The sequence below is a fragment of the Lutjanus erythropterus genome, chromosome 2 (genome assembly GCF_056507025.1).
Source record: "Lutjanus erythropterus isolate fLutEry1 chromosome 2, fLutEry1.hap2, whole genome shotgun sequence".
Taxonomy (NCBI): domain Eukaryota; kingdom Metazoa; phylum Chordata; class Actinopteri; order Lutjaniformes; family Lutjanidae; genus Lutjanus; species Lutjanus erythropterus.
The window spans coordinates 35,805,260-35,949,438 of NC_139318.1; the positions used below are offsets into that span (position 1 = coordinate 35,805,260).

Genomic DNA, 144,179 nt, shown 5'->3' on the forward strand with positions numbered 1-144,179 from the left:
ACTGCTGTCTTGAATGACTGTTGGTGAATTGAAGTCGAGGCCTACATGCGGTAAAGAATATTAGAAATTTTACCTTCCTGTTAACATTTGGGAATGATTTGTTTTACCACTCTACATGCCTGGAAACTTCTGTTCGTTTTAAAGTCGATTTTTTTCACTTCCGCACGAGCTGCGTATCATTTAAAAACTGAAAAAAACATATAAATATTTTTTTTTTTTCTAGATCTGGGTACCAGAAGGATTAAATGCAGGTATAGTTTGACTGGAGAAGTGTTGATGCTACTTGGTACTGGGTTATTTCAACTGATACTTTAAAGGTATTGAGTACTATTACGCACCAGTCAGTAAAAGAGCTTGTTTCTTGTTTTTCCCCTCCTGTCTGCCCTTCCTCCCCCCTCTTGTCTCCAGGTGATAATGGACAGGCTCCTCATTGGTCCCCTAAGCTCGGAGCTGTCCACTGGCTGACATGGGAGGGTCATCAGCTGATTGAGCTCACCTGGGCCTCTGGGCTTAAAAAGCTGGGCCCTTTGCTCACTCTGTTTCTCCCTTCCTCCAGCTGGCATCCACCTTGTGGTCTTTCTTGGTTTGTGTTATGATCTGTGTTAGCTTTAGGTTAATAAATTATTCTTCTTTTTACATTATCCCCTTGTGCGGACGCCCCTCCTCCTTGTTGCATTCCTTGAGCCGGTTTGTAACAAGTACCAATATTCCACCCTGCCTTCCACTAAGTTCAATGAAATCAGGGCAATAGTTTCAATTTTATGCAACAGAACACAGAGCCTCAACATGAAAGGAAAGAAAAGAATCCCGGGTGCTTTTTGTCGCTGTGATCTATATTTATAACTGCATTACTTCTCTCTGGTTCAGCAGTGTGCCGCAGTTCTGGATGGCTGCCATTTTTTGTCAGTGAATCTACACGGAGCTCTGACATGTTCAGGAAGCTCAGCTACCACGAAATTTACATAAACGACACCGCTGCTCTGCGTCTAACCTCGGACTTACAGGAAGCAGTTTGTGATTCACACACTTCAAAGGTGAGAAACAGAAAACAGCCAAACATATCAATAAAAGCACCCAGTGGTTTTTTTTTATTATTATTATGGTTAAACAACAGTATGACATAAACTATATTATTCTATAATTCACATCTTATTGGCACACCAACAAAATTTACATCCAAAATAATTCACACACAAAATGCAAAAAACTAGCTCACTGTTACAGTTCACACACGCTCCAGAGGAGCTCGAGACGTACAGTCGTGTTATCGTGACCTTTAAGATGAAGAGTGGCAGTTTATCATCAGACCGTTTGGTTCCTGAACCCTTTGGGTTGATATCACGTCTACACTTCCTCTATTGTGCTTTAAAGTAGAAATACTTCAGAGAGTGGTGGCTGGGAGCAAAAGCACACTCATTATGTACATATTCAAATCACAACGAGTACACGCTCAGAAATAAAGGCGCTAACTAGAACCATAAAGGGTTCTTTGGCTTGTTACCACAGGAGAACCTTTTTGGTTCAAGGTAGAACCTTTCACAAAGGTTCCTCTTGGAACCTGTTCAGAGAGTTCTACCTGGAAGCCGACAGACAGGGTTATACCCAGAACCATCTGTGAAAGGTTCCGCCCAGAACCCCCTATGATAGGTTCTACAGAGAACCCCTATATGGTGCGATGGTTCTACCCAGGAGTGTCTCCGGTGGTTCTATCCAGAACCCTTCCACCTTCTAAGAGTGCAAACAAGAATGTACCAGCTACCAAGAATCTTTTTTATATTCCAAGGGTTTATCTAGAACAGTCGGGGGGTTCTACTAAGAACCTTTCTATATTCCAAGGGTTTTTATCTAGAATACAGTCATGAGGTTCTCCTGAGAACATTTTTATATTCAATGGGTTTTATCTAGAACAGAATCTGGGGGTTCTACTAAGAACTTTTCTATATTTCAAGGGTTTTCTCTAAAACACAGTCATGAGGTTCTCCTGAGAACATTTTTATATTTTATGAATTTATCAAGGACATACCCTGGGGGTTCTACTCAGAACCTTTTTTCATTTCAAGGGGTTTATATAGAACCCATTCAAGGAGTTCGATTAAGAACCTTTTTATATTTAATAGGTTTTATTCAAACCACATCTTGTTGGTTCGACTTTGAACGTTTTTGTGTTCCAACAGTTTTATCTAGAACTCACCCGGGGGGTTCAACTGAGAACCTTTTCATGTTCGGTGGGCTTTATCTGAAAACACACCCAGGAGGTTCTATCAAGACGTAAGATTTCTTCAAGGATTTCAACCACCCTTGAAAAGCTCTTCAGAAACGAATGGTTCTGGGTAGAATCTCCAGAGGCCTTCAGAAAGAACCCTTTTGGAACCTTTGTTTCTAGGAGTGTAGATAAGTATCACAGCGGCTGGAGGCCGTCTGTGGGAGTAAATGTAGGCACATAATGGAACGTCACTTTGCAAAGGTAGACCTCAAAGTCCTCAAAACATTTAAGCACACAAAGTCTGACTGGCGTAAGGCCTATGAATGACATAAAAAGAGCTAGAAAGGGCACGATAACTAATGTTAACAGCAAGTGCATAAAACAGGAGTCCATATTTACAGCAATACTCCTCAGTCACAACATTCCTGTGTCTGTGAAGGCTTCGTGTGCCGTGTCGGAGCTACAGTGCAGCACTGTCGCCTCTGTGGAGCGCCAGCAGTGAAACAAAACGGTGTTAAAGCCGAGGAATGTCACAGAGTCGTGCCGAAAGCAGAGCATGAGTTACAGAGAGGAGCGGGGGGGGAAATGAATTTTCAGTGCTGGTGGAGTCGAGGAGAAGGTGTGAAGATAACGATCCAGCGTATCGTGTTGAATTTGGCCCGTGGACGACTGGGACGTATTGTACTCTCTCTTTGTGCTATTCAGTGAACCTCCCCACCAGATCACCACTCCGGACTATGAGAAATGACAGTGAAATGTAACTTTGGTGTTTCCTTTCTTATGTAAATGATGATGAAGGCAGAGGTGGGACCAGGTCAGCGTTTTTGCAAGTCGCAAGTAAGTCTCAGGTCTTTGCACTAAAGTCCAAAAATCAGGACTGTCGCACCCTGAATCAAGGCCCTAGTTGTAAACCGGGACAGCAACTAACAATCAGCTTCATGGTCAATTAATTGGTTGATTATTTTCTCGATTAATCGATTCGTAGTTTGTTTTAAAGTCTCAGAAAATTGTTCTCAAAACCTAGGATGACGTCCTAAAATGTCTTCTTTTACTCACAACACTAAAATATTCAGTTTACTGTCAGAGAGGAGTAAAGAAACCAAAAAATATTCACATTTACGAAGCTGAACTCAGAAAACGTTGACTTTTCTTTGAAAGATTACTCAAACTGATTCTAATCGATTATGAAAATAGTTTTGTATCCGAAAACAAGTCATAATGAGGTCTTTACCAAATGTAATCCCATTTCAAACACATAGTAGGGCTGTCAATATAAGCTTTTCACTTCAGGATTATCGTTGCCATGTTGTGGGTTTCACAATGTTTAAACACCACAGTTCTCATCAATACCAGTTTATCATGTCGCCACTACTACAGAGCCTTAATTTAATGTTCTCTGTGCAACTTCAGCCCTAATGATGATAATTTTCAACCTGCATGTTTTGCAAACTGCGATTAGTTTTTTTGTTGACCACCAAATACTTTTTGTGTTCAAGCTAAATTATCTTTGGTATGATTTTTTTCCTACCGGTGCTCAGTAACATAACATTAGGTCCTCATGGTTCTCTCCTGCATCTTGATTGGATGCTGTCAGAGGGTTCAAAAATCAAGTGTCGACATTCGGGTTAGGGAGTCGAGAAGCAATTCCAAATAAGAATCGATTCCAAAGTCACAACTGTATAAAGGAATCATTAGGAAATTTTAATTTCGATACTGCTTATCGATAGCATTAATATCAGACGATTCAGGAAATGAAGATAAAGAACTTTTGGACTTAGGAGAAGGTATCAAGTCTTATGTCAAAAGGCTCAAGTCCAAGTTAAGTCATGAGTCATTAGTGTTATTACATGGCTTTGTTAAATATGCAATTCTAACTGGTCAATTACAAGGTCTGAGGTCTGTTATTTCTGTATAACAGACCGTTGTTATGAAGAACAGACCGTTGCTATGGACACAGTTCTGATCATAGACTCTGGAGGAGCAATAAAATTATTTTTAAATCAATAAAATCATTTTAAAATTAATATTTTGTGTCAAATTATTGATTTTTTTTGGCACATAACCATGTAATAAGCAGGATAATGTACAGTGAGCAGGTCATTATTCTGAAATAACCTTCACAACCCCTCCGGTCCTCTGGTTCACATCAGGATCCTGCATCATCCTGTCAGGATTTATTTCACAATAACAACCTGCTCGCTGTACACCATCTCTTACTGAAAGTCCAAGTCGAGTTCCAAGTGTTTCTAGTTTTTGTCAAGTCTATAGTCATCAAATTTGTGACTCAAGTTCAAGCCATATGACTCCAGTCCACACCTCTGGTGACCTGGATATATTATACATAGACGCAGCATTGATCACTTCAGCTTAAAAAAGTTTTTAAAGTTATTTGTCTTAACTCCACATAGATCACAAACCCTTAAATATAACATGACTTATTGAAATCTGTTAAGAAATGTTTTATCCATAAGACTGAAGCTCCCCTGTTTACATAATAATGATAATAATAACTTTACTTTTTAGCACAATTCATAAAAACAGAAAAAATAAAAAATATTTAAAACAATAAAGACAAGGATAAAATAAATTAAATAAAATAAACACTTCAGGAGAAAGCAACGGTAAAAAGCCGCATCTTAAGATTTAGTTTGAAAGGTTCAACAGATTTAAAGCCCCTCTGGCAGGCTGGTCCAGAGTTCTGGGACATAATTATCAAACAGCCTTTTTGTTCAAACTTCTGGAACAATCAGGAGGTTTGAGTCAGAGGATCTTGGCAGGCACATACTGTATTATCTTGACCATGTTAGACAGATAAGACGGGGCAAGGCCGTTTATTGATTTAAAAAAACGATAAAAGAATTTAAAATGAATTCTGTGGAAGACAGGAAACTAATGTAAAGATTTTAAGAGTGGAGTGGATTTGTTCACAGGTCAGTCTCACCTGGACCAATGTGGCGTCTACATATATATATGTCTGTGATAAACTGATGAGTGAACATGATGGACTGGTTGGCTGGTGGGGTGGAGGGTGGAGGGCAGTGGGGGGTGGTGGGTGTCAACTCACCAGCTATATAACCTCCCTGTTGTTCCTGATGGCGCAACACAGAACCATACTGAAGATCATTCCTATGATCTGAAATCACAAACATGTCGGGACGCGTTAAAACATTTACGCAGCTTCATGTTAAGTAGAGTAATGAGATATAATCACTGTTTTGGTTCTATGAAGGTTAAATTCTCACCATTACTCCTGCGACACCGATCCCAACGTATCCAATAATATGAAGCTTTTCATTGAAGAAGTCTGTTATTGCAGTGAGACAGTCCTAAAAACAACAATAAAGCATTCATACTGTTAATTACAGATACCGCACACCAGAGTTGTTTTTTTAAAATGACAAAGGTTGAGAAAACTCAAAATTCCAAGGCAGCTTACTGGAATAGATTTTAGAGCTTTGAGCCCAACTCAAACTCTTAACTTTTGAAATAAACAAAAAAAAAGTTTTGCCAACCTAAAATCTTGAGTTAAATTTGCTTTATTTCTTTAGAAAAACTGCCTGATTTTATTTTTATTTTAATATGTCCACCTATTTTACTTTACTATTATTACATTTGTCATCGTTTACATTTTGTTTTATTAAGAGGTTGTTCTGTATATTCCACAAAAGCAAATAAAAATATGTTTTAAAAAGAAAAACTTGAATATTTGAGGTTTAGAAACAAAAAAAAGTATTTAATTTTTTTCACAGTTAGCTGTGAACCTGATTTGTAATTATTTGTGTGCTTGAAATGAAATGGTTTAAACTGAATACTAAATTACTGAACATTATTCACTTAACTTCAAATTTTTTGGAGGTTTTCTAAAACTACAAGATTCAGTTTTATCTAAAGAAGAAAAATAAATTATCTCAACATAAAAGACATTATTAGTCAATAAAACTTTTTCAAAATTGAAGAGTTTGAGTGAAGCTCAAAACTCTAGTTTTTTTTGTTTTTACAGTGTAGGACATTTTAGCCGCCTTAATAAATAAGACAAAATAAGTGAATTTAGGAAGAATTAACTTGTGTTTGTTTGTTAAAAATAAAATAAATACACAAATACAGACAGAATTGTATGAAAAGTTCCTAAAATATCGGGAAAACTCATCTTTGATGCAATATTCACAGTTTACACAGGTCACTTGTAATTTTGGTTGTTGTGCTGTTATACATTGAATATAATATGAAAATATCCATAAATAATATGCCAGGGGTCGACTGTTTATACAACGATAGAAAAAGGGTCCCATAAGGAAAAAGACAGACTGATCCAACACTAAACTGCAGCAGCTGTTGTGATCTTAAAACAGCTGTATACTGCCACCATGTGGGTATAACGTGTTATAGCAGGTGTGAGGCTTCACCTGGGTGTCCTCTGCAGCCTCTGCACAAAGCGCAACGGTCGTCTCCGATGTGGAGCCTCCGCAACAGTTTAGCTGTAAAAGCAAAAAGCAAAAAGAATAAAATTGTGAGGTTAATTGCGTCAAAGCAGGTGGAGGAGCTGCCTGAACACAAAACTGACGAGCTCTACTCACAGACTGGTGGTAAATGAAAGCTATCGCAGTGCCGTTTGCATTGGAGACGTCAGCGATGGAGCTGCTGTAAAACTTCTGGACTTCCTCAACAATCTGTTATTGAGAAAAGATTTTTAACAGTCAGTGTAAATTTAGACGATATTACAATCTGATTAAATCACTTCAGTAATCGCTTAAATGTTGTACCTGCTCCTTGTTTAGGAATCCAAACACACCGGCAGCGATCTCTGCTCCAAAGATTATCAGAAGACAAGCAAAGAACTGCAGAACAGAGAAGAACCTTATTACTATTAACTGCCTTCTAGTCAGTGATTGATCAAGAAGGTAACACTTCATTTCACAGGTCATTTATTTCCCAGCAATTTCCTGAACAGAGTTCATTCTTGTTTGTGGAAAAAAGCAGGTGATATTTATTTATTTAATCAATTTACTAATAATTTCCTCATTAGTTTCCTGGAAAGAAGTATCTAATTTGGTACTGCTTAACTTATGCATTAGAGAAAATCTGAATTTTCTTGATAGAAAAACACACCACTTAAGATTAGGTAGCAGTCCTGTGTCAGAGATTGCTCTAAAGAGTGATATAAGAATAAAACATAATTATAGTGTAGAAGGAATAAGTGCAACAGTGCCTAACAGAATAATAATAAAAGTAAGAAATTCAGTAAAAAAAAAAAAAAGTTGATTAAAATCAACTAAAATAGAAAAGTAGTACCAGCAATGATATCAAAATTAATTCATTTATTATTGGAAACTTTATTTTCCATATTTGTTGAATTATATGCTTTCTGCAGACGCATTGCTTTCACCTGCTATGCACTGACTAAAGGACCCTTTGTTACCCTAGTAATTAATTGGAAATAATTCATTGGATTTATGCTAATCAAATTCAATTTACCCTATAATTAGTACCAAACTGCACATGGATCTTTCCAGGAAAATAAAATATCTTAAAAAAAATAGCGTTGTCATCAGAAATATATATATACATGTGTGTGTTTAAAAATACCAGTAAATAAATATTAAAACACAACACTGTGACAGGCAGAACATTTGAGCACTTCAACCCACCGATGCCAGAAGACACTGAGACTCACGAACGGCCCCGAAACAACCAAAGAACCCAACGATCATCATCAGCCCTCCTGCACCGAGCAGGATGTACACAGCTGAGGAGAGAAAAGACGGATCACATTAGTATTTTAAACCAGGAAATGAACAATCTTCCAATCGTGAAATGTTCATGAATATGATTCCTACAAATTTACTTTTTAAAGAGTAAAATTCAAGTATCAAGTATCCTAAATCAAACATTTCCAGACTCTCAAACCCTTAATCATCACATCTTAAACTGATGTATTGTTTGATCAGCACTGCGTATTATTTTACCAGCCCCTCATATTAACTTTGATCTTATATTTTGATCATGGTTATGTAAGGCTTACTAATTTCTCCAGGAAGAGATCAACAGAAGACTAGATATTAAGTATAAATATGATGATCGTTTTACTTCAGATATTAACAGATTTTTGGATTACAGGACTGACTTTGTAGATGAAACAGATTATGTAGAAAATCAAGAATTTTCCAAGGAATATATTCAAATTAAAGCATATTCCTAACATTTAGAAGCATAATCATTAAAATACTTTGTGCAAATCCTGTAGGAATTTGCAGCTTGAATAGACAAACAGGACTAGAATCAAAATCAGAATAGTTCTTGCAGTGTCACATGACTGCAGTTCACAGCTTCAGCAGAAGATGGCAGCATCGTCCAGCTGCTTTCATGTCTTTGTTGAAGCAGAATCTATGAGAAGGAGCGTTTTTGTGTTTGACTACCAGCAGAAAAGTGTAGGAGGAAACTCTTTGAGTGGCCTAAAACCTCTGAATCGCCTCCCACAGTTCACTCTGATTATCAGCCTACTCCTTCAGTCCAGCCGCTTGTGAATTTTAAAGCTTTGAGTCGAGATGAAAGAAATCTGAAACACAAAGAGAATCTCTGACACAAACTACTGGCGCCTTTTCTGGTTTGGCTCGCTGCTTAAAATAGTACTTCTTTGTCTCTTTGCCTCCACTTGGTGTATCATGAACGATACAAGAGTACATCTACTTTGTATGATTAGAATTGGTGTATAAATGTTGTCTATGGGCCATATCACAGAACATTTCTGACCTACAGATCCTGTCTTAACTGTGCAGTAACCATGGTAATTAGGGTTATGGCCTGATTTAGGATAAAATCCATTACAGATGAACAGCTCCTAAGTTAATGTTCCTGTCCCAACTTAAGATGGGAAAAGTGCATAAGTGACACAAGTTGTCTAACTTTCAAAAACCTTAAATAAACTCTCCTAACTTTAGGATAACTGTTGCTGTCCTAATTTTCATTTTTCCACCTGTCAGGGAAATATGAATGTAATACTGTGCAATACTTACACTCAGATTCAATGTTATTTTCATACCAAACTGTGCAATATTTATGCTTCATAACTATGTGCAATTGTGTTCAGTCCACTACTGAGTTTGTTTCTTGCTCTTATTATGTATATATCTTTCTGTTTACAGTTACTTAATCTCTTGCTTTTTTATTGTTGCATCTGTTTTTTATGCCATCCTCTTTAGCTGCTGTAATGTTATAAATTTCCTTTTTGTCCGATTAATAAATGATTATTTTATTTTAATAACTTCCAACGAGCTAATGGTAGCGTTTGCAATAGTAACTAACTTGTTTGCTACTTGTTTGCTAACAGTGGCTAGCATTAGTGTCAGCTAGCAGTAGCTAATGGTACTGTTAGCTAACTTATTTGATCTGTATGGCTGCTCCTTTATTGCTTTTAAATAATGGATATCAGATATGGCGGAGACCACTATTTTAGCCCCGTCTCTTTCATCTCCTGAGTTAGCATAACACACATCTAGCTGATTGTCACTGTTAACAGAAACTCCAGTCTGCAGTGTAAACCACAGAATCACAGGGTAACATCACTCTTCATGATCAAAGTTTTAATCCTCTTGACACCTCTGTCCATTATTTGCACGCTCCCTTTCTTGTACTCCTGCACACGACCATTATTTTTCTCTCTCAAAATCTCAAAATCTATCCCACCACTGGTTATGTGCACTGTGTTTCATTTGATGTTGCCCAAGCAGAAACTCAACAAAAGACGCAGGTTTCTAAAAACTGTAGTGACAGGACAGACAAAGAGGAGAAAACAGGTAAGTCAGCTGGGACAGTGTGGGTGAGGCATCAAGGCCACTGCTGGGCGTGTCATTTTTTGAGAAGCATATGGCCAAACTGAGGGGGCTTGATGGTCATGAAAGTTAAAAAAAAAAGCAATGTTGGATTGAGCATTTCGGATTTCCTGAGATAAATTAGGATTAAGTAAGATAAGATAAGACAAGATTCCTACATTTAGTTAGGATTTGCTTCTGTAATACCATATCAAGAAAAATCCTATCATAGACTCTTCCTGTCTTAATTTAAGAGGGGAAGATTCTGTAGGATGGACCCAGGTGTAGTTTTCATGGAGTCCGTATCAGATACGTGAAATTATGAACCTGCAGGAAAAATATTGGAGATGGATCAGTGCTTGCTGAGACAGTCCAGAAACTGCTGAAAATAAATATCTTCAGAGACCATCTGTCCATCCCTGTCAGTGCGCTGAATAAAACAAGATGTCCTGCTGCAGGCAAGCTGCAAATAACTGGAAATCCTACCCATCCATACATGTCTGAGCTCTGAATTAAAGCTAGTCTGCGAGAGTCTATTGAGAAACAAGGCCTCCGGGTTACTCTTTTGATAAATTAGAGTTATTTCAAATTACTCTGACTTTGTGCAGTCATTGCCCTGCAGGGTGAAGCAGTAAAACGGACGCCATCTGTCTGGTAAAAAGGCAAATCAAATTTTCGAAGGTTTGATTGCTGCAGAATTAGACTACATCCCCCACCATCCCAGCTCCCTACAGTATGAGTTTAGATGTCGTCACCTCCTCGGTCTACTCCCTTGCTCCCAGCCCTCACTACTGAGCCCTTTACACTGTAACCATACACCGGGCCGCTCCCCAAGGTCCACGCTAAGGGTCTAATCAGTGACATAGACAGCAACCACTGCAGCAATTTAATTAATCCACATGGGGGGACAGCAAGCTGTTGTTTTGCTGCTGTTGAACAAAAGGGGAGGTGAAGACGACTGCTGGAAGACTGCTGGGATCCACGACTTCAAAGCAAAGAGCGAGTTAGCAATGGAAAGTATAATGGGCCAAGACAGCTTCGACTGTATATACAAAGTGTCGACACAGAACTGATCCTGGCTGCTGTTTTCCATCACTTAATCACAGACTTTAATATGTGCTGTGTTACCGTAGCACTTCCTCTCTGGGAAACTGGTCATATCCAGCAGCCAACTGCCAACTACACTTCCTCCAATCACATAGCTTGTAGCAACACACATTAGTGGGTGTAAACATCTCTCTGTCTCTTAAAGGGTAACTTTAGAATAGAAACTATTGTAAGTTAATATAGGAAAAAATCTTAGATATGTTTCCCCCCCCCCCCCAATTTGGTATTCAGCAAATTCTAACTTATTGTAGGTTAGGAAATCCTAAATACACAATCCTGCATCACTTATCAGCTTATCAGTCTGTTACCTAGCAACTGACACTGCTTTTCTCATCTCGCCAGGGTAAACAATTAGGTAACATTATGTTGTTTGTATTCATTGAAACATACAGTACATCGAAACATACAAAAACAATGAGGGACATTTAACTTCAGGACAGATGAGTTAGAGGTGTTGGTAACATCTGCGGAGGAATCCAAAGATTTTTGTTTTGAGAAATTTAATGATGCTAATTTGGGAGATAAAAGAAAGAGAGTGAGCTAAGATAGCAGGCACATTCTCTGCTGTTAGCTACTGTTAGCAAACACTACAATTAGCTACTGCTAACAAACAATACTGTTAGCAAACGCCACTATTAGTTACTGTTAGTGAACACTGTTAGCAAACATTAGTGTTAACTACTGTTAGTGAACAATACTGTTAGCTACTTTTAGCAAACATTACTGGTAGCTAGTGACTGTTAGAATACACTAAGGTTAGCTCCTTTTAATGCATACTATTGCTAGCTCCTGTTTTCTGAGTTTTTTTTTTTTTCTATTTGCTACTGTTAGCAAACACTACCATTAGCCACTGCTAGTCAGTAAGTTAGCAATTATGACTGGTGGAAAGTACAAATTAAGACAACTTAACAGTTATTCTAATGTTAGGATAATTTAGGTAAGAGTTTGGAAAGTTAGGACAGGAAAATTGAGTAGCTGTTCATTTGTAATATTTTTTTTCTCTCTAAATCAGGTTAGAATTCCAATTACCATGTTTCCCCAAACAGCTAAGTTGGATCTGCAAGTTTATGTAATACAGCCCCTAGACTTCATTTCCCCATGTTTTTGTGACTCATGGGAACAACAATTTTTGAAACTGGCCCAGTATTGAGTGAGACCTGCGCCAGTCAGCCTTAAAACAGGCTGCAGTGTTATTCTTTAGGGCAACTTTAACGTGTTTAAGTACGACCACTAAAGGTGCTTGATTTTTGCCACTGACAAGTAAAAATGTTTTGGCTTAACCTTTCCACTTTTCTAACAATTACCACTTCCTGTTTGGTCTAAAATACCCTTAATTCAGACAGAAAAAGAGCAAGGAAGGAGTCAGACGTGAGAGAAACAGTGGGGAGAAATGGTGTGTACGAGGGTTTATTTTGACCAAACAACCAGAGTTGATAAAGTTAGGATAATAAAATGATTGTTTCTGTAAACAGATTTTGGTGACTTTGGCGAGAACAAAAGCCAGATGTTGATGGTTAAACTTAACAGATCTAACTCTTTAAAAAAAAAAAAAACAACAAAAAAAACATCTCTCCATTTCCAAACTTTGGCAGACATTTCTAATAACAATGTGAGTCTATTGGTGGGAAAACAAACACTTTCAGTGGACTCTGACTTACATTTCCGTCTCCCTCAACAGTGGACCAATTTTCCCATTAGTCGCTTGCATAACAAAATCTGGGAAAATAGGGTCAAGATAAAAAAGATGGAGAAGTTACCCTTTCCGTTTCTCTCTGCCTGTATATTGTATATGCACATAATGGCTGTTTACGTGCTGTAGGTCACACAGAGCAACAAAGGTGACAGAGTGGAAAGTGATTCACCCAGAGGGAATGCTGCCACTTTGCCTTGTTATGGTATCATACACTCTGTTTAGTCCCTTTGCTTAGAGGTGAGTGTAGGAAGCAGCGCTGCACCAGTCCGCTCGGGAAGCTCGGCTCAAAATAATATTTATTTTGTTGCTAAGGCTCCTCTGCAAGACGGTCGATCATGTGGAGGGTCTTTCAGGTATTTAGATAAATTGACAACTTTGTACGCTGCTGAAGGCCGTCCGTTGCCTGACAACAAGGCCTCAACACTTGTGCAGGAAGTGTGCAGACCATTTCAGACCAAGTGAAAGTAGCAGCACAACAAAGCAAAAGCTGACATTACCAGTATGTTTTGAATTCAAAATGTACAGAAATATTTTTTTAAAAAGTGCCTTTTGCAGATTGACCTCTTTCCGTGTTTTTATCATACATTATTGGATTATTATTATGCATTTTAATGTCACAGGTGGTCAAGATCGACATTTATTCAGACAGTTTTCTGTATTCTCAGGCAGTTTAAAGGGATAATTCTGATTTTTTGAAGTGGGGTTGGTATGGTATGTATCCATAGTCGGTGTATTACCTACAGTAGATGGCGGTCAGCATGCCGGAGTTTGAAGAAGCAGCAGGAATACTGGTGCAGAAAACTATGCAATGTACTGCTGTGGACAGGTTTAGGCTTATTATATCGGCTAAATATCACTCTTTCCAAACAAACCAAACCCCACTGGCAAAATCCAAAATCAGTCATTTTACTTCACAGAACATAGGAGTTGCTGACGTGCCACAGCCTTGATTGGTTAGGTTGTTTGTGTTATTGTGTGAGTTCAGTGAGTTTGAACTAAAACTTTTACAATACCAAAGTCACACAATTATATTAACTAACTAACTGATTCAAGCAGCAGGAGAAGAGCAACTCTGCTGTTCTATGAGGTAAAATTACTGATTTTTGCCAATGGAGTTTGGTGGGTTTGGAGAAAGTGATATTTGGCTCGTATGACAGCTGTTTCCCATCAGAACAGGCCGTCTGACAGCAAAATAAAGCCGTGACAATATTCTACATATAGTGTACACCTAAGGTGATATTTATTTCTTTAGCTGGGTCTTTTTTTTTTAGGTATGTTAAATATGTTTTGCTGCTGAGAGAAGCGTGCCTACAACTATCTTCTGTTGGTATACATGGACTATGGATATGTGTCTCATACAACCAAACTATCCTTTTAATCTATGAAAAAGATCTCTTGTATGATTCTTGTATGTAAAATCTTAATATGTAATTGAACAGTAAATATAAATATAGTGGAGTGAAAAGTACAGTTGCAACTGAAACGTGTAGTGAAGTACAAAGTACCTGTGCAAATTTCCACATTAAAATTGTGTATGATAAGTTGGATGAATTCCCTCATATTTGAATGTCAAATTAAACTCAACTCAAGAAAAATTATCTCAAGCACATTCGTTTGCATAAACAGATAACTGAAAACATACTTACATTTTAGCTCAATAATATCTTGAATGTTCTTGCATGCTGTGCATGACAGCATTAATTCATGTCCAGTTTACACTGTGTGTTTCTGTAGTCACACTAATGTTTTTAGGTTGTATTCTTGACTGAGTGTTATTCTTATAGTTGCACAAGCTAATGTATGATTCAGATTTATTGCCAAGTTGGCTGTTTGGTGTAATAATATGATAAACATATTAAGTAGAAAAATATAAAGAAAGATGAAAAGCAAGTACTGCAAGAAACAAAGAGAAAATATAAAATTGCCAATAAAATATGGAAGAATATTATAAAAAAAAATATAAAGATGTTATTTAAATTAAAGTGGTTATGCAGTACAAGAGTATTTGAAATGATTTGCTTTTTCTTTTCACATGTATCCCCTGCACAGTACAGTATTATGACTGTTACTGTGTGAGTGTCCAGGATGGACTCCTGTCACCTGCCCCACCCAACCTGCTGCTGGTGTCCTGAGGGAAGCAGCAGCCAGTTCCATGAAAGCACAGCAGAGAGCTGATGAAGTGAAGTCACCATTTTAGGTCATGGTCGAAACGGGAGTAACAAGAATAGGCTTCATTCTGATCATCTGCTCCTACGCACAGCGACAGAGAGAGAGAGGGCCTATTGTATGAGAACTGCAACACTACTACACACTGAAGGATGTTTGTGTACTCTTACTGTATGTTTTAATCACACACTGTGTGTTTTATTCAGGGCTCTGCAAAGGAACTCTTCATTCAACATCGATCAAAGTCCACCTGAGAGCAAAGTGCTACGTACTTATAAGATATTTTAATGATGAGGCAGAGATGTTCATTAATCGGTTAGAGGCTCTGGTCCATTTGTCACTGTTTGAGCATCTCTGATTGATCAATTTTTATTGCTCCAGTGAAAGGAAAATCAGATCAATAGCTGTAAAACATGAGCAATTCTCTCCATAACCCATAAACCAGAGTGCTACCACTAATGGTCCTCTCTCACTTCCTGTCAGCACGTAGCACCATATGTCACATGACGGCCTCGCAAGTAAGGATATAAATGGTGATTAAACCCACTCAGAAAAGGGAGTTTTCGGCTTATGTGTTGTGCAGAGGAAGTGATGAAACATCACAAATGTGCCGGTTAAGTGTTCATTACTGCTCAGGAACACCTGCGGCCCCTGAAAGTTAAAACCGGCGGTGGGGAATCCCCCAGGAAGTTAACAAGGGTTTGTTAAATGATTATTACACTGCACCGAAAAACCTGCTGTCATCAGGCGTGAAGTCTGTTTCTGCACCGTGTACTCTGAAAAAGATTGTGTTTTTTTCACCTAAATTAGATCCATTTTATTCCCAGAAATGTGTCTTAATCCACAGGGAAATGATGTCTTTGAGCATCTTGCAGTCTCGTATTTGATACTTGTTTTGTTCTCTACTTCCTGACTTTAAGGCTAAATTAATCAGCAAAATACCATTTAAATTCTTACATAGAAATCAAATTTGAGCTGTTTTGTGGCTGATAAAATCTAAAGAGTGACTTATTTCTCATATCCTATAAAAAAAAATAGATGCAGCCGTACCTGCTTTGCTGCATTGTTGAATGATGGATACCAGCAGTGGGATCAAGTCATTGTTTTGCAAGTCACAAGTAAGTCTCAAGTCTTTGTACTCAAGTCCCATGTCAAGACCCCAGTCCTGAAGTTTGAATTTCAAGTCTTAAACTAGCACCAATGTAACAATAAATTTCCAGCCTCATAGATTTCAGAGTCAGAGTCGATTTATTTGCCATTTGCAGCAGGTACTGCATTGGAAATGGGAGGCAAGAGCCCATAAAACACACACAGACAGCGTATAAGACAAAAAAAGACAGATAAAACACAGGATAAAAGGAAAAGGAGAAACAAATGCAAATGTCACAAATGGTCCAACAAACAACCCAGCTCAAAAGTAAATTGCACATATAATAGCGCACAAATCAAAGTGCCTGTGCATAAATTACCTTAAGGTGTTCAATTATAACGTGCATGTGCATAGAAGTTTTAAAGTGTCCAGTTATAAAGTTCATATGTGACACACAGAGAACAGTTTATGTGAGTAAAAGCAGGAAGAACCAGAACTTAAAAGTTGAACTGCATGATATTTAAATAAACAAAGTTACTTTCGTAAGTTTGTAAGTTAGTTTACAAAGTTACTTAGCTGTTAAACTAATGTCAGCTTAGCGTTATGTTGTTAAATATGCTAAAGCTATAATATGTGACATTTCCACAATAAAATGTCTAAAAATGCTTGACATGTGTTATATATTCTGCTAAATTGTGAACTTAAATTAGCCAAATGTTCAAACACAGAAATACAGAATTTATTCAAGGTAACGATGCGTTTTCTGCCAGCCACTGCTAGCTAGTTATTATACCTTCCAGGAAAACACGGGATACATCAGATATGTGATATTGATGAGAGACTGACTGAGGACGAGACGTTTACTTTACTAAACGTATCGTGAATAATGAATTACATCATTTGTGAATAAGATTTCTGCACCAGTCATGTCAGATAGATTTTCATCTGCTGTGGTGGTTGTTTAAAAGTTGACCACACAGTTTTTGTACAAAATTATCATTAGTTCATCATGGTTCTCTCCTGCAAGTTGATTGGATGCTGTCAGATTGGTTCAAAGAAAGTCGACTTGCTGAGAATGAACAGCGGTAACATGAAGGAAAAAGAAAGGGAGTCACACTTTAAATAACTTCTTCAATCTTCGGGCTTCAGGGAAGATAAAGTATTTTCAAGTTAAAAGGCTCAAGCCCAAGTGAAGTCGAGTTCAAGTCGAGCTGCAAGTCTTTTTTGATTTTGTCAAGATGAGTCTGAAGTCAAATTTGAATGACACAAATGACACAAGAAAATCCAACAGTTCATCACAATAAAAATCAGGTATCTTGCACCTTATTTTTACAGTGAGGTGTTATTGGAGGCTGCACGTACCTATGAAGAAGGTGTCAGGGGCTCCATCACCTGTCAGTAGCTCCACTGTTTTTGGGTCAAACCTGAGCCAAAGTCCCACAGCCAGCACCAGCAGGCCCGACAGCTGAGGGGTGATAAATCATTCAATTAATATTCATGTCATAATCACACATTTTTGCATAAATACAAAGCACAATTTTTGAACATCCTTGAAACGTGGCTCCTGTTTTTAGGATTTAAGTGACGTCTTGTGAGTTTGTTCAGAAATCACTTCACAGTTAAACACTGAGGACCATCATGTTTTGTTTGTTTTTTTTCTTTGGCTCTTCTGGTAATTGAGATTCTGCAGAGCGCTCGTCTTTGTCACGTCAGTAAAGTGGCTCTTGATGCTTTTCTTCTGTCTATTCTAAACAAACCTCTGCCAGAAATGCTAATGCGTCGCCTCTTAATTCAAAAATTCCAACAGTTTTGGACTTGTTAAGACTCTCAAACAGATCGCAGGCTGCACATGTAGTCAAATGAACATTTAGTTCTCTGATTCTTAAAAAAAACAAACTTTCTTCTGAAATTATTATTCTAATAACAACGATAATGATGATGTAGTTTTTGGGGGGATCACTGACAAACAGGATATCAGCTGTGATGTGCCTGATGGGTTTGTCACAAGATTTAGAGGACATCATTGCTCTCTGGGCAAGCATGACCAGAAATAAACCGATCGATTGAAACAGGTGTCACCCTGAGAAAGTTAATCCCTCTGACCTTCTAAGAGGCATTATTTGGTTTAAAGGGATAGTTTGGATTTTCTGAAGTGGGCTTTCATGAGGTATTTATCCATAGTCAGTGTATTAACTGCAGTAGATTTGCAGTTTCCATAAGCAGCAGGAGGAATGGTGTAGGAAGCGAAGCAATGAACTTCTGTGGACAGGGTCAAAAACAAAAGGTCTTTTAGCCACTTAAAAATATCAATACTAGTTTAAGTGTACACTATATTTAGAATATTTTCATCATTTTATGTTGCTGTCAAACAGTCTTTTCTGATGGAAAATACTGCTGGTCTATTAGCCTCAGTCTGTTGGTTTGTGGTATTGTGCGACTTTGGTGAATCCAAACTAACCCTTTAAAACACTGAAGTCACACAATTATGCAAACTAATTAACTGATTAAAGCAGTGATAGAACAGCAACTCCTCTGATCTGTGAGGTAAAATTAGTTTGGAGAAAAGGCTGATGGCAAAATAAAGCCGTGAAAATATTCTATATACAGCATACACTTAAAGTTATATTTATTTCTTAAGCTGGGTCACATAATAATACAAACAAACTAATAGATAGAAGCAGCGGTAGATTGGCAATTCTAACGTTTTGCAAGGTAAAATTGCTGATTTTGCAAATGGAGTTTGGTTGCTTTGGAGAGAGCAATATTTGTCTTATATAACAGCATCAGAAAAGTCTGTCTGGCAGCAAGGTCAAGTTGTTAAAATATTTTAAATATAGTGTATAGATAAATTGATATAGAATTTTTTGGCAGCTAAAATGTGTTTTTCTGTACTCCTGCTGTTACTTCAAACTGAGGATGTGCTGACAGATAAGTGCCTCATAAAAGCCCACTTCAAAAAACCTGAACTATCCCTTTAAACTGCTATTGTTATATATATTGTGTGTATATTGCTAAAGGATAATTTGTCTTGACACAAGTTTTATACAGCTTAAACCACAATAAATCCAAATGTGAACAGATAACAGGTAGAAAGTTAAATCACAACCCATATTTCTGTTTTTATCTTGTCTGATATAATATCTGAAAATCAATGAAGCTGATCAATCTTGTTTAGTGTTTGTTTTGTAAAGAAAGACTCAAACACTTTGTAACAGCAGCTCATGTTTCCATATGGACCGTCAGACTCTCATATCTAAGCTGCAGCATCGCAGCATCGGTGGTCCCTCTCCCATGGTGCATTTCAGCCACAGGCTGTGCCAGCCTCACAGTGCCTTGGTGATGTAACTCACACTGGCATTGGCTGCTCGCTTGGCTCTGCACCCCAAAATGACAGCGTACTGTACGCCCCTTTTGGCTCCGACCACAACAGCTCTGCTTTTAGTCCTGAAACTGCTAAACAAAGAGGCCGCTGTCTGATCGGGTGACACAAGCGATCGTCTTACAGAACACAGACGAGTCAATTCAGCTGCGTAAATCCATATATACTGTATCAATTAGCAGTAAGACATGAGCACCCAGTGATGACAACGGCAAGAGTCCGTAAGAGCATCGAGAGCTGAAACACTCAGTCGATTACTTAATAAAATGAATCTCAAACTATTGTGGTAAGCCATTCATTGTTTGAGTCATTCAGAGATGCAACAATTAAATCAACCACCAGCAAGTTTCTGGACTGAAAATCTCTGGTTTGTGCACAGCAATACATTTGAGGATGTTATCTTGGACTTTTGGAAACAACTACACAAACTTTTCTTTCTTTCTTTCTTTTTTTTTTAAACTATTTTCTGACATTTCATAGACAAAACAAAACAACCACACGTGACCAGCTTGTCAGTTATGAGGATGTGCTGCTTTTTTTCTTGTGTTATGTGACACTTCATTTAATCTCTTTGGGTTTTTGACTCTTTTTCAGACAATTTGAAGAAATCACCTTCGCAGCTTCGGGAAACTGTGATGTCCGCTATTTTATTAACAAAAAAAATCCTCCAGTCTGAAGTTGGAGGGCACAAAACCTAACATTAACATTTTTTAATTGTGACAATCTTACTATCATTTTAGTGTTTTTAGATGCATTTACATACATTTGCCATTTTATGAGATATTCACATTTTTCTCATGTATGAACTTATTTCTTTTATTCTGCATTTGCACATCCATCATTTTACGCATTGGGTTTGGCATCACTTGATTCTGTATGCTGGTGGGTGGGGGGGTTGGAGGGGGCTTATATGGGTCTTTGATTTTAATTTTGTCCTGTAATGTGGAAAGCACTTGTGCTTGTGCTTGAAAATTGCTATACAAATGAAATTATTATTCTTCTGTGGTGGTTCGCAGGCTGGCAGCGAGGACCCCCTGTGGTCTTTGGAGTCATTAGATGATTAACTCAACAGGAAAGCAGAAAAAAATATATTACAAGCCTTTCTACTTTTTCAGACTTTTTTTTTCTTGGCTGATCTCATTTTTGTCTTTATTTATATTAGATTTAGGTCATGAGCCAAAGAACAGCTGTTAATGCCCACAGGCAAAGAGCTGCTGTGGTAGTGGGAGGGGCTAATAACTGCTCAACAGATTCACGCACCATTGGCAAACTCATGAACACTTAATCGTAGACTCTTGTTCCTTTATCATTAGTGGCGTATGCTACACCGGTTTAGTCACACCCCTTCATAACACATGAACAGCTTCTCATACACTCTTGTAGGAGGCGTCACTGGTCTCAGCAGAGTTCCTATTTAAATGATGTGAGCAAACCACACCCATTTACACGAGCCTTGCCCCCTTTACAACCCCAGAACTGTTCGTCAGACATTTACAAGAGGCCTCGCTGGACTCTGCAGGGTTCCTTCTTATCCTGTACTTTAGCTGAGCCCCTTTCATTAATCATAGTTCATTTTTCGTTGGTGACAATTCCTACTATAGACCATGTTTTGGGTGCTGGTCATCAGTACTCAACATCTTTAACGTATCAATACCAAGCAGTATTGAAACTCCTCCATTTAAATGACACCTGCATTCGATCATTTTTGTACCAGATCTCAAAGAAAATGACTATCTGTGTGGTTTTGTCACCAAAATGTTATGACTATCAACCATGTAATGTCACAGAATTGAGACTTTCTTTATTGCAGTGTTGGAATATTCAATATTGTTACATCCCTAGAAGGGCTGATCAATTATTCACAATATTATTGAAATCGCAAGGCCAAGTGAAATATCGGGATCGCAGAAACCAGAATCAAACTGCAATTTGTTTTTATGAATGAAACTGTAATGCAAAATGATCCCACTTATCATATCACATTTTGCAATTAGGTTTGGTCAGTATTAAGGTATTACAGTATACCAGGATATCTAAAAATCCCAAAGGTATGACTTCCAGTACTAACATTGTGAATAAAGTCATCTGAAACACAGCAGTTGCTGATTTTTTGGAAAGTAAAAATATAAAATGGAACTGATTTATTATAACAGGGAACTTAACCAACAGAGGAATTACTTGGAGGTAGAAAAGAAATAATTGGCTAGTCCTTTCTTGATAAATTAAATATAACTAGACATGGAGTCAAGAAAATATTGCCACATATAACTTTATTGTGACGTGATTTCTTCCAACTATAAAAGCAGTCTATCTCCAATCAGCCAAATGATGTGATGGTATCTGCGGCAGCAAGTGTCATCACATCCTTTAACATTAATCTATGGAAAAATATTTCCTATGTATTCATTAATCTGTGGGCTATAAGTATTTAAACCCAGCAAGACTTATTAGAATTAAAAATTAGACACAAAGGATTGTAAACTACACAATGTTATACATGCAACAATGACTTCTATCACCTGTTTCTTAATAATTAGTTTTTTTTCACACAAATACCGTCATATACTGTATATCACTGTGAAATGTCAGGAAGGTATGAAAAAATAGAAACCACCCAAGCCTGACTGCAGCCGCAATTTTAGTCAAATTAATTGCAGTATGTATTTTTTTTTTTTACCATGTAGTGCAGCCCTAAGCCCCAGAGAAAAATCACAAGCAGACAGAACAGTAGCTGGTTTAAAGGCTCTAAACCATGTTTACCTGATGGGTATTCTCATCATCTGCACACATCATAATAAGTCCTGACATAAGTGACTGCACAGAAAATCGAAAGTGAATCCCAGGTAACCTTATCCGATGCTGATCTAATGTAGCATAGCAGACCAAAACACACTGATGTGGCCAAAACAAATAAATCCTGTCTGTAAAACGCAGACACTCTGAGACCTGCAGCAGGAAAAGTCACAGCAGATCATGATAAAGGATCTGAACAGTGAACAGTGGGTGTGTTGGAAAAGTAGCAACACTCTGCAGCTCTGATGCAGAATAACCACAGTACATTACATTAATTACTACATAAATCACATGAGTAGCGGCTTGCAATTGATTTACTCATTAATTATTAACAACACTTCATAGATAGGAGACTTTCATGAGCTGTTAGCGCTGTATAATGGGTTTAAATGAAAAGAGGATGACTGGTAACACGATGCAGGACTGGTGTGAGAATTTATGGGGACACAGTAGAGAGTTTGCAGAGAGCAGGTGGGTGAGAGATGCAGGATTAACTCCGCAGAGTGTAACGACCCGGGTTAATTAAAAATCATATCTGACATTATCAGCAGACACACTGTCAGCCTGCAGTGTGTTAAACATGTAAACACACCAGCACGGCGGAGCACTAAAAGGTTTAACACATGCAAACACAACCTGGTGAGATTTTAAAATGCATAAATCAAACACACATCTGTTCCTCTGACAAAGAAATTAGAGTAAAGGTGGTAATTTAATATAGAAATAGCCGACTTACCCAGAAGATGAAGTTGAAGATGAACAGCAGATATTTCACGCATTTCATCCCACCCTGCACTTTGCTCATGATGCCTCCTGATTTGTCGATATCTCCGATCTAAATTATCAATCTATTATTTTGCAGGAATCCTCGCTTCTTCTTCCAGTTCAACCATGTAACGTACTGATGATGATGATGACCTGCTCCGCTACATCCAAACATGCGCACAAGAAGCTGCACGCACAGACGGGCTGCAGGCTGCTGCGGCTGCACGATGCTTTGCACCGCCCATCAGAGTGTGTGTGTGTGTGTGTGTGTGTGTGTGTGTGTGTGTGTGTGTGTGTGTGTGCTGAGGTACCCCAGGAGCTTCAGGGACAGTCTGGGACTCCTGAGGGAGACTCCAGGGTGTCACCCAACAACATAAAGCACAGTATGATTTTTGTGCGTAATATCGCCGCTCAGGTGATAATGAGGGCTTCATTCGTTAAACGTTAAATCAAAAACAAAATTCCCAGAGCGAGAGTTCGTTGTATCCAACATTTCGTCCAACAAACCTCATTTGTAAAGGAAATTTCTCGGTAGATACGAATAAACACAACATTATATAACAATCACTGTGGGTGGGAGATAAGAAACTGGTGTAGAAAACTGCCATCTGTTCGCAAAACCTATTTTTGTGCAACCTTTGAGTAAATATTAGCCATGTAAAGCCTGACACAATAAATAATTGCCAGAAAATTCTATTTTTTTTTTTTACCAAATAGTTTATTAGATCTTTTGACAAAATACAAAAGAAATCCATCCTTTAATTTACGTATATGATATTTTGTTTGTGTCATATATGATATGTCAGGCATTTATGAAAAGTCATTGATGATAATTTTATTTTAGAAAATAAAAAACAACAAGTGGGCCTATAAATAACAGCTTTTGGAAAATCTAGCACATTGGTCAATATAACATATAGATTATGATTGCCAAGGAGTAGTTTTACTCAAAATCAGTTAAAAATAATTGATTGAATATTGGCGAGTAATAATTATTTGCAACATCTAAATGATTATAATGAGAACAGGTTGCATATAAATATCTCAGTTTATCTCAAGATGACATTTCAATCTTTCATTAGTTTATTTAACAGTGTATTTGTGATATGGTGTTTGTCGTTTTAAAAGTTAATTTTACAAGAACGTTTCAGTTTGTTGTAGGTTTATAGTTTAATTTATCTGAAACCCGTCAGTGAACTGGTCATATATATATATATTATGGTGAACTACATAGATAGCGAATGCAAAGATGGCGCCCGCTCAGTCCAATGAGAGAAGTTTTCTAGCTTACGTGTTTACTTCCTGGTTATGCGGCCCACTGAATATGTGCAGCAGTGTTTCCTCCCTTCCCTCCGTCCACAAGTCCCAGCTCAGCCCACAGACTTTACATTGTAGAGATGTCACAGATTTTCAAAATTGCTTTTTTCTGCTCAAGGAAAATGGGGAAAATGTTTTTTTTGGGCCACAAGTTTCACTGCAATACCACGAGTGACCACTGGAAGGTCCTGTCTTACTGCAGTGTTTTATGTGGCCTTTTCCTTTTATTAGCAGTGAAGTGAAAGAACGAGTATGACCCGTTGTTGTGAGACTACATTCGGGTATGAAAAAACACACAGGCATCGTACCTTCAGTGTCTTTTGTGTACAACGTTGTGTACACAAAACATAGCACCATTTCTGTTTAAATGTTTTTTTCAGGGCACACGCATCTTTCTCATTGTTTACAAAGTGTAAAGGTGTCTACTGTTGTGATAAAGGTGTATCAGGTATGACACAAATGGTGCAACGATGCCAAACACTCAACACAATAACACCACAATGAAAGGTCCACAATATTTATTGCAATGTTAAAAACAAAGATTACAACTTATTAAATAATAAATCTGATGTGTACAGCTTTTTTCTGAATAAAATGTGTTTTTTGCCTGATATACTTTAAGATGCTGCAAAGAAAATACTATTCATAACCTAAACTCACTAAAAATAATCCCTAACATCTCCTCTCTGTCTGATAAATGTCGGTTTCAAGAAGCCAATTTAACTCACAGTTTGGTAATTTGCCGCAAGTTAGAAAGTTTATTCAGCATCTTTACCTCTATACTGAAAATCCCTCTGAAACCAGATCCGGAAATGATGATACTGGGAATATGTGAAGCTTTTAGAAAACCAATGACCTCTCAGCAACACTATCTCCCATGTTCTAATAACGGCTAAAAAATATACTTAATTTTTGGAAGAAAACCGAAGCCCCCCAAGTGAAGTTGTGGATCACAGAGCTAACCGATGCACCCCAGCTGGAGTCAGTTAGATTTGTCGTAAATTATAAACCAAAGCATTTTTTACAGGTTTGATCACCATTTATCTCCTCTCTTGAACAACACAAAATGAATACTAACTCAATAACTACAAGCAGTACTGGGCAGGTGGACGAGCGGGTGGGTTAGGTAGGTTTCCCCTTTCTTTTTCTTTCTGTGAATTACTGTAAAACCTAAAGCAGTTTCCTGTGAATGTCAACCTTTTCGCACGAATGCTTCCAATACAAACATTTGAAACAAAATTAAAATGCATCTTTCCTTTTGATTTAAAGTGCATCTACTTTCCTCCTTTCATAAAGTAAAATAAAAGTAGCCAGGCATCACCTCAGCATATGAAAAACTGGTATTTTTGTACAGTTGAACAAAACAGCAACAACTCATTTACATTACAACAATCTACGTGGGTGAGAGATGGAAACTGGTGTAGAAACCTGACATCTGTTGGCAGTTCCTATTTTTTGTTCTTTTTTTGAGCCCACACTAGACCCCCGAGGGTCTTTGTAAACCACTGTACCGACCAATGAACCATGATCTACGTGAAAATCTTCACAGCACCTTCACTTTTACTTCCTTGACTATAATATCTGTGGTTTATCAACTCAGTGATCATTTCTCACAGACACTTTAAGCCTGCACATCATCCTACACCACATAGATATCCGTGTTATGTAAATATAGGAACTTGTGTACAGTAAGCACATATATAACACAGTGACCTGAGATAAGTGAGATTACTGCCACAGTTAAAATAAGTTATGACCTGGATTTTATAAATACTGACGTCATGACTGCTGAGTCTCTCTCAGCTCCAGGAGATTTTGATGATTTTTTTTTATACTTATAATTATTTGATCTATTTTATGGCTCAAACAAAAAATTGATTAATGGAGAAAATTAGAGACAGATTAACTGGTGAGGAAAATAATAGTTACATGAAAGACTTGAGACCAAACTTAAGACAAAACAACTTGAGACCAAACAACTGATCAATTAATTGAGATAATAATCAATCACTTAATCGAGGATGAAGATAATCACTAGTTGCAGCCCTAAAAACACTAGGCTAAAAAATTGTGACACTTGTGATACATTATCGACTACATTTTTTAACATGTAATTAATAACTGTATTGGAATACAATTTTTAAAGTAACCCTCCCAACCCTATAGATACTACTGGTGTAAGAAAATAGTTTCTACATGAAACAGGAGAAAGAAAACTTTATTTAGAAAGAAAAACTTATTTTTTGGCTCAAGGTCCTTTTAGTTTCATTATATTCGAGAGAAGACAGATATTTTAAAAACTCTGCAACACACACCAAAGCTATCTAAATGGATAAATAGTACCAGAGATGAGAGGAAACAAACTGGATTTTGGGGGTGAATATCCCTTTAAATATTTTAGCAGCAGTGGTTTTACCTTACCTGGTGCACATTTCTGTACGTGGATGGAGATGCAGAAAATATTTTGCTGCTCCGTATGAGTGATGTCTTTAAAAAGAACAGTGCTAAATGTCTGATGAGCACAGATACATATGCTAACAGCAACACATGCTAACAGCGACACATGCTAACAGCTACACAGGCTAACAGCGACACATGCTAACAGCTACACAGGCTAACAGCTACACATGCTAACAGTGACATATGCTAACAGCCATACATGCTAACAGCGACACATGCTAACAGCTACACAGGCTAACAGCGACACATGCTAACAGCTACACAGGCTAACAGCTACACATGCTGATAGCAACTCATGGTAACAGTGACATATGCTAACAGCCACACATGCTAACAGCGACACATGCTAACAGCTACACAGGCTAACAGCGACACATGCTAACAGCTACACAGGCTAACAGCTACACATGCTAACAGTGACATATGCTACCAGCTACACATGCTAACAGACATTCACACACCTGCACAGGTTCATTTCATCTGCAGTCAACCACACATTTCACAGTTTGATTGATATGAATGTTATTGATTTGCTTTTATCCTCACACTGTTTAAATGAAGTGCACACATTCTCACACTTTCCCGTCATAATAACCAGGTGTGTCTTTGTGTTTAACTCGCTGTGGTCGTTGGGGGCGGTTCTCCTTCTTGGTTGAGCAAAAGTTGTGTCTGAGGGCGGAGGACTCTTAAATCCTAAAGTCAGCTCGTCAGACCAAACCATGTGCTGCCAAATCAGAGGGGGGTATCCAGGTTTTAGTTGGTTTTTGCCTTGTATTAGTTTCAGTTGGCATTCATCTTGTTTTTCCCCTTGTGTGTTACTTGGTTTGACCTGGTCACTATATATGATCACCGCGGCTCCATCATGGTGTGTGAAGGTTGGAGGAATCCAACCATTGCACAAACACTTAGGTCACTGTATGACAATGATTCTCAAACTTTTTCCTGACCTGACCACCTTTCAGAAGCTTTGCTGTGTGAGGTGACAAATGGAGGCTCATCCTTTTTACTTTTGCAGCTTTCCCAAATGTAAGTGGGGCTCTGGTCTGCAGCCACATGTGTGTTTAATATTTTTGTCCACTCCACACAAGACAGACTGCTTCATAATCTAATGTCTAGTGTCATTTGGTTTATTTGAAGTGTAGTTTTACGTGTCTCTCTTGCTTATCACAGACAATATAAAAATACAAACTCCACCATTTTCTATAGTCCACAATGTTCATATTTACCTGTGGCATGTTTATATGTGTTTAAACAGGTGCTAACAAAGTCATCCTTGATCAAATGGCCTCATTTCTACTTTTACTGATTTTTCTTGTTTCTCCTACTTTCCTTTGAATGGTGTGGTAGTATCAGCCCTCATTTCCTCTATCCTATTCTCCTGTGAGATAAATTTCATGTCATTGAAATTCAGTGTTAGAAAGCTTAAAATCTAATTTAAAATATTTTTTAAAAAATACAAGACCGATGCCAAGTTTTGAATGCTCTTATAATGATTTGTTAGGCTGAAAACTGTGTTTGAGTTTTCCTTCACAACTGCAGCACTCTTTTTGCAATGTTAAATGATGATCCGAAAACTGGTGCACATATATTGGGTTTTTTTTTCTGTCAGTTCCAACACCCGCTTTTCAGAGATCTGCACACAATTTCAAGTTGTGAGTCACATGATTTCTGACAGCATCTGCTCACATTTTTTCAGATCACCATTTACAAGGTTTCAAACGTCCACAACAATTTACACTCGGAAAACAACGATGGATTTGAAACCAAGTGTGTTGGAGAAACACTGAGCTGCAGCTGTGAAGAGGAGAAAATCAAATATTAAATGTCCGCAGAGATTTGATGTGTATTTTCAGCCTAAAATGGCTCCACAGCGCTCCTAACAATATTTCAATGGAGCAGCCCCCATGGTACATTTCATCTTCATGTGCAAAAATTGGTAGGCATATGTATTGTGTCCAGGCAGACAAAAAAGCCTCTGGGAGCCGTAGCCTAAAGGAAGTCAGCCATTTTGAATTAAGTGGTGAATTTTCACAGTTTCCACGTGTTGCATTTTAACAAATCAGACTGACTTCAAAACTGGGGTGTCCCAACCAGACTAATTTGTGAGCACAAGTAAGTAAAAGATTTAGCTATCGTTGAAGAGCATGGCTTTAGTGTGGCGACAAGTTTTGATGTCTCTCCATGAAGCAGGAAGTTGCTGTAATTTGAGTAGAAATGATCCAGTCGACTCCAAACTTCCTGATCATATCTACATGCCGATCATGAGTTACACTGACTGTGCCACCTACTGGCAACAGGAAGTAAGTAAAGTTCTTGTGACAATCATTATCTGATTTACATCAAATTTTCACGGTGTGGTCTACACTTAATATACTGGATCGTAACATATAACTAGTGGCTGTTCTGTAGCGCCACCTAGTGGAGACAGGAAGTGACATTGAACTCCTTCCTGCAGTGTCCAAAACACATGACAACTCAGAGCCTTGTTGATTGATCAGCATCCAGTGATTCCCCTGCCTAACAATGATGGCAGGGTTTTTCTTTTTTTTTTTTGTTTGTTTGTTTAATTTTATTATTAGTACCATGTGTGGCATTTAGCACTCTTTTTAAAGACACCACTCGTACAGAATGGCAAATTGATGCATTACCAAAATATTTTCTGCATCACATCTGGATCAACTGTGTACAGAAATGTGCACCAAAAAATGGTAAAAGTACTGGTTTTAAAATGTTTAAAGGGACATCATCACCAAATCTGTTGGGGTTTATTTCCCAATAATGACCTGCTCGCTGTATTATCCCTCACTCAGTAGCCTATAGGTATTAGCTTTTAATTGTAGAATGAAAAAGGCTGCAAAAAAAAAAATAAAAACAAGGACATGACTTCAGTGTGCTTCATGGTACAGACCTGAGTTACAGACTTGTAGTAACGTAACTTATTGACATAGAATAGGAGAGTAAACACAGTTATTAACAATGATGCTAATTTAGGTTCAGTTCCATTTAGGTCAAACAGAGTTGAGGTGCTGCTGTTGTGCATGTTGGCTCATTGGAAAGGCTCTGTGACACTAAATAGATTGGGATCTTAATATCATTTGCGACACCTGTGTTTATTCTACTAATTAACATCAATATGACTGCTGTGACAAAGGTCTCTTCTGTAGTGTTACATGTCACGTTTGCTTCTGTATGTGTTTATACAAATTGTACTTGGTATCCTTCATGAAGACATCCTTATTTATCAGTTTTGGTTGATAATTATTTGTATATTTTGAACGTGTTTGCATGCACAGTATTTGTAGTGTTGCATTGCCAGTTCCCATGAATGATGGCTGCATGTGGAGCGTCACCAAAGCTGCTCTGTGTGTTCTCTGCGGGCCGGAGGGGGGTCAGCTCGGGTTCAAACCGCTCCGACAGTCGAGCTTCTCATGTTCGTGCCGCTGCCGCCTTTGTTTGCTGCACTGATGTGGGAGGGAAACAGCGACCCCCCTGTTCGGATCAGTCGGGTGGATCATGAGACACATCACATCACTGCCACCCACCCCCTCGATTTATCAGATGACAAGTATAGAGTCAGCAAAAAGAATCCACAGATAGATAGATAGATAGATAGATAGATAGATAGATAGATAGATAGATAGATAGATAGATAGATAGATAGATAGATTATAAATGATTAATAGTTTCCATGTAACTCTGAATAAGATCACTGAACTGCATCAATGTTAACCTAATATAACTCTGGTCATCCAATCCTGTCATGAATTCAGAGCTGTAATTATCACAGTGGAAGTACAACCCAAACTGAAACCATATCCTCGGGGTATAATGGAGTCAAAATCCCATTATCCCTCCACAGCCGCCCTCTCCTCAACCCCCCTCCTTACCCCCGTCTATTGTGCTTGATATTTAAATCTGGTGCAATAACGTAACCTGATCTCCATATGGTGCAACTGTGAGTCATCCTCATGATCCACCAGAGGTGAAGAGACGGGTCAAAATAATATTTGAATTGAATACATTCAAGGAGACAGGCCATGCAGGTCAGTTAATTATAAATAACTGGCCTTTCAAATATGACAGAAATGGCAATTTTAAAATCATTGTGGCAATTTATCAGGAAATAAAGAGAATTAATGAATTTACATTTCTCATCAATGGTGTTGGAAGTGTGTGTCAACATCTAAAAACAAGAAACACTTTCATCTGTGTAACCAAGAGAGCACCACAGGGTGGAAGCCTTAAATTACAATAACTTAACAGATAAACTTCAGTATTATGGGACTAAAGATTTGGTCACACCATTGTCTCCATCTAATGGACACACTGAAAAGAACAAATACAGTCTGTTTACTGTTTACTGTTTGGATACACTGGTTTACCTGAAGGAAATTACTTTGTTGATTTATGGGTAATATTGTCACTTTTACTAAATGTGACCAATTACAATTGTTTACTGTTTTTGTTACTTTTATTTTAAAAAATATATACATTTATGTTATCATGATATATGCAGTATTATTGATTTTCTGTCTTAGACTGTTAAGCCGAATAAGTTAGTAGTACTCAAAAAAGTTGTTGCACACTTTCTGTATTTATTTTAGTATTATTGTAAATAAAAACAGTGCAAAACAGTTAAAACAGATAAAATCAGGAAAGGCTCTCTATGTTTTCAGAAGATACTTAAAGGAGATCACTGACTCAGCTGACCTAATTTCCTTGGGCAGGTTGTTCCAGAGCCTTGGGGACCCTGACTGAAAAGGCCCTGTCCCCTTTAGTTTTCAGCCGGGCCTGTGGAACAGACAGAAGACCTCCGCCCGAGGATCTCAAGGTACGTCCTGGAGTTTAAGGTACTAACAGGTCGGTGATATATGAGGGAGCGAGGCCATTAAGAGCTTTAAAAGTCATCAGTAAAATTGTAAAATCTATTCTAAAACATACTTGGAGCCAATGTAAAGACACTAAAACAGGAGTGATATGATTGTGTTTCCTAGTTCTGGTTAGAGGCCTGGCAGCTGAGTTCTGTACAATCTGAAGTCTCTTAATAGATTTTTGATTCAGGCAGGTAAAACGGCTGTTGCAGAAATCCAGGCCAGTATAGAACATATTTCTGAAATATTTCTCAGATGATAAAAACATGATTGCACAAGATTTGTTGCGTGATATTCAAAACATAGGGTTGCATCAAACCACACTCCCAGATTCCTCGCAACAGGCTTGATATGATGTGTTAGGGACCCAGCAGATGGTGGGATCTGTTTAGTCATTTGCTGGGATCCAATATTGGAGTCAAAGTGCAGGTCTGGCTTTTTCTGGAGACTTATGACAGGTGAGAGCGGGGGTGGTGATGGTTGTCTGCTCACTTGTTGATGAGTGGTAGCAGGCAGTGCCTGTAGACGGCTTTTTCCTTGGCATTGACTTCGCACACCTTTGTGAAGTCCGGCCATTTTGGAGACAGGACTTTGTTGAGGGTGGGCACTGTCGTTTCAGTCTGTCGGCCCAATATCGGCTGTGCAGGACTAGCATGTGTGGCTCTGAGGCTCATAAGAGCCGGGAAAGGGTCACCCTGCTGGAAAATCCTTTTGACTGAGGGTAGTGGGATCTGAAAATTGTATGTTTGAAGTCATACATCACAGAAAAGCTTTCAAAATCCTGACTTCAAAACTATCTTTCATTGTCTGTGTATAGCTCATCTGACATCCTCACCTGACAAATATGTTCTTAAGCCGTACACAGGTGGCCTCACTCCTCATATTATGTAGGTGGGCTGTTTGCAGGTGGGGAGAGAAATAGTTTGTTACAATCAGATAGTTCTGCTTTGCAAACTCACAGATGTCTGCTCTAATCTTTAACCAGGACCTTTGCGGTGGCGGTGCTGTCATCAGAGGCTCCTTCATCTGCATGAACTCAGGGCACTTTGTCACCAGCTCCTCAAAATCACTCTGTCTCAGCCCAGGACATCACACACTCATGTGTGCCCTTTTATGACACTTGGTGATGCCCTGATGTCCCTCAGGCAAACGGTATGTCAATATGTCAGCTTTCATACTGTGTGGGATGACAATGTGATCCCCATACAGCAGAAGTCCTTTTGAAGTTGACTGGCTTATTTCCCTATTGGTGATATGTTTTGGCCTGGACTTGAATGCTACTCACATGTTTTGGCCAACCCTGGGTCACCAGTCCGCTCACCACCTGCACATCAGGGTCTTTGCTCATCTCCTGCTCGATCCATTCGAGTGTGGAGGGTGACAGGCCGTGCACAGTGTTTTGCAGGTAAAAGCTTTTGTGTGTCAGCTACTGTCGGTGTTTTCCCTGGCACGTACTCCGCAGAGGGGTTGAATCTCATCAGACACTTGAGCAGGTGTTGGCACCTCATGGGAACTGCGTCAAGGTCTTTGTTGTTAATTAGAGGGTCCAGTGGTTTGTGGTCAGTGTGGACGGTGAAGTTGTCTAGACCATTCAGATAGGTGGAGAATCTTTAACCGGCCCAAATGCACGTAGTTCTTTTCACAATCAGTCAGTGCTCTAGAGCAGAATGTCACAGGTTTCAGTCCCTCTGCGTGTCGCTGTAGCAGCACAGCCCCCAGCCCGAAGCTGCTTGCGTCTGTGCTCACCATCATGGGTTTGTCAACATCATAGAATGTGAGGATGGGTGCAGTGGAGACAAGTTGCTTTACCTTTTTGAAAGCATCTGCTTGTGCGGCATCCCAAGTCCATGCCATTTAATCTTTTAGCAGGTTGTTGAGGTTTTTTACCACTTCTCACAGGATGGGTAGGTATCTTCCCAAGTAATTGACCATGTCCAAGGAGCCTCTGCAGAGCTGGCATGTCACCTGGTGGTCGCGATTCAGATCGTAGTAATTATGATATGTTATGATAAAATTATATTAGACTGTTTAAAGATGTTGTTTATTGACAAGGTCATCATATCTGTGTCACCAAGAGAACATAGCAGAGTTGAAACCTTAGAAATGATGAGGGCCAGACAAATACACTCAAGTATTACAGGACTAAAATATTCTGTCATAACAAATGTCTCCATCTAGTGGACAGATGGAGAAGTAGAAATATAGTCTGACCGCTGTGTGTGTGTGTTTTTTTAATACTATGAAGTTTTTGTAGACTTTTACAATTGTCACTTGTCTCAAATGTGACAGATTACATTTATGTAATTTTACATTTATAAAGTATAATTATAAAATAATGTAATGCATAATTATTATAATTTTCATTATTTTTGAAGAAGCAGCCTCAACTCAATGTAAAATTCACTTGGATAAAATTGACTCAGTGGGATTAATATAATACTGATGCAACACTTAATTTCACCCAGTACCAATGGGTAGAAAACCAACCAACACCAGGGTTGTTTTGATCCAGTGAGTAAGCAGTTATATAAAATTTACACCAACACTGGGACAAAACATCCCTTATCTTATCTGTAAATACACCAATTATATTTAAAAAAGTTTGCAGTCTTTATATAGTCATATATTAGTTCTCGGCTGTTATTAGCTGCGATGTAAAAACATGTTTTCCTTGCCAATAAAGCTCCTTTAATTGCATTTTGAAAAACGGTTTAAGAACAAAAAATCAAGTTTTGTCCGAGTAGACAATCTGAACATGAACTCAGCACAACGCATGCGCAGTCCACTAACTAGCTTTTAGCTTTTTGCTAAGCTAGCACCCTTCATTACGTTTTTGTCGTAACATAAGTTATGGTTCTCAGTGTTGCTTTTGGTTTAAGAATCCATATCGGAGAAGTAAATTATTCATTTTAACTTACTAAATGCCTGACCGAATGTATTAATTATAATATAGTGAGCTATCGTCTGATTCAGTGTTAATCAGGATCGGTTCTAGAAGGGAACCCTTGACATGCGAAACTCTCGCGAGATTTGTGCACATTGTATTTCGGTGTACATGTTGGACAAATTAATTGTGTTTTATAACGCAACAGCGCTGTGCTTAAGATCTAGGTAGGTTAAGGAACCAAAACACTTTGTTACTGTTGGAGAAACGTCATTGTTTAGGTGTAAATGATCAATCTCGCGAGATATTTCGCGGGACTGGAGTTCCCTTCAAGTCACAACCGTTATTCAGCCGTTAATGTTAAGTTTAATTTGAAGACGTGCGCCAACCTGTGACCACTAGAGGGCATTGTTGTATTTTATTTTGAGGCACTGCTTTAGAGTTGTCTGTCTCCTGAGTTTGAGGTAAACAAGCAGCAGCAGTAAACTAAACAAGGTGGTTCTGACAAATCTTATTTACAGTTGACAGGTAGACAGCTAAAAATGGAAACACTTATCTTCAAAGTGTAGTTTTCCAGAAACATAATCTCACGCAGCCTCTTTGTTTCTGTTTCCACTTTACCTCCAAGCTCTCTGAACTCACGTTAGACATCTTAAATGTCAGCTGGGAGACAAAATTGGGCTGTGAGCCAAAAACCAAAAAAAAAAAATCACTACTGATTTTGACTTCATGCCTCAAGTACAATTTGTTGTGTGCTGACAACACTGAAATGTCACTGCCAAAACAAAGAAAATGGCAAGACATGATATTATCAAGCAAACTGATGAATCACAGGCAGTCTTATTTATGTTAATGCCTTTTTCCCCCCTTTGTGTCATATCTGTAGAATGGAGAGCTGGAGAAAAACACAAAGCAAAGCCAAAACACCAAATTACTGGCAGTAAAATGAAGCCATATGGGTTTTCTCTTCATTTTTCCATCTAAACGAAACGTCTTTTCGTGTCAAACGGTTACTCAGTCTGTGCTAGTGGAACAACAGGCTCACCAGCCTTACAATAAACCTCATAAAACACACACAGTGCATGTATGGAAGTGTTTAATAAATAACAATATCAACAACGACATTTTAACAAAAGTTTTGCTTATGTCAGACCTGGGTCAAAGTGTATGTCCAAAATTTGTGAGTTGCATCAGTCCGCTTAGAGTGAGCGATAATATAATGAGCAACAGAAAAAACACTATAATTAGCATGATTGTGTTGCACTGCCAAAAGTCTTACGGGCCTGTTGCTCTGCCACCAGCTTCACAGCGGTTTTAGGATTTATGACAGGTTTATGACAGGTTTAAACCTGGGCTGTCTTGAACAAAATCACATATAAACACCTTTAAGCAATATTGCTGTGTCTTTAGAAGCTGCAGTTTAAAATTCTGAGGAAGTCACCTGAATGTCGTGAGAGGTCATCAGATCTGAGGTTGAAATCGAACCCGCTGCTGCAGAGGCTGAGTAACTAGATTTTAAATTATAATAAACACCGTATGTGACTCTAGTGCTAATTTTTAATTTCCTTCCATAGTAGTTAATTATAATGGAAAGTCAGACAGCTGAAACTAATTTCCTCTCAATAACAGTTTTCAGAGTCTGACACACCTGTGGCTGCGTGGAGAGGATCTTATGAGGTAACTTCATCATACTTTTGGGTAAGATACAGTTTAGTTGTGGTTCAGCTGAACCCAGGCCCGTATTTATCAAACTGTCACAAAAGCAAAAATCTACAGAGCCCCTGAAGATCATGATGGGATTTTATTCTAAAATAATTTCTTAGTCTTCAGGGCACCATGAAAACCCTTCACTTTTATTCCTACTTTCTAACTTAAGAGAAAAATGTCTGTCTACTTAAAATATGCTTAGATTTGAGTGTTTTGGAGGTCTTTTAAATTAGTAAAGAGTTACAGCATGACTGCGGCACAGAAATGTTTCATGGCGATACTTAATGTGATTGTCATGATGAATAATTTATTAGCTCATATAATTCAGATTAGTGTCGTCTTAGCCGATTATTTGTACTTGATTTGAACCTTTGATGGGATGTAACACCACTATTTTTATTTCCTTTTTTGCATTCTTCAGGGGTGCAAACAAGAAGTATAAAGCTGACTTTGGTTTTGTTGTAATCACTTTTCATGCATCTTTGATATCTACACTTGTCAGTGTGGTCCTGTTCTTATGATATGATTTACTCTGTAAACTAGCAGCAGCTTTTCTTTTCTGCTCCAGTTTGATTTTCTTTTTGTTCACATTTACAGTTACAGATTGTTGTGATTTTGCACTGAGATTAAAGCTGCCACAATTAATCAATTATTAATTAATTATTAAATTAATTGGCACCTGTTTTGATAATCAATTTAGGTAATTTTTGAAGAAAAAAGTAAATATTATCTGATTCCAGCTTCTTAAATATGAGTATTTTCTGGTTTCTTTATTCCTGTGTGACAGCAAACTGAAAGTCTTTTGGTTGTTGTGGTCAAAACAAGACATGTGACGATGTTGTCTTGACCTTTGAGAAACACTGATTGACATTTTTCATCATTTCTGACATTTTATAGACCAAACAACGTACCGATTAACTGAGAAAAAAAATCAACAGTTTAATCAATGATGAAAATAATCGTTAGTTGCAGCCCTCCTGGAGATATCAATTAATATTTCACATGAATGAAAAAACACGAAAGTATATATATTTTTTGCAGAATAACATAATTGACATGATCAAATTGCTGATGCTTTGGGTTGGTGGCTTGGACCGACCATCTTTTTCCAGAATCACCTACTGAACCTTTAAGGCTTTCTAAAAAGTTTTTTCACATATGTAGCAGTAGGCCTAACCTCCTCCACAAGACCTGTAAACAGACTATGATTTCTTCTTTAAGTGTTATTATCAGAAGTTTGATAAATATTGGCCTTTTGACTCAGCAAGTAGGTTGGACTTTCTCCTAAACTGAAGCTGTTATAATCTGCAGCTGAGACAGCCGGTTGTTCGGTTCCCAAAAAAAGGCAAAAACAACAGCGACAAACTTGAGATGCAGTTTGACCCAGGCCTGCTGTTTATACATGCGGTCCTGATACTTATCGTATCGTATATTGTCGTATACCAATAATTTACTTTGTGCAGAAGGTGAGAAGTCTTTGGTGATGAGTGTGTCTGTGTTTGTACTGTGTTTTCACTGAGTGTGCGATCCCGGGTGTGTGTGATGCGCAGGCAGAGTCTTCACTGCCGCCATGACTTGCGGCTCAGCACACACACGCAGGCCACGTTGATGCGGATGAGCCTCCACGCCACAAGGTTCTTAAAGGAAGTCAGAGCTCGTACAAAAGTGTGTGAGTTGGTGCAGTAGGAGTTCCAGTGTCTCGCATCGATGCCCAGACAGCCAGAGCTGCCTGAGCGGGCGCTGTGACACGTCGTCTCGAAGAAGTACTGCTTCTTGTTGACATTGTTGATGTTCACGTCTGGCAGAACCGTCACCTCGTTGCCTGAGATGTCCGTGGCTTTGGTCTTGTTGCCCACCCAGACGCTGATGCTCTCGCACACCGAGTAAACTCCACGGTGCTGTGGCTCCGTCGCTCGCCTGCGGGTCCTTCTGCCGGCGCCCTGTGACCCCGCCGGCTCTGCATCAGGAGGCTGAGCGCTGAAGAGCACCCTGGGTGAGAGGTAGCGGCGTTTGGTGAAGAGTTTGGGGTCCACCGTGGGGATGGAGCCGGGGTTGTTGCTGCCTGGACACTGCTGCTGCGCTGCTCCTCCGATGGCGGCCACAGCCTGGGCACTGAAGAGGAGGAACAGGACCAGCACGGACGACCTCATGGGCTCACAACCTGAGGGTGTCGACCAGCACAGAAAACACTCTGTTACTGCAGAGATACAACACGCTTCGGTATTCATGGTGACAAGACCTTTTAATGGTACGTTGACCATTTTATTTCTTACAAAGTGCTCTAACCTGTTCCACTACCCAACACTTATTTCTGTCATAATCCAATCATGGTAACTACTACATCTGTATTTTCCCGTGGGCGGGGCATGGCTACTAATGACATGTAATCATATGTATAGCACCGCCCCCTTTACGTGATTGGTTCCTTAGGTTTGTGACAGCATATACTCAGCCTGACTGAATCCATTTTTCTAAGATTGCCCTCGCTCAATGCAATTTCAATGCAAAAAATGCTCAGACATGGCGTTTACTGCTTGTTTTGCTCCTGACATGTTTGAAAAATGCCACATGTGACCAAGGTTAAAAACGTGATCTTCACTGGATCGAGTCTTTCAGATGCATCACTGTGTGTCAGGTTGTTCTAGTCATAAATCTATTAAATCCTATTCACATTTTGAATGTTCTGAGTGTATAAGACCATAAAACATTATGGCTGAAGTATGTGATTGTTGTTGTCCAGGCTCAATTATGTCTCTTAAGTTGTTACAGCAGTTTTGGGTTTGATAACATTAATTTCACAGATTTAATGCAGAATTGAACAATTTTTGATCATATAAGAGTCGATAAAAATGGTCAAACATCCCTTCAAAATAGCATATTGAAACAGCAAGACCTTGAGGGAATTAACTCTATGAATTGCTATCAAAAACTTTGGAGGTTTCTGTAAGACTTGCATTTTTCTGTGATTGGATGGTTGCCCCAAACTGCATGGGATTATCACAAAGTGGGCAGAACTGTAAAGGGAAGAGGCTCACAGAACCAGTTTTCATTCAAGTATCCTGCGGTGAGATCTCAAGGGACTCCTTTGAAAATTGCAATGCCAGTTTTGCACCTGCCAAAATTTAGTCTAACTTGTTAGTCTAGAGTTAAGCTATTTTGCCAACTTAAATTTATAAGAAACTGATCCCAGATAGATTCCTTATGTCTTCCAGTTTCATATGATATGAGTATCTTCACTCTACTGAGCCCTCTACAGCCTCTGAATGAGAGTAATGTCAGCCGGGGTCGTGAATTCTACCGCTTTTCCTACTCACCAAGACTCAGACAAAATCCTGGATACTTTTTCATGTTTCTGATGTAGTCTCAAGGTACGGACAGGTAGATGTATAAACATCTGGTCTGGTGTTTCAGCCAGGTGCAGGGCAACAGATTCACTGAAGTTAAAATAGAGAGTATCTGAACACTGGATTTAAGCTTCAAATCCTTTTGAGGCAGAAGTTCCCTTTCATTCCGGTGAACCCTCAGAGGCTTTAATCCGGTGTGTGGATACTCCCCATTTTTCCTTCCCAGTTTCAAGGTACAACATGTTGAACAGTGAAATTAAGCAGCAGATCCTCTTTAAAGTGGAAAACACACCTTGTCTAACACTAAGGACTTGAAACCTAATGCTCATTGGCTTTGCAGTAAATGCTTTTCAAGTACTGTTCATCCAAAATTCTGTGCCTGACGTGTTTGTAGTTTTACAGGAGATTTACAGGAATTTCTTGGTCAGCTTGCACTTCCTACAAAGCTGTGTCCTCCCGACCAAGTAAGATCCACAGATCAAATGATTAATGCTCAGGCTAGAGAAGGTGCAATCACCTGGATCACAAATTCTGCCTTTAAGGTTAAGGCGTTATAAAGAGCGACAGTCTAATATTCATAAACAAAGAGGCAGAGTCATGAGATGAAGCACTGCCTGAGAGGCTCAACAGAGGGCAACAAAATCCCTGATTTAATTTTTAACAATGTAAACAGGAAGTGGTTGAATGTTTCATTGATAGTTTAATGGTTATTTTTGCGAAAGTATTAACTTAATAACATCCACAGAGAGAACAATGAACTCCACTGCATTTGGGCAGCAGACTGAGACCATGTGTGTGTGTGTCTCTCTCTCTCTCTCTCTCTCTCTCTCTCTCTCTCTCTCTCTCTCTCTCTCTCTCTCACACACTCACACACACACACACACACACACAATGGTTTTCTCTCTCTTTTATTTCACGGGAGATGTGTGACGGTACAACCGCAAAATTGTAAGCAGCTCTAATTGCAATTTAATTTTAGATTTTATGGTTTTTGTTTTAATCTGTGGTTTAATTTTATGGATATTTGGACGGCTTCATGGAAGGAAATTTAAGCTTAACCTTGATTATCCATCACTGTTTTGAATAAGTTTGTTTTTTGATTCTAAAGATATCCACTGGGCTGAGACTGACAGATTATAATTATAGCTGTAAAGTTTCTAATCTTCAAACTCTACTAGGGATCGACCAATGTGTTTTTTCAGGGTTGATACTGATGCAGGTTATTAACAATGAAGGAGACCAGTAATGAATATTTGGAACAGATATACATTTGCAGTATAAACTAAAATCTTTATGTTAAAGTTTAGGATACCCCTTTCCTGCTGCATTATTATACTTCCACTCCACTACATTTTGGAGATAATATTGTACTCTTTACTCAACAAGGCTACATTTATATAATAATTTTAAGTAGTTACAGGCAGGTAGATTCAGATTATTTATCCAAAATATAAGAATGAATCCAACCATGTTAGTTGATTAGCTGTTCATAATTGTCATTTGTCTGTTGAGTTAAGTTGTGAAGTTAAGCCACAGTCCTGACAACAAATTCCACTGCTCTGAAATTATAAACATCTACGGCTTCTATTAATGATTTTGTGTGACTCATAAACAGACGCTTACAGATTCAGCAAACATTCGGCATTAATTTGAACTCTAACTTGAAACGGGCAAACCAAAACAGTGATTCAAGCCCACAGTAGAAATTTCAAAGTATGACACAGCAGGTGAAGTATTTCAACTTCGCGTGTTTCCTTGAACTCTCATGACATATTGTGATCAGTTTATGATTTATTACAGATTTATGGTCAGATAGTGGGCGGGACATTGACTGAGACTTTCGTGCAATTCTGACTTAATATTACAATAATTTGTGCAATAATTCAACTGTGCAATACTGTGGTATGATCCGGTATACTTCACTTGCATCAACTCTGTATTTATACTGTGCATTTCAACTTACACTCTTATGTATAATGATCTTACTTTCAACAGACTTATTTATGGAGCCTATTTTATTTTCTATTTGTCTTATAATTCTCTATGCTTATATATATCTCTATTCTTAAATGGGAGCAACTGTTACGAGAGAGACAGAGAGAGGGACAGACAGAGAGAAAGCACATTTTTCAATTTATTTTATTGGCAACACAGAGCTGACAATCGGCCAGGGTGATAATTGGTCGATCCCTTAACTGTACTCACAGACATGGAAAAAATGAATCTATGATTTGTCTGTGGGTGAGCTGGAAAAAAAAAACTGTACAATATTCTATAAATAGAGCCAAATTCCCTTTGTGGAACAGTAAAGAACGTCATATACATGAACAGATCTCGTACGTGTGGAGCGAGGAGTCACATTTCCCACAGGAGTCTAATGAGACACTGTTGTGACATCTCATCAGTTTGATCCCTTTCTTTTCTCATCACGCCGCGACTCTGCACACCACAACACAACATCTGTCTTGACTGGCTGCATAAATTGACAGGCTGTTGTGTACAACAGAAGTCAGAGGCGTGTTAACACCTGCAGTGGTTCTGCTGGCAGGCTCTGTCAGGTCGGCTTTTATTATACGCTTCGTTTGCCTCAGGTGTCAGGGTGAATACCCCTGGATTAAAACTGTTGGCACAACAAATCAGAAGAAAAATCATAGCCTGCACAAAAGAACCAAATGTGAGCTATGATTACACCAGTAAGTGATTGTGAAGTCTTTCCAATTCAGGATAAGATTGCTCCTGTGTGTGGTGCAACATTTAATTGTGAAAAAAAAACATTACATTATGTGCCAGTTTTGATTGCTTTAGGACAAACAGGAAGGCTGATTTACAACAGGAAGCAGCTAAGAAACAGCTAAAATATTTGGTTGTTGAGCACAAAGCTGATGAAAAGAAAAAAGACTTTAAATGAGCACAGAACATCCCCAGTGGCAGTATCTGTTTTGCAAAAGGAAGTAAGCGGCTTTTAATTTTAAGAACAAAACCAAGGCAACATGACTGATGAGGAAAAAAAGATAAAAATTATCTTCTCCCCTGCCTATTTTAAATTATACCAAGTTATTTGACAATTAAAATTACCTGAAGCATTTCCCAGAGTCTTTAAGACATGCATCATATATGAAAAGCAAACATGTCTGCTATTATTACACTATCCCTTTAAGTAGAAGATAAGAGTAAAGAGCCTTCTCTTTTACTCCGACTCATGCCTAAGAATGAAAGCTATCAAATTTCTTACAACTTAAAAATGCTGTTAAAGTGCTCTGGAGGTTTCTGGAGTTGATTAAGAAAAGCACAAAAACAGATGAACACCTAAAGTAAAAAAAAAAAACACTTTAGCTTAACCAATAAGTATGATACAGAGTAGGGCTTTAGCAAATTATTTGCATTCGATTTGAACATTTAATTGAATTTTAGATCGCTTCTCCTTTGTTTTTGTGTTTTTATTGTTGCATATCGGGGAGCAAACAATAAGAATAAAGCACTTTATTCTCTGTCAGAACAATAATAGTACTTCATCATTTACTTTGTGTGTTTCACACGTCAGTTGGCACCCAGGAGACACTGAGAGAGGATAGTTGTTTATAATATGGCATTTCAACCAAAGTCTAAACTAAAACTAGGCTCATTTTAACAATGCCATCAGTTAATGAGCAAGCACAGTCTTTTGTGCTCCCTGGCCGATCCCATTTCCTAAGAAGGGAAGTTGTTCTACCAGTGCGTTAATTAGCTTTTATGTTGTAATGTGGAAACAAGATGCTACAAAGCATCCTACTGAAGATTCATGTTGCCATTCAAGTATTTTAAAACAGCTTGAAGCTTTATATTACAAACTGATTTTGTTCCAGACTTGCTTTACCTATATATTCATTAACCACGAAAATATTGCTTTACCTGACTTGTTATCAGGGTTAACACTGTTAAATAAGTTTTGTAACTAGTCCGGGTCAGCAGCTTACAGTTACAACCAAATAAGGTATTAGCAATTGCATGTGAGCAAAAAAGTTGACATGCAGTATGGGTAGCTATAAAAAATAAGTTTCTTATAATCAACCAAACATTGACTTTCATTCACCACTACATACACGGGCTCAAAAACTTTTTGCAGATTTTCTGAGTTGTTGACTTGAATTTTTCCACTCAGGAACCAATTTTTCCAATTATGCGGACATGAATGCACAATAATTATGTCTTTAATGGTGGTAAAATGAGGAGTATTTACAACTTGTTTCACTGATTGGTCTATTTGCTGCTGCACTGATTGACAGGACACTTTTGTGCACTTCATTCTTTCGCAGGCCGCCATCTATCCATCCATCTTCATACCTTTTCAGTGTCTCCACGTGAACTGTAGCACCTCCGTGGCTTCTAGAGGTCGTGATCAGAGCTCGATGTGCTCTGGGCTCCTGCCATCAGGCCCGGCTGTGGCACCCATCCAGCGCACCTCCTCTGCCCTCCTCCTCTGTCTCCTTTTCTGTCTCCCTGTTGAGAGACACGCAGAGAAAGTGTCTCACCCGGCTCATAAACCCACTATAAACACATTCTCTGTGATACAGGAAGAGAAAGTTCATGTTATTCCCACTCACCACCAGATCCTCACATACTGAACATACCGAAATAAAGAAGCAGACCTGCATAATGTAGAAAATGTGGAGTGGAAACAGTTTTTATATTAATGTCATAAACTCTGTCAGCATTCCTTAATGTTTGAGTTTTGACAGGTTATTTGAGACTTAAACACTCCTGTATCTTAACAGACAGATATATAGAAACACATTTAAAGATTATTTAGGAACCAGATCATTTAGGAATTTGGTGTTTTGTGCATGAGGCCACATTCCATCAGGGTGTCACTGTTCCTTGTGTTTTATGTCTCCTTCTTTGTTTTAAATGACTCCATCAGGCTTGATTTCCCACATTCGGAGCGCCATGATTCATTTTTTGTGCCGTGACGAAACACAGACACCATTCAAGCTCGATAATTGATCACAGCAAACCAGGAGCTTTAATTTTGTTTTGTCATTTTGTTTTATCGCTCTGTCGCCGCGCTCAAGTGTGCTTAAGTGTCAGCAGACTGCGTGTTCTGTTACACCTCACTTAGCGTCATTCACCTGACGCCCACAGACAAAGTCTTCAAAAGCTTAAGTATAAACACTGCCTTACAAAACTCTATATTCTCTTCTATTCAAATTTATTTTAAAATTCAGGGTATCTTTGTGAGTACTTTCAAGCATGGCTCAGGAGGTTAGAAACAGTGAGTAGGTCATGGCACGCTTGCAAAATGAAAGGAATGTCAGATATATATAAACAGAAGCAAATGGGCTGTAAATCTATGTGACACCAGTGTATTCCAGTAAAGATTCTACACTGGCACAGGAAGTCTTCCTGCTTTACAGCAGCTCAACCTCAGCGGTGGTCTCTGGCTGTCACGGGATTTAAACCTGTGACCTTTCAACCACAAGATGGGCTGTTCAACAAACGAACCACCCTGAAACTGAGCTCAGCGTTCTCTCATCCTTCTCAGTCATATTGAACAATTTTCCGCTATTATTCCAAAAATGACAATATTCCAAACTTGATAAAGGTCATTATAGCATATTACAGCATTTGGATATTATTCTAATTATATAATTTCCTGATTAATGTTGGATATGCCGATATTGGAGCATTCAGAATATGTGTCTCCATTGGGGTTTTCACCACAGTTCACATCACATGTCCTCTTGCCTGTTTATGGTAATCTCTGCATTGTAAACAAACCGAATAAACAATGGTTTGCAGGCTGGGGTAGAGATGCATGCAGAAAAGAAAAGCCCACATTAATGGCCGGACAGAGAAAAACACCTAATTTTAAAAATGATAAAAGACCTGGATATCAACAGATTTTGGATATATAATGTAAGCTATAGGATGTACGCCATGAAGTTATGACTGCGTGTTAACTAAGTCTGCAACTAATGATTATTTATATATTTATATTAAAAATGATTAGTGTATCCCGAAGCTCAAGATGACTTCCTCAGATGCTTTGCTTTGTCCACAACCAAAAGATATTCAGTTTACTGTCATAGAGGAGTGAAGAACCCAGAAAATATTCTTCACACTTTATCTTTGAGAAGATTAAATATTTTTTCTTAAAAAAAAGATGATTAATCTACTATTAACAGTTGACAACTAATCGATTATTCTACTAATCATAGAAGCTGTAATATAAATAGGAATATTAGTGGAATATTGATTTTCATTAGCCATATAAACAGCTCCGTATAAATATTATCTTTTACAGAATAAAGGCAAAAAGCTGAATTTTTTGTGCATGTAAACAGTCAGTGTGTCTCTGTCATGAAATCTAACTATCATTTTCATCTTTTCTGCAGGATGCAAAGCAAAGACCTACTGGATTAACACAGAGGTTGAAGAATTATCAAACTGCTGCTGTTGGTGTAAAACCTGATCTTATTGCAGCTGTGTGTTTCGACACTAAAGTGTATTCAGTATATACTGACATACTTAAAGGAAAAGAACTGCAGAACTGTCTCTAAAAAAGCCTCCAGGCATACAGTACATGTATGCGTAGGAAGCAATACATACAATCTACAGTATATTATTTATTTTAAGCATTAAAGTTCAGTCTTGACCTTGAAAACAACACGATATTGACTCAAGATTGACTTACTGGCTATTTCTGGAGTTTTCCCGCTACATGTAATTATCATATCTCTCAGTAGTTATTGCTGACATGTGAAATCAAGGGCACTTTCAAGAGATAAAGTCATAAAAGTAGTAAAAAGTGATAAGATAATAAGATGAGATAAGATAAGATGAGATGAGATAAGATGGACTTTACTGATCCCACACTGGGGAAATAATTTGTCACAGCAGCTCAATAGTCAAAAATAGAGGTAGAAAAGAGTGAATGAGAAATAAAAATACACTAAAAGTGTAAAAAAAAATGCTATATACAATATATACAGCTTTCACTCTGGATAATTACACACATCGTTAAACACATGGTGTGTAACATTATGCTACAGAAAAAAATATTGCCCTGTAAAACTGATAATTACACAGAGACCGAGTTACACAGGATACAAACAGGACATTCACAAGATAGTTGCACAATAGATAAATATAGTTGCAGGGGATAATTGCACAGTGTAAATGTACAGGTCATACTGTGTGTGAGGATAAAGATATTCAGTATATCCAGACTGATATGCTATGATATAGATATGATGATACTCAGTTCCTGGGATCATAAAGTACTTTTGATTGTGATGACAGACATATATAAAGGATAAAAGTGAGACAGATTAGATCATAACTGAGCTTACATGTCAACAGATCCATCTACATGACAACTAAACTAAATGTATGAGCCCTGTGGTGTGTTTAAAAGCTGGATAAAGCCGAGTACGTGGACCTTGAACAGAATAAAGGAGAAACAGGCTCTACTCTTATTGCCTTTATATTAAACATCACGAGCCAGGAGCAAAAAATCCACTGAGTTCACGTAAAGGCATTGTGTATATTTTTGATTTGCACTTTATTGATATTTTAGGTCTCATGTTTGGACTCTCTCCGACTTTGTGCTGCAACGGCTGCGCAACAATTTCCCTCGAGATAAATAAAGTTCTGTTTTATCTTTGATATTCATGTGGGTGTTTGTGTAAATCACAACCAACAGTTATGCACTGCATGTAGGCAATATCATACGGAGACTTAAACAACATCAGTTTAAAACTTGATTTAATCTTAACTTTGAGTCTGTAGTTGATGAGATGCATTAATGTCTCACGCTGATAATTCAACTTTACTTGACCTACTATTTAATACCAGCACCTGAGCCACTGAACACTGAGATATATTATGTAATACCAGAGAATGAGCCATTGATCTGCTTTACAGCAGGAGGGAAATACAAATTAATACTATGTGTCATTAAAGAAGAAGATCTGTGTGAAGGGCGCTATGAGAGTTTTGTGAAAATGACAAGATGTGACTATTTGCCCATTTTTATTTCGAAGCTTATATATCATGAAAAATGCTAACAGAAAACAAATGTCTGAGTTATTGTGAGGATCAGATTTTGGCCCCTGACTCACAGCTGTAACAGCCACTCAGTGGTTAAGAAACATGCAGTCAGCAGTCTGTGGTGAGAGGAGAATGGCAACATTCATTCATGCTACTAGGTGGGCTGCAAATATGCACATAGCAGTGCTGCATAACATTAGTGTGCACTGGGGCATCTCAGATTGCAGCACTACTCATTGAGCCTTGAAGCAGATGGGCTGCAGCAGCACACGGCCACCTGATGACTGCACAGTGGAAAAATGTTTGCCGGTCAGATAATGGCGATGAACAGCGAAGGAAGCGCTGTCTGTTGGCGCAGCCCCCAGTGCCGTTCAGCAGGATCATGTGTGGTGTCATGGAGACACAGTGTGACACCGTGTATGTTAGTTTTGGTTTGATTTTAGCTTCCTGATGCTGCCTGTCACTTCCCAGACTGAATCCAATAAAACACAACTGGGACTATGTTGAACAGGATGTTTGCAGCACAATGAGCCAATGACAACAATGCAGGACATGTTGATGCAATTATACATATTACTGGATAATTAGACCCTAAAACCCTGCTTGGGACAGTTCAGACCGCTCCATGGTTGTGGTCTCCCCTTTTATCTGGGACAAAAGGTGAGAAGACGGGAAAAAAAGTGTAGTTTTGCATTTATTGTCTGCAGTGCAACAATTCTCACGCTGTTAACACTACTATTTGTTGACATGAGACACTTTCTCAACACCTAATTCCATTATGTCAAGTGCAGCTTTATTATTTATGGCAACAGTCTACAGAATATCCCCGCTTCATTTGTGTCTGTGTCTCAATACGCTTCATAGTTAATATTTGAAGGGTTTATTTGCAGAATCAGATATCTCAGTTTTTTATTTATTTTCCTAAATCATATTTTTTGTTTGTTGGTTTGTTTTGCTTTGTTTTTAAACACTCAAAGGAATAACAGTCAAACAGACGCTGGGTTGTTTTGATAAGTTGTAATTTTTTAAATAAATCATAAATCATGTTTTTCGTTTTGCACTCAAGGGAATGTGAAAACAAACAAAGTATTTCAGAAACTGTTTTTGTAAATGAACTCTTACTTTACGCATGGTGTAAGCTATATTTTAATATTGTAGGGTTACTTATTTATACTGAGCATCATACTTTCTTATACTTCCTTTTACTGCTGTGTAATGGAATCAATAAAATGTTACTGATTTTACTATACTTTTTTACTTTTTTTAAAACAATATAATATATTTTATATTATATATATACTTTAATATATTAACTTAACTGTTTGTCTAAAATGGATGAGAAGTACTAAGTAAAATGGAAATTTGAATGTGTCCTATGCCTTGACAAATGAGCAAACTACATCTGCTGATGAAGATCATGTGTGTAGTCAAACAGCTACTAAATAGATCTTGAACTGAGCTGTTTCCAAGGCTTTGTACAGTGGAATAATACGGCCACATTTATATGCAAAAAAGAGAAGAGGGAGAGGAAGTTTTTTTTTTTAAATTATGCATTTCAAGAACAAAGTTGATATCGAGAATAATGTTGTGTTCAGCATCAATGCCAGGTATAAGAAAAAAACAAATCAGAGGAGGAAGCTTTTGTTTTAAATTGCATTATAAAAAATAAAAAAACATTGAGAAAGAAGTAGAAATTAGAAGAATAAAGTTGAAATAGTATTTCTACTTTATTCTGAACATTTTGACTTCTTCCCATAATGCAAAATTTAAAGAAAACTTCCACCTCTCATTTTTCCCGTTATGTCTGGCACTACTTTTTCCCAAGCTTTCAGGATTTGGACGCTGGCCTCATCTCCATAGCAACCGCAGCTGAGGCTCATGAGTATGGTAGTTTTAGGGCCATTTGCCATAAACTGTATGCGCCAGAAGGAAATCTGGATTTCTTAGAGATGAATTTGTCATAAGCCAAACTGACGGCCCTATAAACCTACAGTATTATTAAAGTATCCAAGTTTTTATGTTGAGGAGGATATAAAACAAATGATGAAAATTACAGTGCTAAAGCTGCTCCACACACTTTAAATCAAAAGCACACTTTTCCAGTTAAGCCAGGTTATTTAAACTGTCAGTGCCCTGCTCACTGTTTTACTCATTTAAACTATTTTACAAACGGTTCATAAGCGAACGTTAGCTCACCTTAGAACGGCCGTCATGTCGCCTAATGACGTTGTAACTGTGTTCGAACTGGATTCCATTTTCAGCCGTTGGTCCTCAAACGTCTCCTCAGACTGGAGAAGCACAGTTTAGGGACCTAACTTTAGCTTGCTAACTTTGCAAATTCCCAAGAGGATATTCAGCGCTGAGATACCGAGGACACCTGCCACGCTGCGTAAAGCTAAGTAACCTACTGCTGCTAATGCTAACACGCTTGTGTTGTTTGGCGTTGTGTGCGTGGAAAGCAAGCTGCTAACTTCTGGCTGTTTGTGGTTGGTTAGCTAGCTGGCTGTTCTGGATTTTGCTGGCTGAATTTCTGCTCTGCTGTGTGCTTAAATACACCTTTTGCTTCGATTTTAATTGTGAATTAATTGCAAATTAATTCCTTGTTGTTTCTCGGTTGAGTTTTCATTGGCTCATGAGTATTTTCATATTGCATGTTGTTTATTTATCTCTCAATAGTTAAGTAGAAATTTGCTTCTCAGATCATCTGGGAAGAGGTGACAGGTTAGACTAGCTGTAGCCAATACGGTGATCAAAAGTTAATGTTGAGAAAAATTAATATTAATGTTTGATAGTTGTGATTGTAGTAGTACTAGTAGCGTACTTGACTGGTGCTTAACTATGGGATGAATTGGCCGAGTAGCATAGTTTCTCTTTGGCTGTTCCTCGTCTTTGTCTCAACACAGTGGACCTGTTAAAGGGATAGTTAACCCAAAAATAAAACTTCATTATCTACTCACCCTCATGCAGATTATTTAGCAGGTATAGCTTTTTAGTCTACAAAACATTGCTGGGCTTTCACAGGAAAATAGCATTGCTGAATCTCCCAGACAGTGTAAATGGTGACCAGTTTCCAAATGTTTTCAAACGTTAAAAGCCTCCATACTATATATTATATTATATTATATTATATTATATTATATAATATATTATACTATAGGAGACTTGGATTACACCAGATGAGCAGTATGATATTTTTTTTTTTTTTTTTTTTTTCGGTTGGTTTTTCCATTTCAAAAGTGGTCACCATTCACTTAAAATGTGTGGGGGATTTTGCAATGCTGTTTCTCTGTGAAACTCTACCAGTGTTTTGAGGACTAAAAAACTAAACCCAACCTTTAATCAGCATGAGGGTGAGTAGATGATGACTGAATTTTCATTTTTAGGTGAACTACCCCTTTAGCTGATGTTTTAGAAAAGTCTTTCAAACTCAAACTAATGGGTATGTGACAACTTACTTAACAACTTGATATTCTTTATATCATTTTTGTGTGCTGCATAGCTTATGCGTCTTATGGGTTGTCCACACTATAACTATACTACAACTATAGTTGTAAGAAATATAGTTCTAAAATTGTTTCTAACTCAAGTGGATGGAGGAGTCCGCCACACCTATAAAGCTGTGGTCCAGACTCCACCATCCACTTGAGTTAGAATGATTTTCGAACTATATTTTTCATATTTATAATTATAGTTCAGCTTGTTGTGGACGACCCTTCAGCCTCCAGATATGTATCATGTAGACCTTTTTCACAGCAGACATTTCAACCATAGCCTTAATTAGTATCATTAGTAACAGCCATGTTTACCCTGTTATTTCATGTCAAAATGGTTACTGTGAAAAAGGTGCAAATAACACTAATGATGCTCTGTCCATTTGAGTGCCCAAATCATACCACTCAGCAAGCATACACAATAATAGAGTCCTGGAGCAGGGAAACCTCAATGGAATGCAGCCATGATTGTTGCACCTATCTTGTCTGCCTTGAAAATGGTCCACTGCTGGGTTTATATTTATCCATCTCAGTGAAGTAGATAATATAGCTTATTTCTGGAATAGTTTGAGGGGTTTTGATGGGGACTATCAACATAATGGCTGGTCCCTGGGCCACATGTTGAAGGTGTTTAAAAGGTTTAATCCCCTCATAGTCTGAGTTCCCCGAGTTCTCCTACTGAGTCCACTTTCTAGCTTCCACATAATAGCATCTGTCTGCTCCCTTGTCTGAGGTTTTGGCCATGAAGTTTATCTCACCAAATATCTACTCTTTACTCTGTCTACACAGAAAAAAAACAGTTTATGTGAAGCAGCTGACTGAATGGGAAAAACCTGTGTGCTAGCTCAGGGAGACAATTTGATTTGCACTGCTACACTCATGATAACTGTACTCACTTCAGTAGACTGTACCAGCATTGTATATGCACATTGCAATAGAGTGGGAATGTTTCAAATAGTCAACCCAGTGGTTCCCAACCATCTTCCTGAAGGAACTTCTTTTTTTTATCATTGAGTAAACTGATGACCCTTGACTAACATATTTTATGGATATTTCATATTATCTTGAATGTATAACGGTATAACAATTAATAAACTGTACAATCAACCCAAACAGTGAATGCAAGAAAGGAGATTTGTTTAAAACAAACCATTTGAATGAATTTTGAGCAGATTATTTCTTGAGTATTTCGTCACAGATGAGTTTTTATTAATTTCTTTATCTGTACTGCGTTTTAAAAATATTTTTTAAGCAATCATACACACTTAATAGGCTTCTTTTTGGAGAAATTCTGTTTTCTTCTTCCTGATGCTTGGCTACTGTTCAGGCTATTTTTCTATCAGCTCTTCTGTTGTTTTAACTGCAAGCTTTTCTAACCAAGATGAAGCTGTTTTGCAGAGAGTGAAGGCTCTGTGAATATACCTTGTGTTCAGGTTTACACCATTCTGCGGTTGCAGTGTTGATTTCAGATAAGCGAGAATTTAAACTTAAGATGTTTTCTTAATCCCTGATGACACATCATGGCCATTTTTGATGTATCACAGTAAATACATTACAGAGTTCTCCCTTATATAATAATCTAAACTTAAAAAAAATTAACTGGTTAGTTGTCTCTACAAAAATGTGATGATCTAGGCCTACTGTTCACATTTTAAAAAAATCTTACACCCCTTAAACAGGTTGGAAACTACTGAACTAGTTTATTTATAGAAAATTAATCTAATCAACAATTTTGATATTCAGTCATAAAGCTAAAAAGCTACATATTTTATTACACTTTGGGAAGTGTGTGTGTGTGTGTGTGTGTGTGTGTGTATTGTGGTCACTCCACAAACTGCAAAGTCAGAACCTAGACACCAAGTATCAGCTTTATATCCACTGTTTTTTTTGGTTTTTTTTGTTATTCTAAGTTATCTGACTGACTGAATCATGTTAAAATGTCTTGTTTGAGGCTCATGTAGATACAGGTATGTACTGAAGCAAGACAAAGCAGTTATTCCCATGTCGGTGTGAATTAACTGAATCAGCAAGCCAGTCGGTTATTTGGTCTGTTAGCCCTGAATGGAGAGGCCACCCACAACCACTGACCTACAGCTCATTAGCTCTAATGGAGTCAGTTTAATGAGCCCCGTCTGGGATGACTGACGGCAGGCTGGGGTGGCACACAATCCAGTCTGCAGACCACGAACAATCCAGCTCACTCTGAAAAAAATGGCAGTGGCTTCATTCATATGGTAAAAGTCACATAGACCTTCAGGTAACCTGATCCATTGAGGCTGGCTCTCATTCAGAGGAAGGGAGGTGCAGGTGACTTTATCTGAAAGCCACCAAGAGGCTTTGAATGACATGCTGCTCATTACGCTGCTGTGGTCATTCGTGCAAAACTGCTCACCAGTTTGAAGCATTGCTGAGTGCTGAATTTAGGCCTCAAACTCAGAAGTTACAGAGCAGTGTTTCCCCTATCCTGGTCCTCAGAGCTCACTGCCCTGCATGTTTTAGATGTTTCAATGCTCAAACTCACCTGATTCACATGATCAGCTTGTTGGCATCAGGCTATCAGGCAGAGGCTTCACAACAAACTGATCATGTTAATCAGGTGTGTTGGAGCAGGGAAACATCTAAAACATGCAGGGCAGTGGGCCCTGAGGACCAGGACAGGGGAAACACTACAGGATAAAGGAAATCTGTGAATATTTTTACAGAAATTATGATATAAACAAATATACTTTTTAAGGGTTCTTTACTTTCTTCCCTTCTGTCCCTCTAATCTGTGAGCTTTGATGTTTGGAGAAGAATATTTTATAAACTGCAATCTAGTGGACATGATTAAGCCCATGACTTAAGTTCTATAAAGGATAATACTATCAACTTTAGTGACAGACCAACTAATCAGTCTGCTGATTATCTGGCACTTTGAGATAATCGGCATTTGCCGATGCTTGTGGTCAGGAGGTGGATAAAGAAAAATGTCTGCAGACACATCTGCAGGAAGCTTTGGTGCTCTGGCTGCTGTAGAACGATGTTACTGCTCTACATTGTGAGTATTGAGATGGTGATAGAAAAGTTAGTTATGAGCCCTGTAGCAAATCTCCCACATATCCTGTAAACATTTGACTATGTTCTCATTGTCTTTTCTAAATGTTAATGCATTTCTCCCATCTTAAACAACAGTAAATATAATCTAAAACTGTTACTGGCTAGTGTTAAATTTACTGTATATCACATTACAGACTTGCACAGTAGACCGATACTAGAAAGATATTGTGGTACTCAGCTGTTAAAAATGATACCACACTTTAAAAACTGCAAAAAACTCTTAGGACAAAGGGTGTCATACACTGTTTAGGGCTTTTCTTAATTGATCATTGGTAACATTGCTCATACCAAACAAAAAAATGCATTTTTTTTCCCTCCTCAAAAGCTTAATTTCCACAGCAAAATACTTGATATTCTTTGACAGCATTACATAACCTATGAAACATATATAAAAACATAAAGTTCTACATAGTAAACACATACTTGAATATCAGATAACTATAAGGAGTGACCTCAGAAAAATTATCTAATATAATATATAATAATGATAGTAGATCAATAAAATTTTACTTGATTGACCAAATTCTTACTGACCAATTGATTGATCATTCATTTATCATCCCTTCTAGGCTTGGGCACTACACGGGTATTGTGGTAACACTGCAGACTACTGCCTGGTCAGAGTATTGTTTCGTTGTGAGTGTGTAACTTTTCCGAGCATTACAGAGGTTGAGGATGAGACAAATTAGTGTTTATGGTGACAGAGTTATGGTGAATGTGTACTCAGTGGAAGGAAAAGTGAACAGTGAAGCTATCATCCTGGCAGAATATGTACGGAGACCGTGTCATAAATTTCTAGTTTAGTTTTGAGTTTTTTTAGTGAATAATGGCTGCATCCTCTCGAGACTGAGGTGGAGCTTCTGCATTGTGTGTGCATTGTTTCCCAGCTGTGGCAATAGTGCCGCTATGATAATCAGCTCTGCTTACACTGTGGGAGTATTAAGTACAGTGGAGTACAGTGTAGTTGAGCCGTTTTACACAAATACTGTTATAATACCATATACTCCAGTAAAATGTCAGGAGCGTATGAAAGTATGGAAAAATAGATACTCCCCAAGCCTAATCCCAAAACTATATAGGTTGTAATGCCCCCTGAGATAAATTGTGATTTGTGATGCAAATAAAGGTTTACTTGACTTTAAAATTATTTTTTTTTCTCTTTTGTGACTAAATTGCTACTGTCACCATATTGCTGCTTGCCACTATAATTAGATTTCATTTACTGGCAAAGCACTTGAGCCTGTGCAGTTGTTACTGTATGTTCTGTTTCTTGAGCAACTCACATCTTAATTGATGGATGGGAATCCATCAATTAACCACGCACGCAGCTGTGCTGCGGTGATTTCATAGAAACACAAGGACAGACAGGAAGATGCAGGAATGATAGTGTATAAACATCTGCCTTGAAAAGTGTTTTCAGTCAAATGTAAATAGGGCATAATTTTGTTGCTATGGTAACTGTACAGTAGGCCGTATTCTTTCCTAAGCTTGTTTTTCAGAGAGAGAGTAGGTACACAGGAAAAAGTATGGTTAAAACAAAAAATTGAGAGGCATGAAAGAGAGATTGGCAGTGGCAATAATAAAGTTGCATGTTCAGCTTTGCTTTACTACTAAACAGAGGAAGGATTTAATCCAGTACAGAACTGTTCCTGATTACTGAAATGTGTCTTGACTGAGGTCCAACACAAAAGGTGAATGATAGTTCAGCTCTTGTTCACTCATTGATACTCCCCTTGGCCCACTAAAGAAATGGTGTTCTCTCTGAATACAGATCTTGCATCAGGCAGCCATCAGTGTATTAAAATTGAAATCTGTTTGACAAAGACTGGAGCTCACCCACACCCCAACACACAACAGAGCAGCAACAGCAGCAGGTGATAGCCAGCAATGGGCAACAGTAAAGACAGTAAAACACTACAATGAAATTTGTGTGGAAGATAGACTGCAGGGAGGTCTGTCTGTCACTGAAGCATGGTTGTTTGTGTTAAACTGAATCTGTAAAAGTGCTATTTTATCAAAATACTGGGAAATATGAATGAAAGAAGAGAGACCTGTACCACTGAGAGAAATGATAACATCAGGATGAGGTCAATAAATGTCAGTTAAGATAAGGGATGCACAATAAATATCTTGGCTGATAATATATCCGCTGATAATAGGAAATGTATATTATTTATTATTCTGATAGTGCTCACTTGATAGATTATGTCAAAGCATTTAATTTGAATTCAACAGCAAAATGTTCTATAAAAGCCAAAGACACTGTAAAACTCATACAGGAATTTGGTTGAATCAACTAATCTTTTCTCATTAAGTTAAATTTTATTTATTTAAGTTAACTTGAAATTTCTAGTATACATTTTTGGAACACTTTAGAACTTATGATGAGTTATTCCAACTTGAAGTCTTTTAACTTGAAATAAGTTGAATGAATAACTAAGGTTGTTAAGCATGTATTCTCAACTACTGAATACATTTTCTTTTAACTCTTTTTTTTATGTTATTCAGTCAACTTAAAATTTTCAGACAGCTCAGACACTAACTATTTAAACTTAAAACAAATACTTTGTTTTTACAGTGTATGTTTTTGAAGTTTTTTAAAGATACTTTATTGGAAAAACTAAGTGAACCTTTGAGGAGTTAGAACTGTTTTTTGTTCTTAGCCTTTCTCCTCAGGTGTGCGTGAACTAAGTTATAAATGGTTATATGAAAATCCTTTTACAATACAAAAATTTGAAACTATCTATTATTTTATCCTGTCGGCCATGAGAAGGCGAATACCTGAAAAAAAAAAAAAATCAGTATTGTGCTTCGCTAGTTAAGATCCATTTTGGAAATATCCAGTGAACATAATCTTCTCCTTAACATTAAGATGAATGACTGAATTTGCAGTTTTAAAAAAAAGTAGAAATATCATGGTCACACCAGAGCTTCAGACTAACTTCAGTAATGTGAGTTTGGATTTTGCCCAGTGTTTATTTTCTTGGGTCAAAACGAATAAGAGCTCAACCACTGGCAGAAAACAGTTACATTTTCAAAGGCTATTCTGGATATGATCAAGAACCACCAGAACAGGATGTAACACAATGCATGTGTGGGAATATAACATTTTTTTTATTGCAGTTGCATCACACTTGCTAAAAGACATGCTTTCACATGCTATTGGTTGGTTTGCTTCAACACAAATGTGAACATTGATCACTGCAACCTTCAAGGACCCACATGCAACACATTTAAGACACATTTAAGGTTTTGAGCCTTTGCATAAACCTGCCTCAGCTTGTTCAGGAGTTGTTGGGAAGTGAAATGTCTTATTTTGTCTTTTGGCAACCAGTCAAAGGAAACATGTTAAGAAGGATAATAGCATGCAATTGACGCACATAATTTCCCATTTTTCTTGTCTGCTGTCCTGTTGCATCTAGTTGAGGTAATCTTCTGTTTTACCGTTATCAGACAACTATGTGGGAAACAGTTTCCAGCAAAATATGACCTTTGCTTGAGAAATGGGGCCTCTGCTGGCAGTCGGTTGTGATTTAAGGCAGATGTGTGAAAGTCTGCCTGGTGGTGAGACCTGAAGACCACATCAGGTCCAAATTGGGACCGAACGGAGCAAATCAGGGAGGGCCAGTCAGGCAGTGAATGACTTCCAAAGCTTTTAGTGATGCAACGGATAGAAACATCAGATACTTTGATTGCAACATCTGCACAATAGCAGCATATTGTTTATGTTTTCACAATCTGCAAAAATTATAATATAGATTTGTGGTTTAGTATTTACAACTTAAGGAGTTCCCACAAGAGGCCTTAAAACATCCACTTGATCTCTCAGATTATACACCAGATCACGCATCTGCACACAAAATCTATTGAACTCTGTGATGTCAAAGATAAGTAAAAACAGCTAGAGAAAGAATGTGTCATAAAGTTTTCAACATCTTTCTTTATATTGCTCAAACCCAACAAGACGAAACACAAACCCTAACTTCAACAGAGACAACTGCATGAGAATGGTAAATGGCAGATTTTAACGAGGACAGTTTCATTACTCACTGATGGCTGTGTTTGGTCTCACTATGCTGAGGAAACGCAGCTGACCCCAGTCTCTATACACAATGTAACTAAACACAACAGCCACAGTGGAGACACAGGCTCCACTAGAGTACTCCAAATTAGTTAAATAAACCCTTACAATAATGACTCAAGGGGGTCAGCATATGTGCGGCGGAAGTTTAGTTTGTACAAGTTGTGATGAAACCTTGGCAAGACCTGTCTCCTGAGATGAACCATTTATTATCATTCAAGTCTACTTGTGAATTAACTTTGGCACAGTTAAAAGCTGAACTTGAAAACAGCCTCTGTGACCTGGAGCTGTCTCAAATTCTCCTGCTGATAGTAAGAGTGTAACCCCACTGATTTTTGTTCTCAGGATTATGGCCAATTCAATTATTGGAGGACATTACAGCTGCACATGCCAGATCAGATAAGGCTTGGAAAGAATAGCTGCTTTGATTTCTCCTCTCAGTTAAGGACATTATTTGGCCAGACCTGAACATCCTCCTGTGTTCACATTTGACTGATGTTGAGTCTGTTGCTATCATGTTAAAAAAAAATCATGCAGATAGAGTGCCACGCACATCTTTTAGGCTACATTTCAGTTCTGCTGAAGACCTTCAACTCATTTGACTCACAGTCCAACTATTTTTCTGTAGCAATAAGAGGAACCCGTTGTTTACACTTCTGTTCATTGCTGTTTGTGTCTGTCAGCAGTATTGCTGAGTGCCAGTGCAAACAGTTTCAAAAATCATTTTGTTTTTTAGCAGCTATGTTAGTCTGAATACATTATTCACAGCATTTACTTGGTATTGGAACAACCAGTCGGTTCATGACTTGTTTTGAAAGATACTGAGTTGTGCTCTGTTGTCGTCATTTTTAACAAATGAAAAACAGGATGCAAAGGGGCCAAAGGGGCTTATAGTGATAGAGAAGGACAACAACCCCAATTCCAAAAAGGTTGGCACGCTGTATGAAATGTAAGTAAAACTGAATGCAATGATTTGTAGATCCTTTTCAACTTCAATTCAATTGAACACATTACATAGAATTAATGTTAAAAATGAAAAACTTCATTGTTTTCTGTAAATATACAGTCATTTTGAATTTGATGCCTGCAAGATATTTCAAAATAGTTGGGACAGGGGCATGTTTACCACTGTGATATATATTGCTTTGGCTTTTAACAGCACTCTGCAAGTGTTTGCAAACTGAGGACACAAACTGTTGAAGTATTGAAATTGAAATACTTTCTCATTCTTGCTTAATATACGACCACAGGTGCTCAACAGTCCGGAGTCTCTGTTGTGTTACAGTGCTCCAAAGTCATTATTGTCACTCTGGCTTTTGATTTTAAAGTCATGATTTGATTTGATTTTAAATTTAAACATTTGTTTTAGTACTGACTACTATGCCATTGTCAGAATCTTGATTTGGTTAGATCAGCACATCATTGGTTTTATGTCATGTTGTCATTTACATTTTCAAACTCTTCTTTTCAAAGATCAGATACACTGTGCTATGCTTGAAGTGTCTTTTCTTTGGACGTGCCAGACCCTGCAAATAGGCAGAGAGGGAGAGAAAAAAAATTGATTTGGTGAAATCAAAAGCACATTTTGATTGATTTTGTGAAATTGTGATACCCTTATTCATAATTCACCACATGTTTTCAAGGGGAGACAGGTCTGGGCTGCAGGCAGGTCAGTCTAATACCCAGACTCTTTAATTAAAAGTCACACTGTTGTAACACATGCAGAATGTGTCTTGGCATTGTCCTGCTGAAATAAGCAAAGATGTTATCTGGATGGCAGAATTTGTTGCTCCAACAAAAGACTGTATGAGGCTTTCAGCTTCAATGTGACTTTCACAGACTTGACCCTCATTCCATCACAGATGCTGGCTATTGAAATCGCAGAGATTTCTTCAGATTTTCTGAATCTTTTTACTGATAGTATACAAGATTTCAAGGATAATTTATTAGCATTGTACAATGAAATTACAGTTGTAATTCTGCCACAATACACACAAAATTATCCACTCTACTCCTCCTAAGGTGGTCACATGCGGAGGGGCATCCAGCTGATCTGACTGTTTGTTCAAAAGACTCCATTTGTTGATTGTCTCAGGGTGCACTGCTCTTTAATCCAAAACCCACATTTAATTTCCCAATCCCTACCAGTGTGTTCCCGTCATAAGCGATGTGTGTTTTGGCAATAAAACTGAAAAAATAATAAATTAAAGCAGAAAAGTAGTGAAGCTCAAAGGATTTGCAAATCATTGCATTTTGTTTCTTTGGGTTGTACAAATTTACAGTAAAAGTACCACATATTGGCTTCAGTTTGTCAATTGCTGACCCCTCTTCCTCGGCCAAAATATTTAAATTTTCCAAGTACGAGACAGTCTGAAGTTGGTCTAAATGATCAGTATTGTTTTGGACTCCTTTTTCTTTTCTGGCTTTTGTTTCAATCTTTGCTTTGACATTTTGTGGCAAACACTTTCCAAATTGACTGTTTAAAGTCTTGGTTCACCTAGCACGTAATATATCCGCTCCTTTATGACCAATCAAACAGCTTCTCACATCCTTTCCAACACCTTTGTGACTCTTTTCCTGCAGCCATTGTTTTCTTGACTGCAATTTTTCGTATCCCTATATTATGGTTCCACATTCTCCAAATAAAATCACCCCTGCTGTTATGAAGGGTAAATAAAGTGATGCCACAGAAGCGGAGGTGTGTATGTAAAAATGCATACGTGGTGCTGTGTTCGACGTCTTCTGTTTCAAGTAATTTTGACTGTTTGTATTGTGTCACGTTGTCTGGGCGTTTCTAGTGGTTCAAATCTCAAAGATTCCTTTACACAATTAGTCTGTAATTGTGATGACTCAGGCAAATTACAAGCTTGAAAAAGTGGAGTGAGAATACAAATTTGTAAATTGGAGAAACTCATTGATCTGTGTGAGCAGTTTTTCTGCAACAGCAGCTGCGGATAATGGAAAGCAATTATCACACGTATGAGTTTTGGGTTGAAATGAATGAAAAATAAATCATATTTTGAAAAATACACGTCACTAATTTACATTCTAAAAAACAGTTTTCCCTTCTCAGAATGGTGTTGAGATGACTGTGTTGGGAAGAGCAGAAGTTACAGACAAGGTTGAGTTGAAGTTGGCATGGTGGATGAGTGTGAGTCACAGTTCACACTGTGTGTGTGGCCTTACTGTAACTTGCACTCTGAGATGATGATGTACTCTTGCTTGCAAGGACACTTCAGTTGAGAGAGGCAATACAGCTCAATCACAGGCACAGGCTTGTTGTATCTCTGCTGCTGGCTCACTTCTACAGTGTTTATGTTTACATTTTTAATCAGCTGTCGTCAATTATGAATTTTGAACTTGGACTGATGGCCTAAATGAATTTCCACTTTGAGGCCCCCTGTTTTAGGGGGGAGCTCATAAGGGAGATATCACTGTCTGCCGATGCACAGTGGTAGGTTTTAACAGTAGCTGTGTTTTTCTTTCCATGTTTCGTAAGTGGGTACCAGTGTTCCTTGAATTCTGCCTGAGGCTGCAAGAGATGATCGGACATGTCTGCATGGGAGGATAGATGCTGATGCAATTATATATGAAGGGTGGCTAATCGGGTTTGATGCCAGTGAGGGGAGGGATAACAGAAGCTTCTGTAATTGTAGGCAATTACAGTCCTACTTTTTGGGGGACAAAAGAAGAACAAAATTATCCAAATATTTATCTTGTGTATTATGACACCAAGAAATAGTCATCTTTAAAGAGATTTATTCAAATAGATTTAAGATGTAAGATTTGCAAGATTTAAGACTTTTCCACTTCCTGCAGTGATTGGCCAGGTGACTGTTCTGTGTGAAAGTATGTCAGTTCTTTCACTCATGTTTCACATAACTTCATATGCCAGGAAAAGGAGTGTTTGCTTTTATTGGAATTTTATTAGCTCCTGTGTAAACCCTGGAATTGCTGTCATTTAGAATTGTTATATAACAAAACTAACCCCAGGATCCAGGAAAATGTTTTTTCATAGAGGAATGATTACAGGACTTCAACACCAAAAGCTGAAGTTTGACATTGCGCAGAGCAAAGATGTTCTGTCCAATGGAGAGAGCCATAGTGGCCGCCGCTGACCTGAATTTGTGCCAGGTTTTGCTGCCAAAGTTCAAATAAATTTAAATTTGAACTTTCAAGTCAATTGAACTTTGACCCGAATTGTGCGGTCCTGCACAATGTGTGTCTACTGGGATTCTGGCATAGACAAGAGGAGGAAAAGAAATTTGTCTGAATTCCTGGAGCTGTGTAACTATACTCAACATGACAGGCAATATTGGAGGAAAATTAAGATTGTGATTGTTTACATTCCGATGTGGTCTGTAACCGCTGCTTTGCATGACTATGTGGTGATTTTCATTTCACACGCAACCTAGTCACTCTTGAAGTAGTGGAATGCAAGTACATTTATTCAAGTACTGTACTTAAGTACACATTTGAGGTACTTGTACTGATTATGTCCATTTTATGCTACTTTTTTATAGCAGTTTTTACTACATTACATCTGTATGACAGTTTTAGTTATAAGTTACTTTTCAGATTACTATTTTTCATGCTTTTTCTTTTATTGTGCAACTCCTGAGTAATGTCTGAGCATGGCCACCAGGTTAGGTTTGTGACAAAGAATAAAAACTGGATGTATAAGGGGCCATACAGATATTGCATCTAAAAATACGTTGAAAACGCCAGGCATGCTGCTTTCATCTTTTTATCCAAGGTGCTTGGGAGGTATCTCTTTGTATGAACAGGTTTGCGTTTATTCATACAGAAGCCTTTACACCCTATTTCTACCCAGATGGGGCGTAGAGCATCTATAACCTGTCTCAGAGTCTGAGTCTGCTCAGCCAGACCCTGTTCATCCACCTGTGGAACAGATTGTTCAGCAGCGAGGAATGCTGCTGTGTAGGAAAGCTCCACTGATGTCTACAATTCTGTCTTTTTCCATCTCTCCTGGTATGCAGAGCAACAATTTACAAGAAAAAACTGAACTCCGCATTTTTTGCCATCTTCCACCTCAACATCATTAGATCAAGTCTAACATTGAATACATGAAATGTGACAAATGTGAACAGCTCGGAAAATGTGGAATTGTCACAACGTGTGGTCTTAGATTCAATTAGATTGCAGCCAAATAGAAAATCAGTTTTGAGTTGGACGAGAACTGGCACTTATACACTATTTCCACTGGACACTCTCCTGTCTTGCTATTTAAAAATTTCTCTTGGATCCAAAAATGAAGAATCTTGGCAACATGGAGCTATACTAAGAAGTCCAAAAATATGTCAAAAAAATACTGCAGATAATGAACATTTTCACAGTGATAAGTCTGCAGTATTTGGGCAAGCTGTTAATGATTTAGTCACATAGTTCAGTGCAGATATTACTTTATTATTTTTGGTGGGCACTTGCAGCACTGTTTTTATTTAATTAAGGACTTGTAGCTCTCAGAATTTCTTTTCATTTTACCTCAAACATTGTCTAGTTTCAGCTTGTTAAATGTGATGTGTTATTATTCTGTTTTATATAATTGTAAATTGAATATATTTGCCTATTGGTTGGACAAACATACAATTTGAGTGGTTCATAGCGTGTTTTTTGAACTCTGGGAACTTCTGACGGACCTTATTCCCATTTTATACACTAAACAGCTGCCCATTTACTTTAAAGATAATCAAGAGATTTACTGATACTGAAGGTGTAGGCCTCATTTGAGACCCCATAGAGTTTAAGCCTCACGGTTGAAAATTCAGACAGACATGTCAGCTGAGGACAAGTCAGTGGAAAACACCTTCCAACATCCCCACCACCTTAATTAGCACCTTACTTTTGGAGGTTCAGATATACAGTTCTTCATTACTCTGTGTGCAAGCAATCCGCAACACGTATCATTGTCAAGACACACAGAAGCATGTGTGTGAGCACGTGGGTTTGGCAGGGAGCCACGGTACATAAATCAGACGTGCAGTGAAGTTCATAGCATGTTTTTAATAATAAATCAAAAATCACATACTTGGCATAGTGTTGTGGATATGTTCCTCATGTGGCCTCTCACAAAATTTGGCATTTTAAATATTTGCTTTTATTTAATCAAATGTGTTTATATTTACTGTCAAAAGTAGAGTCCATTTGAATGATCTGCTATTGTGCATTTCACAAGTTTTGAAGCAGAAGAAGCAGCTTGTGGAGAGTAATAAGCTTTTTGTGTAGACCTGCAGTTTTGTTTTCCTTAGTTTAAATGCAGAAAACAATCATTTACCATTTAAAAAGGAAGACAAAAATGAATTGTTTTAGCATCCACTTTTTTTCAGTTGCTATTAGAGATGCGCAAATTCCAATTTTCTTGGTTGAATCAGGTTTTTTTAAGGGTCTGACCTGGTGATTCTCATTTTGGCTGACTGCATTTTAGAACTATAATTGACAGCATTAACAAACATTTTTGCAACTTTTCTTGTAAAATTAAATTGTATGTTCATAATAAAACACTGTTAAATAACTTACACGTTTTCTACAAAAGTGCTCCAGATTACAGGTAGGCATTATTATATTATTATGTTGTTATATTATGTTATATTATGTACTAGAAGGAACATGATCTCGCGAGAATTTCACATGATCTTGTATGGAAGCAGATGTAAATAAACCAGAGACTGACATGGTGCATCAGTTTGCTGTAGTAAAACTAGAGAAAAACAGAAGCAGAGGTTAAACAAGTCTGAATGAGAAAATGTTTGAGGAGACGCGTCAACACATGTTGTTTATTCTTCAGCCAGAACAGGAGGTGAGATTTTAACTGTCAGTATGTGAACAGTCGTCTGCTGCTGGCTAACATTAGCCTGAAGAGCTACAAAGTTTACCACTGAATTGCAACACCTCAGCTGTTCTGCTCTGTAGACTTCTCTTTTTCCTATCTATCTATCTGTCTATCTGTCTGTCTGTCTATTTATCAGTGTCTGCTGCTCATTACACGACCATCATGCAGAGCATGTGTGTGAATATGACTGGCACAGAATCAGATAAGTGACGCTGACCAGCCAGTCAATCAGAAAACTGGCTGGTTCCGGTCTCTGGCCAGTCGACCGGTTCAGCCCCATAGTACAGTACTGCAGTTCATCTGTTATTCTTTTCTTCCCTGGCTGCTAGAGGGCTTTGGTCTTTTTGACATGAGATTACTGATGTGTCACTTTTTACTGTCAGTGTCAGTCACTAGTTCAGATAACCCTTTATCAAGTAACTCAAGCATGCTGATGATGTTTGGTTAATGAGACAGAGAGAGAGAGTGCAGTGGTGGGTGATCCAGTTGAGGGAGTGCTGGTGAAGAGAGAGCCAGTGAATTAGAGAAATAAAACATTATCAACTCTAGCATTTGCCTATATTGCCTCGGCCAGGGGGGCGGCTCTTAATGCCTCAGAGGACTAGATGACAAACTCAACCCCTCATGGCAGAGAGTAGAATTGCCCTTTAAATGAAGCAGCCATTGATGAAGATGAACATTTGAAAGATGTAAAGACCAGCCACAGATACCATCAGAGCTGCATTTAGGGGAAAAAAGAAATCTGCTTTTGTTATTTCCTTTCCTTTACATAAGTACCGTAATTAAGCATTGAGACTAACATCGTACCTTCAGCCTACCCCCCTCTGATTTCATCACTCTGTCTTCATCACTCTCTTTGTCACTGTAAACTGACTACTGCCTCTTTTGTGTGAGTGCAGAGAAGCCTCCCTATTGATACTTTATTTTTCATGCCAGTTGATAACAGCCATATGGTTTAGTTTATAAATGAGTTGCTCTGTTCCCATATTTACTGTGTAAGTCAAAGGCAGACCCACCCCCTGTCTGTAAACTCACTTTATAGTTGGAAATTGTTAACATTCCACCTCAGCAAACATCTACAAGAAGTGTCAGTGATTTTTCTCAAAAAGGGGAAAGTGCAAATGAGTTCATGAAAACATAATCAAATGTCTCTAAAATAAATCATATGTATTTAAAGGTCTGTTTGCATTGCTGTTTGAAAATTACAAATATACGGTATGTTTTTATCATAATAACATAGCAAGTCTTCTCCAGTATAATCACCTGCTATTATGTCAAGAATGCAATAATTTGTTTTAACTCTGTGGCACACGTAATTTGAGGAAACTACCCTGAAGCTAGCTCCTTGTTTCCAACTCAGCATAGCATACAAATACAAGAACTCTGCTGCAGGAATGCTTTGACAATATTACCTAGCCCAAGGAGACGGGTGCAGGTCTGATCAGTGCTATTGTAACCTGATGAGCCCAAGGCTAAGCTTCAGCAGTTTCTGAGGGGATGGAGGGAGATGATCAGTTCCCAGTTGGGTCTGATCTTCAACCCTAAACCCACATTAGATGTCTAAAACATGATAATTTTAATAAAAGTCTCAGCAAGTAACTATTGGAAGAATATAGAGACACAAAGTATGAAAATGTCTGAGTGCTGCATGTGAAAGCTGACCTGTCACCTAGTTAACTCTAACTTGAAAGCTGCACACAAAACTACTCGATATTCTTTATTGCTTCATCTGTAAACTGATTCAATGTTAAGCAAACCATGTACTACAACTAATTTGTTCCTTTGCATTTTGCACAATAGTAATATATATATATACATAGAGTAGGAAGTTTCATGCAGAGTAGATGAAGGTGAAATAGTCCTCTACCTCTGCAAAAGCTCTCTCTTCTCTCCTTTGACGTAAGACTCTCAAGGATCACTGAAATATATTCCAGTTTTTGTCCAATTCCACAAGATGCCAGAGAGGGGAAATTCTTTGTCAATTATCCCAAACAGTCCTTTCTGAGTCTTGCACTTGTTTGAAAACTGTTCTGAAAGTAAGTGAGAAGCGTCCCAGAGGCTACAGGCTCTGTCTGACTGCACAGGGCTGCAGGTCCTAGTGCCTGCCTCTCTGGAACCAGCAAGAGTTAATTATTCACATGATTATATGGTTAAGTGCGGTGGGTTAAGTTCTGAGGATCTTTCAGGACACAGATCAGTACTACTGCTACTACTGTCATTAGAGACACTACTGTGGATCTTCTGGAGTTCACTTACATGAATGCTATTTAAAAAAAAATAGCATTCTATTGTATTGATAATTAGTAGTTTTATTTCTTAATTTCTTTCTTAAACTTGAACTCAGTCCTCTGCTTTTAAATCCTGTTTGTTTTATTTGAAGTCATGCCAGCAGTGTGATACTGGCAAATTCAGGATCACGCTGTGGTCTAGACTGAAATATGTGAAAACGGTTGAATGAATTTATAATATCTGGATATCAGAGGCGCCCAGAAAACAAATCCCAATGACTGATGATCCCCTGACTTTTAATCTAGCCCTGCCAAAGTTGTCACTCAACCAGTGAAATATCTCTTTTGATCAGTTCTAAATTTTATACACAGCAACATGAGGTTCACATTTATTATTTTAAATGAAAAGTCTCAACAAACATTGCATTAATTGCCATGATATTTAGTGCATTCCACGTGAATTGCAAACAATTTGGTGCTTTTTAACTTCACCTGCAGCACTTTGAGTGTAGTGCTAATTAGAAAAAGTAAGCATGCTAACATCCTAAACATCAGTATCAGCATGTTAGCATTGTCATTGTGAGCTTGTTAACATGGAGACATTAGCATTTAGTTCAAAGTACCGCTGTGCCTAAGTGGGACTCCCTAAAAACTTCTTTTTAGTATAAACGTATTTCCCCTGGATGGGCGTGGTTTTACAGGACATAGCAGTGGACGCTATAATCAGTTTATTCAATGCATATCAAGTATGGAGGCATACTGATTATACTATTCATGTTTTCCTATAATTTGTATGTTGGTCTCACACCTATATACATGGAAGTCGATAGTCTGCTTTGTAAGCTTGTTTGGGCATCTATTAATTCAAGATACTATCTTTCATTTACATCAGAATACAGACCTCCATCTGAGTAGACTTTTGTTTTTGGACATAATTTAGTCCATCTAAAAGTCAGTATATTTTAGCACAGTTTAATTGTGTATTTCCAGTATGATGGAAAATCATACTGGAAATACACAACATACACATCATAAATGGAAAAAATAATGGTCAATTTTGAGAATAATAATAATAACAATAACAAGGCGTGAGGTCTCATATATTTAGCTTTGTGTGAAGGCAAAGATTAGGTTAATACATTTAGGTTACAATTTTGCAGAAAGTACATTGAGTTAAGTCCTATTTAATATTTGTGAAATTATTGCACAGCATCAATCCTGTTTTTCAGATTTGATGCAGTCCATGCTGTCTTCAAACACATTTGGAACTGAACTGTTATTATCCAGATCTGGAAGCTCTGCAGGTGGCCTTTATCGGGTTATTTACTTGCAGAAAAGGCATATGCTGATTATGATGTAACACATTAAAAAATGGCCAAAGGCAGAATGTTTTCAGTCTCTTTACCATTTCCCAGAAGTATTGTTGTCTCAAATGTTTCAGTTTCTTCTTGTCAAAAGCAGCTGCAGATGTTTCACAGAGACAGATGTTTATGAGATCACGTTCTCTAAGCAATTAATTTCCAAGAGTTTTCATTACAAATGTCCTCATTTAAGAGATATTATTGTCAAACTTTTGAACTCTAATGCTGGAAGAGACATTTTTTTTCTGTCATCCTAAAAAAAGAGATGTAGAACATCTCCCCAAACAGGAATTTGAGAATTCATTCATTGACAATTCTCCTCAGAGTTATTCCATGTGTTTGCATTCTGCCCAGATGTTAAATTGGAGAAATTGTTCAACTTTTTTTTAAACTGACATAATTGTCGACACCAGCTCTTACACAGGATAGAGTTACAGAGTATGTTGGTGTTTGAAGCACTGGGAGTGTGTGTGAGTGAATAGTGCTAATGTTTCAATAAGAGGCTTGAGCTTCGAGGTGAGACAGCATAAACTAATCCAGGTGTGGAAAAAGTACATATGTGGGTCTCTGTGTCCTTTCTCTTTAATCTCACCCCCACTAGTAGTTTTAACACAAGGTCACTGGACAGTCTGTCTTTTAAGTTTTTTCACCCTCTCATCCTCATGAATTAGATAATAGCTGAGTTTTTTTTTTAAATAAGGGCTTCAATCTGTTCCTATATGTCACTACCAGCCTCACACATCTGGATCCTCATAAGAACATGTGGAAGCAAAATCTGCTTACCATATTACTCGAGGATTACACTCTGGCTTTGATTATTTCTCTGAACTCCTCATGGCATGGCTGGTATTTTTAAGAGTGGTCATGGTCATGTTTTTAGAGGCTGCCCTCTGGTTTTCTGATCATCTTTCAGCCAGTAGGAGCAGTTCTCCTCTCTAACGGATTAGACTTAATTTGTCATTACAGTTAGACTCGTCTTCCTGAATCTGATTGACCAGACACCCATGTGAGACAAGCTACATCAGTGGCTTCCTCCTGCTTTGGCAGTACACGGCTTTGGGGATTTGAAACCTGGCCTCCAACTGATCTCCTGTTAAACTCATTTGTAGGAGCCCATTTAGTCACTCAGGCCAGACCAGACTCCTCTGCTGTTTATCACAGATTTTGGACATCTTTACACATGGCCAGGAATAAACGTAACAGAGGAGGAAACATGCCCTGTAATAAAAGAAACAGAGGAGGAAGCATAAGTCACACACGGACAGACAGAATTTGATCAAGGTTTCCAGGGTTCAGATGTGAGCTTGTAGCTCACAGATACATTTATATGCTGTACTTAAAGGTAGAATAAAGGTAGAAGCAGTTTGACAGAATGTTGAAAATAAGGTTGTATGTTTAAGCCGACATATAACCACTTGACTTGAGCGATGCATAGCCACATTTAGCACAGGCAAGTGGGCATTAACCTGCAAGGAGAGCAGGCTGCTGCTGCTAGCACTGCAAACCTTAGCCACTCAGTGTGGCAGCTAACATTAACTGCAGATTGTTTATCTGCTGATGCTGTGATCCTGTTCAGTCTGACAAAATACTGCATTTAGTGAGTTGCTGTCATGTTTTGTTCATAATGGGCAAAGCAAAGTGTCATGCAGCTCAGTGGCATTTTGAATACTTGTTTTGTGAATGAGGAATGTGATTTATTGGCTTCCATTGACTCTTAACACATGTAATTTAACCTTGATGATTAATCAGTTGTGCTCAATTTGGACCGTTTGGCTTGTTTTCTTACTTTTAGAGTATTCAACTATTCTAAATTAAAATTTTCATTTAACCAGGAGGACAGGGAAATTAGTCACTAGGAACATCCCTATTCACTATGTTTTTATAGTCCTGACCTTAAAACCAGTGCACTGTATTAGTTGAAGGCTACACAGGACTGCTAAACAAGCTGAAGCAAACATCCAGAGCACAGCAAAATGAGAGAAAATAAGAAAACAAAAAGTGTTTCTGCAGATACAGCCCCCACCACACACTTCTAGTCAGTCATAAGTGGTGATTTAGAGGGATTATGTTTATAGGAGTCTATACATTGTTTTGTTTTGTTTTTTAGGAAAATGCTCCATATATTCTTTAATCAAATGGGTTCCTTGAAGGAAAGAAAAGTACAGGGAAGGTCATTTTATTGTTTGTTTTGGTATTGTAGCATCTTGTGTAAGCACTAACTGGTTTTGAAATTTTAATTTGGCAGTAGCACGCAGCCAGTCCTTGACCATGGGAAACTATGTGTTTGCATTTTGTTGGGTTTTATGACTTTCTTATTCCAGTGACTGTATATGTGCTGCTGACTGAAGTCCAGGATGGGATATACTGTATATTATTGCTTTATCTTATAATCAATGTAATTTGAGCAGCCAGATCTGTTCTTACATAATGGGATGCAGGCCACTGTCTTATTGGTTGGATAAGCTGTTCAATGTGTGCACAATACAGTAGATGACAGGAAGAACATTATGGCTCATGTTTACACTAGCTCCAGTGGGAAGATGACTGGGGATGTCTGGCAAAAAAGGAAGTGATGTTTCTCTCATTTCAACCTCTATTCTGATAGTAGAATCAAAATTGAATGCAATATAACATGCACAGACATAGAAAACAAGGATTTAACAATTTTAGCATCATTTTGCCCCTGTCTTAGTTCATTTTATTGTGGTACAAAAATGTTTTGCCTAGTGGGATTTGAGGGGAACAACATGAAAAAGTTTAAATCTAGGTTGCTGACAATCCCAAGGGGACCCAAATAGCCCAAAAAATAACAACAACAGCAGCAGCAAACCTCATGCCATTACAGTGAACTTTTGATCGACATGTTCTTGGTAATGAAATGAAAACCAGAAATGTAAAAAAAAATATATACACATGTGGTATTAAACTAGCAAATCCTTTCCAAATCTAAACCAAGGTGTTGCTTAATACAGTATGAACTAACAGTGGCATTCACAGAGGACCACAGATCAGTCAGTCTTGTAAAGCAACACTGTAATTCTCAATTTCTGTGAAGAAAGAAAATGTGTGCACTGTGGTGATCCACATCTGGCCTTCATCAGCCACATCAACCCAGACCCTGCGTTTGAAAAGACAGCTGACTTCGTGGAACTGAGCAGGAAGTAAGGGCTTAATCTTCATTCTATGAAACATTCAGATTTGATTAGCACAAAGACACAGCAGAGCAAGGTCATCTTTCCCAGCCAGCTTTACCTTTCCTGGTCAACAGTTGTTGTGTTACACATTATTTAGGATTCTGTATTGCAAACGCCTGGCATGAGGTCATATTCACTTAAGGTGATTTATATAGATTTAACAACCTGTTGTATTTAACATAAACAGCAAAATTACTAGTCAAATGGAATATAAAATCTAGTATTTGATGTTTACCTGCCTCATTATTCATGCCATCATTTTCCACTTGCTGTGGTGTCATCAGTGTAAAATCTTTGAAACTATAAAATAACTATAAAATTTATTGAACTATACTCATCAGTGAACATCCTAAATAATATTCCAATATAGGGTTGGCACTTTCTTTAAATTGAAAAATAAATAAAACAATTCAAACAGGGATTGAATTAAATATCTGCTTCTGTAATTAATAACTGTTGGAATTAAAACAGTGCATAAGTGCAACAGACTAATATTTATGGCTATATAGTGAAATGCTGTTATTTTTAATTCCAGTTAAAGACTGTTAGGACTTTGAATACATTATCATTCTTGCTTCAAGTACCTCGAGATTGTATAAATGTACTGATTGCACCTTACGGAAGAAGGAGGAGAAGAAATTTATTTATATAGCCCTTTTCACAGATATGAGTCACAAAGTACTTTACAATAAGTTAAACAATAGAAACAAAAGATGGAGTGACTGCTACAGTCACGTGTTTAAAATGCACAATGACTAAAACTGTACCTCATGAAACAAAACGCAATAAGAAAACACAATAAGTGCATAAAGTGTCTGGTGCATAGATTACCCAAATTTCTGTTTAAACACTTAGGTCTTTGCCTGCCTTTTAAATGAATCCACAGAATCTACAATGTTCTGTTGCTATTATTTCATTGTTGTAATGCATACATGTTGCCATTGTTGTTATAGACATAACTTCTTTCTTGGTTGCTAGCTTTTGGAGCTTGTTGATGAAATTAACACATTGTGTTACAATATTGTTGATATCATAACATAACCATTGCATAAAAAAATCACAGTATTTTTTCAATGCATAAAACATATGTACTGAAACAAACTTTAAAAAATTGTACTGATATTAGCATGAAAAACATTATATGGCACACCTGGGAAGGCAGTCAGACTGGGCTTCACCCAAAATTTACTTGATTGCTGAAGCAAAGTGGCCTGGTAGCTCAGAGGAACCTTCACACCATGTACTGAGGCTGTGAGTCCTCTGTAGTGTCTGTAGGATCAACTACCGCCTACAACCCTTTGCTGCATGTCATTCCCCCACTCTCTCTCCCCGTCTCCTGTCATATCTCCAGCTGTACTATAAATTAAAGACATAATTAAAGGCCACATTGTGTTTTATGACAGGCTACTGTACATGGGTTGTGTTCAAATTAATTTGAGCAAATTATGTGTTAGTGCATATTTGTTCACTCTGGATTTATTTTTTAAAGTGACAGCTCTATTACAATATCAGTGAGCAGACTGCGTCTGACTCTTGTCCTCAGGTTATTTAATCTGGTTTGAGTTCAGCTATCAATCTTAGACTGAGTCTCAAAGCCAATGGCAGCCTGCTGCTTTTGAAACAGAAGTCCTGAAAAAAGGAGTCCTTTGAAAGGTATGTAAGCTCCTTTGTCAGATTATCTCAAGCAAATTGAGCACCTGACCTAAGTAGTGATCTGAAGGATCTGTGCTCAGACCACCAGCCAAAACCAGCCTAAGCATGTGCCCTGTGACCTCCACTCCACACAGCCCAGATTAGCCTGGGGCCACCAGGCAGATAGCCTTTCAGGAACAGGCTCCCCTACTCTGGAGGACAATGGCTGTGTTGTCTTTAACAGAAAGGACAATTTCTGCATTGGTTTCAATTTCTTAGAGAACAGAAGAATTCAAAAAATTTCACCACCATGCTGTAATTTCATGTCAGACTGTCAGTCTGTCAGACTGTTCAGTCTTTACTATCCTGAAAGCTTATTTTTCTCACCAGCAATGTTCATCTGAATCCATACAGATACAACATTCCACACTGTTTTGTCTTATTTGTAAATGTATTTGATTTTATATATTTTTATAGGCAACACCAGTTCCTCAGATGTGCAGATGATTTGTTCAGAACCTACTGTACTTCCTCTTCAGCCGTGTCTGTTTCTGTTACATGTCACGATTCTTTTCACATCTGTGTTTACAGCTGTGTGATGATGATCGAGGGATCTATTCTCTCTACTTAGTGTTTGTTTACAATGGCTTTAGTGTGTGCGTGTGGTTGGTGGGAGGTTGTGTCGTCCTGTGAGGACTGACTGCTGCTGACAGATGAGCTCTCATTTACCACAGTTGTCATATGAATGTGCTGATGGTGCAAACAATCACATCAGGTCAGTATTTCACTGCCTTCCGCCTCTTCGATAAAAGACCAACCTCTTTCATACATAGTTGTGAATGATACATGCATAAAATGCAAACAATTAGTATCAATGCTGATTTAGCCTCATTTACATTTGAGGTGGTTTTGGGCCATTGATGGTGCAATATGCAACATGTTTTGTTTAAAGCATTAAAAATCAGGTGAAATTATCAACAGAATGTGAAGAAATGACAGTTTTGACATAATATCAAGATGTCTACATATTATGTTGCAGATATCTACTGAAGTTAGCATGCTAACCAGCTAGCTTCAGCCCATCCTGTCTCACAATACCACTTTGTACTTAAAGAGGTGATCGTGAGTCACTGTAGCATCTAGACTGCCCTCACTCCAACAACACCAAGGTGTTTTGGGGGTTTTTTTGCCAAGGGGGGCTCCTGACATCCCAGGGCTCACCTCATAAGCCCCACTCAGGCCGTAAGAGGTGGACACTGACTGATGCCCCATCTCCCTCTTGCTAAACTCTCAACTTTGCACCTCTCTTTTCTCCATGTGAACTGGCTGTGCCATCGCTGTAAATCACCTTGGTATTGTACTCAGTTATCACACTGGCCTCTGTCAGTCTCAAAGACTGAGGTTAGTCCTGTCCCGGGCGTCTTCAATGGGAGGCTGTGCAGTTCAGTTCTGTTGCCCCCTTGCCCGACTCCAGTTCTGGTGTCCATTCCGACATGCTTCCCAGTGGCATTCCACTTCCGGGTGGTACAAATTCCTACATAAGTGGAAAACCGCTGCATAGCTAACTGAGCTAATTCAGCTAAGTAGCTAAAGGCAGATACTGTTAGCAGAAGTTAACAGTTACTCTGGTGATATGCTACCCCCTATTTGTTTGGAGTATGACTTCAGCTGTAGGCCAGACCTTACATGCTGCACCTTTTAACAATGTTTTTTAAAGCAGATCACATTAGAAATTGATATCCTACCTTAGGGCAGTGGTTTATAAATTTTGCTGTGTGGAATCCACTCGCAAATGTGTAAGTAATATAGAAGCAGAGACTATTTTAAATATAAGTTGATACATTCAGCCACATTCTGGCTTTTTTGGAAATGGATAGAAACATGGAAAAAACAATCAAATTCTTGTTTTCTTTTTCACAAGGCTCATGTTTGATACTTTGTCTTCATATTTGATTTTCATATGAATCCAGTGCTTTTCAGCAGCCAACTCAAACCTTTAATGGGGCCGAGTAAGGTTTTAAAAGTTGTCCATATAGACTAAATAAAGTGAAACAGACTGAATAAATAAAGGGCAGAATTTATTAATTTTGATGGATTAGCTACTGAAGCAAGTTTGCACAAAATGCAAACAAATGACTGGCCTGCAGAAAGAAAATCAGGCTAAAGAACTGTGCTTTTGAAAACAGTTAATAATCATGTTAAGTATTGTGCAATTTGTAGCTAATAGGCTAAAACAAACAATAACACAATTACAGTCCTTTAAACTTCTGCCAGCAATACTACACTGAGCACCACCATACATACATTGAGTGCATGCATGAATTGACCATGATACTGTCATTTGAAGTAAGTCATTGATAATTATTGTGATCTCAATGCCAGAGGATGTACGTCAGTTAAAGTGACGATCTGCCACAATAAGGGTTTGTGATATAGTCGGTCATTCTCTATGAGGCACTATATATCTGGCTTGGCTCACTTCCCACCACGGATGCCCTGCGGTTCTGTGCTGAGGGGTGATATATTGAATCAGTGGAAAACAGTTTGACAGAGGAGTCTGCTGTCACACACAGTATACCAAGTATACCAAGACTTTTCCATGAATGTCTGTCATCCATTTAGAATGTTTCTCTCTATAAAATGTACAGTATTTATTGTAAATTGTCTGTTATTCAGTGCCCTTTCCTCATATGGGCACAGACATCTTTGTTTGTAAAAACTTAACATTCTCGAGGGAGCAGCCGCTGGTTTTCCATTTCATTTGACTTGTAAAATGTCTTTCCATGATACTTGGGGATACAGGGGTGGATAGTAATGAGTTACAAGTAGCGCACATGAGTAAATGTGTATGTTTTTTTAAGGGACGAGTACTTTTCATGTTGTCAACTGTACTTTTATTTTGCTCCATTTGTTATGTCGACCATCATTACAACTAGTCTGCAGTATGTAGGGATTGAATGAGTTGTCACTAGCTGCCTGGAAGAAAAATAAGCATCACCGTCTTTTGACCACGACTACGATGATAATGGAGCAAAACCCAGAACAAGAGGCAGACAGATATGATGAGTTTTACATGTATTTCTGTTTGAATGATGTGTTTTACGAGGCATTAACGGACCAATTATGCTCGTCTTAGTTTTGGTAAAAGAGAAAAGCCTATTTAATGTGTCTTTCATGCAGTACAAGTGTACAAAAGTGCAATTGGAACCAGAAGGAAGACTGCCCCCTACTGGCCCACTAACAACAACTTAGTTTTTATCATGAAGCCTCCCATCCAGGTACCAGCTTAGCTCCAGTTATTCTGCAGAAAAAAGATACATATTTGTATGGCTGCAGATGAAAGTTAAAATGGAAGTTTGAGTAATATATTAAACAGGTACCTTTTTACTTTTACTTGAGTAGGTTTCTCAAATAGTACTTTTCACTTTTACTTGAGTCGTTTTTATGGGAATAATCGTGCTTTTACTTGAGTAAAGACTCTCAGTACTGTACTTACAACTGCTGGGACAAGAAGAGGTCGATTTCTTTATTTTTTTATATTTTACATCTGCAATCTATGCATTGTAGATTTACATTTACCCCTTTTCAGTCTGCCCAGCTAAACCAGATTAGAAACATATTTTGGTTCTATTTCTAAACTGCACAATGGTTTATAGGCACTGACAAATCCTTTCAAGTGGTTACCAAAAGCATGAGCCAGAGAGGACATCATGTGGCTTACAAGGCTATAACTGATGTAACTGTAAAACAATAATGTAAAACATCTGGCATTCATCAAAATAAGTTTTTAATCTGTTACAAACTTACATTTCCTCTTTTACCAATGCATTTTCTTGACATGGATGTCTTTGATCAGATAAGAGGACTGACACTGAGCTGAACCCATCACATGATAACTTCACTGAGCACAATATTATCCTGACAGTGAAGAAGAAAATCAGCACCGTCCTCTCCCTTGGTCTCTTTTGTATCTGTCCAGAACCCATCAAGTCAAAGATTGTCCCTTGAAATCAAATATGACTGAGGCGGGACACTTTGTCCAAAGGCTGTAGAGGTTTGACCCCTGGGTTGGGTTGATGCCTATTATACCATTGCCCCAAGGCATTGAGCACCCCCCCTACACACACACACACACACACACACACACACACACACACACACACACACACACACACACACACACACACACACACACACACACACACATCCAGAGGATCAGGTGACCCTCCAACCTTTGAAACTGTGTCTGTGATCAAACCTTCCGCCTCTGCTAAGGACACATTGAGGGAAACACAGGCCCGTGTCTCTTTACGGGGAATTTTTCTCTCCCGCTGTGTTGCGGTTTCAGATACTTGGATTGGATGAATACAGTAAATACTGTACATTTAAGGCCAAAAAGTGTCCTTGGTTTTCCTCTCTTTGCTTAAAGACCATCTGCCACAGGAAACAAAGTATTGTATCAGCAGTAACAAAAATGAAGCCAACTTGGAACTGATTTTTTAGAAAAAGATGGACAAGATTATTAAAACAGTAAATGTGTTTTATTTTTTGTTTGTCCTCCACTGTCTCTCTTGTTTGAGCCTTGTTCTGTTTTGGCCTTTGGGAAACCCCGTGTAAATATCTTTCTAATATTTCTCATTTGACATGCCTTGGAGTACTTGAAAAAGGTTATAATCCTGTCTGTGGATGATTTCTTATGTAACAAACTGGCTTGCTTGCAGTTTCTACTACTCCACTTGCTTCCTTAGACAGCCCAGTATCCAAGACATTTGGATAAAACTGGGTGGAAAAAAAATGATACATCATAGTATGATACATGTATTGATCTATTACGTTAATATTACTAATGCAAATTAAACTTTTTGTAATAGAATATAAAATCAGTTGGGGTTTATGCAGTCCCCTAAATGGTGTTGATTTTTTTTTCTGATGAGGTCAGTAAAGGTCCCAATCAGCAGGATTGGTTGGTCAGTCCCGTTTTAATGCAATAAAAATGACTGAAGTAAGATGAATGGACTGAAAACTTCATTTTATTAGATAAAACAGGTGTTAACAGTCCTTGAGGACACCATTTGCAAAAACTGAGAGAAATTGCACTGTTATTGCAATGCTCAGCATATTGCATGAGATTTAAAATTGCAATAATTTGATAATTTCATAACAGTCCCCCAAACATTCTGCACCTCATGACATAAGTCCAGTGCCTACATATAATGTCAGTGCACACAGCCTTTTCCTTACCTTATTGTAGAAAGTGAAAACATGCAAAGTATTGGCACTGGATGTAAAAAAAAAAAAAAAAAAAAAAGAAACAAAAAACACTAGCATTGAATGCAGTCCAGAGAAACTGGATTGGATTTGTTATTTTCAGATGTGACTGTTTTGGCATTTTTCCAGCCATGATGTGCTTCTCCCTCTTACAGTTACCTGAGATTTCTTGCAGCATGCCTCACTGAGCAGACTTACTGTCTTCACTAATAATTCACAATTCTGACAGGTTCATGTTAGGAATAATTAATAAATATATATATATGTATATATATATATATATACAAAATTCTCAAGTATTACAGCTCTGTCAAAAAATAGTCCTAAGCTGTGCTGTAACACTTTGTGATGTAAAACCTTATTACAATATTTCAAACCAGCATTAACATGTATAACACCATTGCATGACAGGATATTTGATAGCTGTGATACCGCTGAATATTTACAAGTTAGAAATGTCACCACCAAAAAAGATACAGGGAAATGTGAAAAAATGAAGTTGTTATGAATATTCATATTCATGCAGCATGAAAATGAAACTAGCTGTGGCACTATTGGTGATATTCTACTTTAAGGCAGTTTTTAGTAAAATAATAATACAATATTTGATATTTTTATTAGACTGCTTCAGTTACTTTATCATAGGTATTTTATTTTTTGGATGTACGGCATTAAATCAGAACTCTCATGTAATGCAGTTTTCCCATAATCACCTGACCTGATCTCACACGACTAAACCTAATTAAACCCACTTGTAGCGTGAAAACTAACACGCAAAATGGCTCCCAAATATTTGGCAGTCTGGACGCCAGATGTGTCCAATCTATATCAACATAATTCCCAACACGGCTGTGCTCAAACACAGCCTGAATTATAATATGTTCTCAAAAAGTCAATGTACTGTAGATGATTTATGGGTAATCGTTTACTGTAGGACTGGAATTTATAGCATCCCTGTGGTCATAAATGTATGTATGTATTTCCATGGTATAATCTGCCAGAACGTAAAGAACCGTAAACAGGTTCTACCACTCACTGATTATTGATTAAATAAATTATACAATATGTTCTCAGTCCAGTTGGTGACCCTCAGGTATGATTTAAGCTTAAGAGTTAGCCAGACTCTTCACTGCACATTTGTGTCCTTGGCTTCTTGGACCCCGGCCCTGAGGTTTCAGTGAGCATGTGATTTTCACTTTAAACACCCTTAATCCACACACAGGTTGGTGGGTCTGTCGGCCACATGAGAGGGTTAAAGGAAAAAAGCATTACTGAGTTTCTGCTGTCATTTTCAATTAATCTGTCTGGTATCTGTTTAAGTCCAGCTGTGCTGCTCCTGAATATCCTCAAAATTGAGACAAGATGGATAAAATCACCTCTCAGGCTGCCAGGAGTGTGATCAGGGTTGAATTAGCTAAATCTATCTGCTGCCCTCCTGTGGAGTCGGCGTGACACTGTTCATGTTATGTCATGTTACAGCAGAGAAACCCAGAGTAGAAGTCAGGATTATAGACTGAATGTTGTTACTTAAAAATGGCTGAATTTTATTATCCTACTCTTGCTTCACTAATTCATGCATCCATTAGTCATCTTAATACATCAGTGCTATATATTTTTATAATGTAGATTGAAACATTTTTATCAAGACATACATGGAGCTTATAATAATAATCATCATCATAATGATAATAAAAGTAATAAACAAAATATCAAAAATTAAGATAAAAGTGAAATAAAATAGAAAGATGATAATAAAGTGTAAGTATTTTAAGCTGTGGTGTCCTTTGAAATTTAAATTCTGGGCTGGAATAACTTATTGTTTGCCCATTCCACATTTATTGCAGGTGAACTTATTGGCAAATGTTTGTCGAATGAGTTGGTTTATGACATGTCAGGAATCCTTTATAATCTTATCTTGTATTAAATAGGATTTCATCCTATTATAGTGGGATTATAGTGAGTTGGAGCCACAGACAATATATTAAATAGGATTTCATCCTATTTAATATATTGTCTGTGGCTTCAACTCACTATTTGGACTTTTGTCCCATTTTTGCATGTGCAATAGCAACATATTGCTCCTCAAAAAAAAAGTAAATAAATAATAATAATAATAATAATAATAATAATAATAATAATAATCGAATAAATAAATAAAAATTAAAGTGCACAGCAAAGAAGAGAACAAAAAAAAAATCAATAAAGGACTATAATTATCAATACTGTATTGGGGCTGATCAATACTGGACTTTTTTGCTAATACTGAAACAAGGAAATAAAAATATTCCGAAATCAATATATCGTTTGATATTTTTTATACAGAATATTATATGTAGAATATAGAATATATACATAAAATTTTTTTGCAACAATCCTTCAGGTATGGTTATCAAACACTTTGGACAAGGTATGTAATGGATGCAGGATATTTAACAATATTTTTGTATCCAAAATGTTTTGTTTACTAAAATAGTAAATATCAATTTTACTTACTTTACTTTACGTACTTTTAATGATCATAAATTAGAAAATAATAATAAAACAAAATATATTAAACATCAAACTTGAAATAAACAAAGGGTTAAATATATGTAAAATGATGTATATAAAGCTAAAAAAATAAAAAACATATGCCAGTACCTATTTCCAAATTACCTATTTCCTGTTTCCAAAAGAGAAGATGTAGTTGTTTGATATATATATTCCCTTAATTATCATGTCCTAAAATAACAACACAACACAACAACCATAATCTGCTCACCCATCAGAGGTAACGTGAAAACACATTGATGTACACATTTCACCCATACAACAGATAACAAGAGAAAATATGTAATATACATATCAAACAAGCCCAACACTTGAGTATCATAACATGTCTGAATATGAGTCCTAAAAGTCAGTATTCTGAAACAAAAGGGAACTGTAATTTATTTATTTCTCCATTGATGCTTTTTAAATATTTACACACTGGTGTTGATTTAAAAACTGTTATCATTTTGAAGTAGTTTCCATAAACCAATATAAAAAAAAACAGTGCTCACAGCAGTTCCATTACTTTTTATTTTCTTATGTATGCTTTGTACCTTGCCAGTAAGATGTATAGCATAACACATGCTGTTTTGAAGCCTATATCCTCAGAGGAGCAGCGACAGGGCAGGTATGCCTGTCCAACTGCTCATTAGAAGAACGAACAAATTAATCCTCTTAGGGATTTCTTCACTATGCGAGGCCAACAACAACAGATGCACAGACCGGCTGCTGGAAAACACTAAATTATTAGTTAATTAAGCTTTCTTTGTGAAGGAAGGGTTTCTTTGATTGTATCGTGACGACCCTTGGAAGTCGACAAAATGTCAGCAGCAGCAGTGGCAGCGGCAGCAGCAGCATGGCATACAGAATGAAGCCCCCAGGGCATGAGTGACTTCATGTTTGTGACAGTCCAAGACTGGAATGCATTATGGTCCGGGTGGATGTAGACATGGTATAAAGGATAGTATCAGATCACAGTGACTGATTGTTGAGGAATAGACAAAGGCTTCACAGAAAACTACTTAAGAACGAATGCTTTATTCATGCTCATCCATAAGGTATTCCTGCATAATAATGATGACTATATATAGACGGCAACATGCATTTCATGCTGTGCAGAGCCTTAGAGGAGGAGTGTAATGTAGTGTAGGATGTAGGACGTAGGATGCAGTGTTGTGAATGTAAACACTGATGGATCACATGGTGTTCTGTCAGTTTGTTGTTGCTGTTTGAGCATCTCTCTCTGCTGATCAAAACATTGCAACAGTGATATTATTGCAATCAGTATGGACTGCTTTATACAAAAAAAAAATCATAAAATTTAGCATTTGTGGCTCCAAGGAGTGATCTGAATAAAGAAACTTCTGAATTGATGTCAGGTTTGAGCAGGTTTGATGGATAATCAGAACGTGACTCCACTGACATGTGAGACTGCTGATTGTATCTATTTTGCCCAGCATTGCTGTCTGTTAACCATGACCATAAATGTTCTGTCTACAGTTTTTGTGTCATGACACAAGTAGTCTTCATCTGAGTCATCTGATGATTATGATAATGATGATTTGATAATAATAAAACAAAAATTAAGCAAGAAACAAAAACAAAACAATAATAATAATAATAAATGGGGTGCTAGATTTGATCAAATTTACGGTGTCTGAGTAGCTCAGTTGGTAGAGTGCACACTCCATGTATGGAGGCTGTTAGTCCTCTGCAGCAGCCGTGGTTTGAATCTCGTTTGAGGGATTAATTTGTCATATCTTCAGCTGTCCTATCGATTAAAGGCATCAAAAGCCTAAGAAAAATACTGCAAAAAAAGAGTTGCTAAATTTTTTTAGGGGAAATAATTAGCAAAAGCAAGAGGCGCAGTGGTTTTAGTTTTGAGATGGGGAGAGGAGAGGTAAATCAACTCAGACTGACCGCACAACTGCATCTCAATTCGGCTGAACATCCACCTGAGCCGGATTGAGGTGCAGCTTTGTGACCGCTCATTCTCCTTTTTCTCCTCATCTTCTCCCATTCTCACTCCTCTGTCCTGCTAACACCACTGTGGGTGGAGGAAACAGAATCAAAAGGTGTTTCTGAAGATGGGTGCGTAATTTTGCATCCAACGGGTATATCTAGCCAGCATCAGGCTCTAACAGAAGTACATATGTTTTTCTCCCTCGGTCGGGCCGGTCTTGTTGTCAGATATAATGTCTCGTTCATTTTGTATGTTGTAGATCATAATTGCTTAATCCTTGTTATTTGGAACCCAATAAAAATGTAGGCGCAAACACCACAGTTGCTCCAGCTGTCATGTGAGTGATCTGTTAAGCCCTTCTCATGCTCAGGTCTGTTGAGTTTTATTAGGCCTTATTATTATAATAATAATTCCTCATTCCTTGATAGTGAGAATAATTTTAGAGACACATTCACATGCTGTTAAACATAAATGAAAAGTGTTTTGTCATTATGGAGATGTGTGCCTTAGCCAAATGCGAGACACCCACACATGCTGTTTATTTCAATATTTACAATTTATGTCTAGCAGAAAATATATTCAAAGAACACTTTACTAAACCAAACTCCTGTGAGGGGAAAACTTGACATGAACGCCAGGTGTTTTGTGAGTGTGGAGATCTACTGAGTGCCAGTGGTTATAAATGCTGAAGAAAAGATGGAGGCCTTGTCAGAACCTTTTTCAATCTGACTTTCCTGAGCTTTCCCATTTTCTGCAGTGTCACCTCTCTCAGGAGGGGTGGTGGGACTGTGCCAGGCATTCCTCTGGTCCATCACCAAAACAATAACCGATGACTGACAGTTCAGCTCAGTGTTGGCATTAATTTAGGTTAACATATAAAAGTTTACAGAAACTAAACTGAAATATGGATAAGGGTTGTCATTCATTGTCCATCATGGTCTCATTAAATAAGTCACCTACTCCTCTGCAATTCGCCCACACATGTGTTTTCTTTCTCTTTCACTTTTTGGCGTCTCTCTGACAGGCTCATATTACATAAGACATTGCCATCTTTATGTTCAACAACCAAACAATGGGGAAAAAAACAATCGGGTGACAATGACAAAAGAAACTGACACTAACAACAGTATCCTGCTGATAGGCATCATATCAGAAGCGATAATATCTGTGATTTTTGGATGGCAATGACAAATGAAAGCGGATTTTGTTGTTTAGTTTGGAAGACGTGTTATCCTCCTTTAGTTGAGACAAAAACTGCAGTGTAGAATAGGGTAGAATAGTGAGAACCCCCAATTTGAGACTATTTTGTTTTAAGGAATACTTTGAGTATTTTTTTTTTATTTTTAGGTTTGAAGATATTAAAATCTTCATAGTCAGTCAATGATCCAACTAGAATCACTATAAATTGCAGCCAGTCAATACAGCAAACCCTGTTTCCTCTTTTGTTGTTACACCCTTAAAAAATGTGCTAAAAAGTTAAAATATTCCTCCTTTTTTGGGGACTCCCTATGACCCCCAGGTTGAAAACCACTGCACTGCTGTATGCAATGGTGAAACTGTTCCTAACCTCAAACATATCTTTTGTTTTGTTTTCTGCAGCTTCTTGGTACTGTACTTATTAGCAGACATATGCTAACACCAATATAAGCTAATCAGCTAAAATCAAATAATTATATCAGCCCTGCTCACACCATCAGATTAAATCTTGATGCTCTGATTTTCAATATGTGCAGACTTGACTTTACTGTTCAAATCAATGGAATAGTGAAATGAGCATTTTGCTCTGGGAGGGTTTTTCATCACTGAAAATTGCCTGCAACTCTCCTGGGATCCTTCAAAAGAAAAAAAAGTACTGATGTGTTGGCTTGGCAATCTGCCAGCTGGATCAGGTGCAGGTAGTAAACAACTGTGGCTGTCCTGAGTGACCACACATTAAATCACTCGCACAGTACTGTATATATGAAGACAACATATGGTTATTTATCATTACAAAACAGCTCCGTTTGGAGTTGTTTGTTACATTAAAGATCTGAATAGAAACAACCAAGACTGATGTGCCGTGATGGTTTGGAGCAAGAACACAAACACAAAACTCCACAATTGTTTTGTGAGTTTTCTCATTTGTCACCCTTTATTGGAGTCATTTTGGTACCTCATTCCAGCACCGCTCCAAACCTCTGTGTGTGCCTCATCATAGATCACCCCAAACTAAGAGCAGAGTAGTCTGGCCTTCTTGTGACAGGTCAGAATATTTATATCTATGTCCCATCTGTGCACAAATTGTTCTCCTTTTCATAAATCATTGAGCTAAGGCAATTGCACAGGCAGGAAGGAGTGAGAGCTCCCCTTGGTGTGGCAGGAGCAGCCACTGTGTCCAATATCTCTTACTTGTTTGTTTAGTGAGATGTGCTGAGAGAACAAATGTGAGCAGTATCAAACGTGACACATTTAAAGTCTGAGCGGATGTTTTTTGAATAAATATGTCACTTTCTGCTGTCTTCATTGTGTGCATGAATTACTGTATCTGTGTAAGTGCTTTGCAACTGCTGCTCGCTCCAGTAAATGAGCCCAGCAGCACGCCTCGGATTTTATCACATTTGCACAAATATGTTCGCTCAAGATAACAAACACTGCTGAAGGCTTTAGAACATTTAATGTGCATGTATATATGTGCCAGGGAGTTTGTTCAGCTACAGTTCTGGAAAAGTCTTATAACTCAGTTTTAAATATTTGAATGTTTTGATTAGAGATGTGTTGATCAGAAATTAATTTCTGTAATTTTTATATCTACTGTTGCAGGATCTTGAACTTATCAGGGGAAGTGTACACCAGAGAACGTTATTTTTCATTGTGTTGAATTTGAAAAATTCTCCCCTAAATTAAAGTTTTATATTTAAATATTTTAAGCGAGCATTCCTTAGTTGGTTAATCTGTTAAACCTCCATAATCTAGGGGGACAGTCATTTCAAACTCAAACCATGCAGTCAAACATTGTTCTAACTGGGGATGTTCTGGCCACTGATTTCCCTGTCATGTAAACAGAATTCTTAATAAAGCTAATTTTTAACTAGTCAGCTGGTAAAAAAAATTAGCACAATTTACTGATCGATAAGGTCAACATTGTCCAGAAAAATATTGCTTGCAATAAGAGCCTTTTGAAATGGTTAATCACATTGACATTAACCATCTGTTGGGGCTGCAGCCCTGGCTAGTGACGGGCGGCTGTGTCTTAGATGCAACAGTTGAACATGAATAAAATATCAATAATTGGTTTAACCAACCACTATTTCTTGTGCTAGTGAGAGCAGCAACTTTTAATTGACTAGTTGACTAATCGTGCACATCCCTCAAACCTACAGAATTTTATTTTAAATTACAAAAATATTTAAATATTTCCATATTCCAGAGTTTCTAAAGATATGCAATGTGTCAGGCAGAATTTTGGAGAAATGTGTGTAACATAATGCACAAGACATGAATATTTCCATTTTACTAAGTGGTACAGATGGGAAGAAATCTCTTTGTTTTGGAAATTTCATGGAGTGTAAACAACCTCATCTAGTTTCAATGGAGAGTTTGAACAAAACATGAAAGGGCATTTCCAGATGCAGTGTTTGCATTTGTCTATTCAACACAATTGTAGAAACATGGTGGTGCAACATGACCTCCATGAACAGAACCTGTGCCTATAAAGAGCTCATTTTAAAGTAACAAAACACTACAATTCTCATTTTCAGGTGATTCCTCACTAATGAAAACACACTTATGAATACTAGGGTATTCAATACTTAATTAGGGTAGGAGACAATCAGGAGAAGAAAAGTAACTAACTCTTAGCAATGTATGCTGTTGCGTGGGTTATGTCCTTGTACCATTTGGATCTTTGGTCATACAGAATTGTTGCTTTTCCTTGACACTTTAGACCAAACATATTGGTCAGACTTTTTTTAAAAAAACTGTCATTCTGGTGACCAGACTTGTCCTTTTTTGTTTACCGTTTCCTCACAGTCTGCACTCATTTTATCACTCCATGCTGTTTGTTGTTGTGTCACATGTCAATGATGCAACTGAACAAATGATTGGCTGTTTGTGTGTCACTGGTTACGAACTCCATTGTCAAGAGTTTCCATTGAATGCATTTAAGTAAAATGATCAAACATTTTATTGAATTTTCTCATTGCAATTGATAAAATGTTCATCTCTGGTGACATCACATCGCTAGCGTTTTATTGCCCATGTGCACGTTTAATAGGGGGATGAGGGGTGGCGTTTATTATTATTTGATTTAGATGAGATTGAAGTCTTTCTTTATGTTTTATTGCTTAGTATCTGATTATTCATTTTTCATTCTTCACCTCTGCTGTCCGCTTCTGGTTGGAGCTTTTTCTGAAGGATGCACCAAGTTCATTATCACAGATCAGATGTTCGACATGATGTGACTAATCCAGATTAAATACACCTTCTTTGTCAGCATGAAATTCATATTTTATGCTGTTAGTTACATTTAATTAAGTCACAGCAGGTGCTCAACTCAGTCTTTAGTTCGACTAAGATCCCTGGCCTCAAGTAACCTGAAATAAAAAGATTTCCATTGGGTTCCATGCAATGAGATGTACAGATTTTAGATGATCCCATAGCAGTGCTCTATTTTTCCTCAGTTATTGAGGCACATTTGTGGAAGATTTTATTTGTAGAGCTTGAGGAAGAGCTTGTTTCATGTTTTTTTTGACAAGTGCTGTTTCACTACTGTAACAATGTTTTTGGTGTGAATCCATGTGGGATGTACACTTGTTTATGAATGACACAATGAGCTAAAGTTATAACAATCAATCGATTAATCAGTTAGTCGATCAACAACATTGCCAAACACTATCTTGTTCCAGCTCTTAAAATGTGAAGATTTGTTGCTTTTCTCTCAGTTATATCACTGTAAATTGTAAATATCTTTGGGTTTTGGACCATTTAGACAAAACAGACTCTTTGAAGATGTTAAAATGGGCTCTGGGAAAATATGATGAGCATTTTTCTCTATTTTTACATTTTATCAACCACATTTTTTACTTAATTGTCTGAAATATAAACAATAGGTTATTCGATAATGAAACTTATAGGCAATGTGTCTCTATAATAAAGACTACTGCTACAAAATATACTTGTGGTTGGCAACCTTTACTATCAAAAGAGCCACATTTGGCCCCAGAAGTAAAAATCAACAACTATTAAATTTTCTATTTTTCTAGAACCTTTTCATTTTTTTTTTTATTTGGCGTCTGTAACTCACCTAGGGAGACTAGCTGGTAGCTAGTCTTGAGTCTAGCTGCTGGAAAAATCCATAGGAAAAGGCACATGGCCGTAGGTGATGACATGTTTCAGTTGAAAAATATATTAAAACTTTTTAAAAATTTGGTGTATAGGCTAAACATATTTTATAGGACAGCTGAAGACATGACAGGAAAGTGGGGAGAGAGTAGGGGAATGATATGCAGCAAAGGGCAATATTTTTTAAAATCTTGAAAAAAAAAAAACAGTTATTCATTTCCATATCATTTTTTGTCAAAGCCACAGGGAGGTGCTGAAGAGGGGCAAGAGAGCCTCAGGTTCTGACCCCTAGAGTATATTAGAATCTGTCTGACCATGTGGAATAAGATGATTTTTCCAACCCTGAAAGTATGGGAAGGGAAATAAAGAGCATAAACTGAGTATTAAGGGGTTAATACTTGAGTTATGATCTAATGTTTTATATGAACTCTGGAGGTTTGGCTATATCATATAGCCTTAGGTTTCAAGCAGGCAGATTACAAACCATTTTTCTAAATTGTTTAAGTAATTGATCTCATTTCTATCACATCTGATCACTGAGCCAGAATCAGCTAAGCACCAAACCAATAAACAAAGACTTCCACAGGATTTATGGGTTCACTTTGGCAATGCACGGCCTGTCAGCAGCAAACTGCCTGCGGTGGAATTGATTACACCGGTCAGTGATAGTATTTACACGCACACCACCACTTTGCTGCAGATTTACTCCACATTTAAAGCCAAAAACAATACATTCAGCTAATGTGTTCATAATTATAGGAACCCCAGTGGGAGAAAAACAGAGCTTTTAGAGAGATCCATCTGTGATTTAGCACTGAGGACTGCTGCTGTCTCTTCAAAGGCGTAGTATGTCTAATGAGGACTCGCGCTTTGAAGTCTGTTCTCATAAAGCTTTCTGCTTTGTTTGCTTTTGTTTGGATTTTTAGAAAAGATGAATTGCTTTGTCCATTAACATTATAAAGAAATGAAGGGGAACCATAACTCATTGTTGGATGATTGGATTTGATTATTATGGTTTGGTAATGGTAATAACCCTTTAAAATTACACTGTGGTTAATGGGGGACGGCAGCCCCCTACACACTGCCCGCCCATGATGTACTTGTTATGCAACACGATAAGATGAAGCACCTTATACAGCAGATACATGACGTGTCCTCTGTTTTGTACTTCTTCTGGGAAATGCCAGAGAAACATCTTATAAATATTGCACTATTCTTTGGCAGAAATTAAGGCTAATTATTATTCTGACTGAATTTTCACTACAGCACTCTCTTCCCCTATTCTACATTGTGTCTGCGAGCTGAGACAGGATGTATTTTTCACTGGGTCTTTTCCCACAGCTGTGCCCAGGCTCTCTCATCATCTCCACTGACCTGGATCATTACCTCACTCAGGCCCTCACAGCGCTATCGGTAAATATTTCAATGCAAACTGATGCCGGGGAGGGTAAATGGTCCTGTGACACAGAGTCATGTAAGGATGCTGTCCCTATCACCACCGACATGTGGTCGTAGTTTCATGTCTGTCGACCCCTTGTGCGGCTGCTGGAACTATGCTGTGTAGATGAAAATCACTGGACATAAATGTAGTTGATTGTAACAGTGAGGAGTATATCGGATACTTTCACAAACTGGATTCTGTCATGCACACCCTGGAAAACTGAGCTTTCATAATAGCTGATATCACATTCTCATTCTTTCTGTTGCATCACTTCAGACTGCAAAATAACAGTAGTTTCTTAATATTTTCCTACAGGGTATTTGTGGTGGGCAATCACAGTCTTGGGCGCAGATTCTAAACTTATAAGCATCTAAAAAATATGAAGTTATCCTCCCACAATAAATATTTTCTAAATAAATTATGTATTTGAGAATATATTTAATAGAAGCAAAATCCACTTTTTGGAGGTTTTGTTTACATTCCCCCGTCTATCCCACTAAGTGGTCTGAGCCTCTTATGTCACTTTCATCTGGTGAAAGCAGGCGCTGCAGTGCTGGGCCAGTCAATACCTGTAGTTTACATCTGTGGCAAACACTTCATCACAGGTTAGTTAATGATGTTCCTGAGTAAATGGCATGGGTGCTGATTGTCCCTGTATGTTGAAGTGAATCAGAAAAGAGTCTTAGTGATGGTGTAACTGAAGTTTTTATTGTGAAAGTATATGGCCCTACCATGAAACAGCTGCTAGAATGGAATTTGGTTAAGGCTGGCCTACCTTGTAATAATAAACCCCATAACAACAACAACACTATCACATTGATGCAAAAATCCTGTAATCAACACATTCTCATAATTTGCCCATTCTCCTCACTGTTATGGAATAAATAGCCAAATACAAATAGAAATATTGAAGGGGCACTTAATCAATAGCAAAAATAAAACTTTAATAAAATGTTCTATAGTTTCACTCGAATGCATTAAATGTTAACCCCCATGAAAACACACAACAAATACGCCCTGGCTCATAAACAGCTCATCATACCCCTTGATAATGAAGCGTGCTACAAGTGACACACAAACGACCAATCATTTAACATGTGTGTGGCTCATTTGCACCACTGACACACAATAAACATGTCATGTGACATCTGTGGCTTTGGATGACATGAAACATAACACCAGTGATGTTGTCAGGGTTATCTCTGTTTGGGTTGGAGATGATGAACACTTGTGTTACAAATGTGTATATAGTGTAAAATATTGGCTTTTGCATCATGGGAAATGCAGGATGTAGAATGTTTCTAGAGCTTGACTTGTGGCTAAAGTAAGGATATGTTGGCCTCTGCTGTTTCTTTTCAATCTGTCTCTTGCACTGTAAGACCTCCACCTTTATGGTGGTGCAAAACTAAATCCCTGGAATAAAATTTCAAATGGGTAGCTTCTGTTGTTATAAATGATGCAGCAAAATCTGTCTCATGCTGCTCATATTGTCATACTATGTCACCAGACTGATATACACTGATATAACACTCTGTGAGCTAAAAGATTATTCTGGTCTATTAAACTTAGATCCTTTATAAAGTTGCTTCGACAATCATTTATAACCATCAGTTATGATAACACTGACACTTACGGTCAGACAGTGACAGGTTGTAAACAGCCAACAGTAGTCAGATTATCTAGGGCAGTGTTTCCCAAACTTTTTTTTCTGGTGACCCACTTTTTAAATATGACAAACCATTGTGACCCAATTCATAACAGACCTTATCAATAAATCTGAGTGAATTTTAAATGAATGTCCCTGTCAGTTTTTAATGCCATTTCTGCATCACTTTACATTATCTTTATCCATGTTATTGTAAAATTGTACATGATTATACATTTTTTTGTACATAGTTATACATATTTTATAAATGAGAAGTAAATGGATCTAGGCTGAATTAACAGGCCATCTCATTGTTTGTATTTCCTCTAATCAGGAAAACAATAACAGACATTTTGGCTTCTTCATAAATGAGACAAAATAGGTGCATGTAGGCGTAATTAAGAGGCTCTCATTTTTTCTTCTCATCAGTAAAAGAATATACACATTTTAAATAGTTTAAGGTGTACTGCAAATGTAATCTTAAATTTAGTCTTTTATCTATTACGTGACGCAAATAAAATCTCCTGTGGGTCACACTAGTCCAGCATTTTCAAATCCCTAAAACAGAGACTTTTGAAAACGATGAAGCTGACACCCATGTTCACTTGATTTGGTCACAATTTGTCTTTTCCTTATTTGTCACACCCCTGTAACATAACCCTTTACTGACGGTTAATTCAACATAGATCACGAGCTACACCTTAACCTTGATGTCTATATGTTAGCCTACATTCAGTAACAGTTCCACCTCATTGACCGTCGAAGCTAAGAAAGCTCTTGTCTTACTGTTCTTTGTTGTAGTATTTTATGCAACTAAGCAGCCACCAGCATGCTCAGTGTACATGATACCATGCTATATTGCTGTGGACATTTTAAGACACAGTTTTAAAATGAAAACATTCGTTTTGCCTCAGTAATAATCCTTAAATTGCACAGGAAAACACACACAACTACGGCACAAAATATAAATTGAAGATGCCGTATAAATTGCGATGATGAAGGTGGACAGTTTGGATCATAGTTTTACAATTTCACTTAGTTTTCTATTCTAAATAGGTTCAATAATCTGAGGGTTTGTGTAAAACCTATGACTGTGACTGTCTGACTGCAAGTGTCTCAGACTTGTTTTTCAGGGATTCTGTCATGTTCCCTGATCTCAACAGTTAAATTTACATTACCAATAAGAATGATGAACAAAACTACAAGAAAATAAAACCCAGTTTGTGATAAATTAGAATTATCCTTTAAGAGATGTATTATCTATTCCTACAATCTACAGCAGGTGTCAGAGTGTAAGAATTGGGGTTTTAATGATGCTCCTGTCATTGCGCTGATGCTGAGACAGTGAATCACAAGTGACAGGAACATAATAAGAACGTACCTGAGGCTGCAGACGAGCATCTGATTGGAAAACAACCTCCCTATAACAGACAGACAGACACACATCATTAACTGCAGTTGTGTGGTTGCTATTTGTGTGAAACTTGAGAATGGTGTCTGTTCTGCATGTGTGTGTCTGTCCATGCATGAAAAGTATGTGGGTGAAATCAATTTGCATGTATGCACGCGAGCATACATGTGTGCCATATGTTTTCACACTGCGTTTAGATTTTCCCTCCTATGGCAGGAAATGAGAAAAGTAGGATATCTCTAATCCTGCTTTGCATATCTTCCTACCGCTGTGTGTGTCGAGAAGGATGTTAGTTTGTGTGTGTTTGTCAGCGTATAAATACATGTGAAGGTTCAAAAGTGTGTAGTGGGCAGCAGTGCTGTGAAATTTAATCTCAAAGTGTTAATTTCACAGCCTGGAATACTGGGGAGGAAAATTCCCGTTGCATCACTGAAACACTGGGATCCCCCTTTTTACCGTGGTTACCATGGTTACCACCAGCATGCCAAAATACCATCAAAGTGATACCACCATCTGTCTCCACACTGATATTAGTTTACAGTTCACAGTATTGACAGTCAGCTGGACCCACGGGGCTGATAACTCACTGCTTCAGCTTTTCTCCCTCTCCTTTTCCTCTTGCTTTCTCCTTCTTTCACACCTTCATCCTCCTCCCACTCCTCCTCTTTTCTTAAAAAAACAAAAAACGCAACATATAGGAAAACAGTCTTATTTCTTTATATTTTCTTCAAAGATTTAAGCAAATTTGGCAATAAATGTGAAGAATTTGCATTATGGAAGATTTTCTGATCTATATTTTGAGATGTTATACATTTTGCTATGCCGTTTATACTCTAGTATCTGATTGATACTTGATACTTTCTCAGTACCACTCGTTTAAAACAATACAATACTAATATTTGATAGTATCAGAAGTAGCAAAGCTATAAAAAAGAAAAGAAAAAAACATCTAAGTGCTCATTTAAGGCCCAAGCTCACTTTATTCTTTATTGTCTTGCCTGAAATTTGGCTTGCAGCTGCAAAACCAGTCAGTGTTCAGTGTCTTTTTCTGTACCAGCAAAGTGTGCAGATTAACTTGAAAAAAGACAAAAATATATTCCTATTTCTCTGCACAAGACTTTTTTTTCATTGTGGTATCAGAAGAGTTATTGATTATTGTTTTTTTTTTTTAAGATTTCAGGGTGTTTTAGGTTATTGTGGGCAATGTTTCAATCTGCTTTATGGCAGCATTGGATTTTTATTCCTAGTGATCTATAAAATATCTCAACATCTTACAAGATCAAAATACAGATTGATTTACTGGTTTCTCTACCTGATGCACTGGCCCCACATGTGAAATGTGTCAGATATTTGGATTGCCATGAAATACCTGAATTTATCACTAAACACCTGACATTCCCATCAGCCTCAGCTGTACTTTGTGTTTGTGTTTGTCTGTAGACTTTTACATTCATATGATCAATGTGTTCTTGATGACGGTGGTTCCAAATGGTGAGAGGTGGGAGGCATGTCCAGGTTTGCAGTAGAATTTGGTGACAAACATACTTTATCATTGCAATATACAACTATATAAAAAGTTTTGAATTCATTTTTAATTTACTATATCAGTATTTTGTAGACAAATTGTAGACACAAAAAAATCCTTTAAAAGACTTGCATCAAAGTGAACCTCAGTTTTCTCAGTTTTTTTGTCCCATCCACACTCCAAGAACTCTGATGGCCTACACCACACACTTGTTGCCTCTGTTGGTTAGTCTGGTTATAGAGGCTATTTTACATGGATATGAATGCAGGTGTGCCTTGAGATTTTTGCTTCCCCTTTACTGTGACTGGAACACAAACCACTGCTCTCTGGAATTTGATTTACTAGATTACATTCCATTATTTTTCTATAAACAGTTTCCTTGGTTTTTTTTTTAGAGAATTTACTATAAATCCCAATTAAGATTAATATTGGAGTAGAAATCTTAAAGATAGAGTTAGTAGGGTTTCTCCAAGTTGTTCATGAACCTGTTAGGATGTCAAATACCAACATTTTGTGTTGGTGAACCATCTCAAGTACAGCAAAATATTGAGAAAATAAGGAAATACAAGCAGAGGGCAGGGTCTCTGCAGATACAGCCACCACCACACATTTCCAGTGGGCTATAAGTGATGATATGTAATTTTAACTCAGTATTTTGTTTTAAATACCAAAAAATTACAGTAATTTAAGAGTGTTTCTGTAGGTAACATAATGATATCACATAGAAATGCTTCTCTTTTTCCTGTTTTCAGTAGCAGTAGTACCTCTTAGGCTTTAAGTGGCTAAATCTCTATTCAGGACTTGGAATCTCTATAATTATCTGACTTTGAAATATTAGATATATTTTTGGACATCTCTCACAGTAACACACATTGTTTATTTTTCTCATATGAATTTTCCTGGAAAGGTCAGCGTGCCTCCCGGGACTTTACTCTGGAATAGATAATTTCTTGCAAAATGGCAGTTTGACAGTGTTTGCCAGCACAATAAGTGTATAACCATCAACATGCTTACTGACAATATCAGGGCTGAAACTAACACATTGGTCAGACTCTCTACATCTCAGTTAAGATGCGACCCCTCCTGCGTTCTTGATAAACATCTTCTGAATGACTGAATCATGGTATACATCAGTATCCATGTGCTGGGATACTGTATACTTGGAGAGTCCTAAATCTCACTGACTCAGCGACAACATCAAATTGCCAGATAAATTAGAGAAGTGAGTCAGCAGCAGCTGAGAAGACCAAAATTAAATAAGCATATGTCTGGTGTTGTTTATTGTGATAACCATTTTAATTGAGTTCTTGCTCCTCTCCTTCCTGGTGATTCCTGCTGCAGCCTGCTACATTCCCAAATGAGCCGTTCTGCCATCTCTCACTGTGATTTGGCAGTGAGGCGCACGCAGCACCAGTCAGGAGTTACATTAGTCAGCCCATCTGCTCCTTACAAACTGTGGTTCGCACTTCAAAGATGTCTCTCGCGCTGGCTACTGCAGGGAGGTGCGAGTCTGATAATTTGCAAAAAATAATGCAGCAGGGTGCTGTTTCTAAGACGTGTTCAAGAAGAAAGTTGAGGAAAGAACATTTGTTTTACTTTTTCCTCCCGAATTACAGTGATGCTCTTTACCCTGCGGATCAAATACTGATAACTAATGAATATTACCTGTTGAATGTGTGTATGGAGAATATGTATTCTACAGTTCCACTTTAAGTCTTGGGTTGTCAATTCTAGAACTGAAATAATTTGTTTGTCGTTTCTCCACTAAAAAAACAACAATAAATATTTGATAGTTCCAACTTTGATGTGTTTTCCTTTATAGTGAATTGAAAATCTTTGGCTTTTACACCATTGATTAGACAAAACAAGACTGTTTGATTTGATGACATTAACATGGGCTCTAGGAAACTGTGGTGGATGTTTTTCATTTTGTTTCGTTTTCAGATGTTTTATAGGCCTGTAACTGCATATTAAAATCCTCTTGAAATGGAAATCAGGACAAAACAAGAAAAGACATTTGAGGACGTCATCTTGGGCTTTGGGAAACAGCAATCAGTATTTTTCACAATTTTCTGACACTGTATGGACCAAACAACTAATCGATGAACGAAGAAAATAATGGACAGCTTAATCGCTAATGTAAATATTCATTACTTGCAGTCCAAAATCAGAGTAACTATTTGCTTTAGCATATTTATGTGTTTCCTGTAAAAACAGGCAGCTAGGCAGGGGCTTGTTGTGGATATTGATTGGTGTTTAAAGTTGTAAAGCTATTTTTCCATCAGGAAACTCTATAAATGACCCTGTTACTGTATTCCCGGTTGGTCTAAGAGGCTGTGATTGGTCCCAGGCTGACCACATTCACTGGGAAGCTGCTGAGCCCGGCTCTGTTACCTGCTAACAGCAGCTAAGTTAGCAGAAACGGAGACTCAGAGCGAAGCTGAGCAAAATGAAAATAGATTTTTGGCATTTTTTGCCATATATTGTTAAATAGGTGAACCGTATGACTAGGGATGTGGTTTAAACATGTTAAAATGCATTTCTCACTAAATCTCAACTTAAACTGATAATGAAAATAGATGCAGTCTTAATAATTTTGCATTGTATGTGAGCATCAGGTTTGATTCCTGAATATTTTTGTGGATGTGGTGATTAAAACTCGTTGTTCAGGTTTTGACTCATTCTGATCCTATTTTGGATTAAAAAAACAATAATTAAACACAGGTCATTGAGGGCCTGTAATCCTCTTTTCCTTTTCAGCCTCATCTTTTCCTACCCATCAGCCTTATGACAAAAGATATGGCTGAGCAAGTCCACAATCAATTGAGGAGTCTTTATCAGCACCCAGGACATGCCTTCAGTCTCTGTGCTACTGAAAACTAACTCCTCTCAGGTCAGACATAAAGCAGTGGTCCAATGCTCTTGGGGGTCTTTACGTGTAGCCCCACCAATCTAATAGTGTGACAGCATGTCATGCAGGGGCCAGGGAGCTCGTTCTCCCCAGGGATCTCTAATCCAGGAGGCTGGATCTTTCCCCCAACATACACCCGCCCCTCCTTGCCAACGACCTTCACATTTCACTGCAGGGATGCTGTTTGGAATAGCAACGACACATGTACTGCATCACATGTCATAGCTCTGTAATTCTGGATGCTTGCATCACACCCTGTCACATCCCTGAGGAGAGCGCGGCTTTTGCTCACGATTGTACCTCAAATGCCAGTATGAGTTGAGAGGTCCCTGATAAAAATTCATATTTGATGCTGCCTGTGTTGTTAAAGGTCAGATGATGCTAATCAGAAGTATTTATTATTCACTTATGGGATTTGTGTTTCAGGACAAAGGTTCCATTTTTGGTTCTCTGTCTGTATTTGTTTGTCTTAGAAAGTCTGTGCTGTCTGGCCTCTGTGTGCGTGCAAACATAATTATGCACTATATATAAGTATGTGCTGGTAAGTGGCATGTCTGTGCTGCCTGTATTTTGTGTGTTTGTTTTTCAAGCACAACCATAACATTAAGGCACAGAAGTTGATGAGATTCTGAGTTTAATTCCCTCGTTGTCCTCCATGTGTGTCACGCTTATTTTATGCATCGCTGTGGCAGCAGCTGCTCACATTTCCTTGGTGGTGAGACTTACTGAAGCATACAGCATGTCAAATCCAAAATCTTAGCTTAAACAGAACAAATACTGTGACCCATAAACAGAAAACCACTATTGTATCCCTTTTTACAAACATATCTCCCAGAAATTACATTCATATACTATTAATTTGCAACTGCAAATGCAATCTGACAGAAACATAAAACCATCTGAACTATTGAACATAAATAGTAAACCAACAGTCTCCACTCATAGCAAAGTAAAGCATCATTAATGTTGGTTTTAACCACACATGGCTGTGTGGATGGCAGTGTTGGCTGGTTGGTCAGTCCACCACTTTGGTCCAGACTAAAATACCTCAACAACTGTTAGATGGATTGCCATGACATTTGTGGTCCCTCCTGGAATTGCTTTGGTGATCCCCTGACTTTTCCCCTCGTGCCACCACCATTTATTCAGTGAGATAGCTTGACATCTACCAGATGGATTTGCACAAAATAGACCATTCAATTCAAGTCAAACAGAGTCAGAGTGCTGCTGTTGTGCATGTAATAGAACCTTGATTAGTATCACTGGTAACACCTGTGTTTACCCTGCCGTTTCATATCAATAAGGCTGCTTTAAAAAAAAAAAAAAGGTCTACTATGTACAAACATTCATGGTTATCAGATTATAAAACACGATGAGGTTGACAAATGTTTTGGTTTGAGTGAAATATCTTGACAACTATTGTATGGATCGCTCTTTGCAGACATTCTTAGTATCATATACTGGTGGGGGAAAGAAAATAGGAATTAATCAGTCAGGGCTTTTTATATGTCCCATCCTAATAATTCCCACCATCTCACAACTGTGTAAACAGCAATAAACTGGAGTTGGCTTTAATGGAAGATTTGATTGATTTTTTTTAAGGTATAGAATTTTCCTCTGTACTGGGAAAAAAAGTATGCACAAAGTACTGATATAGTAAAACTTAAACTTCAATTCATTCAGAACATTTTTTAAAGCTGTATATTGCAGTAATAATGTATACTTGTCACAAAATCCCAAGGTGCACCTGGACTTGCGTCACAGCGCACCAGTGTGCTTCAGCACACCATTTGGGAACCACTGCTCTAGTGTATGGCCAAGTACCTGTAAAACTAATGACATTCCCATCAGCCCACTTTGTGTTTTATGCACTTCTGCATTCTTCAGTGATTAGCATGCTAGCAGGCTAAACCAGGGGATCCCAAAAATTTTCAGCTTGAGACCCAAAAGAGAAATTTGGTGTCTTCTGAGCCAGTTTATCTTTGCTAATATGTTGCATTCATGTAAATGTGTATTTTCAGACAAAAATAAATGATCAAACGATACTTTGGTGGCCCTGCTGCAGTAACTCTGAGGACCCTCAAAGGGTTGTGGACCCCCTGTTGAATACCCAGGTGGCAGAAGAAGCTTCTTGCTGTTTTCTTAGCTTCTTTTGTGGTCAACAATGTTTGATATGATAACAAGATCATTCATATGGGGCAATTCAATACAGTGAACCTAACAAAGCATCTCTGAGATGGAAATTGCAGCCATCTTGGAAAAGTGGCAATCATCTTGATTTTGGCGTAGCCAATGGATTTTATCAAAAGAACAATCCCCAAGGAGAATTTGTGCCAGTTTTGGCAATTCTTTCCACTTTTGAAAGTTTTCCTTCAAAAAATGCAGTTAGCTGCTCCATTAATTGGAACCCAATAAAAACAAGGGTCCCATCCCTAAGTTTGGGAAATGCTGTTCTAAACATCAGCATGTCGTTACATGTGAGCATGCTATCATAGCGCTATGCCTATGTACAGTCTTGTGGTTATTTTTAGGCACTGAAAAGCACTTGTGCAAGGTTGGGGAAAGATCATGGTCATGGTTACATATCAAAAATTAACACTGACTTGAAATGTAAGATTGTGTTTAATGTATTTATGTTTCACCAAAACCACAAACCTTTCCTAAACCACACAGGACGAACACCTTAATGCAGATGTTCTACGCTTTATACACTCACCATCCACCCAACTACCTCCTTACACCATGTGTTCAGTACAAGTAAGCAGTGCATACATATATATAATATGTCAAAATAAATTTGTACGTAATTTCAAAGAGACCGGGTTTTGTTACCCAGTAGACTTATTATGATGTTTATTATTTGGCTTGAGATAATTGCTTTGAATTTGTCAATGGGTTTTCAGTATTTTACAAGATATTGACTCAAGGAGATACGGAGAAATCAACAGTTACAACGCTCTTTTAACCCTCATCACCTGGCTGTTTAAAATCTTGACAAGAGATTGATCAGAGCAAGAGATTGATTAGGTTGTTTATTAGTTGCCTTGCTTTGGTTGGACTGAATTTGTCAACTAGGTTTCAGTATTTTACACAATATTGACTGAAAGAGAAATCAACAGTTACAGCTCTCATTTAACCCCTCGCCTGGCTGCTGCAAGGAAAGTGTTGCTGCATTATTTATGACCTTGGCCTTCACCTTGACTCCCGTTAGCTGTGGCAGCGGACAATGTGAGTGTGTAATGATTCTGCGCTGGCAGGGATCACAGCCAATGCATGAGCGATCGATAGACGCTGGTCTCTCTCCCTCTGCCTGTATTGATCAGTCAGCGTGTGTGTGTGAGCCTGTGAGCCAGACTGAACAGACAGAGAAAAAGCCTTGCTCCTCATTACTCAAAGAGCGGCCCAAGCATTGTCACTTTTGATGGAAACCAGCCCTCTTTTCCCCGACACAGTGTTGAAGAATGAAAGATGTTAAGTTAAGATCTTTTTGGAAGGCATTATTATATCAAATGCCCTCGTCTCCCTCCAGACCAGACGCACAATGTCATTTTTAACGTCACTTAAAATGAAAGCTTCTGCCAGAGTTAATAAGTCATTTTTTAACTTCCCAGACTGATAAAAAGTCTATCTTTAGCTGCCTTCAGCTCCAGAGGTTTGGACATGTAATAGGCCTGTTTTATCCTCAGCAGGCAGCCAACAGAATGAGCTAGAAAATGGTGGAGAAAGTGGACTGAATGACCTTGTGGAATGAAAACTCTATTACACATTTATGAATGCGTGTGGGATTGGACATATAGGTGTGTGCACAGCAAGGTCAGTGTCGAGGGAATGTCTTGGGCTCATGTTTACAAAGAAAATAAATCACCCGTAGTGTCGTGACTGCTCAGAAAATAGACTTGATATCAAGTCTGACACCTTGGCTCTCGTACTGATGGTATCTGCATGGGAATTACATTATAATACGGCATGCTGGGATTTTTTCTCTCTGTGTTAAACCCACAGAGGCACACATGCATTCACTCTCATAACAATGTAATCAGGAAAGCACTTTAACTGCATGTACTATAGAAGACTCTGTCTGCTCCTCCAGCCATCAATTATTATCATCCCAACTCTCAGAGGTTCATCTGAGCTCCAGAGCCAACCAAAACACAAGTTTATCTCAATCTACTCTCTTAGAAATAAGCGTTTCACTAGGGTTCCTTCTGAATGACTGAGCTTCTACCCAGAGCCATTTGCTTCTGAACAGTGCTTTTTTGAAGAAAGGGTTTTGCAAGGGTTCTTTTTAAGACTGAACATGCCATTAAGTTCCCTTTTCATTCAAAGAACCCCTTTTGGAAAAAAAAGACTTCTTCAACGATTTGTCAAGGTTTCTTTTATCAGAATATAAAGGGATTCTCAGTAGAACCCCCTGGGTCTATTCAAGATAAACCCTTGCAATAGAAAAATGTTCTCAGTAGATCCCTTTGTATAGGTTCTAGCTAAAACCATTGGAGTATTAAAAAGTTCTTGGTAGGTTCTAGAAGAAACTCTTGCAAAATTAAAGGTTTTGGGTAGAACCCCCTGGGTGGGTTCTAGCTAAAACCCTTGGAATATGAAAAGGTTCTTGGTACAGCCCCCTGGATGGGTTCTAGATATAATTCTTAGAATATAAAAGGGTTCTCAGTAAAACCTCTAGGGTGGATTCTATATAAAACCCTTATATATAAAAATTCTCAGTAGAACCCCCTGGGTGGTTTCTTTCAGAAGGGTCCAGAAGGGTGGAACGTTTTGTATAGAACCCCCAGAGAGGGTTCCATCACACCATAGAAGGCTTCTCTCTGGTGAAACCTTTCACAGATGTTTCTTGGTATAACCCTTTATGTTGGGTTCTAGACAGGACTCTCTGACAGGCCTGGACATGGAACCAGCCACATTCTGGTTCAAGCACCTAACTTTGAACCGTTTCAAGCATTTCCACCAAAAATAGATTGGTTCAGACCCTGAAACGCTGGTTTTCAACTGGAACCAAAAAATATCAGGTTGTCGTTTGGCAGGGTGGCGTGTCATGTTCTACAGGATTTTTTTTTTTTTGTGCATTCTGTAAATGCCCTCTGATTAGAATGGTTCCACTCAAAACTGGTGGACATAATGCCTGGTTCACTAGATAGCACCAAAGTTCCAAGGATCATGAACGGAACTACTACAAGAACCAGAAAAAATTTTGTGGAAAAGAATCTTGAAAGGGTTTCAAGTGGAACCTTTAAAAAAGGTTCTATCAAAGGTTTTCCTATGGGGACAAGCTGAAGAAGACTTTATGCTTCTAGTTGGCACCTTTATTTCTAAGCAAGCAGAATGAGCTGATCGTCTCTCATCAGTCTGTGTTTACAGGCTCAGACCCTGCTGTCATGACCCAGAGGTATTTAAATGTAATTTATTTGAATCTATTATGTTTAACTTAAGAGTGAATTGGATGGAAGAAACAAAGAGGGAGCGGGAGGTGTTGGAGCCAAAGGCTGCTTGATAATGAGTGCTGTTATAAAATGAAAGTGTCTCTTCTGCCCAGGGTCTCTAAGCTTTATATCCGTCCCTTTCTTGTCGCGCTGATTCTTCTGTGTTTGATAAGTGGCCTTGTAGTCGACACACGTATAAAAAAAACCCTCAGCAAGCTTCCTTTTCATCCTGATATGTAACATGTTCATTCCTCAGCGGGAATGTGAAAAATAGTCTCTGGTCGACTCGCTCCTGCACGAGTTGGACCGGAAATTATGTAACTTCTTCAACTTAACTCCTTTACTTTTTTACAAAACACTTTATGTTTTGTTACTATGGAGACGAAAACCCAGACAAAACTTTCCAAGCCTACTGAGATGCAACTACTGGGAGGTTGTTGGTAGCAGCATGATTTTCTTGTTGCAGAGGACCAATTTTTAATGTTTGTCAGATTTATAGGCAGGGATTGGACAAGCAAGTGTGTCTGTATGGTGTTGATGGTGATTAGAAAGAAACAGTCACCAATTAAAAATTACCAGACAACTAGAAAATGAGTTAAACAAGAATTAAGGTTAATCAACAACTTTACATTAAAATGTATATATTATTTTAAAGGCCTTGCCATCAGGATCACCTTAGTATTTATAGTGCGTTACAATTAATAGGGAAGACAATCGAGAACTGGAGCCATTGATAACCAGTTACAAATTGTCCAGTGGAATCTTATATCTTTTTAATTCCTTTCATTGATGCTGGCATGTTTTTCTGAGAGTTGTACACTGCAAAACAATGACGTCCCTCATGTGTCTAAGATGCTGGAAACCTGCATCAGGAGGAGTCATGGCAGACAGGAAGAAACGGGCCAAAGCGTGGCTTCATGAAGAAAGATGACAACAGTGCTAATTGTATTGTCTATACTATGATAATTTCAAGTAAGATTCGAAACACCAACAATGTGCTGAAACATCTTTCTACACAACATGGGCTTAAACACTACGCACAATGTGCCAGTGCTCCCCGACCGGGCACACATCCGTTACAGAGGGTAAATATGAAAGTTGAATGTAGTACAAATATTCTCATTTCATATTACTATTTCATGTACTGTTTACATATTTCATCCATTTGAGATGATAACAGACAGACTGTTGCTATAGCTACCTCTCGGGCTACAGTCAGCTCAAATAAAATTGATCAGGAATCAATAACCAAATCGATAAAGAATTGGACAGATGAACAGAATCAATACATTTGTATCTATAAAATCAGTTCACATTCCAAGCAATGATTCAAGACTGACGATGTACTGTCCCTCCTCTCAGCATTTTAATAATATAGAAATAACTCATTTATGTCTGTGTGTGGATGTAGCTAACACACAGGATAAAACAATTGTATACATTATCAGTATCATTATCAATAATATGCACATTGCTTTCTCAATTGATCATTGTGTGGAAAATGCCTGCTACAGTTCCCAATCCCCAGATCCAAGCTGACAGCTTCAGATGTCTTGTTTTTTTTCTGACCAGTAGTTCAAAACTCAAAAGATACTCCTTTTTACAAAGATACAAAACAGAGAAGGAGCAAAATTATCACAATGGAGAATTTATTATATAAATAATAAACAACATAACTATTATAGTTGCTGATTCACTTTGACTACCATCTAATTGTTTCAGCTCTATTGTGAAATCCGGGTCACATCTGTTGGATTGGAGGGGTGGAGGTCAGGGGGTAATTGTAACCTGATGCGCCAGAACACATAACCATCTGAGAAGTCTTCCTTGGAAACTGTTTGGAAATGGGCAGGCACTTTCAAAAAGTACTTGGAAGGTGATTAGATGAATCTGTCTATCACATGCTGACTTAATCAGATAAATGAACTAGTCAGGAGTCGAGCAAAAACTCTTTTCCATTGAGAGAAGCCTTCAGAGCCGTTCTTTGCTCTTCTTTCAATAAAGGAATATTCTCCACTTCTGATATAACTGATTCTGTCCCAGAACCAACGCTAACCTCTCGAGTCGCTTTGTTTTTCATTGTTGTCACACCTGAACTATAGCTGTGGCTGGCAGTAGTTGCTCATTGGCCACTGATTGGCTCACACCATTGTGGTTTTGCCACAAGAACATAACTTGAAGCCTGGAAAGATGAATTCCAGTGTGAGCTTGTTAATCCAGCTGCCTCGAAAGGTTGGGGTCAAGGGGTCCTCTCACTAAGATGGCATCAGACTGTATCGGCACATTAGTTGTTCTATTTTGTATGTTTGTCTTATTTGGAATGTTTTTAACTTGTTTTTTCTTTTTCTTGTCCCTAACTAACAAGAGCACTGTGGTGCTTTTTTCTTTCTCAACTATTTTACTTGTCTGTGTTGGCAGTCCTGTTTTTACCTTTATTAAACACATCTATCTATGATGGACTACAAAGAGATTCAGCCTGTGTGGAAAATAATGAGACACTCAGATCTGACTGAAGAAGGAAAGGTTACTTCACCTCTGGCCTGCAGAGTACAGACAAAATACAACAAGAGTGAGAATGACGAACAAGAACTGTTTGTCTGTAGGCTCTGACACATTAGTATTATAAACTAGTCTAAAAGAGTTTACTTTTACCAATTTCAAGAGTACCAATGTCTCCCACTTATTACGACATTACTGAGGTCATGATTTCAGTGGTGCTGCTCCTGAGTGTTATGTGATAATATCCATATGGGATAACGTCAGGTAAAAGTACCATAAATAACCCAATCAGGAGAGTATGAAGTAAATACACACGTACAAAAATGTACTGAAATAAAATCTAACCAAAGTCTATGACGTGCTGAATGTTGTTATCACCAGAGTGCTGACTGCAGTTTCTTCATCATCTCACATTTTGTTCTGTTTATTTAAAGCATGCTGTGATTGTGGCTGAGAAATTAGGGATCTGTCAACCTGAGGAGGAGTTAACACCACAATTACACTAAAATTAGGCTACATGATGTTTCAAAAGTCTTCTAATTATCTCAGAAATGTATCTTTTTTTGCTATGCAGCAGTGTAGGGAAGTCTTTGACATAGCAGTTAACCATTTACTAGTGAGGGGAATGTACATAATATGTGACTGAACTGTTTAATAGATACTCTTAAGCTCACATGGTGACAAAATCTTATAAGTAGGGTGGGTTGTATGTGGGCAATTCGGACTCTACGGCGGTATTTCAAAAATCCTGCTCATCATGAAGTCCCCATGGTGCTTTCAGGCCTTTGGGTAACCTGAGGGGTTCAATTATTGTGGTTCTTGAGCTAGTAGTGAAGAAATTAAAGGGATAGTTTGAGGGGGTTCTACACAAAAACCTTTTGATACTCCAAGGGTTTTAGCTAGAACCTATACAGGAGGATCTACTGAGAACCTTCTTCTATTGCAAGGGTGGGCTTGTATGAGGTTTATATCGATAGTCAGGGTATTATCTACAGTAGATGCTGGTTAGCAGACCTCCGGTTAGGAAAAACTGAGAGGGGGTAGAACTGCTTTACTTTGCAATCAGTCAGCCTTCTCTGATGGGAAGCCACTGACCAAATATCACTCTCTCCAAACCAACCAAACTCTCACTTACCTCACACAACATGGGAGTTGCTGGTCTAGTGTTTGTTTGTGTTGTTATGTGACTGAAGTGAGTTTAAACTATCCTTTTAAAACGCTGAAGTCACACAATAATGCAAACAAACAAACAAAAGTTTGGTTGGCTTGGAAAAAGCAATATTTGTCTTTTAAAATGGCGGTTTCCCGTCAGAATAGGCTGTCTGACAGCATGGTAAAGCACTGAAAATATTCTAAATATAGCATGCACTGAAACTGTCTGAAACTGTCTGAAACTTTTGTTGCTGACCCTGTCCACAGCAGAATATTTCTTAGCTTCCCTGTTGGTGCTCCTCTCTGCTTCTCCAAACTTGGGGCGTGTCAGCCTCATCTACTGTAGGTAATACACCAACTATAGCTAAGTGCCTTATAAAACCCCACTTTAAATAATCCAAACTATCCCTTTAACCGAAATAAAGTTGTAGGATTTGTTTATTTAGTCTTGATATTTTTAAACACAGGCTATTAAAATGTATTAACTCAGTTTGTTGTACAGCTAAAGTCTTCTTTTCGTTTTATAAACAGTACTCTTGGTTGTGAGAGGTTTTCCCATGCCCCAGAACTAATTTTTTTCATGCAGCGCAAAAGAGGTCAATAGGTTTTCTAGATCAGTGTCATCCGCTATAAGAGGATTTTGTGAGTATGTTCATAGTTGAGTACTAGATGTTGCCATATTAGGCTGGAAGGTCGGCTCAGCTCTTCCTTCTCTGTTTGCCATGTTGAAATAAAAAGCCAGACTTACACAATCAAATAAAAAAAGAGCAGACTGTGCATTAGACTTGAATCCCATTTGAACTCATTAACCCCGTGCACGTGTTCTTAAAACGCATGGACAGTGACAGACGCCTTTGATGAGGCCTGTCACTATGAATTACAAACAGCACTGATTTTGCATTTTCGTCATTAATCACAGCTGTGACACAGGCCGACACTTGAGACACTTCTTTGAGGCGATTCTATCACCACATGGCGGAAAGGCTTTTTTTAAGAGTGGAAATGAGGTGACTGATCCTGAGGCTTCTGTGTTCTGTGGACAATATCCGGGAAAGAGCATCTTTAGATGAAGACACACAAGAACTGTGCACATGACAAAACTCAGCGCTCATTTCGTGAAGAGAGCACGTGTTGATTTCAGCACCATGGAGAGCAACAGCCCCTCAACAGGACATAAAACACAAAGACCCAAAGAATGAGCAATTAAATATTCAGTTTTTATTCAGTGGATTTTGACATTGAATATCTTGACATTCACAGTGCAGCTCTCTGTTGTCAGTTTCCCCGAAAAACATGATTTCATCAGCTCAGTTTCTGGGGGAAAAGTGAAGAAATGACTGGTGACAGCATTGTTTGGTCTGTGTCAAAGGTGTTAGACTCAATCATTGGGAGACCTTTTTTTTTGCAGACACACACTGCAACAGATGATACTGCTCCTGAATATCTATTTTTTGTCACATATACTCACTTTGTACTTCCCTCATGTGATTATTTGTAATATTTTAGCCTTAAGTTTTTGTGTATACCAATATTTTTACATAATGGTCAGGAGCAGGGCCACTGAAGTCATGTCCTGTGTATTCTGCCTGAGGATTTGGGAGTCTGACACAACCTGAGGAGGAGTAAACATCACAGTTACACATTTTGTTTTGAAAGTCTTCTGTTATCTTTAGATTTCTAAATCTAGTTTTTATTCATGTCACATTTAATAGCTATCCATGTGGAATCTGTGCACTGCTTTTTATATTTTTGCTCTGTTCTTCACATTTCACACGTTTTATTAATGCAGACTATCTTTTGTACTGTTTACACTTTTTCACTTTTCAGACTTTTTTTTCTTTACTTTATATTTTACTATGCATTTTGATGTGCCCTGTTTTCACTCATTATTCTAGAGCTGAGATGATATATCGAATAATCTATTGATTAATCGAACTGTTTTGATAATCTTTTTGGTCTTTTTTATTTAATGTCCAACTTTTCTGATAATTGCTTTCTAAATGTGAATATTTCATGTTCCTTTTAGTCCTCTGACTATAAATTTAGTATCTCTGTGTTGTGGACAAAACAAGACATTTGAGGAAGTTGTCTTGAGCTTTAGTAAACACTGATTGACCAACATTTTACCGGCCAACAACTACTTGATTAATCAAGAAAATGGTTGACAGATTAATGAGCAATGCAGTTGTAGTGTATTAATTAGTCCCCCCCCCCCCTTATTTTCTATCCTCTTTTTCCTCTTTCCATTACACTCTGCTGCTATGAGACAGAAATTTCCCCAAAGGAATAAAGAACCTCCTACCTTAGACAGCACAGTTTGTGACTGCAAAGAAATCTGGCAGTAATTGTGTCAGACACCTGTAACCACAGTCCAAAAGATGATTTTGTCCCTGAATGTCTGTTCTTCAGCTATTTTCATTTTTATTTGAAATAAACTGGATAGAATCTGTGCTTTAAATGCCTCCAACCTTGATATCTGTGTGTATACACTGTGATATAAGACCTGTAAGAGCTCACAGAGAGATAATCCAACTTGAATCAAACAGGTGTGGATGTAATTTCATCGAGTGCTTTTGTTCCACCGCTCTTGAATGAAGGTGTGTGCTCGACATTAAGTGTCAAGTTAATTTCCTCCTCGGCGGGTTGTGGACGTATGTCAGACATATGCGCGCCGTAGGCGGGTGTCGACGTGTGTGTAAAAAAAAAAAAAAAGGCAGAGTGGAGCGCAGCGCTTCAGTTCAGTGTGTGGATGGATAGATAGATCCGCGCAGAGGGCTGATGGTTAGAGGAGATGTGAGTGTCGTCGGCCGCAGCTCTTCAAAGCTGTAGGCTTCGGCTGGCTGGGAGAGGCGTGGCGTGGCGCGGCGCACTCTGCCCCTCCACACCGAAAACCACCTGTATGGATGACCAGACCTACAGTGTGAACCAGAGAGGCAGGCACAGGGGCAGGAGCTCGACTGACAGCCGGGGTGATGAGGCGGAGAGGGGCGTCATGACGGTGGAAAACATGCTGGAGGAGTCCGCCGTGCTGTCGGCGCCTCACCTGTCCGTGGATCGATACGAGCGCGGCCGCCAGCAAGGATGCTGCGAGCGGGTGGTGATCAACATCTCGGGTCTGCGCTTCGAGACGCAGCTGAAAACTTTCAACCAGTTCCCAGACACGCTGCTGGGGGACCCCAGGAAGAGGATGCGCTACTTTGACCCGCTGAGGAACGAGTACTTCTTTGACAGGAACAGACCCAGCTTTGATGCCATCCTGTACTACTACCAGTCAGGAGGGCGCATACGGAGACCTGTTAACGTCCCCATTGATATCTTCTCAGAGGAGATCCGCTTTTATCAGCTCGGGGAGGAGGCCATGGAGAAATTCAGGGATGATGAAGGGTTTATAAAAGAAGAGGAGCGCGTATTGCCCAAAAATGATTTCCAGAAGCAGGTTTGGCTTCTGTTTGAGTATCCTGAGAGCTCAGGGCCAGCCAGAGGGATAGCCATCGTCTCAGTGCTCGTTATTTTGATTTCTATAGTTATTTTCTGCATGGAGACTCTGCCTGAGTTCAGAGATGACAGGGAGCAAGCCACAGTGGCACCCGTGGTCAATGGCACCCGTGTGTACGCACAGAGCCCCTTTACAGACCCTTTCTTTGTCATAGAGACCCTGTGCATCATCTGGTTCTCCTTCGAGCTGCTGGTCAGGTTCTTCGCTTGCCCCAGCAAAACTTCTTTCTCCAAGAACATCATGAATATCATCGACATTGTTGCAATAATCCCCTACTTTATCACTCTGGGGACCGAGCTGGCCGAGAGGGAGACCAACAGCGGCCAGCAGGCGATGTCCCTCGCCATCCTGAGGGTGATCAGGCTGGTGAGGGTCTTTCGCATCTTTAAGCTGTCACGACACTCAAAGGGGCTTCAGATTTTGGGACAGACTTTGAAGGCGAGCATGAGGGAGCTCGGCTTGCTCATTTTCTTCCTTTTCATCGGAGTTATTCTCTTCTCCAGCGCGGTTTACTTTGCAGAAGCGGACGACCCCTCGTCCAGCTTCACCAGCATCCCAGATGCGTTCTGGTGGGCAGTGGTCACCATGACCACGGTGGGATACGGAGACATGCATCCTGTCACCATCGGAGGGAAAATAGTGGGGTCTCTGTGCGCAATAGCAGGCGTGCTGACCATTGCCTTACCCGTGCCAGTGATTGTGTCCAATTTCAACTACTTTTACCACAGGGAGACTGACGGAGAGGAGCACCCGCAGTACGCGCACACGGGCAGCTGCGAGCACCTCCCCTCCGAGGAGCTGAGGAGGTCGTGCAGCTCCTCGTCCCTCAGCAAGTCAGAGTACATGGTAATAGAGGAGGGCATCAACAGTGCGTTCAAACAGCCCAACTTCAGCACCGAGAACAACCAGAACTGCGTGAACATCAAAAAGATCTTCACAGACGTGTAAATGAACTCCAGATAATGATCATTTATGGAGCATGAAGAAACAGTAGCTATAATATTATTTTTATATATAGCCAATCGTAACGTGTCAGTCCATATCTGTGGAGGAACGCTGCGTAAATGTCCGTTTTAACAAGTCATTTATCTTTTTTTATTTAACCAAATGAGAAACAATGATTCTAGGGGAGACTGGGGGCAAGTGTAACAAGGGGCCATTACTCCATTACGTTACTTTTTGATTTTTAAGGCAACAATTCAATTCAGTTTGCAACTTGAACTTTTATTCTGACACCTGTATCATTGTTAGATAATTGTCTTGATTTGTAAAGATCAACAATCATTATTTTTATGCCCTGGCAACTATCATTTACATTTAAAAAATTCCTCTTTAAAGAAGTGGTCTATATGGTATCAAAGACTTGTAAGCTACATTGTGTCGTCTTCAAAGTCTTTTTTTTCCTTCGGACACATGCCAGATGCCAGAGGTAGGGTGGAGAGGGAAAAAATACAGGTAGAGTTGCAATTCTACCTTTAATTTCAGTTGTATTTTGCTCGATTTTCAATTTAATATTGAAATTGTGGCACCCCTATCAATTACTCTGATCAGAAACAAGCTAGAGAGATGACACTAAGTCTGCACACGCTCAGTAGGATTCTCTCTCTCCAACAACAAAAAAAAATGATTGTGAGGTACAGTTACTTTTTGGATGTTAACTATTTTACTTCTGTCTTAAGTTTAGATGACTGTGAATGTAAACTTACATCACTTTGATCTCTAGGTTATTGGTTATATATTAAAATGCATAAATTATGCTAATGTAGGTGTTGCTAGCTATCAAACAAGATTTTATCATGGCTGCAAGATTAAGGGTAATTGTAATACAGTGTTGCCACATTACTAGGGTTGCAATTTAAAAAAAAAAAAAAAATTCCATAACCAATAGTTGCAGATGTTAACAATCAATTTCTCCTTAATAATTTCTACAACTTATTCTCATTTTTTTCATTTTTTCTCATTTTAGGTTTAAGTTTTCTTATTCAACAAATGGCTACATTTGACAAAACATTGACAAATGAGGCACAATTACTAGGGATGCACCGATCGACGCCCAGAGACTGGAACTGGCTGGTTTTCAGCATGACCGGCCCTGACCGGTGACTGGCCGGTCAGCGTCACATATCCGATTCTGTGCCCGTCATTGTCACACATGTCTTCTGCACAATGGTCACGTCATGCGCGCAGCAGACAAACTAACCGTGATATCACACCCACCACCACGCTGATTACAGCTCCACGAACTCAGACACATGCTTGCATGAAGTTGGTGTCAGTGAGAGATTGAAACAGTAGGATAAAGAGAAGACAGACAGTTACAACGAGACGGAGCAGCTGACAATGTCGCAAAACAGCCGTAAACTTTGTAGCTCTTCAGGCTAATGTTAGCCAGCAGCAGCAGCCTGCTGTTCACAGAGAGACAGTTAAAATCTCACCTCCTGTTCTGGCTGAAGAATAAACAAACTGTGTTGATGAGTCTCCTACAACATTTTCTCATCCAGACTTGTTTAGCCTCTGCTGTGTTTCTCATGGCAAAGTTTTACTGCAGCAAACTGTTGCCACACGTCTGTCTCCGATTTGTTTACACCTGCTTCCACAGGCGATCATGTGAAATCGCGTCCCGCAAAATCCCACAAGATTCCATGATCTCGCGAGATTGCGTTCCCCCTATTCATAATCTTAATATATGTGAAATATATGGGAATATGTGAAATAGTATTTAATGAATATTTAATAGTCAGTGTTTTATTATGAACATCCAATTTAATCTTTACAAGAAAGTTGCAAAGTCGGAATCGGCCAAGAAAATTGAAATCGGTACATCTCTAGCAGTTACTGCCATTCCTTGATTATCAATTAATACATTTTTAATTTGTTAAGTTCTTAATGATGGTTAATCAATTAATGATTAGTCAATAACATTCCTACACATGACCCAGTGTTAGCACTTTATTTGTCTGTGCTAACATACTTTCATTAGAAATTAACATATTTGATTAAATTTAAATGTAAATTTACTTTTAACTCAATTCAAATAATTAAAATCTAGTCACCACTAGAATAGCTGTCTCTTTTGCAAAAATAGAAATAAGATTTTTGCTTTGAATGCATATTATGTCTGACACCTAAAAGAACTTTAACCACATATATATTAAAAAAAATCTTAAGAAACATTATTAGATACCACACTAGTAATGTAATTACTCTGAGGTGAGCTTTTATTTGCGACACAGTGGGTTAATATAGCTTTTTTTTTTCAAAGTTACAGTTGCCCCCAAACAATGACTTCTCACTCTGACTTCTTGCATTAAATGTAATATTATAGACTCATACTTATTAGTGAAAATATATCAATTGTATTATTAATTAGTGCACACATATATGTTTCTTCACAAGATAAATATTTCAATTAGTTATGAGTGAAAAAAAACGTTACACTTGCTCCTGGTCTCCCCTATTGTTTCCAGAGTAGGTTCACATGTTTGGAGTATTAAAATGACCCATTTGAAAAGTATTCATGTTGATCTGAAAGAAAACATTTAATTCACAGTTACTGGCTTGTTAAAACGGATGTTTTTGCGGTGTATAGTGCCACACGATGCCTACATATCTTGATGTTTATGCGACAGATCTTGGTGTTGATGGTTGGCATACACGTGTAGCGTAGTCTACTATATTGCATCTACTCACCAGTCCAAAAAAATAAAAACGACGTCTTTGTGCTTCGTGGAAAAGAAAAGTTTAATTGTCCAGTAATGTAATGAATAGAGTATGGTCATTTATATAGCCAAATGCCTGTTTTAGGTTATAATTAATATCATAACCTGTCGAGATGTTGGACTGAGATTATTATTCAGGTAATAACACAGAGTGGTGTCAGATGGAAACGCTTATCATAAATTATATAATGACTCGAGCTTTTTTCGTAAAATTGTATTTTTATTCAGAACTGCCTCTATAGCCTATATTAATATATTAAATAAAACGGAAATTAAGTGATCCCGACTCTAAATCTCATTATAATCTTTAACAAAATATCTAACATTTAGTCCAAAGCAACGGGAGGAGGGTGTGAAATATGTTAAGTGTGAATAATTGTGTGTTTGAGGTCATATTGCTCAGTGACGACAGTGTGCATGGAAAGGAGGGAGTACGTGTCCCGCCTCCTGCGCTCTGAGCCCGCCTTGTGATGCAGTCTCCATGGCAATGGTGGTTTCCTGGGTAACCCCCTCTAATGTAGCCATGGCACTGTGTTGCGTTTTCAACAAAGACTTTCCAGCTGTGGCTCACCTTTGTGTCTTTGGAGGGGAAAAAGGTGAAAAACTGTTGAATGTTTTTTAATATGACGTTAAACTAATGTGGAGTTGGATAATTTATCAGTTTTATTAAATCTGGTTACTGATAGTCATTTAGACAAAGTTTAAGCCTGTATAGCATCAGTTAATGGAATGGCAGAAATGTAGAAATATAGTGGAAGAAGAAATCCTTAAAAGCTGTTGAATGGGTGCAGCTTCCATCCTCTTTTGTTTCACTAAAACTGCTGCAGCTGCTCTGTTCTTCAGATGTGAGCTCCATTCTCTGAGTTGGCATGCCAACTAGATCTGACGTCAGCTACCTTTCAGCCCCTCCAGCAGACACTTGCACGTGTGCGTTCAGAGCTGAAGTGACACAAACAAACAGCCAAACTCAAAGGAATCCACTGATCATTAATTACAGGGCTCTGTTTCCTCTTCATGTGTCATGTTGGCTTTAAATATGTATGAGAGGTTTACAAAGTGACAGTTATTTTTAATATGATTCAGACTGCATCCAACGATTATTTTCATTATTGATTAATCTGCTGAATATTTTCATAGTATTGTTTTTATTTTATTATTCATCAGTCCAAATGGATGTCTTCAGAGATTTTGTTTTGTTCAACTCAAAGTCCAAAATTCAACATTATTCAAAATGGTAAAAAGCAGAAAAAAGTGTTACAAGAGAGTATTTATTTTATTTTATTGAGTGATTAGGAGTGCTCTCTGATCAGCACCAGTTATTGTATAATCAATTTAAGCAAAGAAATTTGAGAATTCAGGTAAAGTCAGGACAGTTTTTATCGTTTTTGTATCATTAAGAAGTTAAAATTACAGTCACTTCTACTGCTCTTAGAGTTGCGACCATTTATTTATTTTCATTATCAGTTAATCTGATTATTTTCTCAATTTGTCAATAATTTATAAAATGTCAAAAAATTGTGAAAATGCCCTTCAGAATTCATCAGTAACAAACCGACGTCTTCAAATATCTTGTTTTTTCAACTAACAGTCCAAAATCCAAAAAGATTCAGTTTACACTGATGTGAAAGAGTGCAAAAAAGCAAACATTCACACTGGAGAAACTGACACAAGGGAGTGGTTTGTTATTTAAAGACAAACAACACAAAATGATTGATTAATAATCAAACTGTTGGCTATTAATCCTCTCTCAGTTTATTAATCCATTAACACAAATAATAAAGTCAGCTCAAATTAGTTATTAGGAGTGCCCTCTGAACAGCAGTCACTTTGACATTTTTACTGTAAGATAAGGTAAAACATAATACTGAAGATAATTCTTGTGCCAGAGGTTGCTTCAAAAATACAGTAACATAATAATGACAACATCAAAGTATTGAACATAATGTGTCTGAGGAATAAATGTAAAAACAGTGTCTAATACACACTGCTAGTTAGATAAGTTAAGTAAAGAACTGAACTAAAATAAACTAAAATAGGTTAAGTAATAATGGCAATGATAGTGAAAGTAATAAAACATATTGCACCAGATAATCAACATAAATATTGCACAATATTAAACATAATATTGTACATGATAATAATAATGTCAAGTAATATTACACCTATTATAAAAATATGGTAATAAACAGAAAAGTAACATTGCACATGATAATAAACAATATTGCACTTGATAATGTGTATAATCAATATGAGAAATTAGTTAAAAACTTTAAGGTAAAGACAGCGCAGTTTTTTTTTTTCTTCCTGAACTATGTTTTGTGACATTAAGAGGTTCAAGTGTTGTTTTACTGTTGAATTGTAGGTTTAGTCATGTGCAGTTCAGCTCAGTTCCTGCAGAGCTGTTTTGTTTTTGAAGCAACACAGAGGCTTCATCATTCTGAAAATAGCTCAGCACTGCCCCCAAGTGGATCATCTGAGTTATTACTGCTGGGAAGGAGTTGGATATTAAGCTTCCACTGGGAAAATCTAGTCCCTTATTGTACCTTCATAATTTATTCAAGTGACAAACAGTTTATAATTTAGTCCATGTTTTCTGTTAATTTCCCTGACTGTTGTGAGACTCCCTGGGTCCTCTAAGAACTCGAAAACATCAACATTCTTCAATGTTTTATTGGCTTTACACTTTATGACTCACCCTGATTTTATGCATTTGTGCAATGTAACTAAGTACATTTACTCAAGTACTGTACTTAAGTACAATTTTGAGGAACCTGTGCTATACTTGAGTATTTCCATTTTCTTCCACTTTCTACTTGCACTCCACTGCATCTCAGTGGGAAATATTGTGCTTTTTTAATTCACTACATTTGTATGACAGCTTTAGTGACTAGTTACTTTACAAATTAAGTTTTTTAAGCAGTTTTTTATTTTTTTATTTTTCGAGATCAGTTTAACAATAGGCAGATATTATCAGATGTTTCACCTCTCCACATTTTTACCCTTTTTCCCACCTGTATAATAAGATTCTCACCCATAAACTAAGCTGCATGTACAAAGTTGGAGCACTTAAATTCATCATAACATGGGTAGAGAAAAATAAACACACTCAATTCTGTTTTCTTGTCAAAATTGAGAGGGAAAAAAGTAACAAACAAACAAACAAACAAAAAATCTAATTACAAAATTAGGCAAGAAAAAGACCCAGTTCTGGATTATATACTGTTTCACTGCATTTAGAGCTGCAACTAATGATCACTTAAATTGTTGATCAATCTACCAATAATTCTCTCAACAAATCAGTGAAAACAGTTTATACAAGTACAGCTGAAACAACTAGGTGGATAATTCGATTAGCTGATTGACAGAAAATTTAATTGGCAGCTATTTTGTTAATCTTTTAGGTCATTTTAAGAAGATTTGCAGCTTTTCCATTTAATTATTTTAATCAGTTTGTAATATTTTTGAGTTCTGGACTGTTGGTTGGACAAAACAAACATTGTAAAAGCATCATTTTGTCTCTATTTTTCACTATTTTACATAATCAACATATTAATACATAATGAAAATGAAATTAGTTGTGTCAGTCCTATACAAAATCAACTACAACAGTAAAATCCTGCTTTCACATTAATGCACGAGTCATATGATATCATATTTAACAGCAAGGGACAGTCACAAGAGACATTTTTCTGCATCAAGTACTTTTCATACTTTAAGTACATTTTACTTATTTATATACTTCTACTGAAGAAATTTTTTCAGTGCAGGTCGCTCAGACTCCAGCTGTTAAATATGGTCACATATATGATGGATTTTTATCTGTGACAGGTGTTGACAATACAGTTAAAGCAGCACTAAACCTCCAAATCCCCAATCAGTCTTCTTGGCTTTCTCTTATTGGAGCATTATAACAGTTTATAACAGGTCTAACATGACCCCAAACATAAATAACAATATCATGTAGGATAACACACTGTAGATTTCTTTATATATACATAACATGTAAAACATCTCTGTATTTGGTATAATAACAATGTATTATAGTCATACTCTTATTTTGTCATCGTCATCAAAATGTGCAAGCCCCTTTGTGGCACAGGGAGGGGTTACCACTCCATTGCTCATCTACATAATGGTTTTTATTCAGGTCAGAAAAAAAGAAAACATACATAACATTATCATTACTATTTTTACTCAGTGCTCTGTCCTAGAATTGGCCGTGCGGCCTTCTGGGATTTTGTCATGCAGGTCAGGAAACTACCTTAAAATTCCACCCGGAGGCTTTTAGTCTGACCCACAATTCTCATGTTTCCCAGGAGACAAAGGGAATTACAGTTTGTGCGCCGGAGTGCCAAAATAACTAAAGTTACTTACAATTTGCATGACTTTGAACAAGCACACAAATGGACATGAAGGTTACTTGAAATTCACTTTGCCGCATGCAGGGCTTTTTGAGAGGAAAGAATCCACTTCTGTGGAATCACAGGAAAACTCACGCTGACATTTTAACAAAAGGTGTGAATTTATCAGCCCAGAATAAACTTAAGAAGAAACTTAATAACAGCCTTGTGCATTCACCAAACAAACACCTAAATACACGCAGAATGGTTCCTATGATTATTAAATGAAATTGACAACATTTTGCATTATTTCCTATAACGTGGCACTCATATTCATAATATACTGTACAGGCAACTACAAATGAAAATCATTTTGAATAGAATTTGTTTGGTTGGTTGGTAGACTTTCTAATTGTCTTGGTAGAGTCAGTAGGGTTTCTCTAAGCTGTTTGCACATGCACCAGAAGGACGCAGGATGTCAAATAACATCATTTAGGGTTGGTAAAGCTTCCCAAGCACAGCAGATTAATGAGAAATATAGGCAGAGGGCGAGGTCTCTGTAGATACAGCCTCAGAGATGCTCTTCCAGTGGGTCATAAGTCACTATTGAAAAGGATTATGCTTACTTAGGCCAAGTTTAGTTTCCCCTAAACTTTCACCTAAGGATTCCTTAGGAAAAAATTAATTGCATAAAATCACTGTAGGGATTTCCTCAAGATGTTTTAAGGGTTAACCTTCTAATCTCTAAGTGTTTGCCCTGAACTACTTGAAGGCATAATATGCAACTGCAGAGACCCTGCTCTCTGCCTGTATTTGCTTATATTCTCGTTATTTTTGCTGTGCTTGGGGCATTTTACCAACCCAAAGCATTCACAGTTGATGCCCTGGGAATTACACTCAACAATTAAGTATCTTTCTAGTGTGTTTACAAACAGCTTGGACAAATTCCACTGATTCTACCTTCAGTATTCCCTTATGTGTTGCAAGTAGGTCCTTAATTTTCCAATTAAAATTTTAAGAGACCCTTAAAGTAAAATAATTTGTAGAACAGAAGACAATGGCTTGATTTGTGGTAGATGAAGAGGAGTAGGAGATACCAAGACATATTTTTCACGATAGAGAAAAGACACAGGCATGGTTAATGTTTTGAGGGTTTTTTTTCCACATGCCCAGCCAAGCAAGTGCATCAGAAATCTTGCTCAAAGTCAATGTTCACCTGCACCTGTGCAAGTTTTCATTTATTAGTGGTTATCTAATCACAACAGAGACTGAAGTAAATTGTCATGTTTAATCAAACGCTGCATCCTCTATCAACTGTCTAGGATGGACATTTTTCACTATTTTCTAAGTCCAAGGCGATTGCTTTTTATTTTGTTAGTCAAAACTCCAAAGATATTCAGTTTAATATGAAAATAAACAAAGAAAACCTGAAAATATTTGAGATCCTGAAAAAAAAAAATTGCGTGAAAAATTACTTATTACAAAATCCTTAAATTACTTTTCATTACTTGCCTGATCAGCAGTTGAGTTCCCACATTTACTTGTCTGAGATAGCGTTTTACTTTAACATTATTCTAATGTCTCTATTGTCTAAGTTAGCTTTATTGTTTTATTATAATGCATCAGTCTTTGTTGACTATTGTTGATGTTTGTCTGCCTCCTTTCTCGCTGCCACGGTAACATTTTCATATTTCATTATTCATTTATCTTTGGTTCTTTGCACAGCACATTTCTCACATTGATTTAGTCAGTTGCATCTTGCTACATCTTCCGGCATCCTAATTTGTCATAGACAGATTAAATTTACTTTGGATTATGTCCTTGTTCATTCCATATTCTTCAAGGAGAACAACATTCTCATCTTCTGTCCAGTTTGGCCTTTCATTTTTTTTGTATTCTCTCTGTGATCCATTCTGAAAAAGCTGGCTAACACTGACAATAATGCAGTCTAGTAACATCAAAGAATGATGTGGGTGAAGTGTAACCATGGTAACTGAACTGCACATGTGCTGTATTATGTCAGTAACTGCTGTGAAAGCCTTAATCTAAACACTTAGGCAAGGAGACAACCTAAAAGGCTTAATGCAGTGCTCCTAAATGAACACCATCTGTGTAGGGAGTTATTTTATTAAGGGACAAACTTAAGTTTCAAAATAAGGTAGTTCATGCACCTGGGCAAGCACTGGTTTTGATGACAATGATTTAAATGTAAAACAACAAAAACAGCCTGTTTTAGCAGCATATGGTCCACATTTGATTTGTGAAATCTCTTTTACAAATGTGTTATGAGAACAGGCTCCGCAAACACAAGCAATACACTTTGTGAAGGTAAACACAACATTTGAAGATGGACATAAGACTCAAGATGACTTAAACTAGCCAACAATAATAACTAATAATATAATTGTTCACACACGATCATTTTAAAGTAAAGCCTTGATTTAACTGTTCTTGGACTGTGGAGAGCCGTCTTTGCTGACTGTTCAGTCCTCAGTCCTGCAGGCCAGATACCGTGCAGTGCAGCCTACAGCTCCAGGTGCTTTGCCTCAGAACTGCTGAGTGGTTTTGTTCCCTCTGTCTCTCCTGCTGGAATTTAAGTCCTTGTCCAATGTATTTTTAACCAGGGGAAATGAAAACGTGTCTGCAGGTTACCCGGCGCCGTTAATCATCTCCTGCAGAGCTCGACTGCAGTGCACGAGTGCAGAGGGACACCTGCAGTTCAGCCTGTCTGCTTCTGGTTTGTGGAGAGGTAAGAGCAGGTGGAGATAGTGTGTCCTCATGAGGAGATCAATGCTACTTTTACAGTATTTAAATTAATAGAGGATAATATTAATAATTTCTGTATTTACTAATCGTATAAGGATGCAGAAAGTTTATTAAACAAGATTAATTACCAAGACACAATTCCATATTGATTCAAAAGTTAAGACCTTGTGATAGAAACACTCTTTTATACTGTGCTGAGTATAAAGGATCTGAGTACTTCTTCCACCACTGACTTTAAAGCAGCACTAATCAGTATTTCTGTCTCAACAATTGATCAAATGATTATGTGTAATGTGAATCCCTCAGACCTACTGAGCATTTCTGCATCTTTCAGCTCATTGTTTTGGTTTTCTGTCCCACAAACTCTACTCTTTGTAATTGTGTCTCCAGGCGCAGCAGGCACCTGTTTTCAGCAACTAGTTGCGATAGACAGATGCTGCATCACCCATATCAAATGTCACACAGGCAAAAGTTTGCATCCACTTGGTATCTACCTGCCACATATTTTCTTCAGATGTTAATGTGAGACATACACAAAAAACAAGCTAAATCAAGAAAGCATATTGAAGTGCCACTGTTGGGTGTGTAAACAGGTAGCTGTTTGACATGTTCCTTACTTCTTACACCAGAGTACTGGTGTAAGAAGCTAAGCCATTACTTGTCGTGGACATAAGGACATGTATTAGGCAGTATGACAGCAAGTTAAAGCAGTGAGTATATTCTAAATATAGTGCACATTTTTCTTCTTACACCAGTACTCCTGTTGCTTCTCTAAACTGGCAGTGTGTCGAATACACTGACCTCATTGACCCCACTTTAAAAAAAATCCATACTATCCCTTTAAGTACTTTTTTCATGATCAAATATTTATAGTCGTAAAGACACAAGGTACCCTAAATATACTGGCAAATACAAGGGTTTCAAGTTAGTTTTAATGTTTATGCTCCTCAAAGTAAGGCAGGAAAGAATATTGTTTTGGTTTCTGTGCTGATATTGAATTCATACATGTATTGGGAACTTAAATTTTACCCAGCTCGAGTTATGCTTGCATGACATAATACATGGAAAAAAAATAATCTGTATGTAGAATGTTGCATTAAGATTAAGATATTTCAAGCAGGATGCACACGTGACATTAATGTGTGTCTGCTAGTTTTACAATGTGTTGATGTATCTAATTGTCTCGATGTCCCTGTGTGAATGTCTTAGTGTGTGTGTGTGTGTGTGTGAGTGTGTGTATGAATGAGCATGCTTGAGTGCTGCACAGCTGTAAGATGGTCACAGCTGGTACGCCTGAATGCACTCCGCTGTGGGATCCTGGTCATTAGAAAACTGAGTGTGTCTGTGTGTGTGAGTGTGTGTGTGTGTGTGTGTGTGTGTGTGTGTGTGTGTGTGTATGTGTGTGTGTCCTCGCCAGTACTTTCTGAGTCAAAGTGACTACACTCACATATATGAGTATGCGCGCATGACACACATATCCACACACACAGATGCAGAAAACTGCTCCACAGCTGGTCCTCTGTGCCACTGCCGCTCCAGGCAGACGTGAGGATAGGAGACCAGGATATCGTGCTCTGCTCAGTGGAGGTGGGGGAGTAGAGAGGGGACCCCGGGCTTCCCCTCCCCTCTCCTCTTGTCTCCTTGCTGTCCTCATCATGCCAACATTCACCACATGAGAGGAGGAGTGATGCCTCACAGCGACATGCTACCTCTAATGATACCCAGCATGCCAGGAGAGGTGCCGCATGTCATCCTTGAACTTTACCTCATGTTCACGACACATCAGTGAAGAAAGAAGGGGAGGGAAGTGGCTGCATCCGGTGCGATTATTCACAGCACTGCACATTTCTCCTCTCCTGCCTGGATGATATTTTTATGTAGTACAGTATTTGCCCTAAAACTGTAACTCAGTGCTGCCAAAAATAGAAACCATGAGACATATTGCCATTCTTTCTCAGGGTGCCATTCATCCATCTGCTCTTTGGAGAACATGTAATGGCACTCTGGGGGCTATTCATAAAGTTCACTCTTCTGCATCAAGACTCAAGGCTTTCAGGGAGACAAAGGAAAGTCCAGAAAGCATGTCAGAGAGAGCATATATCTCCCCCCTCCTACAGCCCCCAGAGGGAACAAAGCTAATAGTTTCATAGAGACAACTGTACCATATGCTACTGAACATGTCCCAGGTGTGAAAATGTGCAACACAGAAAATAATAAATCACACATTTTACACTTTTTCTAATCACTAATTCATCTTTCAGTAGTGCAGCTGACTGCAGGAAAAAAGTGCTTTGTCATTGTGCTCTAACTTTACCTGAAATATCCCAGCGGCATCAGAGACGCTGTAGGCGTGATGTCACCGCCCAGCCTCCTCCCACTGCTGCCCCTAGAGATGGTCTCCGTGGCAACCAAATGAGGCTGAGCAAAAAGATTCACCCAACTACAGTGGCAATGCTGACTTTGGACAATTTCTTTCAATGCTTTTAGGCACTTTTCAGGAGTCATGAGGAGATCAATGTTGCTTATACAATATTTAAATTAGTAGAAGATAATGTCTCTTGTTGCTGTGTTTACTTGTCTTATCAGGAATGCATAAAGCTTATTAATTAAGATTAATTACAAAGACATGATTCAGTATTCAGTTTTAGACCATTTCTTTTGATACTCTCCTGGAGTCTGTTTATCTAAAAGGGATAGTTGGTAGAACAAAGTGCCGCTTGGTTTGTGGTGGTTGTAAATAGCTCAAAAAACGACATTTGAGAAATTCAACACCAGTTTTAGTAGAAAGAAAGTAGTTCCTACATGAAACTGCTCACAACAAGGTGTGTGAATTATCTTGGGTAGCAGGGTCATGATTTCCAGAACCACTGTTACAAAACCCAAATATCGCTCTCTCCAAACCAACCAAACTCCATAGGCTAAATCAGCAATTTTACCTTTTCGGAGTTGCTAGTCTACCGGTGCCTCGATGCGTTAGTTTGTGTTATTGTGTGATTTTGGTGTTTTAAAAAGATAGTTTTGATTCACAAAGTCACACAACAATACAAACTAACAGACTGAGGAAGCAGTACACCAGCAGCTCCTGTATTCTGTGAGGTAAAATTACTGATTTCACCTCTGGGTTGGTTTGGAGAGAGAGATGCTTGGCTTGTATAACAACAGTTTCCCGACAGACAAAGCTGTCAGATGGCCAGGTAAAGTGGTGAAAAAATTCTGAATATAGTGCACACTTTAACTGATTTTGTTTTTTGTTTTTAAACACATTTTCCCCTGCCTTTTCAAACTGGGGGCATACTGACTGGGATCTACTGCAGGAATACTGACTGTTGATAACTAATTTATACAACCTCACCGCAAATAAAATGAACTGTCCCTTTAAAATCTTTACAGGCAAGATTAATATTGATTGAAGTCAGATGTGGATATGAAGTTTTCGTTATGAGGCTGCGTGACCCTGCAAACTGTGCAGCCCAGGCTCGTCTCTCAGGTGTCCAGCAGCAGAGTCGACCGCAGATCAGACTACTGCACGAAGCTGAGGCAGATATTTTGGCTCCTTGAGTCACAGGCAAACAAAAACCAGAGGATTGCATCATCACAGTGACACAGTAGCTGTCACTGTAAATCCCACAAGTCTTGTAATGTGCATCTGTGCTGCAGCAAACAAACACTGCAGCCTTTTCTTCCTCAGCCATGTGTTTAATGCCAAATTATTCTGTGCACTTTCCCTAAAAACCAGGCTTTGCTAAAATATTCAGGGGTGGAGCAATATGCTGCAATAAGTCACTGCTGCATGCAATGCATAAAATAACCCCCCCCCTTCCCTTGACAGAGCCTTGCTGTGCATGTAAAAAGCTGATTGTCACAGCCACACAATCAGTTTTATTTTTGTTCTCTGCCTCTCATACAAAAGGTGTCTTATTTCTGGTGTGACCTTGGTGTAATCTAACCGAGTGTTCTTGAAGTGAGCACTTACCTTGACTTGAATTTCACTCACTCATACGGACACATTGTATAATGCAGCATAAGGGTATCCCTGCAACAGTGACACTGACTCACTCACTGCCTGACTCATAGTCCTTCTCCTCAGCATCAGGATAGCTCGCTGAATTGAATGAAGCCGCGACAGCAGCAGTACAGTAAAGCGTGCATGTGTGTTCGTTTCATGCCGTAACTTTTGACTCTGCAAAGCAGCAGCGTGAGTCAGTGCATCATGTGGAAAATGTCGACCGACGCTCTAAGTTTTTTGGATGATGGGCTCGTGCGGTGGGCGTGTGTGCAGATTTCTGTGAGGTTTTTCTGGCTAAGTGAGATGCAGCTTGGCAGTATACCGCAGTGGACCAGTGTCCTTGTGTCTCTCCTGGTGTCTGGCTCTTTTCCAGCGTCTGCCCTCATCCTGCTGGGCCTCAATCTGACGAGCACGACACCCTCTCCTCCCTCTTTTTTTCTTCTCCTCCTCACTCTCTTTGCACAATGCTCTCTCTTCCATATCCCTCCCTTCTATATCTCCACCTCTTTTCTGTCTCTGCCTCAGATGTACTGTCAGCTCCAGCCAGGGGACACAGAAGGACACAGGGAGCTACATTGCTATATATTCATGTACTTAACACTCTTTTTTTATTTATTCCCTACACTTTCCAAACCCGGTCCCCTAGTTGTATGTCTAACCTGGCCTCTTTTGCAGGCCACCTCAGTTTCTCCCTCCTGAGCAGTGATACTGGAATGACTCATCTCCCAGAGGGTTAAATAAATCGAGTTTCAGTCGAAAAAAAAGTGTTTAGCAGCAAGATCATTGGATTGCTTGATACCCTGAAGAGTGAGGAAAAAAACATGGTGGAAAATAAAAAGAAATGTCAGAATATATAGAATGAGATTCTCACCAAATATGTTGATGCTTTTGCATGAGGGAACTCATTCATGAGGGACTAAGACACAGGAGAGTGTTGCATCATCATGTCTAGAAGAAGGAAATCGGTTTTAATGCAGCAGCCCATCAAAAAGTGAACCTGAACCTGCAGAATTAATCGGTTCCATTGTATTGCATTATGTTGGTCTGTGAATTAGCTGCTAACAGTCTGAAGTTGAGTCATGTTTGATTTTAGTTTGCAGCCCCTTTCATGCAGTGTGTGTGTGTGTGTGTGTGTGTGTGTGTGTGTGTGTGTGTGTGTGTGTGTGTGTGTGTGTGTGTGTGTGTGTGTGTGTGTGTGTGTGTGTGTGTGTGTGTGAGAGAGAGAGAGCTGGAAACCTGTGGCTGCTGCAATGCAGTATCAAGGAGCAAGGAGGTACAATAGACCTCCACTGTTCATAGAAGGAGCACTGCACTCCAGGGACTGGCCTCAGCTGACACTAATGCTTTCCACTGATAAATGTGTGTACATTTGAGTCACCTGGGGACTTTGGGTGCAGCTAATTTTGTAGTGATTTTCTTGAATTTTTCTAGCATCTTTCCATGCATTCTTTAAAAAATTGATGAGGAGTACCAAAGAAGGCAATCAGTTATACTAAATAGATGTTTGTCTGCATGTGTCAGGGCTGAGTGTATAAACCTTGGATATTTTTTGGTCCAGAAAAGAAAATATTCACTGATGATGATGATGATCATGATCATATTTCTCAATGTTAGGTATCAAAACTGAGCTATCATTATCAGTACCAGTCATGGCCAGATGAACCTGTTAGGGGACCCAGGGGGCTAAAATGTACTGTTTACTTCCAGCTATGTAATATGTAAAATGCACCCTGACACCTCCATGTGACCATCATAGTAGGCTACTTAATTTGTGTTTGTTGTACTTCGGGAATCTGCACAATGTCATCACAGTATAAGGTAGAACAATGAAGCTCTTAAAACTAGGTTGTGACTCAGCTAATAATGGACCATGGTTGATAGTGTACTTTCATAATATAAATTCCCTGAAAAAAAAAAACCTAAAACCAACCCTTTATGCATCCAATTAATTAGGGGACCATGGGACGGTTGCTCACTTTACCCAGTTGGTAATGCAGCCTTGAAACCAATAGAGATAAATTTCAGATGGTCTGGTCACAGTCATGGTTACTCTTTGATCAGATAGCTCCTAAATCAAAACTATGCACATTTGCATCCTGACCGCCAACTGGTTAAGATTTATAGTATTTAACTGCAACATCCCCGGTTCAAACTAGGTAGCTTGTTGCATGTCATAGCCTTCTCTTATTTCCTGTCTCTATTATCAGCTGTTCAATAAGAAAAAGGACATATTCAAAGTTTTGTTAAGTTTAGACTGTTCTTCATGGAAAAGCTCTCACACAGCTGCTTGAATTAAGACAATATTCAACATATGAGAAGTTAGCCTTCTTTTGTCACAGGACCAGTTTGCCAGTGTTTGGTTTGTCCACTCTGGGCTACTGTAGAAACATGGTTGTACAACTGGGCAGCCTCCATGAAAGAGGACCTGCACTCTCTGAATATATAAACAAAATCACAACAATTATAATAATACACTCATGAAAACATAGTTAAGAGTATCATATACATTTTATTTCATATTCTGCTATTTGATCCCTGTAAATCCCCTTAAACGTTACACACTGGACCTTTAAACGAAAAAAAAAACTGTGGTATCATATCAGCACTGGTGCTGAAATATTTTCTGCTGAATGTAAACTCAAGCAGTCTGACTGCACTGGAACAATAGAGATTATTTACTGGTGGAAATGAGCCGGTGCAGCTGAGGTCAAGCAATTTTTAAAAATTTGATTAACATAAGAAATTTGCATTCTCCGTCTGCATATGATTTAGTCTCACACAGCGCTGTGTCAGCACCGATGGAAGGTCTGGCTCCACACATTATCATTCTGCTAAAGCAGAAAAAACATTCTGGCTTCTTTATATTTCTTTAAAATTGTTGTTCCCAGCCTTTTCTATCACTGAGTAAACTGACAACTCCAAACATATTTTAAGGATATTTCATATTCAGTGTATAACAATAACTGTACAAACTAATAAACTGTACAATTAATCCAAATAGTGAAGGCACTAACTGCAGATTTGAGGGGATTATTTTCTGTGAATAGTGAGATCAGTTTTCCTGATATTTTTAGGAACTTTTAATCAATGCTCTGGTTGTATTATATTTTTTAACATACTTCATAGGCTTCTTTTTTGGCAAATTAAGTGTTTTCTTCTTCCTGATGCTTGGCTGTTGTTGTATTTGCTCTTTGCTTGTTCTAACTTGTTAATCTGATGCAGGACGAGGCTGTTTAGCAGAGTGAAGGCTCTGTGAGTATAGCTTGTGTTCAGGTCTTCACTGCGCCCTACTCCTGTGATTTTCTGTTTGTGACTTTATGTATTAAAGGTAGAAATAAGAAGGTCTGTCAGTTGCTTTTTGTAAACGTACAGTTCAGCATTGAGTCTCATTCCCAGGACGTCAAATATCAGCGTTTTGGTTTGGTAAAGCTTCTCGAGCATAATGTGAAATTAAGAAGGTACAGCGGGGGCGGGCTCTCTGCAGGTGCAGGCGCCACCACCACCACCAGTCTAAGCATTGTTTTTGGTTTTTAGACTGTTACTTCTTGCATAGTTTGCATCTAATATTTAAAAATATCAATGAATGTATTTTAAAAAAAAATGTTTTTTTACATACCTAAAATCAAGACTCAATATCATGATGCGAGACTAGATATTGTCTTAGATTTTGGGTATTGATCAGTATTGTGAAATGTCTTTTTACTGGTTTTAGAGGCTGCATTAAGAGCCATTCTATTATTTACCTTTACTCACTTAGTCATTATCATACTTGCCAACCCTCCTAGGAGACTCTCTTTTTTCATGGCCCTCTCATGGTTTTCCTCCTGGGGTCACAATTCCCCTGTCTCCGTCTCTCTGATTTGACACCTTTCTTGCCCTTTTGTTATCATAACCTGCCTGTATAAACCCATCCTCCACAGTTAGTGAGAGACAAAGAGAGAAATGGAGAGCACTAAAAGAAAGAAATAATAAAATTTCAGATGTTCTAGAAAGAAGAATTATTATTTCTTGGAAAGTTTTAAAGGGAAAGGGACATGTTTTTTCTCAGAGAAGTATAGATTCATAGAAAAACATTTGTAAAATATTCATTTTCTGTGTTTATGTAGTCAAAATTGAAATTGTGGCTAAATGCTGTGGCCCCATTGTGATTTCCAGCTAGTACGTGACAGTTATAGGTCATCTTCAAGCATCAATTTGCCAAAAATGTGTACTATGTTATTTTCATTCTTTAAAAGTCACCAGAATGCAGAAAATAAAGTGTAGGGGGACGACCCCTAGACCCCCGCTTTGGTTTTGAAATCCTCCTTATTTTTGAGGTCAAGTATTGTCACATTAATTATTATTTATCCAAAAAAAACATTGTGTTAATATGTTGTGAAAGCACCAATAGTTATTCCTACAACATTGTCACAATATCGATATTGACATATTTGCTTAAAAATTCTGTGATATTTGATTTTTCCATATCGCCCACCCCTAGTGCAAATCTGGTGAATCACACTAAATATGATTTGACGGCATTAAACCTAATTATTCTATCATTAAAGTGAATAAAACTACAGCAGAGTGAAGAAATGACCTGTCACTCAGGGCTCAGTGATAATGACCCTTCAGTCTCTCAGTCCTCAAGTTCATTTTCTCTGCTCCTTGTTCCTGTGCCAAATCAACATCTGATGGAGACGAGGACGAGCTGTGAAATCAATACCTCCTGGAAACAAATTCATTGTTGACACCCTCATCTGCCAACTTACACAACCGCCTGTTTTCACGTCCCCCATATGATTGAAACACGCACAGCATTTAGAGTGCCGGGACCCTTCGCTTTTAATTAAAGGCAGCCAGCTAATGCAAAGTGAACTGAGCTTTAGAGGCTGCATTAACAGTCTTTGTAACGGGCCCCCAGCTCATAAATAATGGCTGTGCTGTCATGAGGAACCTGGGAAAGCCATTAAGAGATAGTGAGAGGTATCCGCATGTGTGGCAGCAGGCAGGCAGACTGACAGAAGGGACGAGGCCGGGAGCCGCGATGCTCTCAGGTCTGCCAGGAGTAACCTTGGCAGAGCCGAGTCCCACACAAATCATCCCGCTGGCCTCTCCGTCCCCCCAGTTTCTCCCCGTTCACCCCCACACGTCACAACCGAGAGGGATTCCCGCTGACCTTTGGCTTCTCTGGAGGTCATTTCTGGCCATGGTGCTTTCATTCCCAGCTCATGAATTGATAGCAGGGACAGGATTCACTATTGATCAGTTTGTTCTTTGTGCTGAATATAGCAGAGCACAATGATGGGGGTTTTGCTCTATTTTAGTCACCTTCCTATGTATTATTAATGAAGCTTGTTGCCAGGAAAGGTTACAAATATAACTGCTGTTACAAGAATTACAAGGCAGAGAGTGACTTCATAATTGTTGCTGCTGCTGTGTTCACCTATAGCTTTAACAATAAAACCCAGGAAATATGTGTCATTTTTCAAGCAAAAATGTCAAACATTAGCTGGTTCTAACTGTTTAAACGGATAGTTTGAATTATTTCATGTGGGATTGTATGAGATTCTTATCAATAGTTGGTTTAATACCTACAGCAGAAAGTGGTCGGCACGGCAGAAAATAGGCCACTTAAAAAGGTCCACCAAAAAAAATCAATATCAGTTTAAGTGTACACTATATTTATAATATTTCCACCACTTTTCCTTGCTGTCGGACAGCCTTTTCCAAGGGGAAACTGGCGTTATTTAAGTTAAATATTGCTATCTTCAAAACCAACCAAACTCCATGGGTGAAATCGGTAATTTTACCTTGCAGAACTCGGGAGTTGCTGGTCTATTGCTACCTCCATCTGTTAATTAGTTTGTGTTATTGTGTGACTGTAGTGAATCTGAACTAACCCTTCAAAGCACCAGTCACTCAGTAACACAAACTAACAGGTCGAGGCAGCAGAAGTCCAGCAGCTCTCGTTACAAAATTACTAATGTCACTAATGGAGTTTGGTTGGTTTGGGGAAAGCAATATTTAGCTTGTATATCTGCAGTTTCCCGTTGAAAAAGGTTAGACGGCAAGGTAAGGTGGTAAAAATATTCTAAATATAGCGTACACTTAAACTCTGGTATTGATTTATTGATTTATTTTTTAAGTGGACCTTTTCAAAATGGCTAAAATATCTTTTGTTGCTGACACTCTCCACAGCAACATATTGCTGAGCTTTCATGTTTATTCTCTCTGCTTCTCCTAACTGGGGACGTGCCAACTGGCATCTGCTGCAGGTAAACGTAATATGGAAAAATGTAAACACAGGCTCGTTTCATCTGATTTCAAGGAGAATCCAACTCAGTGGCAGGCATTAGGAACAATTAGAAATAGCTGATTTTCTCAGACAGAGCAGTGTTAACTTATGTAGGTCATAGCAGTAGTGATTAATATTCATTAGTAGCAGCATCATCATACATTTTGATTAGTCTTTCAATCATAATATTTCACTGTTTGTGTTTTTTTTCCCATCTTGCCATTGTCATCCAGACCTGGTGTTGACATTTTTGGCAGTTATTTTGAATTTAGGACAGTCTATGCCAGGGGTGTCAAACTCCTCTTAGTTCATGGGCGACATACAGCCTAATTTGATCTCAAGTGGGCTGGACCAGTAAAACCATTGCATAATAAACTATAAATAACACCACCTCCAAATTTTCTCCCTTTCTTTTAATGTTAAGTTGCACAAGTAGGCCTACATGATGAGAATGGTCACAGTTGGCGAACCATCCATTTACAAAACAGATGATGAACAACCAGAGAACAAAAATAAGTTCAGTGTCAATGATGTGTCAGTTTTTCCACATTCAGTCAGTCTGCTTTCATTACCAGTGTTGGGAAAGTTACTCAGGAAGAGTAATAAATTACTTTTCGCTTCTTACTCCTGTAAAAAGTAATAATATTCCTTTACTTATTGAGTCTTGATGTGCTTCGTGCAACTAATGGTGCCCATATAGAGGTGTATTAAATGAGGCAAAACAACTTCAATATCTACTTTTCATTTTGTAATAATTTCCATTTGTCTATTTATTTGCTTTTGTAATAAATGTATTAAATTGTAAAGAGACTTTATGGACACTCTGTACTACTGAGTAATATGTTAGTGCCAAACACATGAAGAAATAAGAACTGGTCCATTTTTCTTGGAATATCTGATGCTCTGTCAGTCGTAGACTGCTGTTCATGTAGGAGCTGGCAGTGAAAAATGGAGAAAAGTGTATAGTGTTGCGTCACGTAGCCTGTACGTAACCACATGGGATCTATAATAATGTATCCAGCATAGGGCCTGCTGGTCTTATCGGTGCAACCACAGGTGGACAAATCTGAACAGCAGTGTGTTTTATTGAAAAACTGGCATTAATGTCTTCCCTGCATTTTTCAAGTCATCTAGCAGGCCAGATTGGACTCTTTATGTTTGACATATATGTACACATATACGTATGTTTGACAGCCCTGGTCTGTGCTATCCTAACCTTTGGGTTTGTGAGTTAAGAAACTGTTCGGTTTAGCCAGATCATCATAATGTTCAGCTGATGTTATCAAGCTAATATTCACGTGTCACTGCTATATCGCTCTGTATTGCTATCATGTGGTGTATTAGAATGGGAATGTTCATATATCAGTATATGTTGTCTGACATGCACCAATATTAAATATAAAGTTACTTATAATCATTAAAAATAGGGCTGCAGTTGTTTTCATCATTGATTAATCTGTTAATTATTTTCTTGATTAATCGATAAATTGTTCAGTCCTTAAAATGTCATAAAATTTTGGAAAATGCTGATGACTATTTCCCAAAGTCCTCAACCTTCTTGTTTTGTCCACAATCCAAATCCAGTTTACTGTCATAAGTGATCTTATGTCATTTTGGATGATTAAGTTTTTCATGAAACAATAAAATAGCCTGCCTTAATTACATATCTTTGTCAAAAGTGTTAAGATCATTTGATGATCATTGCAAAAAATGTGTGTGTGAATGTATAAGCTTTATTCTATATTCTGTATATTATATTCTGTTCTTGAAACGTCTGTATTGGAATTGTTTTACTCCCATCAGCATCAGCCCCTGAAAATCCAGTATTAGTCTGGCTTAAAATAGATTTTCTTTTTCCTAAATGCAGTTAGGAAGTATGTTTCTGTGATACCAGAAATCCCAAATGTCACCCTGAACTGAGATAAGACAGGATTTCAGACTTAAGAAGTTTCTGTCTGCTGAATAGTTCACATGTTGCTCTTGCTAAAATAAAACAGGCTACAGATGATTTACTTGTAGATCTGGGCATTGCAGTTTCATTAAAAACATGAAACCAACAGTTAGTGACCAGCGGCAGTGCTGCTGAACAATGCTGGAGATGTGTACCCCTTTAAATTGCCCACACTGCAGATAAGGTAAGGAGTGGTAGCTCCAGTGCGGATGGATGGAGAGCGCGTTTTTTCGCCCTTGCCTTCTCCATCACCAGCAGCAGCAGCAGCAGCGCGTCTCTTGGTATGCATAGCAGTGCCCGAATGCAGGTTTGACTAAGCTTTATATACCAGCCCGGCGGCCACTGCTGACTGCACTCACATTTCACCCAATTTCACCCCCAAATCTCTCACCTCCCGCCGAGCTGAGCGCATCATCAGGACCAATAAAGGCCGCTTTACATTCATGTGGGTGTGAGGGGCTCTGGCTCAGTGTAATTGCATAATCTTGTAGCCCACTACGTGGGGCGATTCTTTCATGCATGTCGTTTCAAGTCAGTGTCTGAGGACGCTGCTCTCTCTGCTCACCATGTAGGCTATTAGGAGCCTCGCAGAAAGAGGAGCTGTCTCTGTGCACTAAACGTTGGGACGCACTTGACTCAGCCTGAGCATCTCTGCAGCTCCCACACTGGATCACATCAGAGAGGCTGTTTTCGTGCCTAAATAAGAAATAAAGATGGAAATTGGGCTGGGTGACGCATGAAAAGAGGACTCATTATGGATTCATACACCCCAGCACGCGTCTAATTATTAAATCTCGGTAATAAGATTATTTTTTTAAGCTCTCTGCCTCCTCCACGCCTTGCTCTTCCACCCTCCCTTTGCAGATGTTGCCTCTCTGAGCACCTTATCATCAGGACTATTTACCTTTGCGGCTGTCTGTGTGTGTGTCTGCAGCCCCACACAGCTCGTCACACACACACACACACGGTCACACACTGGCGTGGAGGTAGATCATTCTGCTGATCCCAGCACCTTTGGTTATTAAGGGAAGCACCACCACCGCCGCCGCCACCTCCTTGATCGGTTCCTCCTCCTCCCTTTTTTGCCAATCGCCATCCCACGGCAGCCTACCCGGAGGAAAGGAGTCGGGGAGGGGAAAGCGAGGACACACCCGCACATACTGTACCCGGTGAGCGCGGACGGACGGCGAGGATGCTGCAGACAACATGAGGTGAAGATCATCGGCTGCTGCCCTAAATTGGAAATTCTTTTTTTTTTAAATTATATATATATATACACCCGCTGAAGAGTGAAGATTGTCGCAGCTGGTTATTCACCTCCCTGGTAGCTACCAGTGTCCAGCAGGAGCATCAACTCGCATCAGATATGAAGAAGATGTCTGCAGGTATGTATGAAATCAAGATAAACCTACCTATTATATCTGATTTTCACGATTAAGGCTTGTCATTGTGTAATTAATGCTTTGATTTTACTGACAAACGTGACAATGGAGAATAAGCCTGCAGTTATGTATTTGATGTGTGTTTCATAAGGATTTTATGTTGTAAAACTGTGCTCCCACTCTGATGATGCAGACGAGAGATACAGTTTTTTCTCTTGGAGCCTATTTCCTTCTATGGATCAATTATTTATAGATGTTTTTGAATATTTCAGAGACAGGCACCATTTCAAGACTCAAAAATGCTCCGACAAAACTAAGCCGAAGTCGATTAATATGAGGCGTTTGTTTGTTGTGTTTGTTTGCAGTGTGAATGTTCTCGTAGCTACATTTGTGTTTAGACTGCAGTGCTTTTCTATGATATTCTAGACAGGATACTGTCTGTATGAATTTGGTGCCTGCTGCATTGCCATATTCATGCATGGCTTCACTGCAAAAAGGTAGTGCCATTCATTTCACTGGATACTGTCCATTGCAGCAGATCAGTGTCCTAATTTATGAGGTTCTGTTGCATTTTATATGCCGGTTAGCCCCTGAGTTTACCTGCATTGAAGCCATTTATATGCAAGACGGGTGGTTTATTTGCATATTAATTTGCACAAGTCAGGAGCAGGAGTGTCAGCCTCAAGTTTCCACAAGATGATTCATTTTTGTATCAACTCACGACAGTCTAACTTTACATAACTCAAATCTTATGACATTCTTTCAGAGGGTGGCTTTGTTTTCATCTATTTTCAGCTGTTTGCTCGTCAAGCTAAAGCAAATTCTTGACGTCTCTGAGCTAAAAGGCAGGACTATTGAGTGCTGAATCATGTCTCAGGTGTACCTGACCTTGTTGTCTGTCTTTGCTTTATCTGTCCTACATGCAGTCAGATCCTAGGTGACACCCTGTGGCCGTCAGGACTTTACGGTGTTGAGCCCCCTCCCTCTCCTGGCCCCTGCCTGCAGTTCTCCAGGCTGCAGGACCCAGACTCACTGAAAAGTGCAGGCCTCCTCCCCCTGCAGAATGACTGTTGCCACAGGCGACCCCTCTGACGAGGCGGCGGCGCACCCGGGGCACCCGCAGGACTACGACCCTGAGGCTGACCATGAGTGTTGCGAGAGGGTGGTCATCAACATCTCAGGGCTGCGCTTTGAGACTCAACTCAAAACCCTCTCCCAGTTCCCAGAGACTCTGCTGGGGGACCCCAAAAAGAGGATGCGCTACTTTGACCCGCTGAGGAACGAGTACTTTTTCGACAGGAACAGACCCAGCTTTGACGCCATATTGTATTATTACCAATCAGGGGGACGGCTAAGAAGGCCGGTCAATGTCACCCTTGATATTTTCTCAGAGGAGATCCGCTTCTACGAGCTGGGCGAGGAGGCCATCGAAATGTTCAGAGAAGACGAGGGGTTCATCAAGGAGGAGGAGCGTCCTCTTCCTGACAACGAGTTTCAGAGACAGGTGTGGCTGCTGTTCGAGTACCCAGAGAGCTCAGGTCCTGCTAGGATTATCGCCATAATCTCTGTCATGGTCATCCTGATATCTATAGTCAGTTTCTGCCTGGAGACCCTCCCCATTTTCCGCAACGACGAAGACGATATGCACAAGTCTCAGGCAAAAGTCTTTTCACCTGAGACCAACACCACAATCATCAGCTACACCTCCACTTACTTTACCGACCCCTTCTTCATCCTGGAGACTCTCTGCATTATATGGTTCTCCTTTGAGTTTCTAGTCCGCTTCTTCGCCTGCCCCAGCAAGGCAGGCTTTTTTGGTAATATAATGAACATTATTGATATTGTTGCTATCATCCCTTACTTCATCACTCTGGGCACAGAGCTGGCAGACAGGCCGGAGGATGGTCAAGCGGGTCAGCAAGCCATGTCTTTAGCCATTCTCAGGGTCATCCGCTTGGTACGAGTCTTCAGAATTTTCAAGCTCTCCCGTCACTCCAAGGGGCTTCAGATTTTGGGTCAAACCCTGAAAGCCAGCATGAGAGAGCTCGGCCTGCTCATCTTCTTCCTCTTCATAGGGGTCATCCTCTTCTCAAGCGCCGTCTACTTCGCCGAAGCGGACGAGCCGGAATCGCAGTTCGAGAGCATCCCGGATGCGTTCTGGTGGGCCGTGGTGTCCATGACGACAGTCGGCTATGGTGATATGGTCCCGACTACTATTGGCGGCAAGATCGTGGGCTCCCTCTGTGCCATTGCTGGTGTGCTGACCATTGCCTTGCCCGTGCCTGTCATTGTGTCCAACTTCAACTACTTCTACCACCGTGAGACGGAAGGCGAGGAGCAGGCGCAGTACCTGCAGGTCAACGTGCCCAAAGCCGACTCAGCTGAGGAGCTGAAGAAGAGCCGGAGTGGCTCCACCATCAGCAAATCGGACTACATGGAGATCCAGGAGGCTGTGAACAACAGCAATGAGGACTTTCAGGAGGAGAACCTTAAGACGGCCAACTGCACACTGGCCAACACAAACTATGTAAACATCACCAAAATGCTCACAGACGTGTAGTCATCTGCTGTTTTCCTCCCCGTCACAGCGGGACATGTGGAGCTGAGCAACTGGACGGGACAGGTGTGCAGCCTCCCACCTCACGTGTGCTGGAAAAATCAAAAGGCAATAGAAATCAGGATGTTGATGATGATAGACAAGTGAAAAAAATATATATAACAAAGACCATCCGCTCACTCCGCGCTCATCCTGTCTTCACTCCTCACAACTTTGCCCTTAAAACTCCTGATAACTGTCAAACAGAGTGAAATTTCAAAAATTTGCATTTCTGCATGGAGTTGGCTTTGTCTGTGTGGCTGTTTTAAGAAAAAAAAAAAAATCCTAAAGATTCCCTGCTCACAACAGTAGCCAAGAGTAGTGCACAAAAAGAAAAGAAAAAAAGGGAGAAACACAGCAAGAAAAACTTACTTAATGCTTTCAAAAAGAAAAAAAAACACAACACAAGCCCTGCTTTAGTCCCCCCTGCCCCCTCTTTGGTCCCTCATTTCCCACGGCACACTGCTCCGCCATGAGCTTTCTGAAGAGCCCTGCTCCTCGCGCGCTACATATGCTGCTTCCTGGAGCCAATGAAACAAAAACTGTCTTATGCTTCACCATTTAGAAATATAAGAGGATGTGTGAGCATAAAGTGAAGCCCACTCCTGCGCTGACGTGGCCTGTGGTGGGTGACTTGTGTGACGAGGTTGGTGGTTTAAGTACACCACGTGTTATTTTCAAGGATGAATGACAGCCATCAGCGCTATAAGCTTATGGTTCGACACCTTTTTTTTTCCCAGCAGGCATCAGTATCTGATGAATGACTGTGGATGGCCTTGACTTTTCACTGCTTTGGTCTTACATGTACTGTATGTATTGCAATGCAAGCTTTCCCCCTTCCATTCACCCAAAACTGGTCTTACTGCAGAGCTTTGAGGACAACTTGAATGTTTCTTCTTGTTTTTGTTTTTTCACGTTTTCACACACACAGAAACAGTACTTATTCATATAGATAGGTAGGTTAACTGTGACTTTACTGATAGCCGCTAGGTAGGTAGGTGCTGTTAGTAGTAAACATAGTCAAGTAGATAATTGCATGACATTTTTATCTGAATGAGAATTTCCACTTGTTTCTCGACTGCCACTTGCTTCATCACACCACTGTATATTTGTCTGTACACTGCCTTCTATACAAAATCCACTCTTTTTAAAAAGGATGCCTGCAGGTAGCTGTGACAAGAACCTAAAGCTGTATGTTAGAGGATTTCTTAAGGAATAATAATAAGGCTGAATCCTACACCTAACAGGATGCGGTGTCCTTGTCAATATTAACATTCCATGTAGAAGTTCATTGCCGTTTAATGGGACAGTTCACCCTCCCAAATTAAAAACACATATTTTTCCCCTAGCCGGCAGTGTTACTTATTCATTTGGATTTTTTTGGTGTGAGTTGCAGAGTTTTGGAAATATCAGCTGTAGAGATGTCTGCCCTCTCTCCAGTACAATGAGACTAAATGGCACTCGGCTTGGTTTGCTCAAAGCGCCCCCCCCCCCAAACAAAGAAAAGAAAAATTAAAAATCAGTGTCTCTTTCCAAAAGTCATGATGTGGTTACTAAAGATAATCCACACACCTTGTTGTGAGAAATTTCACGTAGGAACTAATTTCTTTCTGCAGTAGAATCTACTGGGGCTGCACAATTGATTGCAACGTTACTGAAATCATAATACGGCCAAGTGAAGTTTCCAAATTGCAGAACCAGAATCGAATTGCAGTTTTTTGAAAAAGGAAAAATGTGAGAGAAAACAGCATTATTATGAAGTACTGTAAAGCTAATCTCATCCTTAGAAACCTTTTGGAAAAGGGCAGGCACTTTCAAACAACCACTGGCAGGTGACTGGATGAGCCATCTGTCTATCATGTCTAATACAGGCTGACTTCAACCAGTCAGATCAAATTCTTGAAAAAAAGCCTTCAGTGTCGTTCTTTATTCGTCTTTCAGTGAAGGAAATACTCCACAGTTCTGATATAACCGATGCTATTGCAGCATCTACGCTAACCTCCTCAGGAGCTACCAGTGTTTGTTTGAGACCGCTCGTTTCCATGGATGCTTCCTGCTTTCCTCACACCTAAAACCACGCCCGTAGCTGCCAGTAGTACCTCCTAAGATGCTGATTGGCTGTGCCACTTCTGAGGTGGACACAAACAAAAATAACCTGAAGCCTGGCAAGATGGATTCTTGCATGATTTTGTGATGCAGCTGCCTTGCAATGCAAATGTAAACTTGCATTGATGCATTGGCCCCAACAAATATGACATTATCATGATTTTATTACGTTTTATACTGGAGAGAAGTCAGATGTCTCTACAGCTGATATCTCCAAAACTCCGCAGCTCACACACACACACACAAAAAAAAAAAAAAAAATCTAGATGGATAAATAGCACTGCAGGCTGGGGGAAAAAATATGTATTTTTAGATTTGGGGTGAACTGTCCCTTTAAAGTTTCTGCCAGGTCGCTGTAAACAGCCGAGCTGTGATTTTTCAGGCGTAAACTCACACTCTAGTTTTGGACATTTAATCCACAGTTGCGGATGTGATAGACTTGCAGTGCTGTCTTTTTTCACAGGTTTGTCACATGATCACGTCCTCATGATCAAAATAGCAACTTTTTAAGGACCCGTGTATGGAATAATGCTTCCCCCCGAACTGCCTTTCTATCTGGGTTTACGCTACTCTCCTAGTGTTGCATGACCTCAAAAAACATTCCTAGAAGCATGCATTTAAGCTCAAAGAAGAAGCCTCTGAGACTAAAAAAGTATAATTATTACAATAGATATATTTATTTCTTATATATATAATAAAATATATGTATACAGACAGTACACATATCCAGTACACATATACTTTTATCGGACAATTAAAAAACTTTAAAATAGCAATGTTTAAGAGAAAGCGAGAGCCTTTCCACAATGCGCAGATCATTGCCATGTTTTTATTTTTAACAACAGTAATAATTGTTCTGAGCACTGTTTCTATGTTCTCCTGTTTCAGAGCCTGTTCAGAGTGCCAAAGACACACTCTCACTAGCCCTTTCAAAAAGCATTAATTGTCTTTTACTGGTGAGCTTTTCCGTCCTGAATTTAAACACAAAAAGTTTGCTTCACTTAGTTGAAAACTGCCTTCTGTGAAGTAGTTGTTGAAAGGCAGGGCGTTGTTTAAAAAAAAAAAAACTGTATCATCCCGAACCAGAAAGCTTTTCTTTTTTTTATTGGCGTTAAATTGTTCAGAATTTAAATGGAGTCTGGCTGTCCTCTGAGAAGTCTTTGATGCCAGAAGCTCAATCTGTCTTTAAAAGTTGGCATCAAATGTGAATTAGGTTCTGATTCTAGGATTGTGTCCAGCTGAGATTTTCCACCGTTCGCTCAACACTGCCAAGGTAACAGTGAAAGGCAGTAACGTCAATATGGGAAGTGATAATTAGCAGCAGTGTAGCAGATATTGGCTAACCTAGGGGTCCTCTGACTTCACTCCTGAGTCTCTTGCCTTTCTTCATCTTTTCACAGATGTCTTAGGTAATTAGAAAGGTGATGGATTGGGAAAAGGTCTGTAGCAAGAAACTGTCTGAATGAATTGTGTCACGTCAGGATGTACATCTTTATTCTTAGGGTCTCATTCTGCTCACTACAGTCTTTAACCTGCAGTAGCAAAATGTTTTTAACGCCATCGCTGCCAATATGTTCTCAGGACGCCTCGTCCGACTGCCTGACACGAGGCTTCTGAAGTCATCTCTCTGTCCTGATCCGTGTCTGCTTTCATGTGTCTCTTGAAGGGATTTTTAGAGAATTTTAAACTGGAGCAGTTATGTTTGTTGATTTCCCAAGAGTAGCATAAAGGTGGCACTTGAGGTAGGACCAGATTAAATAGTTGTTTAGCAATATTCCCATAATCCTTTGGTGATGGAGGGGTCTGTGTGGAGAACATAGATGTTTGTTTTTTTAAGAAAAGAATTAACCTTTATGGACCTCCACAGTCCAACCAAGATCTTACTGATCATCAGTTGAGTATTGACGCGGGTGTGTTGATGCACAGCTGTGTGGGAGATGTCTGTGCTTTAGTGTGTGTGTGTGTGTGTGTGTGTGTGTGTGTGTGTGTGCGTGTGTGTGTGTATGAGAGAGAGAAAGAGAGCGAACCACTGAATGTCAGTGTCTTAGCCTGGTTGTACAGCTGCATTTATGCAACAGCCATTTGCATATCTGTATATGTGGAAAAAAACACTCACAGTCTGACCAAAAATATTTGTCTATGCATGCAAATGCATTGTATCTTATTGTCTTCATTGCATTTTTTGGACAGATATTTATGATAAATGTCGCAGATACCTGCAGCATTTATCTGTTATGTTTGAAATTGGGCACATTACCGTACCTCAGCCAAATTCACTGTAGCAACTTCACGATGTGACGGTTATTTCTGCTTAAAGCACAAAGACGAGTAGACTCATCCTCATCTGTACACCTGCAGATTTAATCTGTAAAGTGTTTTTATTCAGTGGAAACTAAAAGTCAATTCAAATGATCTTGTATTGCTTTATAGGGAGCACCACAGCCTCTAAAAAAAAAAAAAGAAAAAAAAAGTCATCTCTCACCTGCTGAGGGACCCACCAGCAAATCCACTCCATGAGAAGGGTGCCCAACAGTGACTACACTGAGAAATCTATGCAGAGAATGATTATTAGCTGGTAGTTGAGAAGGTTTAATTACAATTTTTTTGTGTTTTGTCCAACACCAATTACATGTTGATCCCAAAGAGCTGGTGCTGCATTTGAAATGACCCTTTAATTAAAGGTAAAACATGCCAGGACATCAAATACTGATGCTTTGGGTGCTAAATAGGGTTGGGCGATTGGATGAATATATTGACTGTCGTCATTGGCCAAGCCCATCGTTGGCTATTTTTTTTTTATTTTTTTATTTTTTTATCTTTATGATATTGTAGAGCCAAAATATTTTCATGTCTTACTCAGTTTCATTTATTTATTTGTTTGAATTCATTTTAAGCAAGCCAGAGTTGGTGATTTATTTTGTTTCTGTCTCTCGAGTTTAAATGAAGTGGGTTTTAAAAGGCAATTAAAGCTCATCTGAGTTTGGTAAAAAAATAGACTTGTCAAGTCAAGTCAGATTTTGTTTAGAAAGCCCAATGTCACAAATCGCAATTTGACACAGGGCCCTTGTCCTTAAACCCTCGAAAAAGAAAGAAAAAACTCCCAAAACCTAAATTTGGGAAGTGTTCGGTTGTATTTTTCTTGTAGGAACATAGGTGTGCAAATATTTCCTCTCTTGACATTTTGTGCGTTTGTTTTCTGTATTTATTGTATTTAATGAACGTAGCTCACAGCTGGCACACATCTCTCAGCTGAAATGGTTACTGGACTGTTAGTCTGACTGACTGGCTGTAGATGGCGGGTATAAGCCTGCCATTGGCTGCTGTTTCAGGCGACATCCGTCATATCTGCTGTCTGCATTTTCACGGTAAACAACAACAACCTCCAAACTGGCACTGAAAATAGAAACTTAGCACCTGGTTGCTAATAGGATAAATGTAAAGAAGCTGGAAGTTTAGATTTTCTTATGTAGGAGTTTAGACATTTTAATGTCAGGGCTCGCCTTGCCAGCAGATGTTCTGCCAAAACAAGTTCCCCTCACACTATTTTGCAGGGGCGCTGTGGCTGCGCCCCGGGTTTAGTGACGCCCAAGACAACTGTGATTGGTTTAAAGAAATACAAACAAGCCAAGGTTTTTTCTTTTTTAGCCTATAGCAGAATGATAATGTGGGGTAATGTGCTGTGGCAGGACTGGAGAAAAGTCTGGCTATGTGAGACTTTTAGGCTGGTGGTGGCGGGCTGGAAAATTTGAACATATCGCCCAACCCCATTGGTAAAGTGTCCCGGACACAACAAAATAATGAGAAAATAAGTGAGTCCATACATTGTTTTTAAGGAAAATTTTGCATACTATGCCTTTAGGCAGAAGACACATACTTTGCAATATTCTGCTGCTGTACGTCAAACACTCAGACGTGAGCTGAATGTGAATATGAGCTGTCTGAGCTTTGGGTTTGTTTGAACTGCGGTGTCAGCTCTTTGAGACGAGGCTCCTACATTTATAAAAAAAAAAAAGGAAAAAAACTCATACATACGGGAAACAAGATGATCAATATGCAATCTGTATGCATGTGTGTGTTTGAGAACGATGGTTTTCTTTTTCGTTTTTGACCCCCAGAGCCTGATAGTGTGGCATCCACTGAAACAATATGTACAGTTGTTCACCCCCCATCCTCCCCCTCGTTATCATAGAGGCCTGAAAACATCCATCAACGTTGGTACAGTGGATAATGGATTTTCTTTCTATGAAATGAAATGTTGACAGAATAATGTAAATAATAACCAATGGATGATGGAGCAAAAACCATGTACTATATACTGTATGTGAAGTCTGGATTTAAAAACGTAGTATTATCTGCACTTTACAAGACAAAAAGGACAATCTATGGACAAGAAAAACATGTGAAATTAAAAATGCATATAATCCTTCCAAATGATCATAACCCTGACAAAGTAATATCAATAATGAAGCCAATAATAATTCAACTGAAACTGTGTTCAGTGTGTTTATTGTGTGCCATCATTACTGCACTTTTTTGGTTATTTTTGTTGGCATCGAGTGTGGAAAAACAAGCGAGAGGTGTTTTTCAAATGTTCATCCAGCCTTTTTTTCTCCTCCTCACATCATCACATTGTTCTCAAGGTATTTAGTCAGCAAATGATTTGAGGAGCTAATTTTAGCCGTGGAACGTCTGCGCTGATACAAAACGCCGTGAATCGATCAGAAGCCTCTTTGTTGTTATTCTTAGGACATCCAGCGTCTTTGTAGCCGCGGGCAGTGTGGAGGACATTTTCAAACGCCTCCTGGTATCTTCAGCTTCTTCACCGCCTTTAAGTGCACGGTATATGCTCCCTGCAGTTTAAAAGAGAGAGCAGGGTGTTCTATTAATAGCCTTTTTG

At 38.5% G+C, this 144,179-nt stretch overlaps 4 protein-coding genes across 4 annotated transcripts; 2 read left to right on the forward strand and 2 right to left on the reverse strand.

The window, feature by feature from the left end:
• Nucleotides 1–1,061: 1,061 nt before the first annotated feature.
• LOC146332035 (tetraspanin-2-like) lies at nt 1,062–23,189 on the reverse strand. The gene is made up of 9 exons (XM_084738288.1): nt 22,973–23,189; nt 17,427–17,529; nt 7,849–7,946; nt 6,964–7,038; nt 6,778–6,870; nt 6,607–6,678; nt 5,446–5,529; nt 5,268–5,336; nt 1,062–2,938 (listed from the first exon to the last, which is right to left on the reverse strand). The coding sequence occupies exons 1-8, from the start codon at nt 23,039–23,041 to the stop codon at nt 5,271–5,273; spliced, it is 660 nt and encodes a 219-aa protein (XP_084594414.1). The 5' UTR covers nt 23,042–23,189; the 3' UTR covers nt 1,062–2,938; nt 5,268–5,270.
• A 14,339-nt stretch (nt 23,190–37,528) lies between these two features.
• On the reverse strand, nt 37,529–67,143 carry ngfb (nerve growth factor b (beta polypeptide)). Its single transcript, XM_084745523.1, has 3 exons — nt 66,998–67,143; nt 43,905–44,060; nt 37,529–38,401 (listed from the first exon to the last, which is right to left on the reverse strand). Exon 3 carries the CDS (start codon nt 38,388–38,390, stop codon nt 37,800–37,802), a length of 591 nt encoding a protein of 196 aa, XP_084601649.1. The 5' UTR covers nt 38,391–38,401; nt 43,905–44,060; nt 66,998–67,143; the 3' UTR covers nt 37,529–37,799.
• Nucleotides 67,144–109,409: 42,266 nt separating this feature from the next.
• On the forward strand, nt 109,410–112,651 carry LOC146332037 (potassium voltage-gated channel subfamily A member 3-like). The gene has a single exon (XM_084738290.1). The coding sequence runs from the start codon at nt 109,543–109,545 to the stop codon at nt 111,085–111,087; it is 1,545 nt and encodes a 514-aa protein (XP_084594416.1). The 5' UTR covers nt 109,410–109,542; the 3' UTR covers nt 111,088–112,651.
• Nucleotides 112,652–133,610: 20,959 nt separating this feature from the next.
• On the forward strand, nt 133,611–138,667 carry LOC146332038 (potassium voltage-gated channel subfamily A member 2). The gene is made up of 2 exons (XM_084738292.1): nt 133,611–134,583; nt 135,507–138,667. Exon 2 carries the CDS (start codon nt 135,644–135,646, stop codon nt 137,138–137,140), a length of 1,497 nt encoding a protein of 498 aa, XP_084594418.1. The 5' UTR covers nt 133,611–134,583; nt 135,507–135,643; the 3' UTR covers nt 137,141–138,667.
• The last annotated feature ends 5,512 nt before the right edge of the window (nt 138,668–144,179 follow it).

Coding starts and splice junctions, on each gene's coding strand:
- LOC146332038 (XM_084738292.1), top strand. CDS start 135,644: ATGACTGTTGCCACAGGCGACCCCTCTGACGAGGCGGCGGCGCACCCG.
- LOC146332037 (XM_084738290.1), top strand. CDS start 109,543: ATGGATGACCAGACCTACAGTGTGAACCAGAGAGGCAGGCACAGGGGC.
- LOC146332035 (XM_084738288.1), bottom strand. CDS start 23,041: ATGAGCAAAGTGCAGGGTGGGATGAAATGCGTGAAATATCTGCTGTTC. Junction 17,530..22,972: donor TCTTCAACTTCATCTTCTGG/GTAAGTCGGCTA, acceptor ATCACCCCTCAG/CTGTCGGGCCTGCTGGTGCT. Junction 7,039..7,848: donor CTCAGTGTCTTCTGGCATCG/GTGGGTTGAAGT, acceptor TCTGTTCTGCAG/TTCTTTGCTTGTCTTCTGAT.
- ngfb (XM_084745523.1), bottom strand. CDS start 38,390: ATGAGGTCGTCCGTGCTGGTCCTGTTCCTCCTCTTCAGTGCCCAGGCT.